The sequence below is a fragment of the Cimex lectularius genome, unplaced genomic scaffold, assembly GCF_000648675.2.
Source record: "Cimex lectularius strain Harlan isolate CLEC.00 unplaced genomic scaffold, Clec_2.1 scaffold84, whole genome shotgun sequence".
NCBI lineage: Eukaryota > Metazoa > Arthropoda > Insecta > Hemiptera > Cimicidae > Cimex > Cimex lectularius.
In genome coordinates, this window is record NW_019392631.1 from 557680 (window position 1) to 675551 (window position 117872).

Consider the following 117872-nt stretch of genomic DNA (forward strand, 5'->3'; position numbering starts at 1 on the left):
CCAGTACTACGTTTATTTCTGTTTGTGAGAGTGTCTTGTGTTTAATGTGAGTCGATTGAGAAATTTTAGAGACATGCTGCCCATTTCGTTGTTGCATGCTTGACAAATATAAATTCATGTTTATTTAGAAAAATAGTTCAGCTTTTAAATTAATAGTAAAATTTTAATTAAAAGGCAACTGTTTGCAAGAATCTCATAACTTCATTTATTTATAACTATAACAAACTAAAATTCATATTTGTAGAAAAAAATGTCCATTGTAATTATTTGTTTCTGTTTCTAAGTATGTCTAGTGGAAAGTTTTGTTTATAGGTTAATAAACTGTAGGGGGTGTCGGTGGTCAAAATGGTTAAGGCGCATGTGCTCGTCACTAAGGTAGAGGTCGCAGGTTCGATTCCAGTGGCTCTCCATTCAAACCTGACACTTCAAAAACGGTTTATATGACCTCTGCTGTTGCAAACCCTTGTAAAAAAAAGATATAGTATAAATCGCTTATAATGAACTTCAGGGGACCATAAAATTTTGTATGTTATAAGCGGTATTCACTGTAGGCAGTATATCACTTGAACATTTCATCCGATTGATAGACAATGTACATTTATAGCAGAGCAGTTTTCATTATATAATTTATTCAGGTTTACGAGGAAGTACAAAATACATACTAATCTGCTAATGTAATTCATTTAAGTAAATGTTTTTAAAGCATTAATACATAAATTTACACATGTATGTACAAATGTGCACGGAGTTATTTGATTACAGTATCAATGTACTATGTAATGTGTTATATTTTTCCCAGATTTTTTTTTTAACTTTACGGCATTTATTAAATTGCTTGATGATTTTGTCTTTATTTTTCACAATTCCTGATATTTTGGTACAAGAGGGCACCATTTCACGTGCAGACTGCTCGCACAATTTCCCGGTACAATCCGAGATATTATTGCAATTTTTTCCTCATCAGAAGAGACTGATATTAACAAACAGAGGTTATTTATTTATTTATTTATTTTAAAGAAATTTTATAAAGACAAGTTAAAAAAGGAGGAAGAATCTTTCCTACAATAATTACGCAGCTGGGGTTAGTTTTGCATGCAGTCCGCTATAACTGATAAATCATTATAAACAGTTGCCATTGTTTTTCCTTATGACATTTCATGGGACGGGAGATTTTGTATGTTTTGGCCAGTACAACTTATAAACTATTTCTACTGATATAACAATAAATTCTTTGCATCATTTGACGACATAGCCTCCTCATCTTGCACGCTTCAGAGGAGCCGTCCAATTAGCCTGCTCCCTCTCTTCCCAAATATTTGAGAAGGTACTTTGAAACGATTGATCCTTACACCTTTTCTTTCAACCTTCGCTCAGACCACTAATTTCGTTTTTGCTCTCAACATGGAACAATCCAGCAGGTGTTTCGTGTTGTAGACCATATATCCTCATCCTTAGAGCGTAAGGAATACCATACGGGGACCTTCCTGGACATGTCACAAGTGTTAGACCGCATCTCGCATTTTCTATAAAAACTAAAATGCATAGTTCCAAACACTTAATATCTAATCCTTCACTCCTACCTCACAGGAGTTCTTCTGAGTTCACCAAGGGTTGGACTACTCCGACTAGTAGGATTGCTACTTGGCAATGTGCCCGGACCATTCCTGTACCTCCTCTATACCTCATACATACCGACTACACTCACTACCCACCTTGCATCCTTTGCAGACGCAGCCTTGCTGTGCTTTCCTCTGATCCTGATCCTGCAATCACCGTGAATAGCTGAATGAAACTAACTTTGGAGGATAAAAATTATTGAAAACAAATACGCTGTTAATGCAATATTACATTTAACCTCAAGCAAAGCCCCTCATACTATATTCCTCAATAGCATCCTTATCCCCAAAACAGTGATTACTTGGTTGGCGTGCGTCGATGTAGTCCTGTAAACTTTGGTGCTTCTTAGCAAGGCTATCTGAAAGACTGTGATACTTTTGTTCCGACTTTTTTAACTTTAGTGTCCAAGCTGCTGCATCTCCCTATATAACTATCAGTAGATAACACTTATAAACAATCACAAGGGCTTTTGAGCTCAGACCCCATGTCGACTAATGCTCAGGGCTGATGAAGGATTTACTCTATTACACCATCCCCTTTATTGCATTGAACTAAGGAACTAGGAAGGTACAATGAGCCAAAAGGCTGCAGTGCCTGGGGAGCACAAACGCCTCTTCCAAGTATCCTTTTTTACCGTACCATATCGATGCTCAAGGCAGAGTTTTTCTCCAAGCAGCTCTACCCCTAGATATTCCACTTAGTTTCTTGGTTTTATTGGCTTTTTCCTACTATCTTTTCAGTAGGAGCAGTAGCAACTGTACCTTTGAGCTCGAGCATATGGCATTTATCGGGGAATGTTTTAGATTTTGTCTCATTATACCAGTTGACTATTTTGCCTATTACTTCATCAATTCGGTGTTGGCCTCAATTATTGTTTGTTGATGAAAGCCAGAAACTCTATCCCTATTTCCCCCAGGACTTCAAGAGACTAGAGAAAGAGAAAGCCAAAATAACAGGCCAGTCAGGTTTTGTTAGGCTCTCATCGTGGTGCAGACACAGACAGAGATCTTTCTGAGGACCTTCCTTTCCTAAACTTCAGGGTCATGTAAGTTTTCTGTCGTCCCCATTTGCACCTGTATGTCACCACCAGTCTAATGATTGCCTTGTAAATGGTGGGTTTTGCTGCTTGAGGCAATGCTTGTATTTTAAGCAGCTTATTTTAAATTCACCTGATTTTCTTCAAAGACTTGAAGAACTTTTGCACCTCTTACATCATGTGAAGTGCCCATTTGATAATTCTTTTCTACTTGCTCGAGTCCTTGTCTGCATATTTGGTCTATTTTCGTTTATCCTCAAATTATTGTTTGCTGCAAAGTGTGCACATCGGTTGCAAATTTTGTATGTTGGACCGACCTATTGTAATAAGTATTCACTCTTGGATCAGGTCAAATTGCTCTAAATGTTTTTCGGGGGCCTGGTCGTTAGATATGAGGAATATAGAAGCACATTTGATATTTTTCTATTTAAGACAACGGCGGTTTGTTGTTATATGAATTACGTTTCACACCCTTGTGGATGACTGCCAACAAAAAACAAATGTTAAGAAAATGAATCTCCTCGCTGAAAACAGTTCATTCACTAGACACATTTCCTTAATCAATAATTTGATGTGATTAATAAATACCACTTTCTGGTTATTTACAATATTTAAAAAAATACACAAAAGCTTATCTCCATTACTTACAAAAGAATTTTTCACTGTAAACCCTAAATACTAACAAAACGATTGTGTAACATGGTTGAATTGATTTGCAGTTGATAATGGTCTTCACTTTCTTTAATTGATAATGGACCAAAGGCATTATGTTGTTGTAACAAGTGAACAACAGCCGTTTAACGTTAGCGAGCAAGTGGGTAGTTCAGTTTGTGATGGTTTGCAATTGCAATCACAGTTGTTAACAGCCCAAAACACAATAACAATACCAATTAACATTCAAAATGAAGTTACAAACATCGCAGAAACGACCGAACTGCAGCTGTAAGTTAATATCATGAATGCAGCAGTTTTATTGTTGTCAATAACTCCATCGCTTCTTTCACTTTTCCCCGCTAACAGAAAAAGATTCTGTACAATTTCAAGTATCCCCTTTGCTCTAAGTCATTATTCCGGGGAAAGGCTCGTCTTGAGTTGTACAGTTTCTATGTCCAAGATTTAACTGCAATGTGAATGCTATTTGGATCATGACGTAGTAATTTGTATCTTCATACTTTTTTTTTCTTGTTTTATTGGATTCAGTTATAGTCTGTTTTTCTTGCAAGCTTTGCATGAACCTATTTTGTTACTTTTTGATATTTTTCCTCCAATTCTGAGGTTTATATATATATTTTTAAATTATATTTTCTAGCACACTACCACAAATGGAAGAATGTGCGACTCAATTATCCATCGTTCCTAATAATATCATTGTTCCTGTTCAACAATATCAACCAGGTTCTGTAATATGAATATGCATGCCGTTTCAGCTGTTGCATTTTATTTATTTATTTTTTTTTTTTATACATTTGTTTTATCAATTCTAGGTGAGACTATTATATTAAGTTCTGCATTACCGACTTTTCCCATTGCCCAAGTTTCAACAAGCAGAATCATCTTTACACCAGAAGATCTTGGAATGACTAAAGTAAGGTCACACACAAATCTATCACTAACGACAACAGTTTTACTAGTATATTTACTATGTTGTAATTTAAAATAGCCCTTATAATGTGTGCAATATTTCTTATATTAATGGATTACTTTTTATTACCTATGCTTATACATAACAGACTACTTAATTCAATTGACTAAAAGCCTGGCCAGACAGAGCGCAATCTGATATGTAAATGTTTATTGTTGAATTTACATTTTAAATTAAATAATACAAAAATTATATACAATAAACAATACAGGAGCGTTAGTGACTGCAACAGTTTAAGCATCGACATGACACTCATCACTATAAGGTAAAGGTACCGGGTTCAAATCCAACAGCCCTGCATTTGAACTCGACATACTTACAAATGGCCCTTTTTCAAAAACACTGGTGCCCCAAGAGTTGATATGACCTCGGCTGGTGTGAACCCACATAAAAAATAAATAAATAAGCAATACAGCATAGTATGAGTCTATCTGCCGGAGGTCCATTTTATTGTCAAAATTCCAAAATTAAATGAAGTAATGAGTGTGATCTATCTTTTACATATTAATATAATGAATGTACAGTAAGACAACATAATAAACTAAATAAAATAAGATTAGAAGTAAAATTCTCAAAATTTAAAAACTTAATTCAGTTTGAAATTTCAAAATTAAATTCCTTTCCTAACATTTTTCTATAGCTCCAGGCCTGTCGTGTGTAATGCACTAGAGGCACCCAAGTCGGACTATTAAGAATTTCACAAAATTTCTTCCTTGATACATCCAAAAGTAAATCTTTGCAATTCTGAAAGCATTAGGTTATAAAGTGAAACATCACAAAGAGAACATAACTGTATTTGTCAATTGCTGAAAGGCTTAAATTTTGAAGTTCACAACCAGTTAGCTAACACCAACGAATCGTTTGTCGGTCTAGGTTATTTTTCTCCATTGTCATGTCCACATACATTATTAGGGTATTAAATCTAATTATATAAAGATTAATAGGTGTATATGTATACATACGTATACATGTACATGTATACATACGTATACATGTACATGTATACATGTACATGTATACATACGTATACATGTACATGTATACATACGTATACATATACATGTACATGTATACATATATGTATACGTATGTACATATACATGTATATATTGTTAAAATTAGTGATTAAGAGGAGTGTTATTAGATATGAATAAATCATAAATTACAAAATATTCATATATTAATTACCCTTAATTATTCAATATATGAATAAATCCTAAATTACAAAATATTCATATATTAATTACCCTTAATTAATCAATATATGAATAAATCATAAATTAAAAAATATTCATATATTAATTACCCTTAATTAATCAATATATGAATAAATCATAAATTATGAAATTTAATTAATTTGTGTTTTAAGCACAAATTATGAAATGTTATAATATTTAATTTAATTAACAATTAATAAAATTAAAATATCGGTTTACATATATGTAAACAATAAAATTGTTTAAGCATATAATTAATAATATTGAAATGTTTCGCCGTATGGTTAAAAACTTTATGTAGGAAATGTTGCCAGGAAATGCTTGCCTTGATTGAAATCAAGAGTGTCCACCCAAGAGGTCTTTCAGTTGATACAAGTCTATGCAAAATCGGTTGTTATGCTTCACTGTCAACTCATTCCATGTTGACATACACCTGAGCATACAGCAGGAAGCTATATCTAACCATTGCGATCTGGCGATCTTGGTATAAGACACAATTTTGCATCAACCCTGTCAGGCAGGACACAGTATATCGCTTTCAGCCCGATTTTGATCTAAGCAATCTGGTTGTTCAAAAGCACAAATTGCCCAGCGGTCTTCCTATTCTCTTTGATTCTTCGAGGCACAGGTTGAATTAGTTGAAATGAGCGATCAAATTAAAAGATTTAAGTATTTCTTAAAAAGTAATTAAATATTTGAAAAATTAAGTGCTTGTGTTCTCTCTTTATTAATTGTGCATATTCCCCATAGTTTTTTTTTTTTCTTTGGGTTTCACAAGAGTAATAACAAGTGGTGGTTCTTCATCCTAACTCATACTCAATAACAATGGAAAAGAAGAAAACCGGTTTAAATGCTGTATAGAAGAAAACGATTAGACTTGATCACTCACTTAGTATGTCGAGTTCTATGTGACAGCCTTATATTCACCACGACAGCCATTGGATCACTTTCTGTTTGGCTGGGCTTAACTAAATTTTACATAATTGATAGGAAATTATAAATGATGGGGTGAGTGTGGAGTTCAATCCTTTTTAAAAAACTAACTACTCACTTAATGTGAGTAGGAACCATCTTTTTTAAAAAGGATTGAACTCCACACTCGCCCCATCATTTATAATTTCTATTAATTTGCTAGTCAAAGCAGTAATGGATTATAACACAATCAACAACATTACCTCCACTTACTTAAAATCTGCTAATAAACAAATACTTTTAAATCTTTATTATAAATTGAGACTTTCATGCTCAAAAATTAACAAATCAATCTGGTCCAGTTCTCAATGTCTGAAATTAAATCTAGCCCCAAAATTCGTTCTTGCTAAACTAAATATTAAGAACTGTTCAACTCTCTTACAACGTAAATGCCAAAAAACCATTTTAAATAATGAATTACATAAATTATACAGTCAAAGATACATAAAATGTTTTTATCAATGTATTGTACACATTAGGCTTGCGTCATTATTGTCTCCAGTAGAATAGGACGAATTCGATTATGATAAGCGATCAAAAATTAAATTTATCATTGATAAAAAAACAAAGTATACTAGATAAAAAAATTAAAAACTTAAAATACGGTACACTTAAAAATAAAAATACCCATATTGACCCAAAAACTCCAGTTAAATTGTACCCAGGGGTTATAAACTAAACAAACATGGTACTAAATAAAGAAGAAAACAATTTATTAAACAAAGGCTTCAAATTTGTCCCTAAAACAGAACTGGATACAAAAAAACTACTATCCCTTGGTTCATCAGTAGATTGTTGTAACATATGAAATAATTAAACAAAATTTGGTAAATCTAAACGTAAAAAAATTAAATATCCCATGTCACAATTAGGTCTATTGATAAAAAGTTAAAAAGTAACAACAACGTTATTTTAAAAGCCGATAAAAGTAATATCAATATAGTATAGTTATTCTTGAATATCAAAATTACATTTCTAAAGTTGAGGAATTCCTAAATAATAACGAGTGTAAAGAAATACAAAAAGATCCCACCTTAAAATTAAAAAATAGAGTTCAAACAGCCATAAAAATAGTGATTTTTTAATTCTCAGATGACCAATATGCAGTTAAAAAACTAATACCAATGAACCGAAACCCCCAATGTTACACGGTACAGTCAAAATTCACAGGTAAACAAACTTATAAGACTAGTAGTGTCCTTTTATAATTCCCCAAGCCATAAACTTGCAAGTACAATTGACAAAATAATTAACACCCACACCAAATTCAAACCTACATTCGGTATCAACAATTCTTTAGAATTGATAAAAGAATTAAATAACATCAATATACCCAACAACTGTGTTAGTGTCATTTGACGTTACTAATTTATTCACAAATATCCTTGTTGAAGAATGTACTAAACTCATAAAACAAAAACTTACCGAGAATTTTATTAACGAATTTGTAAAAAATGATATAATATATCTCTTAAATATATACCTACTATCTAATTATTGTAAATTCAATAATAAATTTTACCAAATGAAAAGGTTACTAATTTGACGTTACTAATTTATTCATTCACAAATATCCCCGTCGAAGAATTTACTAAACTCATAAAACAAAAACTTACCGAGAATTTTATTAACGAATTTGTAAAAAATGATATAATATATCTCTTAAATATATGCCTACTATCTAATTATTGTAAATTCAATAATAAATTTTACCAAATGAAAGGGTTACCAATGGGGTCTCCATTATCCCCACTTTGTGCCGAAATATTCATGGATAATTTTGAAAAATACCTGTTCAAATCAAAAAACAAATTAATTAAATATGTACATTTTTGGAAACGCTATGTAGACGATATTCTATGCACTTAATGTGAGTAGGAACCATCTTTTTTAAAAATGATTTAATTGATTGGATGTGTTCACATTTTATTTGTTAAAATTTTTCCCCTCTGTTGGAAGACTTGTTTTATTAAAAATTAAAGGTAATTAATTTGCCCTTGCCTTTAACAATTGTCTTAATAAAATTAGGCATAAATCAAAAATATCTTTTATGAATCGCTAATCTGTAATAATAAAACTGTGTTTATTCAAAACATTAATTATTTTTGTACCATTTTCCAGGAGAGTTATTTGGTTACTACTACCAACGGTGATAATAATGTAAATACAGACAATTCGTGAGTATCTTCAAATTTACAACTTTTTCTTAATTGTTTTTGGGCCGCTCGTTGAAGCCCCAATTTGTATGTAGCATTTAAAACAGAGATTTGTAGTAAATAACGACAATAGCTTAAACATTAGACAAAAACAAAAGCTATGAAAGTGATGAGATGAGTCAAAAAAGACTTTTGTTTACCATTTTAATATGATGATTATAAGCATGGTGATAAATATAGATGCTTTTCATTGTTATTAATTTTTGAGCAATTTAATTATTTCCTGATAGGAGCTGGGCTGAAATAATTGAAGGAATATTTGTCCTCAATGCAGCAAAAAAAAATGTTTGAAATTAATATTTAGCTTTTACTTTAGTTTTTAAAAATGATGCGTCTCACTGATCTATTCTATTTTACTTGCATTTAGGGTTTTATCTCCAATATAAACTGATAAAGTAAATTTCTAAGTAACAATTTTAGCAGTAACTTGTGCTACATTGAGCTTCACTCGCCAACTCATATTATTAAGAATTTTAATTAAAATTTGTGATTGCTATAACTACTGATCAATGGAAAGATTAATCTCAATAAACATTCTCCTCTGGGTGTATTTTTCAAAAGAATAGATACAAAAAAAATGTAATAAAAACCTTTTTTTTTGGGGGGGGGATATTATTTTTGTGTGTATTGATTTTATAAATTTTTAATGTAATCAGTGGGATATTAACTTTTAAAGAAATTTTCATTGCATTGTTATTATTTTGTCTTTTGAATGGTATGTTTAGGATCACTAATTCTACATCTACACAAGTGACTGTTGTTACACCCGACGGTGAGGAAAAGGAGATAGTATTTTGCCATTCGCCTGAAAAACTTAATGTTCCGTACATTTTATACAAGGTAAAAACATAACACTCCTTGTATTCTCCTTTTTTTACAATTGAATTTATGATTGTTCAGCTGCGTCAAATTTCCTTTCGCACAAAACTGGAAACATTTATCCAAAATTTAAAATCTTGAACAGCATTATTCAACAACTTTAAAATATTTGTGTTTTAATAAATTATTTTAATACTTAGTAAACTGCCCGTTGCCAGTGTTAAATGATAAATAATGTTTTCAAAAAAGTGATAACGTTTCATAGTAAACATCAACTTTGTTTTATTTTAATTTAAAAATAACTTGCTAAAAAAATTTTTTTTTTAAATTGATTTTTAGATAGTTTTATTTCACTGTAAATTATTATACATTTTATGAATGAAAAAATTTTTAGAAAGTTTTGTTAAACCAATAAACAAAATACAACTTTTAGTTTAGTTTAGTAGTTTGGTCGTTACTAATCATTTTAGTCTGTTGCATGCATATAATATCTCTTCATCTTCAGTTTTTAATTATTTTGATTAAAACGCATCACTGAAGATGTCCAAATGCTGAAACACATCTGATAGGTCAAACCAGCAAAGATAGGCAGACTCAAATGACAAGTAACGACCAAACTTTCATCACACTGCTGACCTCCACATTGAAAAATCTCACAAATTATTTTATTGCCTGAATAACTCAGAATATTTATATCAAGCCAGTTTGTTTGAAATGATGCTGATTAAATTAGAACAAAAAAAATGCTGGCAGCATAAGTACCGAAGAAACATAACGAAATTATTACTCTAAAATGTGGATTTTTTTTTTTTAACTTTTATTTTGTTTATCACATAAAATTTATGTTGCAATGTATGCAAATTTGTGTTACAGGTGTGTAGGTCAATCGGTATAGATGATACCATGGAAGGGCACATGGATTGTGAATCTGAGTAGGTATTATTTGTTAATAGAAATAGAACAAAATCAGGTTTAATACTCGACTTAATATTGTTTTATATATATCACCAATAATGACAAAACATTTACATTATAATTTTAATTTGAAATAGGTATCAAAGCGAAACCCTAAGTCACAGCCGTATTACAAAATATTTGTAGGCTCATAAGATTTAAAAAGCAAGCTTGTTTAAAAGAAAAAGATGCCCTAATTAAACAAAAGAATCCACAATAGATCTGCTTAGGTGACACTGAACAACAGATTTTGAAAATCGCCAGGGACCCAGAAAAATGTGATTGCACTGTGATTTATTTTTAAAAATTTTCTTTTATGGTTAAAATGAACTAAAAATAAATAATTGTTTAAACTTTAACAAAAACTTCTTTTTTTTATTTTTAAAAGGTTTTAACTTTTATTTAATGTGTTCTTTCTTTGTGGGTTCTATTTATTGTATATTATTTGTTAAAAAATCAACTTGCTCAACTTATTTTTTTTCTCAAATTATAAAACATTCAGTTATTTATATTAAGTGACAATTTTTACACCTTCGTATATTATTATATCGGATATACTTATTTGTTTTGGATTTTTTGATTTGTTTAAACATAAGTGCAATTGTTATTTGAGTTTTGCCTTATGCAGATAAATTGCTCAACACCTTTTTAACCAACTCATTTTTAAAGAAACAAATCATTTACTTAGTTTTAACAAATTTGTATTATTATTTCTTTTTAAGTATATTCTTTCTATGTTAATAAATATTCTTTCATGAAAAGAGTTTTTTTTTAAATATATTATATATAAATACATAAATTGTTAGTTAATTGATGAAACAATGCTTATATATAGTGACTCATCTCATCACTGAGAAAATAATTGGTCAGTTGTAATCTCTGGTTTACTGTTTTGAGTGAATAGTAATAAAAGTATAGCTTATAAAAATCTATTTCGATGGGGATAAATGTTTAATCTTTTTCAGGGAGGTAAGGGAACAAAGGAAACAACAAATGCAAGATTTATTCGTACAATGTGAACAAGAGGAAAAGATGGAATCGACTAATGATAATGTAAGACTCTGATCAATGATGTAAAATTTAAAATTTGCCTGTTAACAATGATACTCATGGTAATTATTGCACATTTATTTTATCAAAATTTATGTTTTTTTATATAAAAAATATTGGGTAGATTGAAATAATAAATAGATAAAAATACAGAAAAATTGTAGTGAACAATTTTTTGTTAGGTCTGCAGGGTGATGAACTGTTTTGGTCATTTATTAGCACAGATTTGGGAAAATTAAATTAATTTTGAATACTTTGTTGGTATTCCACTATATTTTATTACAATTGGAAAGGTTTTATATAAATTTTAAATCTCTGTCTCTTTCTTGCTTTCTTTTCTCTCTTCCCCCTCTTTCTTCCTTTCTTTCTTTTCTCTCTTCTCCCCCTCTCTCTTGCTTTCTTTTCTCTCTTCCCCCTCTCCCTTTCTTTCTTTCTTTTCTCTCTTCTCCCCCTCTTTCTCTTTCTTTCTTTTCTCTCTCTCTCTCTCTCTCTCTCTCTCTCTCTCTCTCTCTTCCTCTCTCTCTCTCTCACACACACACACACACACACACACTAATTAATAGTATTCTCTATAGTATTCATTTCTTGAAAACACATGTCTATGAGTTTATTTTCTTTGTTGGTGCTAGTTGATGTCATTTAAAACATGCTTGAGAAAATGTTTCAGGCAAAGTATTTATATTCATCCCCACTTTTTATAGAAGTGTTACTTTTGTTTCTATTAATCAATGTGCTTTCTATAGCAGAAACCCTTAAAAGCTAAAAACAACGGTGTAGTCTACTGCAGTTTGTGCCACGTTGTCTCGAAGGATGACAAACGATGCCATCAGTGCAGGAGGGCACTTTCTAGAAGTTCACTGACTGAAATAAAAATGGTACAAATTACTCTTCCTAAAATCTCAATTTATTTATTTGCTTTCATATTTTAACACTTTCCATTTTCTTCCCCTCCCTCCAGTTTAATGAAAATTCAAAGGAATTCGAAGTTAAAAAAAGAAAATGCCCTAGAAAACATAAAAAACCTGATGAACCTGGTATTGTACTTTTTTTAAATAATTGATATATTAAAGTGTAACAGCAAATATTAGATGATTTACTTTCTTGTTTTCAGTATGTCTAACAATATCATCGGATGAGGGAGAGGGCGATGAAGAGAAAGACGAGACGTTAAACAATGGGAAAAGCATTACTGAAGAAAATGATCATTTAACTTCCTTAAGGTTAAAAGAACCAATCATTACAGAAACCACTGAAGCTCCTATGCAGACTAGAATTGAAGGTAATTCTTGATTTATTTAATTATTTGTTTAATATATGTATATGGATACATTTCAAGACTCACAATATCTACTATACTAAATAATAAATTATTCTTTCCAAAAATAAAAACTCACTCATAGACTCTACCTGCGATTGTGGGTTTGATTACCACTGTCGTTCCTGGCCCTTTTTCAGAATACTCTTTTCCCCCTCCTAAAAAAATTTTACATTACACTCCTTGGTTAATATGTATAGTCCTAAGGCCATTAAGAAAGAAAAAGAGAAAAAAAATGTATAGGGTTGAGAAATAGGAAATCAAAAAATAAAAATTGGGCGAGGCTGCCAGGGCACATGGCGATTAAGTTTCACGTGAAACGTTTACGTTACCTGTCACTTTTAGAGTATTGGATTGAAATCAAAACGGGTCATTGAGTGTATAGCACATTTTATTTTAACATAAAGCACACACTGAATGATGCATGACCAATTTATTTCTGCTAATATTTGACAATGATTAATAATACTTTTGTCAAGTTCGCTGGATGTCAGGGATGATTAATAAAGACATCTTGTCATTTTTAAATCAGATGATTATTTAGAGATCGTGAGATGCTGTCTGATATGATGTAGGTTTAGAAAAGATTTTCTTTGTCGTGCCGATGTTTCAATCTTTATTGCAATCATATTTAGGGCCTGGGATTTGTACAAATACATATAAGATATAAATATGAATTTATACAATGATGTACACAATATAGAAATATTAGGATCAATAAATTCACTAATTTCGTGGTCCGCTTGACCAATTAATACATTACAATTAATTAAGGTTTTTAGTTGAGATGAAAAAAAGTCAATGGCATGAGCGGGATTCGAACCCACGATCTTCGGCTTGATACGCTGCTGCTCTACCACTTGAGCTATCGTGACCTTGATCCACTCGGGCATCAACTTCCCATCTCAACCCCACCTTATGAGTTTTCCCTCCTTTTTGCCATTTTCAAAACGTCGTGTAATTGGATTGGATTCTCGACGACAAATGAAATGGCTATGGTGAGCTTTAGTGAAGTATACTTCATTTTAATCATTAAATTCACTAATTTTGTGGTCCGCTTGACCAATTAATACATTACAATTAATTAAGGTTTTTAGTTGAGATGAAAAAAAGTTAATGGCACGAGCAGGATTCGAACCCACGATATTCGGCTAGATACGCCGCTGGTCTACCACTTGAGCTATCGTGACCTTGACCTGAAAAATGGCAAAAAGGAGGGAAAACTCATAAGGTGGGGTTGAGATAGGAAGTTGATGTCTGAGTGAATCAAGGTGAAGATAGCTCAAGTGGTAGAGCAGCGGCGTATCTAGCCGAAGATCGTGGGTTCGAATCCCGCTCGTGCCATTAACTAACTTTTTTTCATCTCAACTAAAAACCTTAATTAATTGTAATGTATTAATTGGTCAAGTGGACCACGAAATTAGTGAATTTAATGATTAAAATGAAGTACACTTCACTAAAGCTCTTTGTGGCCATTTCATTTGTCGTCGAGTATCCAATCTGATTACACGACATTTGAAAAATGGCAAAAAGGAGGGAAAACTCATAAGGTTTTCATCTCAACTAAATACCTTAATTAATTAGGATCAATCAGAGATTTGTACTCACCCAAAGTGTTTTTTGTACAAATTCTTTGATTGAATCTAAAATTTCTATCATTGTATAAATTCATTTTTTCACATCCTACATGTATTTGGATAATTTAAACAATTTTTATAAATCACACCAGACTGCATCACACGATCTCCAAATAATCGTTAATTAACGGTCACTAAATACCACACATTTCCATGCTGAAATCAGATCAAAAGTCGATCACAAATGTTTTAACATAGACTAAATGGATTGGTTTAGAATATCGTTTTAAGAATTTGTCCAACGTGCGCCAATGGACTTTCATTGCATCAAGTGATGTAGAATGCTATCCGACATGACGGTTGTATAGGTGTTACGTGTATTCAGTTGTTAAGTCCGTTGTTTTAGGGACAGCACCGACAGAGGGATTCACACTGTTGGCGTCGTTCACTGAGTGCACCATACCAGCTTTACGACACTCCCTAAAAAGTCTCGCTCTTTCTCTTTCCACCACAATTTATATTTTCATTGGGCGAATGCCTAAAACTGTACAACACAAATCGCTACCATATTTGAATCATGAGTTACTCAGAATGGAAAGAAGCAGAGCTCTGGTTTTAGCCAATCAGTGCCATGCACCCTTGCCCATAACGTGAATTGAAAGATGTTTCAGCGAGCTGACCATAAAACTAAAAAAATGACACTGTATTTACATATCTGAGACTAATATCTAGTATGTTATTAAGGCAAGACGATATAGTCTATTTTGTTCCGATGCAGGCTGTCTGTTCTGATATCATATGACCTGAAACTTGGTATTGGTATACCATACCATATGTCTGTTCTGGTACCAGTATGATTTTTAAAGACTTTTCAAGTCATAAATGGCATACTATTTTGTCCATATTATTTAAACCAAAAATAATTGAACTCTGTATTGCAGGTGGTGGAGTAGATTTAACTGAATTACTTGATTCTCCTGTGCTAGAAAAAGCGTTACTGCAATGTCGAACAGTACGAATAGGATCTTATAAAGTATTCCCTAAGGAAAAGCTAACCTTAAACGAATATGGAATAAAATTTAAAGTCCCCTCTATGAATGGAGGTAAAGTATCATTTCTAAAGAATCGTTACATCGTGCTAACTTTTATTTTGGTTGATATTCAGAGCAGACAATGGTAAAAATCTTGAGGACAGATATAGTGAAGGTTCTGGCCCATTTTGGAAACCAGATGCCCGTTTTGTTTTATTACACGACAAACGGTGCTGGCATTAAAATCCGCAACGCGCTCCAAATGCCGCACAAACCCGAATCCATTTACTTCGATCCCACAAGCACAGGTAGATTCAAAGCAGTGTTTAAATCATTTGGTAAAATAATTACAACATAAAATTTCAGTTGAGATGCACCGGAGGATAACCCTTTTGCCTGATAAAATACCTGGTGACACTCGATTATTCATTAAAAGTATTTATGACGGGCAGTGCTTGTTGGACGAACTGTCTTCTAAAGAAGCAAATGAAATTCTTGTTAAAACAGTTCCTAAAGAGGTGAATATCTTCCATTAAAATTTATTGAATCTCACCTCTCCGTTAAAGACATTTTTCATTGTAAACAGATACCTTCACACATGGCGACTAGGGCAAAGGACAATTTCCAAGGTGCTTCATCTGGTTCATCTGCAGTCGTTCCAAAGATCCAAACGTAAGTAAAACCCACCTCCTCCATCATTTATACCATTAATTATTTTTTTAACAGTAGCAATTGCAAAAAGCGAGCCGTCTAAATTTTATATAATAAAAATTATGTGAAGTACAGCTGCATTACCTTAACCTTTGTGCCCATGCGTCTTTTTGATTAATATAAGGCCGTGCACTGGCACACTTTATCCACCAACTGATTTTTCTCCTTTTTTCATAAAAACCCTTATTTTAATATATTCAATCCTTTTAAAATTTTTAAATTCTTTGTCCAAATATAAGATTTCTTGCGTTCTGTGCTATTAAATTATTAATATTGTTGTTTTAAATTGTTAACATCACGTGGAAATATTGCAGCGCTCATATTGTCAGTCTTTAGTGCCATTATAATGTAGTGCTTGTAGACTTTCAGGCAAAAAAATATCTTTTATCTCTAATCAAAACGAGTATAGTAATTTGTATAAACTCAGCTCGAACCATAATGAATAAAAAATAGATTACATACATATTGGTACAATTCCTGGAGCGATAGGTATAATTGAAATAGTCGAACACATCAATACTCCATCACGCAACTCACATCTTAACGAGAAGGTGAAATTCTAAAAACTAGTTAAAATTCCGGTAAAAAGACACTTTTTCGAAGTTTTTAGTACTTTATATATTACATTAGTTTCAGAATGTATTTTTACACATTCGCAAAAAATTTTGAATCAATTGGAAATTGAGATCGAGTTGAACAAGTCAAATACATCGATTCCACAATTCGCAACTTTTTTGGCATTTTAGATGTTTCACAAGTTTCAGAAAGATTTTTTACTATATGGTAACATTTCTGGAGCAGTGGATATCTGAAATCTAGGGAAAAGTTAAAAACCTACTTTAAAAAAAAAAGAAGCATTTTAGATGTTTCACTAGTTCCGATTTTTTTTTTTTTTCCATATTGTGTACAATTTCTGGAACGGTAGTTATCTGAGATCTAGTAGAAATAGTCTACTCAACCAGAAGGTGAAAATCCAAAAACAGGTTCAAACACCTACTTTAAAATTAAAAAAATAAAAAATGGTGTTTTAGGTGTTTCACAGGTTTCAAGTTGTTTTTTTTTTACATATTTGGTACAATTTCTGGAGCGACTTGAGATCTATGTTAAGATGTGTCGGTTATTTTAACAACAGTAAGTTATTCTGGAGCAGCATAAAATCCTTCACTAAACTATAAGAAAACGGACCTAATTAGAAATGGGCCATTTTTCCTGGTAAATACTTAAACCAATGCTGTTATAAAGCAATTAATTAAGGTTTTTTGTTGAGATGAAAAAAAGTTAATGGTACGAGAGTGATTCGAACCCACGACCTTCGGCTAGATACGCCACCTGGCTCTACCACCTGAGCTATCGTGACCTCACCACCTAGCTGTTATAAAGCTAGACACAGAACTATGATATGCCACTTTTCACAAAATTTGACATTACGTTCCCGCCAATTCAAAAGTTACACATGGTGCTGCCTAGCAGTTAAGTGGACTCACATACAGTGATGTCATTTATCCTGTAGCATCACACACCCGAAAACTTGAAATAAATAAATAATCCGGCTTTTAGAATTTTACTACTTGTCTTTGACCTTAGGACAGCTTGACTAATTTATGATGAGGCAATGAAGTAAAATTAAAACAACAGACTCATCTATTGAGCTATCAAAATGGACCAGAATTTAAACAACTTCTATCATGATGAGACCTTGCAGCATACTAAAACCACCTTTGGTTAACCATTAAAAAAGCTGCATGGTTAATTATATAAAAAATGAGGAGAACTGTTTAGTTGATTGATTTCTATGTATGAAGAGGCCAATATTGACTTATTTTCTCTTAAGTTTTCTTTTAACCATTTATTCTATCCACTAAATAATATTATCACAGATGTATATAAATTATAATATAGGTTCCTCCTTCCAAGCAAATTATACAAGGCTCACATATCCATCAATATTTTAGCAAAAAAGACATTCTTGCCATTTATTTTGAAACATATAAAATTTCGTGTGTGTTTAGCATCATGGTTTATCCCCCACCACCAACCAAAGGAGGCATCTCGATAAACACTGAAGATTACGCTTGTCTCGGTGAAGATCAATTTTTAAATGACGTCATCATTGATTTTTACCTGAAGTAAATACATTTGTCTATTTGTTAAATATACGTCAATTTAGAAAAGAGATTTACTTTTTCTGTGTTTAGGTGGCTCTTCTTGACAAAACTTTCTCCAGAAGATCAGAAGAGGACTCACATTTTCTCCTCTTTCTTTTACAAAAGGCTGACGACCAAAGCGTCGCCAGGCGGTTTTAATAAATACCAAGACGATCCTAAACTCAGTCCTGCTGAAAAGAGACATGCAAGAGTTAAAGGGTGGACCAAATCAGTCGATCTGTTCTCTAAGGACTTCATTATTATTCCTATAAATGAAAAGTAATAACAATAACTTAGTTATGCAAATTCCACAATATAAATATAACTTGTTTTTTGTTCCAGCTGTCATTGGTTTCTTGGCATTATCTGTTTTCCAGGTCTTACTCATGCTGTCAGGTTGTCTGACAATATTCCTATCAGCATTCCTTCAAAGAGAAGTACCAAACGTAAGTTTAAATTAAAAATTCACCTTATGGTCGATAGACGCGGTACCTAGAAATCATTACAACGATTTTATTTTGTTAAAGGCCCGGTACCATCGATGATCGGTGCTACAACAATAACAGTGGTTCAAAGTGAGCCTATGATAACCGTTGAAGGTGAAGAAGAAGAACGTGATGAAGCAGACGCTGATGATGAGGACTTAGAACCAAATACAAGTGACGATGTCAGTTTTTTATCAATCATAAATTTAATGGATGTTTTACACTATTAATACTATTAATAATAATAATTTAGGAAGGAAAAGAAAGTAGTCAAGACGGAACAGAACTTATGGATGAAGCAACACCTAGATTGACACGTTCTATCAAAATGGAACCAGAAGAGCCCATCAAACAGTAAATATTAAACTTTTTGCATAATTATTCCTTAAAATGGGGCTTCCCAAACTGTGGTTTTAGAAATATTAATAATCATACAAATAAATGTAGAATGAATAAATAAAATTAAAATGCTAATAACAATAAGTACTTAAACAAAAATTTTTTGTTTTATTTATTCATTCTATTTTTATTTTTGCACAAGTAAGCAAAGGTAAGATAATGAGAGATGGGACTAGACTGGATGGTTTCCTATGAATTTCATTGTTGATACTGAGGTCCTTCATTACCAGAAAATGCTGCTTCTGGAATTCCCTGGCTTTTTCCAATGTTGTATAAAAAAGTCTTTATTTCAAAAATGTGATTCAAGCTTAAACTTCTCTCATGAGTGCACTACTTATTTGCGGCATTCTCGTTGATCAGTTATTCAATAAGGATCGGTAGCTGAAGTCAGGATCTCTGAGAAGTTCAGTTCTCCATCACATACACAGCCAGGAAATCTCTAAATGGCATTGATGAGGTTGAAGGACAACCTTCCGATGAGGACATTATTGAAGACGAGATATGAAGAACATCAGATAAAGCACCTCAGCAGAATCCAGCATGCTCAAATTCTACAAATCTCTGAATAGGTGCAGGTCAAACAGTCAGTGGAAGTAGAATATTTAAAAAGGCTAAGTACGTCGGTTGCTTAGATTTGGGATTTATAGAGGCTGATGAGAGTAAAGCTCAATGTGTGATTTGTACAAAAGTACTTTCATATCATCCTCTAATATATGTGCACTTTGAAGTGGACAAAGAAACGTACAATTAGCTGAGCAAGGCGAGCACCGAATATTGTTGAACCTGTTCCCACTAGGATTTGCCAAATCTTGCAAGTCTAGAGCCACCTTGACATAAAACAGACACTGAATGATACATTGTTGTCTGTCTTGAAGTCAATGAGTACCTGGTGTCATGGAGATCATTATTAAAGCCATCAATTATTAGAGTTTCCTGTCAGGTCAAGAGGTTGAAGTCAAGTTGAGTGAATACAATAGTTTTCTTAAAAAGGAATTGCCACAGAGACTGATGCCATTGACGATGATTTCTCTACAGCCATGAAGCTTTAGGTTTCTGTAGTTTGCAGGACTTCAAGCTGCAGAAACATGCACCAGTTTGGACAGGGTAGATGGATGCTCCCAAAGATATTCAAGCATGGTGTTATCGTTAGCTTTTAAATAGTTAGAACATGTTGAGCTGCTGCGTTTACACAATTCATCCAAATTTGGATAACTGCTATGTTTGATACTGTGCAATTTTCAATATCTCTTGCAAGATCAACAAATCGGTTTTTAATATAATTTTGAAGCATTTCCAATAAACAATAGTCCTGCATTGCACTAATTTGAGTGATGTTGATATCCATCATTTAGGAGATGTCTTTGAGAGATGTATGTGTATACGGGTATTATGTGTATTCACCGTTATGTCCATTGGTTAGAGGACAGCAGCAGAAAAGGGGGCTTGTATCATTTTTAAACACTCTAAAGTCTCCCTTGCTCGGCACTAAACATTGGCATACTGATAGAAATTACGAATGATGGAGTGGGTGTGGAGTTCAATCCTTTTTAAAAAGATGGTTTCTACTCACAGTAAGTTGTTTCGCAACAATTCGGATTTCGAGCCCTTTAGCTCGTCATCAGGTTAAAGGGTTTCTACAAACACATCTCTCGACATGAATTACAAAAGTGAACCTTTACCTGCTGATACCCCCGCCAATGCGACGTTCCAATGAGGAGCTGGTTTTTTAATGGCGCTCAATCTCTTAATTTATAATTAATTTCTTACAGTATTTACTATTACAATAGTTATTTGAGTTATAATTCCCGCTTTTTGCACGTTCAAATTGATATAGAAATGTAAATCCCAGGCCCTGAAGATGATTTCAATAAAGATCGAAACGTTGGCACGATAAAGAAAATGTTTTTCTAAAACCTACATCACACCAGACCGCATCTCACGATTTCTAAATAATTATTTATGTACATATTTAAAATGGGAGGTAGATCAAAATCTGCTATATTATTAATGCATGTCACAATCATTACAATTGAGTTGGTAAACCCCCCCCCTTTTTGCCAAGTTGTCTACCTTGCAGTATTTACTATTGTAATAGTTATTTGTGTTATAATTCCCGCTTTTTGCACGTTCAAATTGAGCACCATTAAAAAACCAGCTCCTCATTGGAACGTCACGTTGGCGGGGGTATCAGCGGGTTCACTTTTGCAATTCATGTCGAGAGACGTGTTTGTGGAAACCCTTCAACCTGATGATGAGCTAAATGGCTTGAAATCCGGATTGTTGCGGAAAAAAAAGTAAGTACTGTGAGTAGGAACCATCTTTTTAAAAAGGATTGGCATACTTGTGCCAGGCCCATAGTGCATACTCTTGACTACGATATAATTTATATTTTCATTTGGCTTATTGGTATTAAATTTCTTCAGTATTTTACATGCTTCTTAAATTTTTACATAGATATATTGTCAAAAAAAAACATTAATTACTAAAATATTTTACAAAAATTTACATGGCGCACAATTGTTTCAGACCTTGTATCCTGATATTTGATTCGCTTGCTGGTGCTAGTAGGTCACGGGTCTGCGCTACACTTCGGGAATATTTGCAAGTTGAGTATAATTTGAAACACAAGGGTAGCAAAAGGGACTTTTCAAAGGACACAGTGAGAGGAGCAGTACCGAAAGTGCCTCAACAGACCAATTATACTGATTGTGGTCTCTATGTCCTTCAGTACGTTGAAGCATTCTTTAGTGTAAGTAGTATGTGATTTTTTAATTTGGTATATAGTTTTGTAATATAAATTATTTTTACTTACCAAAATGGTTGAACAGATGTTAGATTAAATTAAGATTCTTTAATTTAAGTTAAAAGCCTTTAGAGGTAACCTATAATTTTAAAAAGGGGTTGATCGGCTCATTTATTCATGAAAGAATTGAAAATAGTGGTTTCTGCTATGTTTAAATAAACTGGGATTGTAAATTATATTAAAAATGAATTATGGTATAAAGTATTTGGTTGGTGTACTTGTCCCTTAATAATGTCTGTTAGAAAATTTTTTGTTCTGTTGTTTCAGAGGCCGATCACAAATTTCAAAATGCCCATAAAAATGCTGAAGGAGTGGTTCCCAACCGATATCGTCGCCCGAAAGAGGTACGACATTCAGCAGCTACTCCACAAGTTGATGGAAGAGCAGAAGGTTGACATTTCAAGGCTAAATTTGCCTCAGCTGAACCTCCATCCTGACGGAGGTGGAAACACTTCATTAGTCAATTACTCAGACGAAGGTGATGAATTCATGGAAGAGTGTGACGTGGCTGTCGAGGAGGGTGAAATTGAAGACCACGAACCGACGCTCGGAGCAATGGCGATGGCGGAGAGTGAAATTGAAGATGAGGAGGAAGAGCATTTCGAAGAGGATGAACTAGAAGAAGAAGAAGAGGAGGAGGATGAGGACGATAGAGGCATAATTGCACCAGAAATTGTAATGAAGAGAGAAATCCCCGATAAGAAAATCGTAACTGTCGGCGTCCCTCAAAAGCCTAACTTGAGCAACTTAGGCGAAATAACGATCAGCAGTACCAACATCTCCGCTTCTGCTGCTATCGGAGTCAAACGGAAAATCACACCCGGTACGTTGAAAGAAGTCCGGAACCCCAGGCTTTCGAGGCAAACGACTCCCGATAATAAAAAGATGCGTTCAGATTAGTGAAAGACAACCTTCTTCAAAAAGACTATAATACGTTTAACAATTATTTTTATAGTTATCCTCCCTAGTGTTTATATAATTTCACAAATGATGGATTTTTAATTTGGAAAATTTAGATAACATCAAACAAACAATGTTTTCAAGCCGTATTTATATGTAATGGTCAAGTATCCTAGATTGTAAATATTTAAACTTGCTGTAATGTTACATTGTTTTATTTTAATTTTCCCACTTAAATATCTATGGGTGGCTGCATTCCATATATTTATATTTGCTTTTTATCATTTATAAGCGGTATATACATAATTTTTGAGTTTATACGCTTGAGAAAAATAGACGTAACACATAGGTGTATTTCCCATCAGGTTTATTTTATTTTTAATAATTAATTGTAAATATATGTAGTTGTGATATATTAAAAAATCTGGTAAAAGATAATAAGAAAAAAAATGCAAAACAATATGTATTTTGTTTGTTTGTCATTGTGAATATAGATCTCTAAGTCAGTTGAAATAAACTGCTAACTTACAACATACTGTATATCTGTACAGAAAACATTCAGAAAAATTAAAAATTGAAGTAATAATTTCTCAACTTAACATAGTGGTTTAATGATTCCTATTATATACATGAAATTGACCTTATTGCCATTTTATAGTTTCTACCATCGCCAGCATCATTGAGGAAATACAGACAAATGGCTACTGAGCAAAATTTTGATTTCAAAATAAACACCCAACGCCTCTAATTAAAAACGGCTGTTTGTATGAACATTGAATTATTATAATCATAAATGCTGCCGCCTGCTCATATATACAAATTGCTAATCAATTGTGACTTTTCTTTTGAAAAAACAGAATGTAGTATGTAAGGGAATTGAAGTGTGTAAATACTTCTTATATTTAAAAAAAAATGATCTTATGTTTTTTTATAAAGAAGATAATACTTCATTTATTTGGTATGCTATTGAATTAATCTTTATATTTTCAATTTCATTTAATAAATATAATTTCACAATAACAGAAATAAACTATTTACAAAAATAAATAAGACCTCGTATTATCATTTAAACTAAATGCATAAAAGTTAGAAATCCGTTTGTGGTAAATTTAGTCAAAAAATTTTCAGTTATTGCGTTTTTCTTAAACAATATGTCATCGAGATCAAAAGCATTGTTTTGATGAAGCGAAGTTGTCTTGTTCATGTTAATGTTACTTTAGGCTTGCAAACGCATCCACTTTCCACCAAAACGTAATCCTGACCCGTTAAAGTAACTGGCCCAAGCGGAATTACAAGGAAGAGATAAGGGACGTAGGTCTGCGTGCATTCACCATGGACGACATCGCACTCTTTGGACCTGGAAACAGAAAATAAAATTATAAAACCAATATCAATAAACACTCACAGGCAAAAAAACCAAAGACTTGTATTTATTTTTTCCATAATAACGTCATCTAAAGATGAATATGACATACACACAACATTAATAACTTGTTTATTAGAGAGTGTTACTAATCCTTTGTCAGGGTTCACTACTTCGGGGGTGAATAAATTCATGATAGTGGTTCTCTTTTAATGTCTTTTATTCGTGGCACAAGTTGGTCCACAAGCCATTCAACATTGGTCAAGGTCGAGACAAGCCTAATTAGAAAAGTGGCTCAGACCCCAATCTCATGAGAAGGCCCAGCCATGTCAAAATTGTAGAGTTGGATTATGCCCGTGACACCTTTTAGATTAAAAAAAAATTTCGTACTTTCCAGAGCCAACTTGTCAATAAATCTGGGTAAAAAATGAATTAATTTGTTTTCCTAAAAGCGTGGTTTAAAGGTGATCTCGTCTGGGCAGATGCTTTGCCCAATGCCGGATGTACTGATCATTACATAGCCAAAGTCCTGTGTGCAGTGCTGATCATCAACCAGGGTCACCAGAAGATTTGATGGTAGTGGTTGACTATGTTTTATTGCTCTTACCGCACTACAGAATCATCATTTAACAGCTTCCTTGATAGGTAGTCAATTCCAAAAGGTCCGTAATGCAAGGGTGAGCTCTAAAACATTCATCAGAAAGCTTTGTGAACATAGCCTAATCTCTACACATCCCACATCAGGCTCTTTACTGCTCAAGAGGCATTGAGTAGAAAGGAGACTATTCGGAATCAGCATCTCACTTGGACAATGGAAGGCTGAAAGTTTTCTTCACAGAGTGCCAGTTTGGCTTGTGGCAATCAAATGACTGGCACCATGTATGGAGAACGCTTTGCTCTATGTAAATTGCATCACGGCATTTTGAAAGGCAGTTATGGTATGGGGTGGAATCAACGTCCCACAAGCTCCAAAACAGTTATTAGAAGGCTTTGTAAGAATAGCCTAGACCTTAGACATCCCACGTTAGGTTCAATACTGCTTGAGAGGAATTGAGTAGAAAGGCAACTATTCACAAATCAGCATCTCGCTTGGACACTTGAACAATGGAGAGCTGTTTTCTCCACAGAGTGCCAGTTTGGTTTGTGGCCATTAGATGACTGGCACCATTGGGTGGAGAAGACATGGAGAATGCTTTGCTTCACATGCGTCACAGCCTTTTCAAAGACAGTTATGATATGTGATGAATCCGTGTCCAAACCGACCAAGATGATACATAATGGATCTTTGACTGCACTGAAGTAGATAGAGGAAGTTCTTGAAGCTGTGGTCCTATTCACTCCATCTATTGGGGGCAACTTCTTGTGTACATGATAAAAGATGTGAGGTTATCACAATGAATTGGCCAGCATGTCCTCCTGGCATGAATCCCTTTGAGCATTTATGGGAAAATCCAATCACTTATTTAACTAATGCTTAGGAGACTTAAGTCCTTCTACAAAGCCAGATATTACACGTTATTAAGAGCAAAGCCAAGAAATAGCTCGTTTGTTAAATTTATCCTATCACTATATGCTTTTAAATTAATGACTTTTTGTTTAAAACCATCATAATTAACTAATTTTTATTCAAACTGAATTTCTAATCTTATTTAATTTGGTTTACAGTAAAATAAGTATGATATAATCAATATAACGATAAAAATACACAGTTTAAAATAAACAATAAATATGAAATTTTTTTTTGGATATTGAACAACTTTGTTTTATTATTGAAGCAACGCATTAGACTGAAGCACTACTTGAAGCAGTGGTCATTTTTCAACCTGTGAAAAACAAATAAAGCAGGACTTTGTTCAAATGCTGTACAGCCAGTGAATAGCAGTTCATTAAGAGCTTCCTTGAATTCCAGCTTACGCCATGCATGACCGGAATGGTATCAATTGAAGAAAATTGGCTGTGATTGGCCAATTGGGCGTGAAAACAACATTTTGAGACCGACAGAAAATACTGAGTTTGGCTGATGTTTCACCTTCCCTGTTTAACCAGGTATTGCACCATCCAGCCTCTAAACAAATTAACCTGTTATACAAATTTTTTAGTTTGTCCTAGTTAACTAAAGTGATTTCTAATTTTTTTTTTGTAATATATGGTTGAGTCACAAGAGGGACTTGAACCCATGACCTCCGGATCACTACCACATCCGATCTACCACTTGAGCTATCGTGACTTCTGTCCTTGAGACACCAACTAATCATCTCAACATACAACCTGTTCAAATTTTGTGTAAACATTTTGATTCTAGGTGACACACGAACTAAAAACCATATAGGTTAATATAACAATTACTGAAATATCTATACTTCTCTAAAAGCACCTGGCTGTGGTCGCTGAGAATCGAAGTAATTACACAAAATTTGAATATATGGCAAAAAGAGAGAAATTTGACAAAAAGTTTTAAGTTGAGATGATGACTTGATGTCTTGGGAAGTTGCAATAGCTCAAGTGATTAGAGCATTGGTGTATTGAGCCCTGCTCATGTCACTAATTTTTCATCTCAACCAAACTGCATACAAATTATAAATCAATCTATTATACAAAATTAAATCTTAATGGGAGATTTAATTTGGACTTAAGATTCTCTAAATGGCAAAGCAATCCAAAAAATTTGAAAAAAAAAGAAAGTTAGTATTAGAGTGAGTGTTGAGTGTGTGGGTGGATTATGGTCGAATATAGAGTACCCCACAGATCAACCAAACTAGGTAGGATTTTTCTGTGGGTGTTTTGTGTCTTGAATGAATGTGTTTATGAACGTGAGTTGAGCAAGTGTGGGTGGGTCATGGTGGAATATCACAGACCCACCTAAGTAGATTAGCTTTAGGTTAGGTGTTTTTAGAGTGAAAGGGAGAAGGCATGAGCGTAATATTAATATCCTAGCAACACCCCAATTTTTAGCTATGCATATGATATGAAAGGTTATATCAATATGACTGTATTTATTAACATGAATGAGGGCGGGCCTTCAGCAGAATATCAAATACCCTGAGACCCACCAAACTAAGGTTAGGCTAAGTTTGAAGTTTCATCAGTTGTCGAGCCTTTTCACCATGTGTGAAGGGGTAAATATGAGTAGAAATCAAATCCCAAAATTCCAACAGAAAGAGCCAATTCTTTTTGTTCTAAAAAAAAAAATGTGAGGTATTGAAAAGTGAAAACATGAGGTGCTGGCAATAGCCCTGGTACTTAGCTGGCCCAGAAAAAATTTGGCAAAATATAGCCAAACAAAACAAGTAAATGCAATCAATTAAATTTATTAAGCAATTATATGGAATCTGTGAAGATCCCATTGCAAAGGCTAAACATTTATGTTAAAGTTCAATACTTTACATATGATACAATCATTCTTATAATACTAATTCTCTCTTTTTTTCTAACTTTTTAGGCAGTTATTTTCAGTTAAAAGAAACTTATCTTTCTGCCTGTAATTTAGTTTCTCTCCAATAATCTTTAGAAGTAAGAAATTTGTCATGACCAATTTCTTTGCTTTTGAAGGTTAAGTCCTGCCAAAAGTGAACAAGGTATGGATTGGAAGCAATGGTATGTATAAGTAGTAAGATAGTATCATGAACAAGGGAGTATATCACATATCAAGTTTGTTTAAGACAAAAAAAAATTATGGTTTGGCTAAACTTAGAAATCCAGTTAAAATTGCATTGAATGGAAAAAAAAATCCGTTTTATCTATGCAATTATTTTTGTTTCAAGGGTCTTTAAAATTTTACTTTCTAAATCTAATGACCTAACTATTTTTGTAATAACTTGAAAAAGTGATAAAATAAAATACAGATAAAAAAGGTACAAAAACTCTTACAATACTTACTCGCAAACTTCATACACCACTTGCTGCAAAAGATCTGGAAATTTTTGCACAATAGTGACTGGTTGACCAGAGGTGAGCGAGACGCCATACATCGGTGCTGTCGTGTTGTACCGAGTTTTACACAGTCTTGTTGGCCCAGTCGGGCAAGAATCTTTTGTTGAATAATCTCTACCTGATTGTAAAAAAGCGATACAACTGTAGTATTAATTTTTTAAACAGTTAATACAGTTTGCTATGTGAATTAATGTTTTAAGGCTGTTTTAAAATATATTAATAACAATAAAGTTGTCCCTAGGCCTGAAAGAAAATCCATGTATGCGTCTTGAAGGAGAAAAATTAGAAATAACAGAGTAAAAGCTACTTGAAAACTCAGCAACTTATTACAGTCAAAAATGATGGTTGTGCAAGAAAAAAAAAGAAAGATGTCTTTTCCTCCCAACATGATTTAAGTTTATATATGTAAAGTTTTAAACAATAATTAACAGTAACCCACCTGATCGCTGGTTTTCACCAGATATGGAATTAGTTGCTTCATGGGCCTTTATGAGCACATTTTGAGTTATGGACGGATCAATCACCATGTTCGCAGTCCGCCCGTATCTCGAGCTCATGCCCCAGATGCTGTTGGATTTTCTGAAGTTTCGCGATATTTGTGCCCTGGGAAAGAAATTTCATACACAACAAGATTAATTTAAGTCTTTTATAACTTTTTTGTCGGCCTTACGAGGGATATGGCATGTTATTGGGCCCGAGGCAATTCGGGGCGTCCGTAAACGCGTCTCCCCAAATGTACTTGAGTTGCTGTCCATTCGTTCCACACTTCTCATTGCCTTCGATATTTTCACCGACGGCCCAGTCAAATTTGCAATTGATGAGCATGAGACTACTCAGCAACTGAAACAAACCAATTTTTATTTGTGCTGGAAAAACATGTTTGAAAAGAAGAACCCGTTCGATTGGTCCCTGATCATTGATGGTTAGTTCTCATTTAAATTTTGATTAAAAACAGTTTCTTGTGAAGTTAGTCAAAGGAAAGAATTGTCAGGGTTCAAAATTAAATCGGCAAAATTTTGTTTAACATCGTCTTTGTCATCACCGATCTTCCTAATCCCTGTTAAAATACAGTCGAGTTTCTAAAACTGGGAATTGCTCAAAACTCAATACACAAAGTTAAAGAAAAATAGAAATTCAATCGCAAGTATACAACTAAATATGTACATACACTCACTGAGCCAAAAGGGCACCCCCGAATTAAAGAGAAATACCAATACTCATCGCAGACAGTGAATCTGTGCACAACTCTACCAATCACCCCAGAGCACTTCAATTTACAAATGTATAATAGTAAAACATATTTAAAAATAAAAATGGAATTCGTGAATAAACAATTATCTTTTTTAATTAATTTAATATTTTATTACAATCTGCAATTTCTAATTACAACATGCAATTTGTGGATGCATAAACATATTTAGACATATATGACTATTTATATATTTTCATACGGGGAATAAATAATCAATATTATTCTCCTACTTCATTTTATTAACTAAACTTCATTACCCACTCCTCAGAAAAGAGGTCATGGGGCCATTTTCTCTTCAGACACCTTATAGGATGTGTTCTATTGGACTAGGCTAGGGCGAGACTATTAGGGTGTTGGAAGAGTTTATTGGGAACTTGGTAAATTTTTGCAGAATTATTAATGGGATTTTAAGTTGTGAAGGGTAATATTGGAGACATAATACGGACTATTTATAATTCATCTGAAGACAGTAGATTGAAAGGATTGAGATATTGGACATTGGAATGTATAGGTTTACCACAGTTCTGTTCAAATCGGTTGTAGTAGCATTTTATGGATTGTGGGTTTGCTTTTTTGTCGATGGTTTGGATTGTCATCTTATAATTTGACTTATAAGTTGACCATAGTGACTGTTTAGGCCTTGTCATTTCATTTATGTATGCTGATTACATGTTAAGCATGAGTCTAGATGTCACCCATGATAGTGAATGCAATCAGAGTTGAGATAGGAACATTGTAGTAGTAGAATGTTAGAGATTGCTTTAAAGTTTATGGACACACTTGATTTCATTTACCTTCATTTTCCATTGTCTACATCAATCTACTATACATGCAACATGTCTTCAGATCGGGGTTAGAGGATAGTACAGCTGTGTCATCAGCAAAAAACAAAGGAGGGTGGAAGGTGAAGTGGGAACATTCGTATAATAAAGGATTGGTCCAAGAACACTGCCCTGCGGTACTCCCGCGGCCTCAGGGCACTGTTAGGAGTAATCTGATCCTTATCAGACTTGAAAAAACCGCTTTGTTAAATAAGAGCAGAGTATTTGGAAGGACGCGCTTTAATTTGCACGCATGCGGACACTTATAGAACATCAAGAAAGGCTCCCATGTAACATATTCAGCAGTACATTTTACAAGTTTTCTTAGTTATTACCCTTGGAGGTTGTTAACTAAATTGAGTTTTAATGAGGCAAAAATTGAGTTTTTTTAAGGTATTTGAGACTGACTGACATACAATGCACAGACCAAACCGCGGGATCTAAAGGGCTGAAATTTCGACAGTGCATTCCTATAATGACGTGAATAGCCACTAAGAATCAGGGATCAAATAGACAAGTTTTTACCATGTATAGACCAAAGTGAACTGAAGAAAAGAAGAATTTGAGAAACGAAAAATTATATTAGAAAGCCGTACAAGCATCACATAAGAAAAGCACATTAAAACAGAGTCCCGCGAGGACGATGACGCTGATAGATAAATGCTAGTATTTTAATAAAATTTAATAATGCATGTTACAAATTGGTTTGTTCAATTTCAATTTCTTAATAAAATATAACATCTCAGAAGTGTTTCACTAAAAAAAACTAACTATAATATAAAAATATCGAACCCACGTGCGTGAGCATGTGGTGAGAGAGAATCGTCTGTCTAATCCGTGGATGATTTTCTGGCTTGGGGTACGGGTTTTATTCTTCACAATCGCGACAGCACTAATATTAGATATTAACTTATTGATATTCAACAGCCGGCCTCGCATCCTTTTCCTATGGATTTGTCCTCGAATAATAGTGACATAGTTTCGACAGCCGGCCTAAAAACAAAGGGGACAAAAAAACCTATAAACGTAACGGTATATGAAGACTGTTGAAGACGGCGATTAAATAAACTATGGAAACAGACAGATCCTTCATAGATCCGGTCTGCAATTTTGAAGGAGAATGTTCCCAGAGAATCCGTGAAGACCGTGTAAAACGCCAGTTCGTTTAACGATCAGAACGCTTTGGACCGTGGCAACCCATTTCCGGACTATAGTTGAAAAATAATTATTTAATTTATAAAACGTTATGAAAATGTTTATGCCGATCATTGCTACAGTGTATTCCTATAGCTAATTAATTCTATACGGGGCTCTGTTGATTAATTGATTACCTGGTCCGCGAGGATGGGGTGTTCAGCGGACATGCCGAGCCATACTCACTTGTGCGTGTGAGATCTATGGTTCTCCCAGAGTCAACGCCAAATTCCATGCTTTCCATAGAAACAAATCCCTAACGTATCCACGCTGGAGTTGCTCATAAAATATGTCTGCAAGGTGTTAACACTGCAAGATTTATGCCTAATACAGCTCTTAACATGATTGAAGAAGGAGGTGCTTGAGCCATTAGTGTTCCAAGGCCAGGGATCTGGTTCCTCTATTTTATAGAACATAAGTATATTGTAAAAGGGCTATTGTATCCCCCCGTTTTGTGCTTAAAGCACACCGGTGAGTCCTAGTTCATCAAGGTGCATGATTAGTAAGCATAGTTTCAGTGGTTGAATTTCTTCTACGGTTGCATTAAACATCCCAAAACATTCCTCCTGTGAGCAAATGTGAGTCATAGTTTGTTTAGCTGTGTTGGTGTCTTCTCTACTTCTTTACCAAGGTTTCAGTTTTTTAAGCAAAAAATATTTGGAATAATTTTGAGATAACTGGAAGCAATGAGATAGGGCGATAGGATGATACTTCGTGTGGTGGTCTACCTACTGTCTTCAACTTTCCATACAATAGGAATACACCTAAATCTTTGCAACTGCGTTAAATAAATTAGTCTTTTTTAAATTCTTGTAGTTTTTTTATGTTTTTCAAAAATTTCTCCTATTATCAGGTCAAATCCTAGAATTTAGATGGGTGTTTATTTCTTTAGATAAAATAATAATAAAATAAGATTTTTTTCTTTCTCTTCACTAAACTTCCGAAGATTTGAGTTGTGTGCTATTAGAATGTAAAAGTAAGATATTTCTTGATCTTCTTCCTACAGTTATATCATATTTCGTTAGCTACCAATTTCTGAACCTAGAAGGGGCGGGGTAGACGAGGGATAGCTTCTTCCTGCGAGGATGCAAAGGCCACGACACCAACGAAGAAGTCAATTAGAAATATTTTTTTTTAGCTTATAATTTTGATCCTTCCAAAAAAAGGCAACACGTTGGTTTATAAATGATCAGAACCAATGCCCGATCTTCAACTGTAGTAAATCTTGAGAACTGAACCGCTTCTTCTGTAGTGTGGGATCGGCAAAACCGTCTAGATCGAAAACGGGTTGTCCCCGGCTCAGCTTTGTTGGATATTCGAGGTCAAGAAACGGTCTACGTGAGAGTCCACCTCAATTACCGACGCGCGTTATAAAATGGTGAGACTGGGAGAATCCTGCCGTCGAGACTGTGCCGTTACCCTCACTCTCGATGATTCACACAGTATATTTTAGAGAAAAAATAAAATAAAATGATTTTTTGTCGTCTGATCTTTTGCATACTGTATTGACCTAATCTTGTTTGTAATAATTACTAACAATATAACTCCAAAGCCAAACAGGCTGTAAATGAGTGTCATATCTCTATTGTATATATTTTAATCTGTTGGTCCACAATGCAGACCATTGTTGGGAGATATAGTTTGCACAAACAAATTGGAGAAATTGTATGTTTTTTATGAAGAAATTCATTGAAGAAGGAGAAATTATACATCTGGAAAGTAACACCTGTCCATGTCCGATGTGCCCCATCGAAAGCCCCTATTTAATACCGATTCTCGTTGATTTAAATAAATAAAATAACTGCTGATATGATATTGATCATATTTGTTTTATAAGAAAAGAAATAATAAATGCGGTATTGATATAGATTTCTCCAGTCTACAGGGTGAAGGACAGAAAACTTGGTCGTTACGAATCATTTTGGTCTGCCTATCTTAGTTGGATTGGTCTGTTAGACACGTTTCAGCATTTCGCTTCAGTGATTGGTTTTAACCAAAATACCACCAACCAAGTGAGGAAAGGCTGACCAAAGTGATCCATAATGATCAAATTTCAACATTTATTAAATATATAAAGTATTACTCGCTAAATGTTTTAACAATTTTTTCTTAATTGTGTCAATAAAAATATTAATTCATCATTTAAGGTATTGGTTGAAATGAAAAAGCTAGTATCACGAGCGGGATTCGAACCCACGACCTTCGGCTCAATACGCCGCTGTTCTAACCAACCGCTTGAGCTAACGTGACTTCGATCCACTCGGACACCAAATTCGAAAGTGGGGGGGTTGGAAAACTAGATTCGTCATTGCCAGCCCTCTAAATCTTAGCTTTGCCTTTGTTTTATTTTATCTTCCTCGGGTTTTACACATTCTAATTTATTTTACTGTTTCTCCAGCAAGTTATGTTATTTTATGATATAACAGTAAACAACTATCTCTTTTCTTTATCATATTGCTAGCCTCTCTGAACCTCAGGGTCTCGTCAGTTTTGGATAAAAGAACACAAGTAACAAACACAAATAGCCAGAAACATAGAAACAAGATAAAAACTCGATAGTCTGATTAGAATTCACACTAACCACGAGTTCTCGATATTCCTCGGGGTAATTGGGGATAAACTTATCCATTCACGCTAATAAATTACATTCACACACCAGACTCCGTACACCCTACCCCAGAGTACTGAAGGAAATATTAATATTATATGTATAAAAACATTGGGAATAGATAATAAAAGATGGACTGTAAAAAATGGTATGGTAAAATTAGATTACTATCCCTTTAAAAATGATGCAACTAGGTCATCCTTTTCAAATGATTTAATTTAAATAAATAAATTTTAAAAAACTACTCATCCCATTTGTTATTCCGTTGAAACGAAGTATTTGTGCAATTTTATTGCAGCGTCTATATGGCTCGTTCGGTACTGATTTATGTATAGACGAAATGGTCTGGTCTAGATGTAGATGTAGATGTATCATTCGTGGTGTGTAGTACGCTGCGCCCTTTAAGAGCTATTGAACCCCCTTACAGCACACAGGTGACTCCTAGTCCCGATTAAGGGATTTGATTCGTAGGACCGATTTCAGTGGTTGAATTTCTTTTAAGGTTACGTTCAACATAACAAAACACTTCCTCCTGCGATCAAATGTGGCGTCATGGTTTGTTTAGGTGTGTTCGTGTTTTCTCTGCTTCTTTCCAGGTTATAACAATGTTCTTCCGATGCCCCATTCAGTCTGGTGTGTCTTGTTAGGATTCAAAGGTTTTTCCTACTTTCTTTGGTATATTCTTTCTTTCCAAAATTTGCTAGAAGGTTTTTTGGATTGTTTATGTCCAATGAGTAAATTCCTCTGTTTCCTCATTTTTATTTTGTCTATTTGTCGAAGGTATTCATTGATAGTGTGAATCCCTATGCCCGAAGGATTCAGGACCAACAGCGGTACCTCTTTCCTTGCAAGGTCGACCGCGCTCTCGTTGCTGTTTACTCCCATGTGTAGAGGCTGACTTTATTTTGCATACCTAACCTTCTTAGTTCTGCATTTTCCACACCTTTGAGCTAAATGTTTGAAATAGTAAAATTCTTGTTGTTGTACCCTTTGTTCAGATTGAACTGGGTACATCACTAATTGAATAGGCTTAGCCTGAAGATACTGATGATTGTATTTTCCCATGGGTTATGAGTATTTGGTTCTAGGACTAAATTGCTCCTACCTTACTCCGTAAGTATACCAGCAAATGGTGCCATTCTCTTCGTTTTTCCCTCTTCCCCCTTCTTTTTTTGGTACTTAAATTTGTTTGGAAATTTTGCTTGAACTCAAACATCCTTCATGTCGTCTCATGGGTGCCATGAGTATCGGATGTTCCTTCATTAGGCTGTTACTTTCCATTTTAGTTTTAGCCCTGTTGGAGGATGATGTTAATAATAGTTTTCTGTGTCCTGATTATCATATGTGGAGGGGGTTAATCCCAATATTTTCTCCATGCCAGCTGTGGGACATGTGCTCATCGCTCCCGTTATGGTTTGGTCAAATAAGGGCATGAAGGTTTTTTTGTCAACAGCAGAGGTCATATAAACCCTCAGGGTGCCGGTGTTTTTGAAAAATGTCCATTTGTAAGTATGTCGGGTTTGAATGCAGGGCTGCTGGATTCGAACCCGGGACCTCTACCTTACAGTTATGAGCGCCGTGTCAACGCCTAAACCGTTGCGGCCACCCAATGAAGGATTTTTATAACATATAGTTTAGTTTTATGTGTGTGAGTGTTTTATATAAATTACCATAATTGGAATGCTTTAATAAACTGCCAAGGGTTAGGCAGGCATACCTTAGAGGCGTTCTAAGTAGTTTCGTTTGTGTTTTGTCATAGCTTTATTTTTGTTCTTCTTCTTTATTAACCTGTTAAATGTGCTCCTGCTAACGATCTTTGTAAGATCATGACCCTGTGTTTATAAATTAGTTGTAAATGATTGCAGTAGAAACAGAACTTTTTATGACACAACAAGATTAGTACCACACTTTGAGCTCCGGAGATGACTCGAATAAAGGTCGAAACGACAAAAAAACTACATCATTCTTGACCCCTCCTCATGAATCCGACAAAGTAGTGAAGACTTTTCTTCTTCGCTGTGGCGTCATTTTAAAACGGGCTGGCAGACGAAGAATTGACTTTTTGTCAAATTAGAATATCGTTCTTTTCTGTTGGATGGCTCGGCTGGGAACTTTTCACAAGTTCACATCATCGGGCTTTTGTCTCCGGTCGACTGGTCACAATACAGATTCTTCGGAGTCTACTCAAAAAGAAAATATCGAATTAAAGTCTTTGACCGTTAACTCGCCAGAAAAAGAAATCCTCGAGATTCCCAATTGGTCATAACTGTTCTTGCAGAGTTTCCCACGCATCGCTTTAGAATTTGTGGGTCCGAGAAAAAAGGCTGGGCGGGTCCGCGGGACTCGGTTTTCACGCCACTCTCGGGATTCGAGTTCTGGCGATTTACGACCCTTTTTTCACCTCGACCGGTGTTTTCTTTATGCCCCTAGATCGAAGAGTGTACCTCACTTGGAAAAAGACATCTGAGTTGAAAAGAAACTTACAGAACTCCTGAGAGACCCGATAAAGCCCCGATACCATTCACTCAATGCAAAGTTATCTGAATCTCTTTTTATTACCGACAAAAACAACTAATCGTATTAACAGTACGACTATTAGAACATAGTAATACGCTTCAATCTTGTTCTAAAATTATTCAGAAATCGTGAGATGCAGTCTGGTGTGATGTAGGTTTCAAAAAAACATTTTCTTTATCGTGCCAACGTTTCGATCTTTATTGAGATCATCTTCAGGGCTCAAAGTGTTTGTCTTCTGTGTAATTGTGCAAGGGCACTCTCAATAAGACGCGCAAGAATGGCACATTTCCACAGGAGACAAACTCTTTGAGCCCTGAAGATGATCTCAATAAAGATCGAAACGTTGGCACTATAAAGAAAATGTTTTTCTGAAACCTACATTACACCAGACTGCATCTCACGATTTCTGAATAATTATCGATTAACGGTCACTAATCACCACACACTTGTTCTAAAATATAACAGGTAGTGACAGCTAGGGCAGGAAATAACAGGTAAGAGTAGGTAGTCGGGTAACTGTTCGATGGTCAATGAAAAAGCAATTACTATGCAATTTGATACACAAATTTATACTGTCCCATGAAGTTTTTATTCTATTTCAACTGTCAGGTATTGTGGGTTAGTATGAATTTATGCCGAGCACGAAAACCTAGGACTACCAATGTAAAGCTCTTACAATATCATTAGACAGTCGTTAGATTTCTGACAAATTTGGGTACTTATTTGTTCATGTATGAAATACATTTCGGCAACCGAAATACAAATTCCGTGTTTACAAACATGTCAGCCCCTGGACAAAATCAAGGCGTCAAACGTTCCAAACGATGCCATGTACCTTGTTTTTTTCCAGGGCGTTTGATCATGTGCCTCACAGGCTCTTAATTTTCAAACTGGATGGTCCATGTACTTTCCTAAATTTCTTAAAATCATACCTCTCTGACAAGAATTTTGATGTTAAGGTTGATCAAGCATATTCTATTCCCGTGCTTAGCGGAGTTCTATAAGGATCGGCCCTGGGTCCAATTCTATTCTTATTTCACATTCGTGATAAAATGATAAAATTCACTGTAAAAATCGGTACTTTTGCATATGATACAAAGATATTTGCAAATCCCTAGACTTCATTCACTGAAAATGAGCATTGATAAGTTTTCTGACCGATACTTTGTGGGGTCTTAATTTTAACCCTGACAATTGCTGATTTCTCCATCTGGCTAAAAGCCCTCCTTTAACCTACAAACTTGAAGGTAGCTCATTGGCTTCATTTCAAAAAGACTTGAGGATAGCAATATCAGAAGACTTAAAATGGAATGTCCTGGGAATCGTCTAAAAAAGGAAGTTTCCTTGCATACCAAGTTAAATACACATTTACGTCTCCTGAAAAAAATTTATGATACCTATGTTCGACCCATACTAGAGTTTGCTATTAATATTTGGAACCCTTGGTTTCAAAAAGACACCAGAAAAAGTTCAAAGACGTTTCGCCAAATTCAAAAAATTAAAGCCTTACAGCTACGTCAACCGACTTGAATTCCTAAATTTGACAACTCTTCAAGATCGTACAGGCAAGATCTCATCGAAACGTATAAAATTCTTACAAATAAATATGACACTTCGCCTCAATTTTTCTGAAGCCGAAGCATGAAACTTCGAGAAAAGTGCCCCCAGAAATTAGTCGGACTTAACTTTCTTCTCAAATCGCGTCGTAGAAAATTGGAATAATTTCCCTTCAAATGTAATAAACTCAAGATCACTTTTGTCATTCAAATTGAACCTTGACAGTCATCTTCAATCAAATTTGGTCACTTAAGTCATTAATATAATATTAATTGTAAACCGTTATTTATATACAAGGATTTTATTTGTAAATTTTATAAATTTGTAATTGTATGGTTTGTTTCATAATTTATTAAATGTTTATCGGTTTTTACTCAGGCAACCAAAAACAAATAAACAAATATAATAAAATAGACGTAGTGAACTTAGAAAATTTATTCTTGTCATACACCTACTTCATGCTTTATTTATATGTTATATTTGCATAAGTTTAATTTAGATAAAATCGTAACAAGTAGGAAAATTATGTACAGAAGGACAATTTTTTTGAAAAGAAAAAAGAACGCGAGGGGGGAAATCACGTTGTTTAAGAAATGTGTAACCATGTCCCGTTGGTCGAAAGGTCGTTCAACCCGAGTTATGCTTTAAAAGAACTCGTAAGCCACATTTTTATGATATCTTCTTCCGATGATTTCAAGTTTGGGTAAGGTAATAGGCAAACCGGCAACTCAAAATGCATATCGCCTTGCGACATAGCGGATGGAATGTTTTTTTTTTAAGACCTCCCGTTGTTGACTTTTACAAGTTCCTCCAAAGGGCCTCGGGCATTTGTTCCGTTATACCAACAAGTTCGGTGCCTGCACCATTCCCACTCTGACCGAGGTTCCTTCGTCGGACACATCATCTGACCTAAAAAAATATATAGTGGATTCCAAGGATTTTTTCCCTTCCGACGGCTTCTCTTCTTTTATATGCCAACTTGCAGGCCGATTTGGGATTCCGATGGGTGGTCGGATTTTTAACGTTCCGCCTTTCTCAACGAAAACATGTGGGTTTTTTTATTTCTTGACAATGATACATCTATTAATTTAAAAAAATACATTATAACAAATACAAAAATACCCAATTGGGGATATACCCGAACATTCGCGCTAATAAATGAGATTCACACACCGGACTTCGTTCACACTACCCCAGAGCACTCGATAATTATCGGGAAAATTGGGAATAATTCACTGCATTTATATTAATAAATTACATTCTCACCCAAGAGTAATTGGGGATAAACTCTGCCATTCACGCAAATAAATTACATTGACACCACTACAGAGTACTCGATATTCCTTGGGGTGATTGGGGGAAAAGCCCCACCATTCACGCTAATAAATTTACATTCATACATTCATTTACACTACCCCAGTGTACTTGATATTCTTCGGGGTAATTGGGATAAACTCTGCCATTCACCCTAATAAATTAAATACACACACCATAAATCATTCATACTACCCAAAATTACTCGGTATTGAGTAATTGAGGTTGAGGATAAACCCTCCATTCACGCTAATAAATTTCCATTCACACATTCATTGTCACTACCCTAGATATTAGCTATTCCTTGGGGTGATTGGAGATAAGCCCCGTCATTACGCTAATAAATTACATTCACTCTACCCCAGAGTACTTGATATTCTTCGTAGTAATTGGATAAACTTTGCTATTAACGCTAATAAATTATGTACACACACCACAAATCATTCATACTATCCCAGAGTACTCGATATCCTTCGGGGTAATTGGGATAAACTCTGCCATTCACGCTAATAAATTATGTTCACACCACAAATCATTCAGAATACTCGGTATTTTTCGGGGTAATTGAGGTTGTGAAAAAGCCCCTTCATTCATGCTAATAAATTTCATTCACACTATCCCAGAGTAATTGAGATTCCCCGGGGTAATTGGGAATAACTCTTCCATTCACGCTAATAAATTACATTCACACATTCATTCAAACTACCCAAGGTACTCGATGTTCCTTGGGGTGATTGGGAATGAACCCCTCCATTCGCGCAAAAAATTACATTGACACACTCAGAGTCACTACCCTAGATATTAGATATTCCTTGGGGTGATTGGAGATAATATAATTTGCGCTAATAAATTATATTCACACTACCCCAGAGTACTTGATATTCTTCGTGATAATTGAGATAAACTCTGCCATTCACTCTAATAAATTATACACACACCACAAATCATTCATATTATCCCAGACTGCTCGATATTCCTCGGGGTAATTGGGGGATTCGCGCAAATTCGTTCCAATAAATAACATATTGCATACATGAAGGTACAAAGATCTATACACAATTCAAAATATTTATAGACCTGAGACCTGAGATATTTGATCAGCGATCTGTGTGCCTCCTGCCGTGCATATGTAGTGTTTCTTTCTTTGCAGTCTCAGTTCTTTTGTAGTCTGTTTTTATGTGTTCTAATGCGATAAGCTCTTCACACAACGGGTACCCTATGTGGGGAGGTAATCCTCATAAGAAGGTGTACGTGTCATCTTGGTATGACCTTCGTTCATATACTCAGTTAGACAAATATAATAAACAAATACATAAATTGTTTGACATCGCAAAGAATTTGTACGGTGGTACTTTTTCATGTAAATTTGAGTCTATGTCGTTGTTTGTTGTATTTAAAAATTATTGATAGCATTTAAAATTACAAGGTTTCAAAATTGGCTCGTATGACGGACTGTGGGAGCTTAACATGTAACCGTTGTCGGCATCGTCATTGGGTAACCGTAAAAATGCAAGAATATCACAAAGTTTGAAAAAATCCTGGAAGGTAAGTGAAGTCGTTCAAGCAGATCTGCGTTCCTCTCATGGATCATTTGCGGTCATTGTCAAGGCTGTAATCACGTGAGAGAGCGATCAACTTTAACATATCGAGCCGAGAAGAAAAACCGGCATCATTACAAAAACTTCGGATGAAACACAAATAAACAAAGGTCGTCGGCAAGACTTCGGAAAAATTCAAATTAGATGGAACACGCCTGCAAACTAGGAAGGATGTACCTACATTGTGCCCAATGTCAAGGAGAATCGAGTCTTCATTAATTATTATTAAATGGGTCCAAAATCTGTCCAGCGAGTCTCGGAATTGTGGAAAAACGGGTAAAAAAGAAAAACTCAAGCAACCAATTGATGCTTCTTGCGTCAATACCGGTGAAAAACAGTTACCTCTTATAAAGACATACCGTTATTTGAGAATTTTCCCCTTCACTTCGTACTTATCATTAGAGTGCATGCTTAGCACGATCGGTCACTCAAAGAAAGCACCTGTTTAGGTGGAAAACTGTATTAACCGACATCCCTGGCGAACCGGTAAAAATGAAAGGTTTCCTAAACAAGCAAAAAGAAGAAAATTTGTAATTGTAGTTTGATCGTTTCCGGTCATTTCGATCTGCCTATCCTCTTGGCTTTGGTATTCTCGTCGTCTTCAGCGGTGGGTTTGTCTTCCCCAATAAATTGTAATTTTACCAGTTACATAATGATCAGCATGAATTGATTGATATTCTTCTACTGTACTGACAATTGGAAGGTTTTTGACCAGCGAGAGCTGACAGGCAAAAATAAACGTAAACGACCACACTACTAGCAGTCACTACAGATACTCCCGGAAATCTCAAAACGTAAAAATTTGAAATATTAATATTAAAATTTAAAAAAATAAATAAAACAAACACCTGGATGATAGAAGGAGACATTTTTCACTGAGATAAAATCAAAATTGAGAAACGACGGAGGGCGAGGGGCGTCTTTTACACTTTTTGGCACATCTTTCTTCACTCGGCGTCAATGACAAACGGAGTCATTTGTTGCCGGGCCGAGTCAATGAACGGGCGAGCGGTCGGAACTGAGGCCTTGGTGCCACTGAGGAGTGACTGAGTGACGACTGAGGACTGAGGCCTGAGCCCATCGGATCCACAGACGCCTCTTCGCCTCTTCCACCACCACCACTACCACTGATCGCATTCCAATCACCAACAGACAGAAATCGCCAATGACCTATCACCAAATTTATAATAAGCACACCTACAATTGCATGTATGTCAAATTATAATAGTATGTACGTATATATTGAGTTGTTTCACATGAAATGTCCTTTTCCAAGGTAAAGGTTTTTTTTAAAGTAAAATTACTATATAAAACAAAATAATTTTTATTTGAAGACCTTTTCTACACATTCTTCCCAATGCGTGACCAGCGTTTTTATGCCGGAACTGAAGAATTTTGAGCTTTGAAATTAAACAAAATCTGAAAACGCTTTTTGAACTTGAACATCATTTTCACAAAATTTTCCTTTAACGAAATAGTCTAAAAACCTAGACAGGTGAAAATCTGTTGGAGACAAGTCTGGAGAATAAGGTAGATTCTGAAGAACATGAGCTCTTTCAATTTGTGTACAATGTTTTGAAACATTAGGCACGGTGTTGTCGTGTAAGACCTTTCCGATTTAACAATGCAGGTTGTTTTTGAGTAACTTTTTGTGCATTTCGTCAATTTCATGCAGTACAATGTAGAGGTAATCTCACCTCTATGCAAAAAGGAGTAGTGAATAATTTCAGCCATGGACTACTAGATGATGGTAATGGTCACCATCAATTTTTTTGGTATAAGGTTTTGGCATGCGTCCTGGTCTTATGTCGATGTTTAACCACTGATTACCTGCCACTGATTGCCATACACAATCCAATTTTCATCACAACTGATTATTCTTTCATAAAAAGGCTTGATTTTTTAGCAGGCGAGCAACGAAATGCACGCCTCAAGGTGCTTTAACTGCTGTTGATGAGAGGTCAAGAGGGAACTGTAGATCAAGCTTTTTGACATTTCCTGTTTCTTAATTGTCTTGACACAGTAACTGCATTTGCATTTAGTTGTGCTGCGAGTCCTCTATTTGATAATGGTTTTCTTCCCCCTAAAGCTTAAGTACATCGTTGTCAATTAAAGTTGGTATCTATATTTAAACGAAAAATTATACAAACTAAAGGGTGTCTTCAAAAATTTAACAGTGGAGATATTTTTTTAAAAATGGAAAGAGGGTTCACAGGCGACCTTTGATGGTGTCCCACAAGAAGCTGTAGAATCAAATTCTGTCTTGTTTAATTTCCAGTTTGGTCACAAGACATGGAGATGGTGAAAAATAAAGAGAAGTAATGTATAGTGAAAACCCCGCTTCCTAGTATCCTTTTCTACCATACCAATGTATAGTGATCCTTCGTGAATCTTGACAATCCAGCAGAGGGGTTAGGCAGATCAAGATGATCAGTAAGCATAAAATTACAGGTTCATCATTCAGCAGACCTCAGGATTTTAGATATGAATTATTTAGGGTCAAATCCACACATTATATGCAGTTGAGCCTATCACTTCTCACAGTCCAATTCCAGCTTTTGGCCTTAACCGTCCAGCCACAAGGTTAAGCTCCAAGGGCTATCAAATCAGCTAGGTCACTTCAGCACCAACACATGCCATCCCAAACCCTTTCACACTCTTCTTAAGTATTTACGAATGTATATTCTCTCCTATTTACAAACCATTAATTCAATTAGAGGAGTCTCAATATTTTTCCATCACCCTCTACACATATTGTTACAACTAACCTAATTGAGAGTTGATGGGGTACTCTATAATCCATAATCGGGTCACCCTACACATTCATGACAATAAATACATCCACTCTCAATAAACACCAGGATCGCAAAACTTCATTACTTACTATTTACAACAATAACGGAATATAACTAACACATATTATTGCTCAGCGAATAACCGAGCACCTGCCCCACTAATCAGTATTTAGTAAATCCTGCATGTCTGGAGCCACCTTAAAATGTGAGCACAACTGTATAGTCAATGTGACAATAAAGTTTATAATTATAATAAATAAGAAAAAAAAGAAAGTAAAACAGGCCTACCATATTCCTAGGCACATTTTTACTCAAGCAGCAAATTTGTCTTTTGTACAAATTTTTTCAAACAATAAACAATTCAAAAAAATACAAAAGAAGGACAACAAACTGGTTTTCTCCCGCCCCCTCTCAAATTCTCAAAACTATATTTTTTTCTCACCAGAAAGAGGAAAATAAAGACATTATAATTCATAACTTTTCTTTTCGATAAAGTATATACATTTCATTTTTAAAAAAAATTATATCCTAGTGTTTATAAACATAGGGAATAAACAAACACTAATCATATTTTAAAAATTAGACTTGTTCTTTATAAAAAGAATACTATTAATATTATATTAATTAAACAATTAATTAACAGCAGTAACACACAGTAGGGGTGAATGTTGTAATATACTAAAACATATACATAAAATTAAATATTACAAAATACTTGGCTCTATTTTTATAAGCTGATTGAAGTTTTTTTTTTCATTTCTTTAATTACAATATTTATGTGAAAGTGTCAAAAACTGCTGAAAATGATTTTTTTTTTTTTTTCTAATAGAAAAGAAACATTCTGTTATGTTTCTTAAGTGTCTAAATGATTTTTTTTGTCTTTTAATGAAATATTTTTGTGTGTTAGTGTGTAATATAAAAATTTACATTACTTTCTGTGAAAAAGTGAAACGTAGCAAAAATCAATGTATAAAAACAAAGCCTCATTATATTTTGAAGCATCCTCCCTGAACTGGAATATTTGGCCAGTTATGTAGACCTCTCAAATTCTAAAACCCTAATCAAATTTAATCGAATTGACAGATGTAGATATCTGGCCGCCCCTATACGAGCCTCGTTTCTTCTTCGTTTTCTCATGGCGGAAAGCCTTCCCCTTTGTGTGCTTTAGAACTTCATATGCTTTTTCACCCCAACTTCCTCTTGCTCCTTTCTGTGTAAGAAAACAAACATGGATTGGTAAAGCACAAAAACATTCACTATAGACATTAATATTTATGAAATGAAACGATTAAATACACTCAAAGACAAAAAACACTCGGATATTTTTTTATCTCAAACTATATGAATTATAAACCAAATTAAACAGAATTAGAAATTCATTTACTTAACTATTTAATTAAAATGGTGTGAAAGAAAATTAATCAAAACAACAGAAAATCATTAGTGATAGATTAAAATTTAGCTAACAATTTTTGAAAACTAACTTTGCTCTTGATTGCACATTATCTCCTCTGGCTTTGTGAGGGCCTTACGTCTGCTAGCCATCGAGTTTCAAAGCGATCAGATATTTTGTCTTGAGAAACAGAACAAGTTTCAACAAGAGTGGTCGGTGTTCAACGCTTGTTGGAGGTGAACAATGTTAAAACTGTCTCTTTATCATGTCCCACGAGTGCTCTATGGAATTCATTTCAGAATGTGGAAATCCTTCACCCTCCAAGTAATCGGTGATCTCATACTAAATACGGTCGAGCATAATAACACAAAGAACCCCCATAAATAGAGCGAATTGGACCAGTTTCAAGAACAACTTCCTCAATGTATCATACCTCCATTCAGTACAATAATCAATTCAGTACAGGCATGGAAGTTGATTCCACCCCACACCATCTATCTTTGACGAGGCACATGGCAAATGAAACAAAACTTTCTCCATGTACATGGTCTGGTTGTCTGCCACATACCCAACAGGCACTCATCTGTGAAGACAACAGCCCTCCACTTCAAGCATGCAAGATGCTGATTTGTGAATAGTTACATTTCTTCTCGATACTTCTCCACTAATGGACAACCTGATGCATGCAGAGTAGGCTATGATGGGACTAGGCCATCCAGTAACTGTTTTACAACTCACTCTTACATTATGGATCATTTGATCGATTACCTATCATGTTAAATGATGGTTTTGTAGTGTGGGAAATGCAATAAAACAATCACCTCTAGCCATTGTACATCGGAGTCAAGCACTACCTTCTCTTTGATCAACTAAATGCTGTAAACCATTGTGGATGGTACAGCACAGCACATCCATGATTTAAGCTATGTAACGGACCCTTGGTTCATCATTGACTCAAAGCATTTACCAGGGCAAGGAAACAATAGGGCATCAGTGGCCAAAACATTTTAGACGTTGACACGGCACATCACTATACAGTAAAGGCCCTGTGCTCGAATCCAACGGTCCTGCATTCAAACCTGACACATATTTACAAGTTTTTTTTGTGTTTTGCTTTTTTAAATAAAAACATCGACACCCCAAGGGTTTATATAATCTTTTAATTACAATACCCTCGTACAAAAAATAAATAAATAAATAAAAAGTGATGATTTTATTTTTAATTTAAAAAGAGTAAACGGATTTACTTAGTAACACTGTATAAATAAACAGGTTATTAAAATTGTGTTTATGTTTTAAGTCAACTCTTTATACCTTTATTTTATGAATACATTATTATCGAGAAATTAAACTTTTTTTGTCTTTGAATGTATTTAATAATTCTTAATTCTAAAATTCTTAAGGCAGTGCCAGACATCTTAAATTCACCCACTACCGAGTAGCTGAGGAGTTTGAGTTGAATATTCACCTCATCGAATATAACACAAATACTGATAATCATCGCTATAAACAACCCACCACTACTTTGGTCAGAATTTGGCATAGACACTGAACTCTTTAAATGGCGAAGGTCTGGCACAACCCTGTTACATTTCTAATTACAATAAACAAAACATGAAATTAATTATTAGTGTTACCTTCAAAATAATTAATCGTCAAACTTAATTTTCTTATTTTGTGTGGGTTCGGGACCGTATGTCGGTATTTGGTTAGTATTGCTATCACCCCCCCAGCTTTTTCTGAATCCTCCTCCTCGTCCTCTCTTGTCACCTCCTCCAAACCCTCCTCCACCTCTGCCGAAGTTTTTCTTTTCACCCCAGAAAGATTGCCTATCGCCCCCAAAAGATTTCCTATCACCCCCGAAAGATTTCCTATCGCCCCCAAAAGATTTCCTCTCTTCCCCAAAGCTTTTCCTATCCTTGAAACCCCCTCTTCCTCCCCTATCATTGAAGCCGCCTCTTCCTCCCCTATCGTTGAAGCTGCCTCTTCCTCCTCTGTTCCCAAAATTTGGTGAACCGCCCTTGTTGTTCCACGACCCGCCACGACCCCCCCTATTACCACCACGACCAAAACGTCCACCGCCAAAATCTTTATTTCCAACTTTTTTCTCCTCCATTCCTCCATCGTCCTGTTAAGGAAAACAAGAATTAGCAAAAACAGGCATGGCAAACATGGACTTCAATCTCCCTTCAATCAACTGACAAAATAAACATTAAATATATATATAAAAATGGAATGAAAAAGGTAATATTAATTTCAATTAGCCAATTCAACACTAGTCCGATGGAGTTAATCGAGTGAGAGTAAGCACCACGATTGCTTGTGCCTGAGAATTTAAAATGAAGTGCCCTCTCTCACCTTGGCCTCAAAAGAGTTGTTGCTCAGTCTCGGATCCACACTCACATCTTCTTCTCTTACTCGCCTAAAAGGAACTGGTTTTCTAGTCTTCTCATTACTCTTTTATTGAAGAACAAAAAACAAAAAATAAATATGAAGTAGCATTTGAGATGTACTAATTGAAATTATTATTGCCAGTTCCAATTCCATTATTATTAAGGACAAAGGAAAAAACAAAATTCAAAATTCATTTGTCTAAAGCAACACCACATAAAAAAATATCTGCCAATAGTAACAATGAATTATAAAATAATGTGTTAGTCATCAAATGTCTTTCTTTGATTTGAACATTGGTTCAAATTCTTAGGTTGTTTATAAATATGAAAAAGTAATTAATTTTTATTTAAATTACATATAAATTTTATATTGATTTGCAATTATCTTTAATTTGGTAAGAAATTTCACATATCAAATTTTGAGGAACAGTTCATAAAGCACACAAAATCTTTCTTTTGTGCCTGTTGAAATGAAAAGTGCTTTAAGTGTTACTTTAAGGACAAACAAACATAATAAAAGGTTAATTATAATACAATTTAATCAATTAGTAATATTACTTACATCATTATCATTATTATTATCATTGAAGCTTTCTCCTTTAACGAAATTGCCGTAGTTTTGTTTTTTCTATAACACACAAACAATTTGGTTAACGTCCATAAATATTTTCTCTTAATAATTAATGAAACTTTAGTTAATAGGAAATAGTTCTCAAAAATATTATTTAATCATCTATATATAAAAAGTGACAAAAGAGTATTCTCTCAGCCACACGAAATGGTCATGGGTGACAGACAACAGTTGTCCAAATTTTAAATGTTTTACTCACTTGCTGTGTTTCTTCTCCGTTTTGTGAGTGTTTCCTCTTGACTCCCTTGCTCAAATTGGGTTCGTCATCACCAGAACTGTCTTCTGAGGAAGACTGTTTCTTTTGTACAGGTTTTTCTACCAATTTAAACAGTACAATTAACAACAAGCAAAATAAACATGCTACTATTAATAATGGATTATTATGTATTGCTATAATAAATAGGATACTAAACACAAAATATAAAATAATGAAATAAAACACAAAACATGTACCTTTAGTTACAGCAGCTTCATCTTCAGAAGAGTCTTCAGAAGATGAAGATTCCTGCTTTTTCTTCTGTGCAGCTATTTGCTGGGTTTTGGCAATTACTTGGGCTTTGACAGGGGATTTGACTTCTTCACTATCACTGTCATCACTAGAGCTCTCCTTTTTTTTAGCTACTTGTTTTTGAACTGGAGTGTTTTTCACTTTGGGAGGAAGTTTGACAGGCTTAGACTGTTCATCATCACCTTAAAATAAAATGTTATTGGATACTTCAATATAAGCTATATCGAATATTTAATTGTTTAGATGGGGCATGTTTGGCCTGAAAGGGTTATGAATTATGTGGTTAGCGCAGGAATAGTAGTTTTAAAAATTAGGACAGTTGGCTAGAAGGAAAATCACTGCATGGTCGAGTCACGTCCTAACACAGCTGCTCTGATCAGCTTTCAGCTTTCTTTATTTGCTTTCATTTCATTAAATATCAGTGCTGTAACAGTGCTACAAAGAGCCCAGCAGTAAAACAAATATCAACAGACATCACCACTCAAATTGCAGTTTGGGGCTATTATTTTGTTGTATTTTTCACATCATTAAGTTGGGCTGATGCAAAAATAATGCAGATTTTGAAAAGGCAGTCAAAACTATTTTTAATTTTTATAAAATAAAGAAAATTTATTCAAAATATTTTCCATCTATATCTTTGCCAAGGTGTAATCAGCGCTTATATTCCGCTGACATAAAAATCTTTATTTCAACTCCAACAATGTCTTGGAAGGCATTTTCGGCTTCACTGCCTCAAAAAGTGATCAAATGCCTAAAAAGTGAAAGTCTGTACGTGAGGGGTCGGGTGAATATGGAGGGTGCAGTAAAAGTTTTAACTAATTAAGTAAGGACAAAAGGCAAACAATGGTAACCAATCCATGGATGACAGTATTTTAAACAGATACATTTGTAAATGTAGCCGAACATGTATCCTTGCAAGTCATATCTGATTTGACTAAAAAAGTCCATCTATTTGCTGGGGTCAATGCATTAAGCCAGAAACACACTTACCCGATGCTACCCGACACAATTTCCAAACTCCTATTTCCCATAAGATTGCATTACCCCCGTTCACATCTACCCGATGTTATGCCACACTAACCTACCCGACGCTCTGCGATCCCCACTGTCCAGATTTTCGTCAGGTCGCACCGAGTAAAGTCGAAGACAAAAGAACCGGACACTCATATTTTTATTCGAACTATATGTATTATTGTCGTTATATTAATTACAACATACTTATTTTAATATAAACCAAATTAATTGTGATTAAAAAATAATTAGTTTTTATTTAAAAAATTAATTTTAATGGTTTGGTAGAAAATTAATCAAAACACCAGAATACGATTTTTTGATATAACGAATTTAACTAACAATTTATTGTACTCGCTTCGGCGGTAATTATACTAAAATTGGAACCATTGGAAGAATTTACTACACGGTTTTGCTCATAAAATTTAATTAACAATTTATTTCATAGTTTTGCTCGTAAAATTACATCATTTTGTAATGTCGGAGAGCATCAGAACAGGACGCTCATATTTTTTCCAAGTTTATTTCAAACTAAGTACATGTCATTTTGTCATTATATTAATTACATGTTATTTTAATGTAAACCAAATTAAACGAGATAAAAAATGCATAAGTTTTTATAAAAATTGTTTAATTATGTTGGTTAGGAGTAACTTTATTTAAAACAATTAAGTTAACAAACAATTTATTAGATGGTTGTGCTCATAAAATTTAACTAACAATTTATTACAAGGTTTTGCTCAAAATAGTGCATTAAGAACAAAAGATGCATTGCGATTGTGATAGTGATTATTGTGATAAACGCTGTGGACTGTACGCGACGTGTGCTTGAATTGGATAGATGTGCACACCCCACCAATAACGTGGCAAGGCGTCGGGTAGCGTCGCATGGTGTAACATCGGGTAAGTGTGTTCCTGGCTTTAAGCAATTTTGTTGTCATTTTGCAAATAACTTTAATTATTACTAGTCATCGCCCCGAGATTGTTTCCCATACCTTTCATTTTCTTACACTTCTTAGAATGTCAAAAGTCAGTCAATAAATAATATACAAATTATCCGTTTTATATTTGCTCTGTTGAAAATAGTGGACTAAATTATTTGGAAGTTCATCGTATTTACACTCTACTACTATTACTTTTGTTTATATACTTTTTCTATCACAATTATGTTCTCTTATTTTTATTTTATTTATTTTTTTTTTTTTTTAAATAATGCAATGTTTCGGAGGTAAGGTCTACTGTCGTAAATCGATGTACAGATGGTAATTCTTAATTTATTTATCCAAACTATTGGGTTATCCGAAAGATAATGCATCTTTTCATGTTTTCTTTTAATTACTTCTCTATATAATACACTATTTATGTTTGATGGATTATTCTTTTGTACAGACGTCAACACTTAAAGATGTCAAAACATGGCTTTCACGTAATTTCATTTCACAAGTTTAAACTCAGTCAGAAAGTTGCCTAAATGACCAGAAACATGAATTATATTTGAAACTTTTAATTGAACTAGCAAACGCTTTTTTTTTCTTCTTTGTTTTAAAAATAAAGTTATTTCTACAGTGAGGGGTTCCGGGGTGTTTTTGAAGGGAGAAAATCTAGCGCCTCAACAACTTACATTATAATGTGCAGGAAGTTGAATAAAAGCATTTAATTGTTTTTATGTGCATTTAATGTATATTAATTATATAGTGGAGGAGAAAAATGTTATAAAGCAAAACTTACTACTATCGTCACTCGAAGATTCTTGCTTCTTTGCAGGTAACTGAGCGGGTTTCTTAGTTACATTTGTTTTTGGTGGCTCTTCGTCAGAAGAAGAATCATCTGAACTTTCCTTTTTAGTATCAGCTTTTTTCAAAGGTGTTTTTACCTCCTGAGGTTTTTTCAATCGAACTTCTGAAAATTTAAACATCAATTTATACTTTTTCAAAAAGGACTAAGAGTAAAAAAATATTTTAAAATTTACGTTTTGTTGTTTCTTCTTCACTACTACTATCATCGCTTGAAGATTCTTTCTTTTTAACAGGTAAGGTCTTTTTTTCTGCAGGTTTTGTTAGCACAGCCTGTTTCTTAAGAGCAGGCTCATCATCAGAGCTGTCATCGCTACTACTGCTCTCTTTTTTAGTGGGTTTCACTTGGGCGGGATTCTTTTGCTGAGGTTTGACTGGAGTCTGAGTTTTGTGCTGCGGTTTGCCTGGAGTCAGAGTTTTGTGCTGTTGCTTTGCTGAACTTTGAGTCATTGGTTTGTCATTTTCGCTTGATGAGTCCTCAGAACTACTACTTTCAGCCTTCTGGACTGGCTTAGCATTCAGTTTTTTCACTGGAGAAACAGCTGTAGGTTTTACGGGTTGTGGTGCCTTTTTTACACCCTCTTCTGAGCTATCTGAATCATCAGAACTGCTGTCTTTCTTAGCAGTAGATCCTGCCGCTAATTTCATTGGAGGCCCTTTCACTGGTGGTTTTGATGGTGCTTTTTTAACCGCTTCCTCTTCATCACTGGAGTCCTCTGATGAGCTGGGTGAGAAAACAATTTACAAATAAATTCTTATAAACCATAGACAATATCACAAATCTCACCTTGTGTCTGCTTTAGTGACTGATGTTTTAAGAGCAGGCATACCATTTTGGGGTTTAACGTTCGTTTTAACCGGAACAGTTTCATCTTCAGATTCTATGAAAAAAGCATTCATTTATAAAAACAGACGTATAACTTAAATTCAACTCAAATTTTTCACTTAAAGCCACAATACTCTTTTTTTCTATCTACTGCGAATTTATGAGTGTTCTATCTTAACTTTAAAAAATTAAATGTTTATACAAAAATCTATGTAAAATAAATTATATACCTGAACTAGAATCTGAAGAATCATCCATCTTTTTGGAAACTGCATTCAGATTGACTTTCTTTGACGAAGTACTGAAAATATGATGTTGGTTAATGACAAAAATTTCAATCGAGATTAATCTAAATTATCGTTAACCCTCTGCCGGTTGTGTTCTTGCACATAAAGTTTTATCCAATTCAATTTTTCTATTTTTTTTTATATATGACCATTACTTATATAGGTATCTTGGAAGTGGCACAGCTGAACATTGATCGCTCACTATTCTATATAGGTATCTTTTTAGATTGTTTAGGTAAATTCAAAAAGTTTTTAATTCCAGATTTTTTTAAATTAATCTTAAAAAAATTAATTCATATTTGTCAAACAAATAGATAAAGAAACTAGTGCTGCTCTCGCCATGACGAGTGGCTTCTACTTCTAATCAAAGTTAACAGGTTGGTAAAAAACAATTTTTTTGTTTCGTTTTGTAGGATTATTTTAATTGCGATTTTTCTATTTTATTTCAAATAATTGAATTTTATTTGTTTACTTTAAAGAAAAGAATATTAGTTTTTTTGTGATTTGGATTTTATTTTATTTCTATTATTTCAACTGCGCAAGAAATACCTGCTATATAATTTTTTTATTATTGTCCCACTCGGCACATACTAGATAAAAGATACCATATACCTTCATTACACTGAGACTTATTTTTTAAATTGATCTGTTCCTAGTTGAGGCTCTAATGGTTCTGAACCATATTCAATTTAACAAGTTCAACATGTGAAAGAGGACTTAAGCATTCAACTACAGTAAACTACTCAAACTACATTAATCTTACTTATAGATTATAGATTTTATGTTTAATTAATTCAACTCCTTAAAAAACTGAAATCTACAATAAGGAAAAAATTACCTACCTTTGGTAATTTTTAAAAATTTCTTCCAATGTCGGTGAACCTTTTGGTAAAGCAGCCTGGAAAAAAATATTATTATTAATTTGTTATATTCGCCATGTGTTACATATGTGGAATATTTTCATTGTTTTGGAAGATGGGTTTTGAAAAAATGATCGAGTTTATCATGTTTTTTTACATGACTGAACACATTACACTGTGTCAAACAGCATCCATCAATGCTAAGTTGTGTGTTTAACATACGGGGAGGAAAAGTTTACGTTTTAACCCTTAACTCTTTATGATGGTTATCATTCATCATTGCAACGAATGTCCATACCAGCACCTACATGGACAGAGAAACAGTTCCTCCCTGATGATGGCACAAAGCTGAACCTGATAATATTATCGTACATTAGGATTGTGGTCAAGAGAAAAAGAATTGCATTTTTTTTTTTTTTTTTTTAATGGCAATATGAACTCTTATATTAACCAGAGTACATAATTCATTGTTTAAATGTAGTTGGGGGAGGAAGGGTATCATAGAAAAAAAAAAGACCAGGACGACGATGGGAATCGAACTCATGACCGTGAGGTCTACGAGCCAAGAGTCTATATCACACTAACCCCTCGGAAACTGTGGTTCTCCCCTGATTTGCACAAATTTATCAATTATAACAGTTATTTACATTTGTTTGTCATTTATTATAATCCAGTTTATTAATATGTTATTCTTAGAAAGATTTCTACTACCCATGTCAAACACTTTTTGCAACAATATAAAGGAAAATTGCCACAACTGAAGGAAAAACAAAGAAACAATGAAAATCTGTATTGTGCCTATACATATCGTCTGATATGGATTCAGGTACAACTGTGTATGGAGCCATTTACCACAAATACAAATCAGAATGAAAAAGAGTTTAATTATGAATAAACAAATAGTTAAAATAAACTGACTCTTTACGGGGTTAATTGTAGGTGACACTTGTTTAAATTGCACCAAAAAATAAATAAACATGTAACAACTTCTGTTCCCTGCTAAGTTCAACGTTCTTTTGCTTGAAAAAATTCAGGCCTTCTTTAACCTCAAACCTTAATAAATGATTTTAATTTTGACTGTGGACGCATTCTCCATCATTTCTTTGAGTATGATTATTATTATTTATTTTTTACTTTTTTATTTTTACTTTGGCTACATTTTGCATGATTTGTCATCATCATTAAACAATAAAAAGTATAAATAATCTTTTTGGGTTTTTGTAAGCTGCATTTGAACACCCATTGTCACCTCCAGGCTGTTTGTAAATAACAATGTTTATCGGCCAAAAATGTTTGCTATGTAGCAATATGTCATCTATTTTAGTAATTTTACTACTAATGTTTAGTCGTACTATTTAATTGTAATATGTGTTTGGGAATTTTAAGTTTTTTTTGTCCATGTTGTTATTTTTAAATAACATTACATACTAATATACTTATGTTATATGTATATCAGTAACATATGAAAAAAAAGTTTGTGCACAATATATTTTGTGAGCGTAAATTAAATTTGTATTTGAGGGGGAAATTTTTTTTTTAAATAAGAAACACGAATTTTGAACTTGGTAAACTATTATTTTTCAAACTTAGAATACCATCGTGAGATCTAGTCCACCATTTTGGAATCTATACTAACAATCTTAGTATCATTAATAAAGGCTATGAACTGCTCCTAACACCCATCTCAATCATCATCATCATCAATGTGACTGATTGTTCCCATTGTCAGGTGTTGGCGTAAAAGTGTAGCACTTGGGGGAATACTGGATGTCAATTGCGAAGATAGGTTGCAGACATCTGAAAATGCATTTAAGCCGTTGAGCCAGATGGTGCAGCAGACTGCTATAATTCATTTTAAAAAATTAAAGAAAATATCTCATTCTTTGCCAATGTTTGAAAAAAAAATCATATCAGGTTCTTCATCACCACTTGTAAACTCAACAGAATCCTTTCCTCTTTGTAAGAAAAAGGGAGTCAAAACAATCTTCATAAATCCATTTCATAATATTTCTCACTGTCTATCCACTATTTCCTTTTTCACTCTTTAATGCTCTTCTGTACAAATCCCACGGCCTGTCGGCATACACCATTGTAGCAATGTTCTGTATCATGCACGGAACATGCCTGACAAAATATTCAGCAAATTGTTGAATGCACAGAGGTGGTACGGACTAGTGTGCGTTATGCCTATCTAGTGGTTCAAAGAATTTTTTTTTTAATGTATCGGTACTGTTACGCTCCTAGTATGATATATTGTAGTGGGCAAAACCTTCTGAGTGCCAAAAAATGTATATAAAAATAGTAATAAAATACTTTATTTTGAGTATAGGCGTTGGAGTAAAAATAGTGTCCCCTGTCTTAGAACAAGTTCTAATTGTTAAAGTAAGAAATTTTTTTGTTTAAATTTCCATAGAAAAAAAGCTGTAAATTTGATCACCCAGACGAGAATGTGATGTTCCCCACTAATCTGGGAATAATTAAGCAGTTCGTCAAAAATTGTCACAGCAAACCAAGGAAACCCAGCTATAATTACAATTAGTCAAATAAGAATGTTGAATGGTGTCTCAGGCCCAGACAGGAGCCACGGGATTTTACCCACGAATTTAGAAAACTGTAAATTGATAGAAATGATGAATGGTGAGTGCGGTGGTGAATGAGTGAGTGCAGTGTTCGATCCTTTTTAAAAAGGATTGAACAGTAAGTTGTTATAGTTGGACAACCGATCAAATAACTAATGTCAAGCTATTTAATGCTGAAGGGTTGTCAAAAGGTAAAACTATGTAGACGTGGGACATTGTAAATCAGGATCGCATCAACCACGTATGAACACCCGTCTTCGTGAATCCACCCGTTGAGTGTGGATCCCTCCGACTTTTGTTTTTCTTTTCCACCCCTACTCTGATAGAAAAACTGGTATAAAAAGGGATGGTTTAAAAATCAAAAATCAGTCAAGATCAAGGACTCATACCAGGCAGTGAACAGTCGATTCCAGAACGGAAGCAGCCACACTCCCTCTGGGACTCAACAAATGGACTCAGCCTGCAATCCATTGGATTAAGTCAACAGTCAAGAAACAGGAAAAGTGTTGGGGATGCTATGGACTCCAATCGTAGCGAGCATCGTTTGAGGAAATTCCCATTGTTAACTCATTCAAGATTTAGGGTTGAAGCTTACATGTTTAATTTATTAAGATTTTGTTGTTGTTTGTGAACATTTAAGAGGGAATTGTGTTAAAGTAAATGTTGAAGAATGTACTCTCTGGTTTATAAAATTCTAGAACCTTGCCTTCCCCCAGAAGAGTAAGTAGCGCAGCGCTTACGCCGATTATTCTAAACAAAACCCAAAGTGTTAGAACTGAACTTCAATAAAATGCGATTAAGGCGGGAAGCAATATAATTATACGTAAAATATACGTTAGAAGAAAGAAGAACGGATTAAATGAGAATAACAAGTTATATTTGAGATGGGTTACAGTTCATGAGGGACCACGTGGGATTTGAAAGGGCCGACGTGCAGCCGGCCTGGAGAAGTCGCTACTCACCGCTTTCGTCTTCTTCTGGAAAACTTGTGCCAAAGTTTTATCCTTTTTGTTGAGGTAGTCGAAGACCAAGGAGACGAGGGCCGAATCGACGAGGGTGGCCATCTCAAGAGAGAAATTCAAACGACTATTATTAAAAAAACTAACAGCCGAAGACAGGTCTACAGGAGAATCCGCTTCTGTGGCGTGGACAAGTGACCGATTCGGAAGTTCTGCGCACGCCGCATGTTCGCACTCCCCAGGACTACACCACGCCAAATCCCCCAACACAAAATTTACCTACAATCAATTTTACAAGGGTTTTTTTCTTCTCCAACATGAATGTTGAACGACACGAAAATTATTTTCTAAACGTGTCAAAAGACTACTTTAATGAAATATTAACTGCGGTGTCAGAAAGTGAGATTCATTTGAAAAGCGCCCCTCTCCTGTTTTTTGTTTTTTTAATTTCAACGACAACCTATAAATGTTTCATTAAACGAAACACTTATAAATACACAATCTCCCAAGCTACGTTGTTAGGGTAATACAAATCTACCTGCAGAACATTTAGAGTAATGACTATTTAGAGATCGTGAGATGCGGTCTGGTGTGATGTAGGTTTAGAAAAACATTTTTTTTATGGTCAACGTTTCGGTCTTTATTGAGATCATCTTAAGAGCGTGGGATTTATAAACGTTATTTAAATTATACAAATACATGTAAGATGTGAAAATGGATTTATACAGTGATGTACACAATATAGAAATTTTAGGTTTAATCAAACCATACAGTTAAAAAATATAGTTCAGTTTATTTTAATAATATTTCATACCCACTCAAAACTTTCTTTAAATGTTATGCCATTTATCACATACGTCATTTACTCATAGTTAACTTTTTATCTATATTCAAATTACATTAGGTATTTTAGTTTTGACTTGTAATTAGCTAACTGCAAAATTCATAACCTGAACGAAATACTCAGGGTTTTTAATTTTTTTTAAATTTTTATATTTAAAAAAATGAAAAACACTTTAAAAACATAATAATAAATCTACTGTTGTAAATGAGGACATACAATTTTTGAGATGGAAAGATTGCTACTGTCATTCTTCTCTATTTCGTGTACTCAAGATAATGTATATTCAGATTTAAGTATATTTAGCTGTACTTGTACTGAAAAACCATCACTGCTGATAAATTACAATAAATTATTATCTAAATACTGTTCTAATTTAATGAAAACATTCTACAGAACGAATCTACATGTGTATTATTTAAACAATGTTTATAGATCCCAGGCCCTGAAGATGATCTCAATAAAGATCGAAACGTTGGCACGATAAAGAAAATGTTTTTCTACACGTACATCACACCAGACCGCATCTCACGGTCTCTAAATAGTTGTTACTAATCTTCTGCCCTGCAGGTAGCTTTGTATTACCCTAACAACGTAGCTTGGGAAATTAAAATGGAGTGAAATGTACGATACATCTGAAGGGGTTACTTCATAATTTTTGGAAATGTACGCATCTTTTAATGAATATTACATTTTATTCTTTAAAAAAAAGTTTGTCAATAATAAAATTAATTAATTCATATTTTTATGTAAGGTTTTGGTTGAAATGAAAAAGTTAGTGTCACTAGCTGGATTTGAACCCATGACCTTCGCCTTCGAATCCCGCTCGTGCTACTAACTTTTTAATTTCAACCAAAACCTTACATAAAAAGATTAATTGATTGAAAGAAGTAATTTGGTCAATCAAACCACTAAATAATGGATTCGTTGATCGACCTGCAGATAATCTATGTAGGATGTTCCAATCTTTGTAGGGGTCATTAGTAGGGTGAAAAAAGACTAAATGCCGGGTTCACCAAACTTTCGGAAATTTATAGTGACATCCCCAGGGCCTATTTTATTACAATGGATTTAATAAAATTAATTGATTATCACGGTTCAATGTACCCTCTTCGAGCTGTGATGTATTGCACCTTTTACGTGAAGTCCAAGCTATGCCCATTTTTGCTAATGTGACGGACAAGGTTTGTTTCGAATTTTTAGATTTTTTGAATCTCGAATTTTCGATTTTTTTTAGTAGGGGTGCATCTTTTGGATTTATCGATAAAAATGTCAGAAACGTGAGTTTTTGTGCCCTCCCCTTGGAATTTTGAAAAATCACGAAAATTATAATTCTCAATCAATCAGGCTGATTTTTGTGTCGTTCCACGCTTAAATAAATGCACTATGAATCCATTTACGTTTAGTGGTCTAATTGACCATATTAATTATTGCAATTAATTATTCTTTTTATGTAAGGTCTTGGTTGAGATGAAAAAGTTGGTCACGCCCCTTTTTACACCATAGCTCGAGTGGTTAGAGCAGCGGCGTATTGAGCCGAAGGTAGTGGGTTCGAATCCCGCTCGTGACACTAACTTTTTCAACTCAACCAATGCTCTATGATGTTGTTTCGAGTTATTTTATGGTACTAGTAGTGGTTTACTTACTATTTCACAAATAAGGCCAGAAAACGTGTTTTTTCTTGGTTTTTTAAACCTAGCTCTGTACTGAAGGCTTTCCGGATCCAGTTTTTTTAGGACCTTTTTTACTCAGTGTTCAATTTTCTATAAGATCTTGAATTTTTTTGGGGCCACCCAGTGACAGATAGGTAGATAGAAGATAGATACAGAAATTAAGAGAATCTAATAATTTAGAGATGGAAGATTGTATGGTGATTGGACAGTAGTTCTCAATATTAGATTTGTCACCACTTTTGTATATTGGTGCTTATGTAGCTCTGTTTAAGTTTTTAAGAATTTCAGAAAAGATGCTAGAATTGATTGCAGTAACTATTGTTTCTTCTTTCATTTTAAAACACATTTCATTGGTTTGATTTTTTAATTGCGCATGCGTTGGTCTGTTAATAGTCTGCACCCTGTAGGCCGTAACCTTAATTTTTTTTATCTTGACTCCCTTTCAGCCGGTATTTCTCGCCGTGAAGAGTGAACGTGTAGTGCCCGGTGACTTGTGAGGCCAGTCGGGTAGGTGCATCATCAGTAGGATCATCATCAGGAGGTCAAGTTTAGAGTGAGCTAATAGGCAGAAATAAAGTTTTAGATATGGCCGTGAACACGATCCTGCTCGACTTCACCGTCAAGTCTTCCGAGATGCACATGCACGAAGAACTTGTGACGAAGGTGCTTGGTAATTACCTGCCGCAGCTGAACAAAACGTTCAACCGGCGGATGGACGACGGCGGCTTCCTCCTCGTCCTGACCGCTGACCGAGGTGCGTTCGTCACCGTCCGAGGATTCCCACAGGGCCTCATCACCCTCAACATAGAATATTACAAGAAGGACTCCGAAGAAGAGATCATCAATTTTCGGGTAAACAATTATTATATCACACCGTTGAAAAAACTTCCCCTTCAATCTTGGTACGATCGCCTTACTACCAAGCGATATTTCCTATTTAAGATGGACAGATTAACAAATGTCCATTAATTCTTTCCAATTGAACCAAACTATTTTAAATTCTCATCCATGAGGTGAAGTGTTGCCAGTTAAAGCAAGGCGATTGATTAAAAATTAATAAATAAACTTAATGCCTACGGTTTCGTAGAGGACCCGTATACTGGCAAACTTAAGCATATACAAAGTACCCTATTAAGAGCTATGTGTTTTTTAAAACGTTATATATAAAGGAAAAATAAAAAAATACCTTTTTGGGAAGCCATAATTTAAAGAATTGATTGTGTCAGAATATTAATTTTTGTAAAAATAATAAAGATAGTTTGTAATAATTGATAATTCATGTAGCAAATGCAGTCATTGGAAGCACAGCTCACGTTTGTACTTAACACTCGTCGTAGCAAGCTGTTTCCAACTTTAAAGCGAGGTGCCGCCATCGACTTCTATCTGAACTCGTCAGGTATTGTCAGATGTCCGCATCATTTCTAAACTTAAAATTTCATTTATGTCCTTCACCGTTATTGGCATGTTTCTACCATCATTTACCAAGCAAACGGGCCATTTCGGATACAGGTAACGAATTCATTAAGCTCACTTCTCCCCCTTTAATATATGGCTTGCCAAATGGGGTTTTATTTTTCCATTCGAACTTAATGCAGAGTTACAATCATTTGCATGAGCCTATTTTTATTTTATTTTATTTTTATTTTTTAAATTTCTGTTTGTCGAAGCAATGTGACAGTAGTGTTGGATATCCAGACAATCCTGAATGCTACCATTTTCTTTTATTATTTTTTTCTTCTTTTGCTTGGTTAACACAGCAAATCACTAAACTGGAAAGAGAAATTGCAGAACTTTTTGGATGCAAGAAATACAACAAATTCCCTCCTTTGAGGAGAGGGGGAATTAACAGATACTACCCAACATCAGGTAATATTACCATCTCTTTTCATCCACTTTTCTGTTTAATACACGTAGAATTTTTTTTTAAATTTAATTTTCAGCCATTCATATTTATTACCACATGAATGTAAATAATTCATTCAGTCACTATTCAACATTTAAAGTTTATAACATTGAAACTTTTAATATTTTTAATTTATTGAATAAGACTGCATTTGGACTTGTATAAATTACTGATTTGTAAGCTTAAATCTGCACATGCACATATACATATGCATATGTACAGAGCCTCATAGTACATTAGCAATTCCAGTTTGTGTATTTTACTGCTGGGGGGCTTGAGCCAACCCCAGGACAGCTGTCAACAGCTATGTCATTTCAGCTCCCATGCCATCAGTTTAAATTCCAAACCTATTCTCACTCTCTTACTCCTAGATACATTATTTCCTATTTATATACCATTCACTCAGTTAAGCTGATGGAATACTCAATATTCTGTCATCAACCCTCTTACACTACACATTCACGCTAATAAATACATTCACTCTTACCACACATAAGGGATACAAAACTATCAGCACTATATTCAATAAAAACAACCTGATTCCACCAAGAATAGGAACCGGGAGGGGGTGTTAGTGACCGCAATGGTTTAGGGATTGACACAGCGCTCGTCACTGTAAGGTAAAGGTCCCGAGTTCGAATCCAGCGCTCCAGCATTTGAACCTGACATTCTTACAAATTTTTTTTTTTCTCAAAAAACACCATCACCCCAAGGGTTGATATGATCTGTGCTGACTGTTGAACAAGGGCCCAAATACTCGCTGATATGTTCAAGTAAAATTCTCATGTAGGGTGGCATTTCTGTGTGCTCTCTATACGGACGCAAGGAATTGCAGCCTTCAATTAGGGGGAGCACATTGAGCAACCATTCTCTGTATGCTGGACAAATAAGTGGGCTTCGGTCCAATAATTGTCCAAGTGTCAACCTCGCATGGCATAATCCTTAATCGGGTGAGGATGGCCCTTCTTTAGTTAGCTTCTCTGTGGCCACCAATAGACCTCTTGATACACATCAGCTTCTCTACCAATCCTGCCCACCTACAGTGCCACTTTAATTTTTCACTTTTTAATCATGTTTTTAACTGAATTGCGTATATCAGTATTAAATGATAAATTTTATCCGTATCTTCCAAAATGGTTCCAAATTGCATGAATAAATCAATATTTGTGTTTTTAAAAAATTGATCTATGTATCATATGAATCATGAGTTGGCCAAAGAAGAAAAAGAGATAAGATTTTTATATATTTGCAATTATAAAAAAAGAGTTTAATTAAATTAGGGATAGTCCAAAAGACACGATGTGGTGGTAAACTACGTGTCTCTTGGACTACCCCTAATTTAAAGAAACTCTTTTTAGGAAGAGAAAAAAGACGTGGAGTCAACTAAATAAAATATTATAAAAAACTGAAAAAACAAATAAATAACTCTTGCTAATTCCTCGACTAACAATAAACGGAAATGGAATCTAACACAGCCAACAAAAACAAACACAACATATTGTTTGCCTTATAAGCATTTTGTCTTACAGAATGTAAAGCATATAATAAAAATCAAATACATTACAATCTTGTACAGAAATCTGGTTCTAATATTAGCAGCCCTGACCTTTACTTTGTATGATGAGTGCTGTATCAATGCCTAAATCATTATGGCCCTGACTCCTTGATACAAAATGTTTTTGTAGTCACAACTTAAAATAATTATTCAGAAATCGTGAGATTCAGTCTGGTGTGATGTAGGTTTCAGAAAAACATTTTCTTTATCGTGCCAACGTTTCGATCTTTATTGAGATCATCTTTAGGGCTCAAAGTGTTTGTCTTCTGTGTAATTGTGCCATTCTTGCGTGTCGTGTTGAGAGTCGTGTCACGATAAAGAAAATGCTTTTCTGAAATCTACATCACACCAGACCGCATCTCACAATATCTGAATAATTATCAATTAACGGTCACTGATCACCACACACTTAAAATAATAATTTAAAAATAAGCATCATTCACAAAAAAAAAAAAATTAAGTCACTATGTATTAAAATTGTTGAATGTGGTGAAAACATTTCATCAGACTTTGCAATTAATCACAACTTCATGTAATGACTGCAAATTGTTACTTGTAAGTGATGCATAAAATCATTAGTTTCTATTTACCCTAGAAATATTTAGTTATTCTAGTTGTTATCCTATTTGTAATAAAAGTTGAATTATGTTGCCTGTTCATATCATAAAATAAAATTGTATTTATTTCTTTTAGATGAAAGGATTTTAGAGTATGACATCGATGAGGTCGTGTTCGAGGAGACTTCTCCCTATCAAAAAGTGCAAATCGTCCACTCAAAAACATTCGGCAACATGCTCATACTAGATGGACTGCAAAGTAAGTTTTCATCTTCTGAATTGATAACTTATTCTAATTCTGATTAATTAACAGATTTGTCTGACCGAGATTTAATTTATACTGAGACTCTTATGCAGAGAGGTAAAGAGAACTTTGCTGGCAAAGAGATTGTAATTTTAGGCGGTGGTGATGGTGCTCTGCTTTACGAACTCCTTAAGGAAAACCCTAAACTTGTTTTGATGTTTGAGGTACCATGCCTCTTTGTTAAAAGAAAAATAAAATATTACTAATTAGTTGATGGTCACAGTTAGACGAGCTTGTGATTCGAGTTTGTGGAAAACATATGAGAGAGTGCTGTGGAAACGTTCTAGATTCCATGAAAGGGCCTAACTATGAGGTTTGTTTTCTTCCTATAGTTTCTGTGTTAATTCAACACAGTCGAGATCTTCCGTGTGTTTCATAAATGTCCTTGCAATCTTGTCTGACCGAAAGATAAAAATTGACAAATAAAAATTCTGGTAGACTGTGTGGGATGAACAGGAGGAAATTCTTATAAAATTTTATGACAGCTTTTTCTAATTTGGCCAAGTCAAAGTTATTGTAATTACAAATTTAACCAAGTGTGAATTATTCAAACAAAGTCGGACTCTCATTGACACCTTTCAGAAATATAAACTTTATTCTAAATTCATCCTGTTTTGTTATATTAACAAATGTTACTACTAAATAGTAAATAAGTAATAGTAGAAAATAAGAAAAAAATCTGTTTAACTGTACAGCTTTACATCCAACTGGTGTATGTTGTGGACAAGAGGTCAGACTCTTTATTTATTTATTTATTTTTTTTTTCAAATTATCAAGAAAAATTTAAATGCAATGCTGGGATTGATCCCACATATGAGGCAAATCTAATAATCAAACACCCTCAATGATTCAGTCACCACAATTCTCCTTAGTAGTCCCCATAGTTGTTTTTCTCAAATTTTTTATATTCTCGTTTTTTTATTGCATTATCTTGCTATAAAATTGCATTTCTTAATATCTATTTTCTTCTTTTTCCTTTGCATGATTTTATTTTAGCTTCTGTTTCTCTTTCTGCAATTGTCATTCCACCATGATTGTTTTTCCCCCACAATATTTTTTTACTATGTTAACTTGCATGCTGCATATTTAGTAGTATTATTGTCTGATACATTTAGTCATCATTTCAGGCAATAATAATTTATCTTGACCAATAGTCATCTGCTCCTACTTTATAATTGGACATATTTTAATGAAAACTGTTCTCCTTTTTTATAAATTTTTGTCTTGTTCAGTTGCATTTATTCTTGATAGGTATTAGCTATTGTGCCTACACGTGAGGTCTGTAGTACCGGTATGACTATTTGAGGTTTGAGGTAAATTAAGATTATAACTTCTTTTTTTCTCTCTTTAATCAAGACATGATACAGGACGTAATACAAGACTGTCTGTTGACATCTACTATTGTTAAATATTTTCAAGGTTATTTATAGTTGCCATTTATTTATTGGGTGTGTGCGTAAGTTTTTATTTTTTTTTTCAAATTTCATCTTTCATCTTTATAAAGGTGATCCATTATTACCTACTCGTCCCATTAGCTCTTGGGTGGGAAAACCTTATTGAAAGAGATTGTTAAAGAAGGGGAAGTTGATCCAAAAAGTTAGCCTAGAAATAACTGCATATTGGAAGCAGATAAAATTCATTTGAAATATTGCTTGCTATATGAGTTCAATCTAGGGCATAGAATGGCAAATATCTGTAGACATTTTTGTGGAATTTACAGTGATAATGTCGTAACTGAAAATGTGAGTCAACAATAGTTCTGATGATTTCATAATGGAGTGAGTCGAATCAAAGACAAGTCTCGATGTGGAATGCCTAACAAGCTAAAAAGACCTCTTATTAGTGGCTTTGGAACAAATTAACTCTCGCAGAGTTGTCAGAGAGATTTAAATAATTGCACAGCAATAGAAGAATCTAATCTCTGGGTTACGTTCTGAAATTCGATCCATGGGTTCCTAAAGAATTGTCAAACATGAATACGAAAAAATAAGGTTTTATTTCCCATTTGGTTACTGGCGATGAGTGGATCCTTCGCAAAAAATGTTAAAATGTCGAAGGACCATTTGCAAGAAGAATGAAACGCCGTTGTCATCGTCAAGAGGATCCCTCCTCGTAAGGTCCCATTGTCTGGCGGGATATTCGAGGAATAATTTATTAAGGACTGTTACCATGCAATCAAACCTTTATGGCATAGGTATACTGTGCATAGCTAGAGTATCTTGGGTCAGTGTTGAAGGAAAAACGTCCAGCCCTGGTGAATAGACTAGACCCAATCCAATCACCATGACAATGCCTCATTCACAGTAAAAACACCCTATACAGGGTGTCCATTTTAGATGGCCCAGCTGAATTTCTCTTGAACCAATGATGCTATAAAAAAAAAAGTGTTTCAGATTTTTTAGTGTAATTTTAAATGTTTACCTTTTTTGGAGAAAAATTATACAGGCCCAGTCCAACTTCAAAATTTAAAATACGACACTATACATCTTGTCACATCATTTTAAAGAAATTTTTATGCTGAAAACAATGGTGCAATCGAATTTTAAATTGATCAAAACATGACAGTTATGGCAAAAAGAAACCGACAGTGTAATTTTGTCGGGTAGCTGAATATTTTACTAATTCCAAAAATCCAAATTTCTCTGAAGTGTTTGAAGGGTTTTAAGAAGAGCTGTGGAAAAGGATAGAAAATACTTGTCAGTCCATCTCCCCAACTCTATCGCTCTGAGCACTGGTGAAGAGTGGTTAAAAAGAGCAAATCTTTGCATCTTTAAACAAAGCAGGCAGTTAGAACATCACTTTTTGACATATTTAATATGTATAGGGTCGTATTTGAAATTTTAAAGTTGACCTGATCTGATGTGCCCTGTATAATTTTTCTATAAAAAAATTAAAAAATTCTCCAGACGTTGCCCCTTCTAATTTTTACTTGTTCCGCTACTTAGAAAACCACTTAAAAGGTAGGGTGTTTTTGAACAAAAACATTCCGAAAATCAAACTTGATTTCTTCTTTTCTATGTTATCATACTTGTACAAAAACATTTATATTTCGGATTAAAAATAAAATACATTTATATTTTGTTTTACTTTTTTTTTTTTTTTTTGGAAACAGAAAATACTTATGCACACACCCAATATTTATTTTATTTGATATAACATGAACACTGAAAATTTCAAATGAAAAGAGGTGCCACAGGTGGGTTTCAAATCCACGGTCTTTGGGGCAGTACTCCGAGGATTTGAATCCTAACCGTGGTACACACTTTTCATCTCAAATACGTTGTTCATAACGTACCACGTATTATAAAAACCTTTACATGAAGATTATTAAATAATTAATAGTTAGCAATAAATTTGTTCAATAATTAGTGTATATCTATATCGGTGCAATCAGCATGTAATTCTAAAGCAACAAAGTTGACTAACCATTTACCTTTATCAGGATCCTGCTTGGTTTTTTAACCTTTCCCATTGATTTTATTACATTTCCCTTTTATTGCACATTTAATATGTCATTTTGCTTACTTGTTATGATTTTCAGTTCGTTAGCCAGCTGTAATTTTTGGTATTGTATTTCTAACCGTAGAAGTAAATTGTTCCTACTTCTACGTTAGTTATTACAACCTGCATGTTATTTATTTATTGTATTTGTGTTAGTTTTATTGCATATAAACATTGTTTCTTGTTCAACTATTGTTTCAAAATGTTTCATTTTTTGCAAGCAGTTAGAATATTCTGTGTGTTCAGTCAAGAAATTATTTATAAATAACGTTTTTGAATTGACAGTGATGATGAATATATATTCATTTTTAATTTCATTGTAATGTAGTGTAACTACTACAGCATAACAAGCACTGTATTACTTTCTAAAATTAAATAGTTGAGTGCTAAAAATAATTCATCAACAATTTATAACATTTTTATCTACATTGGCAATAGATTATTATTATTACTATTATTAAGCTTCCTGATCATTAAACTGATGATTTACAATCCAATTAAGAATAAATGAGAATTTAGCATTTTATTTATTTAATTTTTTTTACATAACTTGATAGTTCCATTATTAAATGCTCTATGACAAAGACAAAATTAAACTTAAAAGAAAAATTTTAAGTCATAACAATCCCTAGAAAATAGGTGGTAAGATGAGGTGATAGTTAAATTTATACTGTTTTTTAAAATTCATTATCCGATTTTTGTAGATTATTTTAGGCGATTGTATGAAATCACTTGAGGCAATGATCCGTGAGGGGAGAAAGTTTGACTATGTGTTTGGAGACCTAACTGATGTGCCTGTCTCTCCGACTCCTCAAAACGAAGTCTGGGACTTCAACCATCTTATAATCAAAACGTCCATGCAGATTCTCAAGCCTTCGGGGAAATATATGACACACGTAAGAGCATTTTCTTGGTTTATCAAGCTGTAATTTAATAATGGTGAAATTTCAGTGCTGTGGAGTGCCATGCGCAGTGAAAATGTTCGAAGATCAATTAATGACTATAGACAAAAACATAGCATTTTCAAAGGCGACTGCGTTCATTCCTTCCTTCCTTGAGGACTGGCTCTTTTACCAAATATGGAGGGAGCAAGACAAAAATTAATATTTATCGTACACTACATTTTTTTATAAGTCACTAATAAATACATATGTGTTATTCAACAAAGCTTTTTTTTCTTCTTTAAAAGGGCTTTTACCAACATACCTTAAACAAGATCTTGTAATTTTAATTGATATGCAAACTAAATATTTTAAATGAAAAATGTTTGAAAGAATTCCAATTATTTATTTATTTTTTAAATCTAAGGTTTTGGTTGAGATGAAAAATTAGTGTCACAAATGGGATTCGAACTGAAAACATTGAAAAAACAGGAAAATTTGAATGATTGTAGGTTGAGATGAGGAACTGGTGGTGTTCGAGAGGATTGAAGTCAAGATAGCTCAAGTGGTGAAAGCAGCGGCATATTGAGCCGAAGGTCATGGGTTCAAATCCCGCCGTGACACTAATTTTTCATCTCAACCAAAAATGTTATCAATATGGACGATTAGGACCACTAAGCACCACTAACATCTATCTAATTACGGTGGATCAAAACCTGAAAGAATGATAATAGCCATAGTATGAGTGCAAAGAATGCAATAGATTTTATTACATTATTGGAGGAAGAGCAATAGCTCTCTCACTCTCCATCTCTCATACTTACTATTACACTCTTGCTCACTCACATACTTAATTCACATATACAATCTCTCACTCTTAGCACTGCACTCTTTTTCATTCATAATTACTTATTATTACACACTCTTTCTCTCTCTGTCTATCTCAATTCTTAATTACTATATAATATTGCTTGTTTACTTACACTCGCTCTTTGTTAATTACTATCTCTCTCTCTCTCTCTCTCTCTCTCTCTCTCTCTCTCTCTCTCTCTCTCTCTCTTTCACTTACTCTTACACCATCTCTTGCTTACTTACTATTACACCATTTCTTGCTTACTTACTATTTTACCATCTCTTGCTTTCTTACTATTACACTCTCTATCTCTCTCTCTCTCTCTCTCTCTTTCTTGCTTACTATTACACTCTCTCTCACTTACTCTTACACCATCTCTTGCTTACTTACTATTACACCATCTCTTGCTTACTTGCTATTTTACCATCTCTTGCTTTCTTACTATTACTCTCTCTCTCTCTCTCTCTCTCTCTCTCTCTCTCTCTCTCTCTCTCTTTCTTGCTTACTATTACACTCTCTCTCACTTACTATTACACCATCTCTTGCTTACTTACTATTACACCATCTCTTGCTTACTTACTATTTTACCATCTCTTGCTTTCTTACTATTACACTCTCTCACTCTTTCTTTCTTGCTTACTATTACACTCTCTCTCACTTAGTATTACACCATCTCTTGCTTTCTTACTATTACACACACTCTCTCTCTTTCTCTCTCTCTCTCTCTCTCTCTCTCTCTCTCTCTCACTTACTATTACACCATCTCTTGCTTTCTTACTATTACACTCTCTCTTCCTCACTCTCACTCTCTATCTATATCTCTTTCTCTCTCTCTCTCCCTCTCTCCTCCCCTCCCTCCGTTCCCCTCAATCATGTTTTATTTTTTCTTTAAAATCCTGACTTCTTGAATTTTTGTACAATTCGGATTGTGGAGAGAACATTGCACTTGTTGGTAATAGCTGACTAAAGAGTAAAATCAAGGCAGGCTTAGACAGATAGAAAGTTTGTTCCAGCCGCCAAAACCTAATAAGTTATTCGATTATGTGATCAATCGAGAATGAGAAGGGATCACTCGATTATCACTGCATAGTGCATACAACTTACAAGTTAGAACCTTTTTAGCCGGTTTATGGACGCCGGACTGCCTGACTTATCTACTAATCAGTAGCGACTTAGCGAGGGATTATTTCATGTACGAGTTTGGCTATGTTGTTTTGTATTTTCCTTTGAAGAGTTAAAAATTCAAAATGAGCATCAAGTGGAGTGAAAGTGTTATGCTGAAGTTTTTAGAACTGTACGAAAAGTACGACTGTCTCTGGAATCACAGACTTGAAGAGTATAAAAATAAAAACGTACGAGCAAACGCGTTGGCTTCTTTTGTAGGAGAAATGGGAATTGCCGGACTTACTGTTGCCGATTTAAAGAACAAAATCAAGACGGTAAGAACTATGTATAAGAAAGAAAATTCATTGATTTACAAATCAAAAAAAAGTGGAGCCAGCCCAGAGGAATTGTACGTGCCAAAATTATTCTGGTACAAAAGGGCAGATATGTTTCTAAACGGTGTTACAACCTCAAAGGATACATCATCAAATTTAGTAAGTATGCTTTGTATTTTTTTAAATAAATAATTACACATTAAATTATAATTAATCTTGTGTCTTGTCCATTTGGCAAAGCACAGACCCTTGTTCGGAAATATATTCGGTGCATTTATCATGCACATTAGATGCTGATTTTGTGCAGTTATGACATCTTACATTAACTTGCCAATTAACTAAACCCACTTGAGTATTCTGTGTCCTCCGAAACCCAGTGTAATATATAATAATCCTGGTATTTGACTCCTGACAGGGCACTGCCACTTAAGAAGGCATGTGCATCGGATGGTACTACAGGTACAGACAGAAGAAACACTGTGCAGGTACTGCCAGGAAGAGGAGGAAACCGCAGAACTATGTTTCTGTTCTATGTTTCTGTGAAGTGTGTGGTGTTTAATATCCGTTAGTCAATGATTGTTCAGATATAGTGAGATGCGGTCGGTCTGGTGTGATGTAAGTTTTAGAAAAAACATTTTCTTTATCGTGCCGTTTCGATCTTTATTGAGATCATCTTCAGGGCTCAAAATATTTGTTTTCTGTGTAGATGTGTCATTATTGTGTGAGGTGTTGACAGTGCCCACATAATACCTACAGACACCCTAAAAAATTCCTTATTTACATTGCTCTATGAAACCACAAAATTATAAAAAATTAGATAAGGCAAGTCTGAAATGTTTCACTTTCCTTCAGGAGTGTAAGAAAAAATTTCAATGAAAATAACCCGTCCCGGCACCCGGTTCCTGGACCTCTTCTCACCACAGCTCATAAAATAGCCAGGTTTAAACTCGCATGGGAACACATGAATTGGACATTGGAAGATTGAGGATGAGTTCTCTTTATAGATGAGGAAATGGCCTCAAATCTTCACAAGAGCTTAATATGATGCTCAGAAAAAAGATACACCTCATGATTTACGATTCCTCAGATGGCATTCCACGGTGGATCGTTGATGTTTTGGGGTGTCATTTCCTTCAACACACACTCCAAATGGTTTGTTGTTTGAGGAAGAACTCTAACTACACAGTGGCACTTACAAGACATAATCAATGAACATATAGTGATATTTGTCCCTCACATCAGTGAGAGATTCGTGCTATTGCAAGATAATGCCAGGCCCCATTGTGAATCATCTCGTCTGAAATTGGTCAGAATTGAGTGTTTGGTGTGGCCAGCTTGAAGTCCAGATCCTAACACCTTAGATGAGTTGGAAACGGCTGTAGTTGATAAATGGGAAAGAATTCATCAGGTTTTTATCAGAAATTTTTCCCAAAGAATGCAAAGGCATTTAGCGCATATAATTCGTGCCAGAAGTGGAAATACATGGTATTAAATGGAAAAAAAATTTAAAATTTAAAATATATTTTTAATTTTTTTTTAATGTCTTATTTTTACAACCAAACCTATTTTTGGTAAGCAAAATATAAATAAATCTAAATGCATTAAAATTTAAGGGTAGTGCTTTAATTTTAACCATTGTCTTGTGTTCTTAACATCTTCCAATACTGCGTTAAAAAATGATTTTGCAAAATGGCAACACTAATTTTTGCCAGTGGTAAAACAGTTAACATTATTTAGCATCAAAATAAACAAGCAAGAATATGCTGCTGACCTATTGGCGTAACAATATGCTTTTTGTCTATTGCACTACAGAATTAAGAAAATTCTATCGAAAATAGTACTACTTTTAAATTGTCTTTCATTCTTCTTTAGTTTGTGGCAACTGTACTACAAACATGTATTTCAAAATTGCTGTAATAATCTAGTAGTTTGTTCCTATTTTTTTTATTTATCTTTTACTTTTTAGAATGTACCACTACATAATGGAGCTGAAAGTAAATCGACCCATAATGAAGAAGAAAACTCAGATGAAATTGAATTTACTGCATCAACATCATCATCTTTAATTACCAAAAATGGCACTCAGGAAAAAAAGCGACTTGCGGGAAACTCAGAAACAGCTAATCCATTTACTACTAAACAATTGAAGAGAGCAAATGTATTTCGTGCTCCAAATATCCATAAACGTAAAATGATAAATGAAAATATTTCAACAATAAGTGCAGCTATTGAGAAACTTGTCCAAAGTAGTAAAAGCGAGGCTGACGATGAGTTTGAAATATTTGGAAAATATGTCGCTGTACAAATAAAACAGATGCCTCTGTACGACGCAATAATATGTCAAGAAGAAGTTCAAACCCTGATAAGGGAAAAGAGATTGGAGATCTTGTCAAGAACTCAATATGTAGATCCAAAGACACTATCACCAGCAGTGGGAGGACAATGGTCGTCATCAGTTTCTGAAACATCCAACCAAGAATTACTCGAGGAGGATTCCCAAGAAACATCTGACAAATATCAAAAGCCTTAAAAGATATCTAACTTAAATGATTAGACTATGGCAGTATTTTTTATGGCGATGCAACAAAATGCCTTTGCCAAATTGGACAGGAGCCTATAAAAAAATAACTAGATGCTGCATAGGAGAGATGGCGTCTTCTTGTACTAATGCTCTTTTGATAGAAGCAGGAATATGCCCATGTGGAAAACTAGGTGGCAAGTGTCTCTCATACTCATCAGTAGGAAACACTTTTTCACCCAGCAACCATTCATAGTTTTGCTTTGGAAAGATTACTTTACCATCTGGCAATGAATATCCTTGAACTCAGGACTTTCCCTTAACATAATAACAGCGTATGAAGAGTAAGAAGTAATAGGATGAGGAGCAGTATGGAGATCCTCAACCATGGTATATATGAATGGATCCAAATGAGAGAGAGGAATCAGGCAGCAGTAATTCATCGTATCGATGATGAACACTTGCAAACAAAGGGATAATTTTTACTGCAGAAGAAATAGAGATATTGAAGGCCTTGAGCTACATTACCGAGCACATGCTAGAAAGTGCCATACTCCAATCGAATGGCCTAATTCCTATTTCAATTCCTTTGATAGTCAAAACTAGACTTCTGGACATGGAGGAAAATAATGTGTATGTGATTTGGGCAACAGTCCTCAGCATGAGCCCTTACAATAACAAGTTGCATGTGTTAGTTAAGGATGCAGCATGTAGTGCAGTTCCATGGAACAATACTATTAACAATTAGATTATAGCCTATATAACAAGGTGAAAGAAATTATATGGTAGCGTGGATATGTTGTGTCTTGGAGACAGAAAGCTTCCATACAGCTATATATTCCTGGTGGTTCACAAGAATGAATAACGCTAAGAAACTGTTCCTCCCATTGATAAGATTTTGATTAAACTTTCTTATCACCTCTGCAAAATAGGCATCACCTTAACGTTCACATGCTGTCACGGAGTCACCACTACTGACATCAACTCTGTTCTTCTCACTCCCATGGTAGAAGTGAGACTCTACTAATTCAGGTATACATCACTCCTCACCAAAATTAGCATAATTTTGAACATTGAAATTGACGATATGCATGACTTTTGTCAGACAATATAAGAATTAATTTAAATCACTTCCCTAATAACTAAACTAAAGATAAATAGTTTGAAATTTTCTGTTAGAATGGAAGTCATTCTTTTTGAAAAGATGGTTCCTACTCACAGAAAGTTGTTTCGCAACAGTCCGGATTTCGAGCCCTTTAGTTGATTATCAGGTTGAAGGGTTTCTACAAACACGTCTCTCGACATGAATTGCAAATGTCGAGTGTCGAAAAAAAGACTGATGATGAGCTAAAGGACTCGAAATCCGGATTGTTGCGAAACAACTTACTGTGAGTAGGAACCATCTTTTTAAAAAAGATTAAACTCCACACCCACTCCATCATTCATAATTTATATGGAAGTCATCCTGTCAACCAAGTGCTTGGTTGGGTCGGGTGCAGGTATGGGTAATGTGAGTAGTGGACTTTTTCATGTCTTTTATCTATGCCCCCTTCCAAACACTTAAAATAGATCAGTGTTGAAAATGGTAATGAATTTGAGTGCATGGTATGGTGGACTCCGACTTACAGGGATGAAATTACTGGGGATGGCTAAATGTGGCAATGCAAGGCCAGAAAAATTTATAATTAACGAAATTTCACAGACCTCGATAAAATTAAAATTATTTAAAAAAAAGACCTCAAAATTTAGTGGCATTCAGTTTCATCCTTCACAATACCACAAGAATAGATTACAGAAATAGATTTACTTTATACTACGAATTCTCAATTCAATAGCACTTTGGAAAATTAAAACCAATTGCCATTGGTGAATGAAGTAGAAGTGCTCTTTCACATTTAAACTTATCGCTTTAAAAAATTGGTCTTGCTCCTTTTTTAAAATTTTCTCATTGAAATCACCCATGCACGGTTTTATCTATTCCAGGTGATTTTTCAGATCTATTTCCTCGAGCTTTATCTTAAGTACAGCGACAGTGCAATTTTGGCTACTTGCAGCAATACAACACGAGTGACAGATGCCACTTGCTGTCAAATTTATTCATAAACTGTTTACATTACTAGATAGTTTATATTCCTTCCACTTGATTAATTAAAACTGTTTATGGATTGAGTAATTCTATTGTCTGTTAATTACCTTTAGTCTTATTATTATTGTATTTCTGACTTGACCCAGCAACCACCAGAGGAAAAGATAGACTACATGCTATCACATATAAATTTTATTGTGCTCGGCTGTCTAGTAAAACGTAAAAAAAAGCAGAATTGCAACAGTTACAACTGAATCGACTTTGGACACAATTTTTCCCTTGTAATCTGAAAATGTACATTTTCAAATCAAGGTTAAACAACTTCATAAGGGATAACATTTTTTGCAAACTTTTTAAAATTTATATTTTCAATTAAATTGAACAAAAAAGAGAAAATTGTATTTTTTATTAACAAACTGTAACTGTAGCAAAACAAATCAGCAAGGTTTGATGCGTTTAAAGAGGGGAGGAAAAGACAAATTTTAAATCGCTTTCCACAATGTAAATTACTTAATAAAAAAAATCATTAATTTAAAATTTGGTTTTAATTTTATTGGTTATAAAACTTAATGGTGTAATAGTTAAAAACAGTAGTTTTATTTTAACCACTTTTTCCTAAAAAAAAAATCTTCCTGAAATATAGGACCCAGATAAATATTTGTAAACCTCAAATTAAATTAAACAGCATTACATTACAAATTAATTTGCATAAAATCGATTTATGTTGATAGTTTTATACTTAACGAAAAAATTGACGCAAGGATTCGCAAAAAGATAAATCTCACTCTTATATCCAATTGCATAAATGCACAGTCAACGCAAACTTTTGATTTATCTTCAAATTTCATTATTTAGTACAATTTGCAATATAAATATATTGAAATGTATAAAGCAATATATTATACAAATATCAACAATTTTTAAATATAATATATTTACATTCTATTCATTTATAATACAAACAATTTTTAAAAAAATAAAAACTGGTGATGTTAGTCACAAATTCTACATAAATTCTTAATTATGATTAATAAACAATTATTAAACATGCAAAAATTTCAGGCATATCTTTTAGGTTATAATTGTCAGTACATCACTATAGTCACAATTCTTTCACCATTTCTTGGAAAGTTATACAAATTAGAAATAGCAAAAATAACATCATAATTCTTTGCAACTGAACACACACTATAGACTTTATATATATATAATTTACATATAAATTTCACCAATAACCATTTTTGTACATAGATAATTTAAAGTGACAAACATTATAGCATTTTAGGCACAGATACAGACAAAAGAGCACCATTTTAAATACAATAAATACAAGGTAGCCAGCGTGTCCCAATTTCTTTTCTTGATTATTAGGAACAGTTGCTAACACTGCTCTCCTTGTGTGCGATTCATATGGCCTGCTTTTGACCACATTACAATAATAAAAATTCATAACAGCATATAAATTGTCACATGATAATTTGGACCATTTACACTTATATTGTGAATAATTATATATTTTACTTATACAAATTTATTTATTTTTTGTTTAAATTATTTCCCATTGTTTGACTTCATTGGTATGAGAAGTTTGTGCACTCTTTGTTAACTCAAATATAAGAAAGAGTTTTTCTGAGTTTTTTTCTCCTCAATCAGTCTGAATGATGCACAGTTGGACTTCTGATTGTTATTTTTAATACAATGAGTACACAGACTTCCATTACTCTCTAAGGTCGAATTAGTACGGAATGTATCTAAAACTAAATCAATTACAAAAAAAAAAAAATATATAATTGTCAAATAAAATTATTACATTAAGAAATAATAAATATCTTAATGTCATTCTGAAGTTGTTTTCTATACATTAAATAATAGTAATATTGTTACTTCCCTTTAACTTAAACTCTCTAAACAAAAACAATGAAAACTGAAACGTACGTTTTCAAACAGTAAAACTATTCACAGCCTTTACCATTCCCGTTAAATATTGTTTAAACAAGAGATAGATAGCCTTATTTTGTTCATATCACTTCCAATTTGGTGGGAATGTATTAATATGGTAAAAAGAATACAAGATAATTGACCAATGAAATGTGGTTGTATGTGAAATCGACATTATTTCACATAAAAATAATTTCAAGCCATGTTATAAAGTAATATACAAAAATAAAACCAAACAATACAAATATTTCTTATTGTGGAATGTTTGTTTGGTATCACATTAACTGAATTAAGCAATGATGATGAGCCTTTACTAATATTGGCAAGGAATATCTTTTGCTTTCAACAGACCTGCTTGGCTGCCGGTGTCAACTGAAGATGTGGACTCTTCAAGGGAATCCAAATCGAGCGCCGACTCGATCATTGTCGTATCCTGCAAGAGACGCAGGCGGCTGGCACTGAGAGTCACCACCGAGTTAGGGACTTCGTCCAAATCCAGATCGGTGTCGCGCAAGTCCTGCCTAGTCGGGCCTTTTGATTTTATAAAATCGTTAGGCTTCAGTACCACCTCAGCCGCTTCGACTACTGGCCTTATTGTACACGAATTGTTATCTGTAAGATTTGAAACAAAATATTAAAAAAATCTTTGCATTTTAGTTCAAAAGAGCTTTTTTTTCCATTAAAAATGAAAACATTTGTAAGCAGTTTTAACCAATGAAAATTAAAATTTTGAAGATATTTTGGTAAAAATGTGTATTATTTAAAAATCCCAGTCATAGCGCATGCATATTTACATTACAATCGACTAATTAAGTGTACTATTTTTATATTTTACATATAAATATATTTTTATATTTTATCGTATGACAAGTTTGTAACAAGTGTTTTTTCTGCATTTTTTATTTATTAAATGATTACTGAAAAATCAACATTTGTTTATATGTACATAAAAGGTAGTAATTTTTCACCTTATATTTAATTATTCACTTACTTCTTCAGCACCAAAATTATTAATTAAGTCATTAATGATCATTTTAGTTTGCCCTGGTTTAGCTGTCAGGGAACGTTTTAATTTTTTGTCATCTTCAGTGTTGGGCCTGTATTTTGTTTAAAACCCACTACCTTGTTGGGTAGTTGACAGATGGACTAAAGCAGTGAGAACAGGTAGACCAAAAAGATTGGCAATATGACTAAATTACAGGTCCATCCATCTCTCTCTAGACAACCACATGGAGAAATCTCACAATTTACCAATAACTAGTTTGAGCAATAGATAACAGTTGAGAAAAAAAAGGTGAACCATGGATTGGAATGAAAAGTAGATGGCAGCTGTGAAGTTGGTGCTGAATGCCGAGGAGGGAGAAATTTCTCGTTCGCACAAATTTTTAAAGCTGTGCCACACGATTGCAACCTTGTATTGTCATGCAAGTGCATAATGCAATGCAGATTTGCAAGTCACGGTGAGTAGATTTCCAACAGTCATTGTCTGACCATCAACAACAAACTTCAATTACTTGAATCACCCAAATTTTGTGACTTAGGGGATAGGGATAAAAGAGGCGGCCACAAGGCCTTCTGCACCTCGACCTGCCTGAATAGATCTACTGTGCTCCCTGTCTTTTTATAACTCACTGGCCAGCTTCAGGTTGTTAATCACCTTCCATAGCTTTGCCAGCGGCTCCGTAGATCTTGCTTCCAGTTTTTCTTGTCCTAATTGCAAGAGCCTGCACCTACATACCTTCACAGAAACAAAATGTGCTCTGCGGTGAATTTTGTGACTTAGTCCATTTAGTATTATATTTATTTTTCATTATAAGGATTAAAAGTCAACCTCAAAGCATCCTATAATAGTAAAAACATGTTTATTTGTGTTGAATAAAAGTAGAGATATAATTTTAATTAAAAACAATCACTGTCAAGACTTTTGCTCAGCCTTAAGATAGTCGCACACTGGAACCAAATATGGATAACTTTCTCATCTGAAATGAGCCCTCACAATGGAACAAACTTGTCAGAGCTTTTTGTGTTTGTTCACCAACAAAGGAAAAAGAACCAAAACGGGGTGGTTGGCATGAAATTGAATTTTTTAAAAGCAATTTATTGAAATAAAAGAATTATTTCTTCTATGTCTGACTACTCTTGAAAAATCTGAACAACTTCACATCAAAAAGTGCCCTCAGACCTTGCATCCTCTGAGAGCAGAATTTTTTTAAAATTAGAAGTGCGAATTCGTTAAATAATGGGTGTAAGATTCAAACAGAACTCATTGCCTTTAGTTGCGAAAAGGGAATGGATACAAAATAGTTTAGATTTTTTTGAAAACGGGTCCTCGTAGCCTGATGCCAAGACACAAATTATAAAGAAGTCTCACTCAGGAGAGAATATATCTAATGGACTGTTGTTCTGCTCATCATGATGCTGATTGCAGTGTTGGTCCTGAAAAGTGCGCTATTGCTTTTGTAAGAAGGTCCTAATCTTTTCACCCTAGTGGGAGCCTGTTATCGTGAGACGGCACAAACCCCTTTCAGGCTAGTGCTCCATAAGCAAGTTAGCTCCTTGAGGAGTTAAAAAAAGGAACGATGAGTGATGTATAAATTCCCTTTCCTATTGTACTGGGCACCCTTAAACCATGTATGGCTCAAAGGTCCATTCGAGTCTTTGGAAGGGGAGTGACTCCACTCTACTATGATCAGGCCAATAATCCACTGTCCCGAGTTTGCAGTCAGCTGGAAAATTTTGCCTGCTTGTACTCTGTAGGCCTTGTAGTATTCTTTCTAGTAGAATAGTATTTGTAAATTCTGTTTTTTCTTCAGATACCCAAGGAAGGTATGTTCAGGTCTTGTTGGAATCAGCAGGAGTTGGCTTCCTTAAATTGTGTTCTTTTTACAATTTTTATTCTTTTTTCTGTACATCATATTAACATATTCACACATTCAAAAATATATTTACAATGTAATTTTGAATTTTTTTTTGACAAAAATGTACAAGTAGAACAGAAGAATAAAAATTGTGTCTTGGACTGTGCTGCCCATTGGTGCTTTCCAGCTAAGGGTCCCTTTTGTTTAGAGAGTTGTATAGTCACCACAGAGACCAACGGCCAAATAATTATTACATATAGAATGTGCAAACTTTTGGGATGTTGCGTGCATTTTAAATAATAAATAATCCATAGCAAATTCTATAAGTTTTGTATAAAAAAATAAATCAACTTCAATGCAATCAAAATTCTATCTATTCTTCTTGGAAGTGAGGCCTTACGCTACCAAACAGAAAAAAATCCCTGCTTGCTGGATGGACATTGCAGCGTATATGCGCAATTAAGTCGGTCGGTTCCAGTGAGAGGGCTGATTATATTCCCTAGTTTGGGAATATTTGTTCAAAAATCAGATGTGGTCATGTTTCAGTGTGAGAGCAGCCTAAGCACTACAAAAAAACCTGAAGCTTGATCTGGTCTATTTATCGTAGGCTTGTAATATCTTCAGTTATGTCAGACAAGGCTACGAGAATAAGAAAAGACGATCAAGCTATAGGTTCACTACCTAGACTCATCACAATCTAAATACAAAAAGCTTTTGTTATTTAAAAAATCTGTTCTAACCTTAAGAATATTTATTAAAATTTTAAATGTAAAAAACCTTAAGTTAATAAATTTAAATGCAATATATACAGTTGACTTCTGTGGTGTCAAGTACACATCAGTTTACTAAAATAAAAGCTTATTAAAACCCTGTCTGAAGTTCCAAAAATCATTAATATCAAAACTACCACACAGACAATAAAAACATAAAGACAACATAAAAATTCAAAGCAAAATCTACTAAAAAAAAAAAAAAGAAAGAATGGCTCTATTATAAAACAAAGATTATTAATTTGCTGAGGTGTTAAAAAAGGGTGGAAGGGGGAGACGAAACAATTCCAAATCATAGTAAGTGAAATATTAAGGTCAGTTAATCTGATTTGTTATTTGAGAATTTCAGTACAGACATGCAAACTTTTCAATATCAAACCAAAGTATCGATCAAGATAATTTATTTTCACTTACCAAACTTATTTAGCCAGAAATTGCTCAAAAGAAAACAAAAACAAATCAAAATAATCAAATCATTACCATTATCTTAAAGACTAATTAAAACAATAATTTAATTTTATGCATGTAATAAATTTCAATCATAGCTTTCTTCATCACTGCATGGGCTGGGTATAGCCAGTGTTTCATTTTTTTTATTTTTTAAGCCTAAGACATATCTTCCCCCATAAGCGCCGATATTTGTATCAAAGTAACGGTCATGCAAGTCACTCGGTAGGGTGAAATGTCTTTTAGACGTGTGATTTCGTTCATGGGCTAAAAATACATGACCTTTGGTTCTCGGCAAAGTGCGGTCTACAGGTTTTAAATGTTTGTGTCGAGCATGACGAAGAGGTAAGCTTGAGTAGTAGTGGTACGGGGGAACAATGTAGTCTGGAGGGTAGTACATACCTTGAGGCGGGGTGATCGGTTGACAGAGTACTGTCTGTGTTATCGGTGATGTGTTCTGGAATCCCTGCTTTGGATGGGGCTGTGCAGCCGGTGGGATGTTGTCTGGGATATTACTGTGAGCCCGCCCGTTTGCGTTTAAGCCATTAGCCTGTGAAACAACAATTCTATTTACCCTAGCATCAACTTTTAACTATATAATCATTCTACCAAATCAAATGTTAAATGTACTATTCTTAATTTTTTAAACCTATCTGGACTGCATTTTACTCGTGACTTGTAATTTAACAAAAAGACAAGAATCAATACATTTAATAAATAATATTTCTCCGTTTATGCAGTTTTGCACTAGTTTTTTGTTATATTATTACAAAACACTATTAAAGCTTCCCCCTTCCCCTGAGGGTTCACATCATCAGATGTATCAACCCTTAGGTGGTGGTGTTGTTGTAAATCAATTAATACAATAAGGCCATCGTTCTGGAATAACACACTAAACCATTGCCCATTCCTGAACGACACACCTCTTTCAGAAACGCCTGTTTTCAAAGCTTGTTGTAGGGTGTTGGGGGGAATTTTTGGAATGCAACATTACAGTGAGGACTGTTTTTGATCTGACCTTTTGGAATTATTTTACGATTTAAAAAAAAAAAAAAAAAAAAAAAAAAAAATCAAAGTACCGTATCCCGAGTGACTTTACAAATCAGTGCTGTAATGAATGATTTTTTTCTTTTTTCGAGGGTATTTCAAACATTAGGTTATATGAACCCTCTGGGTAACAGTGTTTTTGAAACAAAGCCCGTTTGTAAGTACATTCGGTTTGATTTCAGGGACTTTTACCTTCCAGTAATATACAACTGTACACTACAACAAATTGATCTAATATTATCTTCCAGGTTTGATAAATTTGCACATGGATTTGTCAATATGTTGGTGTATTGAAATATTAACCATTATTCTGTCCAATAGATCCAACATAAAACTAAATAAATAATTATTCAGAAATTGTGAGATGCGGTCTGGTGTGATGTAGGTTTCAGAAAAACATTTTCTTTATTGTGCCAACGTTTCGATCTTTATTGAGATCATCTTCAGGGCCTGGGATTTACAAACATTGTTTACATTTAACAAATACATTTAGGATGTGGAAAAGTGAATTTATACAATGCAAAATATATTTTTTATATTCAATCAAAGTATTTCTACTCACACAAAATGTTTGTCTTCTGTGTAATTGTGCCATTCTTGCGTGTCGTGTTGAGAGCTTGATTGAATATAAAAAATATATTTTGCATTGTATAAATTCACTTTTCCACATTCTAAATGTATTTGTTAAATGTAAACAATATTTGTAAATCCCAGGCCCTGAAGATGATCTCAATAAAGATCGAAACGTTGGCACGATAAAGAAAATGGTTTTCTGAAACCTACATCACACCAGACCGCATCTCACGATTTCTGAATAATTATCGATTAACAGTCACTAATCATCACACATTACTAAATTAATATTTGACTCGAGTGCAACTTTATTTGCTTTCTTATCAAAACGTTATTTTTACTTATGAGCAAATCAATTAATTGTAAAATTATGGTTTAATATATTACTTTTTTTTTCTAATGTTCATTTATTTTTGTGGCATGCCAAATAGACCACAACGATTATCAGGATTGTCTTTTTCTGTCATTTTGAATTATATTTCTTTTTGATATCTTCATCTTCATCTTTAGTGGCCTGAAGAGCCTCCAGAACGTAGAATTTATCAGAAGTAGAGTGAAAAGTGCAATTTTAACTCCTACATCCTGAAATTATATTGAACTCGATTATTAAATATGTATAAATATTTTTAATGGAACAGCTTACATGACTTTGGTATGAGTGTGTCAAATACAATTGAATTAACCCGATTAAAAAAAATTAATAAAACAATTGACTAAGTAAAATATGTTAAATTTTTGAATGACCATTTTTGACAAAATTAAGCTTTGAAAAAATGTAAATATAAATTCTGAAATGGGTAAGGTATCACTCGATCTCAATGAACGTACTAAACAATGAAACTGTCGCCATGTTTAATAAAATTCGTCCAAAAACTCTTTTGTACGCACTTTAAATACAATCAGGCCAAAAACATTTACATGCCTGCTCAGTTTAATAAAAGCATATCAGGCATGGTTGCAAGCTGCCAGCAGCCAAGAAAATTACCTGACATTCACCAGAAGCTCTTTGTCAATCTTTTTTGTTTTTGAGGTTTTTCTTCAACTACTTTCATCACACTGAACGTTCTTAGTTAGGAATGGAATGATTAAATTCACCCTGAGATCAGTTGAATTCAAAAGAAAACAAAAACCATAATAATGTATTAGTGTTTTGAGTCAACAGCCTAATAAAAATAAAATGTAAAGGAAGAAATTAAAAAAAAACCATAATAATAATAATCAAAAACTGCAAAGTGAACAAACCTGTAATTTTTATTTAGAAATCGATTAACGGTCACTAATCACCACACAAACCTGTAATTTTTTTTAAAATTACTATTATCTACTTTTAACTTCAATTCAAACATTGTGAGCCTCCAGAAGTGTTTCTTTCATTTACAAAATGAAAATAAAAGGTTGCATTCCACATCATCATTTATTTCAAAAATTACAATCTTCCAGGCCAAGATGTTTTTGTTTATTTTTGACTGTAGGTGTCACATTTACCCTTATTTTTGGTAGCGTTGTTTTTTTGCTTGCAAACTACTGGAGAGAGGGAAGACTTGTAAAAAAAAATTGTCTTCCATAATCAAAATTTCCATTTGCATTTTGAGTTTCAGACCTTTCTGAAAAATTTGGTTCCATGTCTGTCTGTGTACAATAACCGGCAAAACTCCAAAACCATGAGACCAATTTTTATAAAATTTTCAGAGATTATACGGGTTGGTTTCTAGAGGCCCCCCTGTGAATTTCATCCCAATCGGATCAACTGTATCGCCTGTGCATGCACAAACATAAAATTGCGTGCACAGCTATCTTTGCAACCATTTGTCAAATTCTTTTGCAAGTTTTAGGGATTATGCGGGTTGCTTTCTAGAAGAAACCCTGAATTTTATTCCAAACAGATTAAAATGTGAGGAAGCTATACTGCCCACCCACATGGCAGACGTTTTTCTTTATGGCATTAACTAGGTTCCATTTAATTTCGCAGTAACAGCTTTGGGTTTAAAGGAGGGTATAAATTAATGACAGTTAATGATTGAAGTCAAGTGAAAATCAAGAGATTGAATAATACATGGAAATTATTGCATTCATTATGGGAGCCTTAATTGTTTTTAATTCAAAATCAGGATTGTTGGTACCAAAAATGCTATAATGAACAGCACACAGAAACCGAGGTAAAAAGGCGGCAGTCTTCCAAAAAATGTATCTTAATATTAAATTACAATGCTTTTGAAAATGTAAAGGGCACAAATCGGTGATGGCCCTTCCTGAGGTTTGAGCAGAAAACCATGTTGGCCATAGCAATATTTAATTTTTTTTTAAATTAATTTTTTTGGAGGGGGAGGGTTTGATTGGAAAAAAATTGAAATTGGAGTAAGGTTTAACAAATATTAATAATTCATACCAAATTAAACTTCGTGTACGGTGGCCACTTTAAGTGCTTAAATAAGTAAATAAGTATTGTGTGGTCCAATTGACCAAATAACTTCTTTCAATTAATTAATCTTTATCTAAGGTATTGTTTGAAATAAAGTGTTTTTAAATAAGATTGTAAAGTCCACGCAATGATTTAACTTTTTTTAAAAATTACTTAAAAATAAAACTAATGATAGGTTGTTACACATTTCAAAAATAGCTGTTAATTGCTTAACTCCTTTCCAAAATAATCCTTTCTCCGTCTCGTTAACAATTTCATTGTTCTTTATCTGAAAAAAGTTGTTTTCTTGTAATTCCAAGTTATGAAGTTGATGAATCCAATTCTTTTACAAAACAATTTTAACGGGTATTCAATTTTTGTTTGTTAAATGCTAATTATTTTTGTGGCTGTTGTACCTGAATAGGATTTGGCGGGGGAACAGCTCCATACGTCCTGTTGTTGGATATCACAGTGCTTTCATTTGCTCTGCACTCCCAAAGTTGACGCTCAGCGGTGAACTCTGGTGTGACCAGGCCTCTCCTATCTAAAAACGAAAAATAAAATAATACAGTGGTTGTCGTTTTAATGAAAAACATATTAAGCAAAACCTGAGACATTGAGAGGGAATTTTTTTAAATAAACTTAACATGTATCCCACCACAGGGATCAAGTTATGTAGTATGTACAAACAAATCAAAACCACTTATTCATTAAAAAACAAAATAATTTAAAAAAAAGACTGCATTTGTTTTTTGAGTACTCTTATTAAATCAGTTTCATGTAAAGAAGGGAAGGAGTTCTTTACATCATGACTGATCCTATCTTTTACAGTAGACCTTCATGAATCAAACACAAAAACTCCTCACCTATCCTCAGATGGGAATCTAAACTAGCCGAGTGTTGGAATTCGGAAAGATGAACAAAGTTCCCACACATCCTATAAATTGCCTTTACGCTGTCTTAACTGACACTGAACATCCATTTGTGCTCATTGTAAAAACAGGCTCAAACCAGTTCACAGTGAGAAGCTCAAAATGTGCTCAGATACTCATCTAGACTGGCAACGAAAGTTATGTGAGCAGCTCGTGAGACTCGCAAGTGTATACCTACATTTAACTTTAACAATTTTAAAGAAGCCATTTGAAATGAACTGCTAATTCAAAGAAAATGTGTGGGTGGCGGAATTACGAGAAAGACATTTTTGTATGAGAAGTCGGCTTCTTTGAGGTGAACCGTTACCCATTTTCTCCCACTGTTGGCTCCTTTCACCTGAAGCTGACTCCTCATATAAAAATGTCTTTCTATCCCAACTTCCTTCCCCACTCCTTCAAAATCCAACATATATACACATAAAACATCAATATCTCACTGGCACTCTGAACACGACACATAAGAATGACACATATACACAGAAAACAAACACTTTAAGTGAGTACAAATACTTTGATTGAATTTAACATTTCTAACATTGTACAAATTCATTATTTTTTTATTTTTTTTCCACATCCTACATGTATTTGTAAAATTTAAACAATGTTTATAAATCCCAGGCGCTGAAGATGATCTCAATAAAAATCGAAACGTTGGCACGATAAAATATTTTTCTAAAACCTACGTCACACCAGACCACATCTCACAATCTCCAAATAATCAATAATAAAAAGATTATTCTTTTACATTTTTATTATTATATCTATTCAATTTATTATATATGTATAAATTAGAATAAGGAACTGAAATGAAAAATTTGTAGCTTGGGGAATCAAAGTCATGGTAACTCAAGGTAGAGCATCAAACTATATCAGAAAATCATGGGTCCAAATCCCGTCTGTGACACAAATTTTGCATTTCATTTTCAATTGAAAATAAAAAGATAAATTGTAAAGGAAGGATTATTAATTACCTATTAAACTTGGAGGTGAGGGACCACATAGGATATAGCAGCAATCTGAGCAAATGTCTCCACGGCTGTAAGGATTGAAAACTTCTGCACCTCTTTTTGATGAAAAGGAACCTTTTATCTGAAATAAACACAAAGTGCCTAAATGAATTAACAGTACAACTGATACAAAAACATTCAACGAGTTAATATTACATCTTCGTTCGTAGTTTTGTTTTCAAGTGTTAAATAAGTATGGAATCCGGCAAGACCCACGACACTCCAAAGAGTCATGAAGCAAATCATAGCGACAACGATGCTTGCAGGGGATTCTTTCACAGATTCAAAAAACGGTTTTTTCACTGGAATAAACAAATCCTGAGTTATCAAAAGAAAACGGATACATTCGAAAAGGTTTACTCACATAACAAAAGGTGAGCCGTCGCTCCAACAAGAATAAACACGCATAAAAAAGCTAACGAGACGATGAACATATAAAAGTACCTATAATTACGTTTTCCAACACAATTCCCGACCCAAGGGCAGTGGTGGTCAAATCGTTCTGAAAAAAGGGTACAAGTTTAAATTCAAAATGTTTCACGTTGGAGAAAAACGACCAAACAACTCACCAACGCAATTGTCGCAGAGGCTGCAATGTGAAGCTCTCGGAGGCCTAAAAATTTTACAAGTAAAACAGTATTTCAATTTAACAGTCTGCCCACGAACAGTAATCTCTTTCGTCCTTGGAGGAGGTCTATATGTGGGAGAATTATTGCCATTTGGAACTTCTAGAAAATTAAAGTAAAATACAGATTAGAACCTTTTATTTGTTATAAAATAAATTTAAAAAAAAAATTTAATAGCATAACATATAAAAATTAACACATCTTAAAAGAGAAGTATATGTTCAAAAATATTTAAAGAATAATAAACAAAGAAGTGAGTATTTTATCTCATCACTTAGTATTTTATCACTAATTTGGGTGATAAAAGAGAGTTAATGGTTCACTCATAGTTAAGAGTTCATTTGTCTCAACTAATCTTTTATGTTATTAAACAACAACATTGAACACATAATTTTCTTTCAATTCTGATGTACTATCCATTAGAATTTAGTAGAATTATTTTCTATTGAAAACAGTTATCAGTTCTGGACATGTAATTTGGTCGTTAACTATCATTTTGGTCTACCTGTCCTCGTTGGTATGGTCTATCATATGCGTTTTCGCTTGTCACTATCTTCAATGATGGGTTTTAACCGAAACATATAACACTACAATAAAATCATCAAAAGTATCGTATTTGAAGGAATTTAAATTTTTGAATTAAATATGATTTTAATGAAGGCTAATTTGGAAAATTCTGCGCTATATTTATTTTACTTGTTATTTATAGTTCTTTTCACATCATGTTTTTTTTTTTTTTTTTTTTTAATTTACTAAGTTCTTTCTTACAAATTATTGAATGTTGTTTCTGCAGAATTCGTTTTTATTCTTCTATTGGATTATTAAACTCTTCGTAGACATCTTCCTGCTATCATTTTCTACTTTTCAGGTGATTGCAAAAAACGGTTAACAATTTTGTTTACACCGCCAAATTATTAATGACAATGTACCACGAGCAAGCTAAAAATAAATTATCGTAACTTTCTAAATATCTAAGAGGGATTTGTATACACTACAATTAATGGTGAAAGGGTTATCTGTAATGACTAGGTAAATTTGATGAAAATAACATCAAGAAGAGGTCTAATACAGTGAATTTTCCCTTAATGGACACCTCCCTTAAACAAATTCTGATCCTCCTGGCATCTTCCCATTAGTTTCTTCACATTAAAATCTTAAAAGTGAACACTCCCAACAAGGTCGAAGCCACCTTTTTTTAAAATATACTTTGACTCTGAAATTCTCCCTAAAGCGGACAATAACCTCCAGAAAATGAATGTCTTCTGAGATATGCTGTTTTCCAAATATTCCTAAATTATGATTATACCATACATATATAACATAAATTATACAAAACATGTAAGTACTTCTTCAGTGTGTTTGACATTTAAAGAAAAAAAAAATCATTTCATTAAAGTGGGTGAAGGTGAAAAATTATGCGTGTAAAACTTGGCTGCGAGGTTTTCCATTTGAAAGACCCAGACAAGTGAAATTCTACAGAATAAAGAACTTTTAAAATTTTACAAACATGGTAATGACCAATCCCACAGGTTATTTCCCTAAAATGTCTTCAGCCACCAGAAGCTATTTGAAAGGTGGCCATGCTTGGGATTGTAAAATACCACTCTAGAGGCCATTTATTTAAGAAAAGGTCTGAGAAGTTGCAAAATATTTTGAGGAAACCGATTTTTAGGCATCTTCAAGTTGGCTAGACAAATTTAGAACTTCACATAAGATTTCTTTTAAGATCATCAGTAAATTATAAATTGATGAAGCAAAGGACCGAGAGATGTACAAAACTGGATGGAAAATCGTAAATAATGCTGTGCCGATTTTGAACCTAAAAAACATTTTTAATTGCGAAATAGCCTTAATTTTTGCAGTTAAAAATTAAGCATTGTCAAAGAGGAAAAAATTTAATTTTTTAAATTAACTTAATTTTAATTTAACTTTGCTCTTATATAAAGTATGCTTGGTGGATTTGAAAAACACTATGGTCACAGACAAAGGCTGAAAATTCTCAGTATTTCAAGTCTTGTTTTCTTGTAATCTCCATTTTGTTTTATTAATCATTCTTTTCACTCTTATCCCAAAAGCGGACATCCCTGTATAGCGGTAATTATTGTGAAGATTGTCTAAGAAAATATCTTAAAACTGACACAAGATGAGGAAATGCACTTGACAAACCAACCCAGCAAGGAAGATTAGGTTAACTTTCATGTAATATTATACCATAATATATTTTTTGTTATTTATAATATATTTATGTGTTAAATTATAGGGTCAACAGCTGATAAAGAGGGTATTAATTAATTTTAAATAGTTTATACTGAAATAGGTGAAATCCAAAGCCGATTTCTTCCAGTTTTGAAATAATAAATTAAAACACCACATATGAATTATCAAGGCCTCCAAACCATACTGTGGCCTAGCATCTTGCCACAAGAAAGAACACATCCAAAAATGGTTCTTTAATGAGTCCAAAACCTGGTGGAACAATACCCCAGCATGAAGAACCCGAAGAGATTCATAGAAGGACTATGTGCAAGACTTACAAAGTTACAAAGAAATTACTGGGAGGCAACCGCTACAGAACCAGGATTCTGGTTGACTCCTGACAGGGTACTGCCACAGGAGGAGCCACTGGCAAGGCTATGAAGGTTGATTAACAACCTGAACCTGGCCAGTGAGTTATAAAAAAACAGAAAAGCACAATAGATCTACTCAGGCAGAGGTGCAGAAGGCCTTGCCTTTTATTCCTATTCCTATTGCAAAAAGTGAATTTGTGTGCAAAAAAATTACGATAATCATATTACCAAGTAAATGAAAAAAAAAAAAATGCTATCAGGTAGTCATAAAGGACTACACCGAACCACATCAATAGAAGAATCAAGCAAAGCTAAATAAAAACAGTTGCAGGTGATTAGGATGCATCAAGTGTAATAACACCCTATTCCAAAAACACCACTTCCCTTAAAGCTAATGACGAGAGGTTTTTCGAGGTTTATGACACATGCAGCATTTCAATAAAATGATTATCATGTTGGTTGAGAATCACTGCAGGAAAAGCAGACTCATGAAAACTAGGAAAGGTAAAACTGCAACAAGATCCTACAGTAAGGAGCCACCGGTAAGGCTATCAAAGTTGATCACTGGCTGGCGAGTTCTAAAAAACCAGAGGAGAACAATAGATCTACACAGGCCAAGGTGCAAAAGGCCTTGTGGCCCTTGTATCCCAATTCCTACCCCACTTGTGACCGTAATTCTCAATTCAGTCACACTTTCCATTAAAAAGATAAATAATAATTAATTAATTTCAAAATACTAAGTCTTCTATCACAGGAAACTTAGGATCAAAGATATTAACATATTTGACCGTTACTTCAAGTGAAGTTTTAAAATTGGGCAATCTGATGAGTAAAAATTGAGCCTTTAATGATCAATATGTTTAAATAATTATATATACCTGGGTTTTTATTAAGTTTAATTAAATCAGAAATAAACTAAGTAAAACAATTATTTATTTTTTTTAGTTAAAAACTTACGATACTAAACAATGGGTTTTTCTTTGTTTCTTGTCTGAAATTATATGGATTTGCCCCATTTCTGTTATCTTCAAACCGAATAATGTTTGGGATTAAGAACTATGAATTATATTAATATAATTGACTTTTTGTGTTACTTTTTTTATTTTTTATTATTTTTTAAAACCATTTATAAAGTATAGAAAAAGGATGTCACGAGGTACGGTTGTCATTTCAAAGCGTGGCTTAAAAGATAAATGGATTGTTAATCTCACATTCTGTAAATCCCCGTGTGTCATTGAGATTTTTTTTTTTTGACAAGTCGTTACCTATCTGTTTTTCTATGTACGCTGCTTCGTCGGGCGTAGCCCTGGGTATGACGCCCGGGTCGCTGAAGCTCGTCCTCAGCAACGAAGACATGACGAAAACGAAAAGAACGGCAGCGACGACGGGTATCGCTGGAGAAATCCTCTCCGCCAAATAAGGGCAGCTGAAATCAGGAGTCGTTTTTATGAAAAAAAGGTCGTCTAGGGCCGGAGTGTCGGAGTGACTCACTCGAATACGAAGAAGAGCGTGCAGGTCGTCACTATGAGGACGACGGTTGTGAAAAAGACGTTCGTCTGGGGTGCCATCATGATGCGCCCGTCGCAGCAGAACTTGTTCCTACCGGGGAACATCTCCCATTTCCGCGTTACCTTCGTCATCTTCTCGTCTTTCTTCCCCTCGGGATTCCGATTCCCATCTGGGATCAAGTCCGGGCTTACGGGCAAGTAGACTGTGTCAGCTGAAACCATCAAGGGACTTAGGCTTGGCACTTGGCATTTCTCGTGCGAGCGTAACCGAGTTGAAACCTGCCGGAACCCCCAGACATTTTATCGGAGAGTGAAGAATCCGAACGCCGATAACGTCCGATAATCCGAACGTCCTCGAGGAGAGAAAACAGCACGTAACGGGCTTGGTAACGGTAAAGTCGACTGTCGCCAAACCGCGGCACTCAGCCCACCAAGACCCGAGTTCAACCACTGACAATTCTCTTCACCACCCTCCCGATTAAAATGGGCCGCCATTTTGGTGTCGTCGGCGCTCCCCGCTTCATTTCGAATCCCACGTGCCATACGCCAAAAAATACAAATGCCACAGATCGGTCCGATTCCACTTGCTACGGATTACTCAGTAACTTACTTAAAGTTACTTCTATACTTATTAGTATTACCTCTTTGACGCTTTTTACAATTCAAAACGCCAACATGTTTATGAACAGTAGCTAACAAATTACCAATTTTCAGAAAATGGGTTTTCAGCTTTGTTACAATACTCCCTGCCACACAGTTTATTATTATATAGTATTAATTATTAATACAATAAGTGGAAAAAAGAGCAGCATTGTATGATAAAACTTTAAAAGAATAGGAACAGAAACTAATTTAAAGAATTAAAGCAAATATAAATTATGAGAACAATTGCTCTGAAATAATTTGTTACATTATTGTTATAATTTAGACTAGATTAAGTATTAATAACAAGTTTTCTCATGTTTAACCGGCATAGGTTCGCTTTTTGGGTCTTCACTCTCGGGGTTTTTGGATTATTCAAATGCGTTTTGGCATTGCACCATCTTCAGTGAGAAATTTTCAGACCGACATTCTTCATTGGCTATAAGAGTTTTCTGTATTGCTATGGAAAAGACCCTTGAGAAGAAGTAAGGTTTTGCAAAATACTCTGTTGGACAAGTTTAACACATTACTCAATTTATTCAGTTTAAAATTAAATACATTATCTTTTCAGATTAGTTACTAGTAATAAGGCACTATCGTAGTCAAAATAATCAATAAATGCTTTGTTTACTTTCTTGATTTACTTTTGTACTGATTAATTCATTTGCCCAAAACGTAGCATTATGCCCTTTCATTCAGCTATGCCAAAAGATTGATTTCAGTTAATCTTTTACCTTTGTTGATTTCGTTTGATATTATTCTTATTCTTAAATTTTTTTTAATGGCTCCAGTCAGGCATTTTAGTATGACATTTTAGGGTCATAACATTATTAGAGGAAGAATACTGCCAGCACAAATATTGATTAGTTATATCAGTGTAAAGGATGATGAAATATCCAGTACTCCAACTGAATGAATGGTATGTAAATAAGTAAGAATGTATTTCTATATTGATAGCCCCTGGAACCCAATCTTGTCGGCTGGACGGATAAGACACCGCTTCCTAGTATCCTCATTACCATACTATACCATGGATGGATAAGACTGAGGTCTTATCATGGACTGCCAACACCCTGGATGGGTGATTTTCAGGGACTGCCAATAATTCCTTGTAAAATATAAAAACTAGAACTGCTGATGGTCTGCAAAAAGTGATAGACTCTGTGCACGTATGTAGGTGTATGTGCATGTGCAGATTTGAGCTTGTATAAATCAGTAATATATTTTTTGTAGTCAGACTTTGCCTGTTTAATAAATAAAACTGAGAAGTATCAATTTGCTACTTTATTTGATTTGAGAAAATTCTATTTTATTCTCACTTCCCTGCTGACAGGGTTAGGCTCCAACGGGGGTTTATTGCTAGGTTATTTCAGCCCCAAATCCACTCAAACTATAATCTAGCCTAATACAGTCACACAGTTGGTCAGTCACACAAATAAATACATTCATGCATTGCACTCATTACTAGTACTGGATATTCTTCCATCGACCTACACACAGTACTAATGATCTGACCTGAATTAGGGTCAATGGAGTACTTTTATAAATATTCAGCCATCACACAGTGCTGGGTAGGCGATGGTGACATTGCATTTCACCATACCCCTCAAAAAAAAAAAAAAGAAAAAAAAAACCGTCTAACAAATGGAACAGGGGACCTAGCAACTGACTGCCATGCTCAAGAACCGGTCTTAAACCTGGCGGCATGCCTTCATGCTCTCAGTATAGACTTTAGACCTTTCTCTGCATCTTTTATTTTATCAAGAATTATACTAGACCGTTTATGTTTTCATCGGTCGTGTTGGATTCCATTTTTTTGTAACATTGTTTTTAATTGAGTTTTTCAGGATTTCTTCCTTCTGCCCCGGCCGTCTCCTTGATAAAAAAACAACAAAAACTATATGTATTTTATTATTTTGTAAATGTGAATGTGGGAATATAAAGCTTCAGAGATTTAGAACTGAAGTGACAGGTATCGGTGGACATTTCTTGCAGGACATAGGGAACCAAATGTCTGGCTAAATTTGAATTTTTCCGTTTCATGGAACCAAAGAAGGCGATGGAATCGTTGAAGAGGCGAAGAAAAATATGCACAAAGGTCTCAGGATCTTATATAACACGACCATGTCTTGCATATCACCGAATTCCTCGTACTTTCGTAGGCGAAACCGGAAATTTCCTTATGAATTAAAACGTGTTATGAGATTGAGATATATGTGAAAGGTATTTGGCGAAGGTTACATAAACAAATAAAATAAAATAATGAAAGATCTGCGTTTAGGGCTACTGAGAGTACTGCCTTGATGGCGGGCTGGCCGTGGTGCTCTCTTGACCCTGTATACCCCCCTCCTGAAATTATTCAAATTGTGGACGATCTCTCTTGATTATCTAATTATTTTAATTCTCAATTATTATTTCAAAAATTCCAAGAATTGAAGAGGGAATTGTCTGCAATGTAGGAGTTGATAAAACTGGCGGGGAAAACATTGCGTTAGGAGGCAGGTCGTGTTTTGGGTGTTGGAACTCGGAAGGTACTGGCTCTTGGGAAGTGGGAATTCGGTTTCCAGTTTCCACTCCATCGGTGCCTTCTCGGCATATGCCTGTCAAGTGTTTGCGAGCGATTTCGTAGAAAGAACAGATGGATGACCGTCCCCAGCACAGGTTGGACGGCTGTTCGACAGATGAACGAAAAGACGGGGGAGTCGACATCAACTATCGTTTCAAAGGTCAGTCCAGTCAAAGATCCTGGGCTGCTGATTGTTGATCTTGCCTTTTCGGCTTATCCGACCTCTCGGTTTCAGCCGGCACCTACCTCACTTCGGTTGCCGTCCTCTCGGGTCTGGCCGCCTTCGGGGTCACCCTCGCAGCCGTCAAGAAGAAGGACCCGAAGATGTTCGCCCGCGGCATGGAACCGTGCCCGGGGATAATGGAAGAGTCCGGCCCAGAACTCGGACTGAGAGCCTTGAAATGGGGCACGTTCTACGCCTTCTCTGGCACCTCTCTCATCTCATTGGCTATCTGGAAACTGTCCGGGGCGAATTCCGTAAAAAACACTTTTATATCATCTTTTGTCTATTATTGCAAGTTAAAGGATGTCACTTGAGCACCAGGGTAAACCCTGACCGTAAGCCGTAGACCTAGTGAGGTACAGTAATCCCTTAGCACTCGCAGTTTCGACATTTTGCGGTTTTCACTATTCACATACGAAAAAATCCGGAAAGTTTTGATATTTGCGGGTCCGATTTCTTTATTCACGGAAAAAAAAATTAATTCTTTAAAAAATGGATTGGAGGCTCATATTGATTCTCTAAAAATATCTGGCTGCTCTTCTTTTTTCTTCTCAGCTTGTTTTATTCTCTCATGGAAGTTGTGTCGTAAAATGCCTTCTCTACCAAAACGGAAACAACCGTCCCGACCCTGGCGGTAGAATAAAAATTTTGGACGTTACTTTTCTCCAAAACAGCTCAGGGGAAATTTTAACTTGGGGACTAACTTATTAAAAAACCAATGGATTTCAATCTATCTTTAAATTGAAGTTTTAAGTTTAAAAGGGATGTGTGGTGTTTAGTGACCATTACTTGATGATTGTAAGGGGGGGTCATGAGATGCGGTCTGGAGTGATATAGGTTTCAGAAAAACATTTTCTTTATCGGGCCAACGTTTTGATCTTTATTGAGATCATCTTCAGGGCCTGGGATTTATAAACATTGTTTAAATTTTACAAATACGTGTAGGATGTGTAAAAAAAATGGATTGAAAATTTTTACACATCCCACATGTATTTGTCTCTCTCTCAATCTCAATAAAGATGGAAACGTTGACACGATAAAGAAAATGTTTTTCTAAAACCTATATGACACCAGACTGCATCTCACGACCCTCAAATAATCATTTAAAAGGGATGTCGAGGCCGCTTAAAATCCTTATGTGGAAATTTAACTTAAAGAAGTTAAATATTTGGCGAAACAGCAAACAATTTAGGTTGGCACCACACTAGATGGAATGCAATGGAAGTTTTCGTGATGAAAAATCCCCAACACGAACAAGTCACATATACAGCGGAAATAAACGGAAAGACTTCAACAACTGTTTGGATATGCAGTTGATAACATGACTCAGTTGATTGTGTGTGGTACAATGAAACCACTTTTTGTTTTGTGTATTTACAAGGCAGTGGAGAAGCAGAAGAGAAAGAGAGAAAGTTGAATTCGTCCATTGAATATGAAAAGGGTAGCACTTGGCCAATTACACTGTATGTATGGGGAACTTGGACACTATCCTGTCATGTTCTTCCAATACTATGGGACTATAGCTTCATTTGACGAATGTCTTTAAAATTCCAGACAGGGCCTGTAATGAACTTCCACAATAAATAAGTCAGAGGCCATCCTAGATCAGCTTCTCTCGCAGATTGCCTGTCCAACTGCCTACTTCTTCCACTCTATGCACTTTTTTTTACTTTGCACTGTTTTAATCTGTTTAGATAGATGGAACCCATTGGAACATTCCATCGACGGATGCTGGTGCACCAATGGATCTTGACGGAGACATTACAGAATTTCTGTTCAGTCTGTCATTGGTTGTATGTATTGAATGTAAGCTTGTGCAGCAGAAATTTCCATCTCGGAAACTTCCATCATATTCCGTCTAGTGTGGCACCGGCCTAATAGTTATTTCTTTCCTTGCACATCAAAAACTACTACTAGACTCAAAATTTGCTGATTTAACATTCACGGCAGTTAGCTGGGACCAAACACCCGCAAATGTGAAGGGATTACTGTGTCTGCTTCTTTCAAAGTTGACCCAAAAAACTCGTCAAACAGGAGGTGGACTGTCTGCGCAGACCGAGCCGAAAAAGCGTAAAATTGCATCAACCCGGTTAAATAGAACGTCTGCCGCAGCAAACCAGTTTAGTTTGTAGTGGACAGAGGAGCACTTGTGATTTTCTCCAAAGTTCATGCAGTCCGGAAGAGGGTATATTAAGACCCATAGTTAAGGCTCACTTTTATATAAATAAATGATTTTATTCCACAAATGTAATATTAGAAGTTTCTAATTGAGAATAATTTAAAATTGTTTTGCAATTTACTTATGCAATCTACTGATAAATGTATGTAATTTTCAGTTGGAGGAATTTAGGGAAAAAGCAAGACAAATACTGCCAAAGTTACCAAAAAAGGAGAATAAGGAGGGGAAAAAAGAACTTTCGAGCGTCGACGATGTATTAAACTACCTAACGGCAGACAGCCAAAAAGATGTCAAGAATCGCCAGAAGAGTTAATGATTCTTGTTTCTGATCAAAAATGGCTGTGAATTCACTAACTCACTACTTAATAATTATACTACTAAAACATCTAAAATATAGTCAATTGTGTAGGTTTTTAATTTTAAATTTTAATTTTAAATGTAATAAAAATAGTTTTGTTGTTTCTGACCAACCTAGTCTGCCTACTCATTGCATTTTGTCATTAAAGTGGTGGGTTTATGCAATTTTTATCTTGTGGAATAATTTTGAAAAAAAAAAGTGATGATTCGTCATTTGACATTGACATTTCTCCCAAAAAGTATGTACTTATTAAGAATGAAACAATTTAATTTACAAATATAATACACATTTGAAAATACAGAGAAACAGATTTATATCAAAATAAACTTCAATACATGATATATTGTAAATATATCTATATATTTATAAGGCCAAATGTCTTCTATTTCACAACAAATTTAACTTAATGTAAGTAATATTGAGAACTCTTGTCAGATTTTGACCATTGAAGTCTTTGCCAAATTATTTTATTAGAGTATCATTTGCACAATAGCTGTTGCTTTTTCATCAGAAATTTAATAGTTTCTATTTTAAACATACAATTTCCCTCATCGGTAAAAAGTGTTCTGTTCCTCTTTTTTTGTCCATTTTTAATTTATGTAATCTATAATACAGAAGGAATAAAACATTTATGTTATTGTAATAAAAAATTAACATATAAAGTGGGTAAAAAGATTTCTGTCTTGTTGCTACTCTTGATATATTTACACAAATGTGATGAGGATCGTACACAGACTGTACAAAGCTGGAGTTATCACCAGCTTTCAACAGACAATCAAAGACAAAAGTGGCCACTCGTAATTTGTTGTTAATTTCAAACTACAGTCGACTCTTGTTAATTTGTAACGAGATAATTTGAATTTTTTGTTTATACGAACTCCTTAGCAGGTCACTTCGATAAATTGAAAAAATTCTGCATTTTGATACACTCGGTAAAAGAAATATTTTTTTTAACGGGGGGGGGGGGGCATGCTATTAATCGAAATGGAGCCACTTCCCATCTTTATAATTTGTGTTTCTTAGTGACCAGTTGTTTCATAATTTGCACTTTTTCTTTGTTATATTCCTGTAAATTTCCACGTATTGTTTACTTCCTTGAAGCCTAAAGTTTCTTTGAATTTTCTCTAGTTTGCTGTTCTGCGGTCAGTTTTGTCAATGTGTTTTCAGCACTGGTTACTTCGGAAAACGTTGAAACAAAAACCACTTCACTATTTTTTTGAATAACGCGTAACAATGTTCAATTTCACAGTTGATCTATTTCTACTTTTTCATTATTTTGACTATGTTTTATATACGTACAATTTAAGTAATAACTTGGAAAAATGCATATCAACTCTTAACAATTTTTTTCTTTCCTTTGATAATTCCAATTATTTCTGTGGTCCCTTGGGCTTTGAATTATCAAGAGTCGACTGTATATGTAGTTTTACATTAATTGATACAAACACAACTGTATGTATCTATTACAACATACTTATTTTAATGGAAACCAGATGAAACAAGATAAGAAATTCATGAGATTTAATAAAAATTATTTAATTATGACAGTTTGAAATAAGATTCAACAAAACACCTGAAAATCATTTAATGATAGAATAAGTTTAACTAACAATTTATTCCCTGCTTTTGCTCTCAATAACTCATCTATTTTGAAACCCCGGAAGGAATGTCACCAGACTGAGCAATCACAATAGACCCAGGAAATGTCAAAATTTTCCCCAAGTCTATGAAGCCAATTAAAAAATGAATATACAACATATGCTCATTAGGTTGGTGGAATTAGCCATGTTGAATACATGTGTATGGGTTGGGGGGGAAAGGAAAAGTATATGCGTGTATCCAGCCATTAATCCCACACAAACCATGGTTCAGTACGTTCAATGGGCCAAGAAAACATCACATCCATCTGCAGGCTTCGCCTGAATCATATCAGGCTACCATATCATTTATATAGGATCGGTATTAAAAGATAGCCCTGTTTGCTAATGTAATAATGGCTCTTTGGCGGACCAGGACCACATCTTTTTATCCTGCCCCCTAACCACAAAATACAGAGATCAATTGTATTCTGCGATTTTACAATGCAGCTTGTACAAACCTACTAAAAGCAGTATAATTTTGAGTAACATAAACCACCCCCTTTCATTGTGGCTAATGGTTTAGTTATTTAATCACGTAGATTGGAGTGTAGTATGGGTCTCCTACACAATTCACCATTGATATGGAAGATGTGAAAACACTAAGAAAAGAATTAGATGTGTAGTTCAGATCCAGGCTGTTACATACCCTGATTTAGGATTAGGGCAAGGTGACTAGCCTGCATCATGTTTAACATAGCCCTAGAAAAACTAATCAGGGATATTCGTATCTGGACCTCAGGAACCATACATATCCAAATCATAGAGATGCTTTTCATCTTGGTCCAAGTTTAGGAAGCGTATATGATGTCGAGAAGATGATTGAGTATGAAGATTAAGCTGCTTGTCATATATTTTGACAAGCCAAAATAGATGCTATTAGCATCTATGATTCTCCTGCTGTTCTCCTGGGTGATGTTAAAGGAATTAATTAGATAGATAAAATCAAGTATAGGATAATAGTCCGTATAATTAGATAAATATACGGTTTTTGTATATCGGCGTTCAATTAATCCCACTAGGTTTAAAATATCGATTATCCAATATGGATTATTAATTATTTATCAGCTTGTCCGACGATCGCAATTTGCAGGATGAAATGGTGGGAACTCGCCCGGCCGGTGGGAAATTTCGTGGCGAACTGTGAGAAATTGCAATTTAGTTTTGTGGTCCCACTGGTCTGGCACACAGTTCTCTGTTTTCAACCCTAAATGAAAAACCTCTTGTTTTCATTTTACTGAAGATTCTCACCCCATTGTGAACCGAGTGTTTTCGTTTTTTTCCCTTCACTGATACACTTTTTTTTCATGAAAATTTAATTGTGCACAGTTTTACAGTTCGGACATCATTTTTCGGAGATGAAACAAGACTGTAGTGCATGTAAGTTTTTCCAAACTTCTCTTCTGTTCGAACCGACTAATTTATAAATCTGTGATATTCCCATCACTTTCTTTCCACCGACATTTGTTTTTCGACTTTTTGAATAGTTATAAAGTTAGAGTCGAGATAGTTTTAGCTATTATAGAACAGAAACAAACGTCAAAAACCATCCTTTTGAACAACAATACCGGATTGTTTTTAAGCTTGGTGCCCCAAGCAATGGACTTGCACCAATTTTGGTTGTGGTGCACGTTGGTTAGGGTCACAATATTGGAACATGTACTTTAAATTAGGTTGATATATTCAGAAGACAATTCTTGAGATTGACACTTGGTCAATCTTTCTCACAGGTAAATAATATACGTTGTATTTTACTTTTTGCCCATTTTTTATCCGAGGATTTTGCTGAAAAAAACCAAGAAAAGCAACAAACGTTTAATTGTTCCATAGGGCCATATGGACACCATCTTTTAGTTTAAAATTAAGCGTTTTCTGCAATTTCATAATTACTTTTGATTATTAATCACAGATTTTGTTTTTAACAGAATGTGTAAGTTTTATGCGTAAATTCATTGTAAGTAGGTGAATCCGAATACACTTGTTATGCGTTTAGAAGTGTAGCCTATTGGATACCATTTGTGCTTGATTACATAAATAGACAGATAAAATACTTTAAACTATCTAAAAATAAAGAATAGGAGGTCTATACTGAACTTATTTTAAGGCTTAGTTTATCTATCAGTTTGCCTGAGTCAACAAAGGAAGGAAACCTGAACAATTAATTCTCGTGAGGCTTGGCAGGTTCTACTATCAGGGCTTTTGAACTGTATCGGGTGTGTTTAAAACAAGATGTGACTGTTCCTGTCCGAATTCCGAAGAGAGGGCATACTCTCAGCTATGTGGTGAGCTTCCAGGCCACCCCTTTATGGGCATGATTCTGAAAAATGAGCATAATCGGGTATACAAGCTTTTGGAGATTTGCTTGGTGGAAGCTGTAGGGAGGGCCGGTTTGACTCTAGGATAATACTTGAGCTGGGAAACAAACCGATGCCTCGCTGCATCTTGTGCTTACCAGGTCGCATGATGAAAAAAATAAGCTGCTTTAAAAACCAGCTTCTCAATGGAACTTAACTCGTACAATTCATGTCAAGAGACAAGAGCTTGTAATTCCTTCAACCTGATGAGCTTTAATGCTTGAAATCTGGATAGTGTGAAATCGGAAATCTGTGAGAAGAACCATCTTTTACAAAAAAACAAAACAAAAACTAACCAGGTTGTGTACCTGTACACTTCTACACCTCTACTGTGCTGCTTTCTTGAAAAAACATCAGGATTCGTTGTTAGAGCGATTCATGTTAATTCGTAGAATAGCTGTAAATCTGCATACAAGTGCACAATGTAGTATTGTCTTAACAGCTAAAGCTGGGTTGTTCATGTGACACCTATGAATCCACTTCACACCCTTAGGTCAAATTTTTGATATAGTGTGTACAGGTGCCAGTTTACATTACAATCATTCTTTCAACTGTCCTGCTGAATTCTTGAGTGGCAACTCCATAGGATTGTCTTTCTTCCCCATCATAATGACTGTACACCTTCATCTTTTGGTAACCATTTTTCCTATTGGTAGTTTGTCTAACGTATTCTATCCATTTTCTTCTTGAATACGGTCAATATTTTTATACGGCAGTTTTGTACATTTTGCACCTCTATACAACTTTACTCAACAGTTTTTAAAATTACATTGCAATTAAAACACCGAACACAGTTTTGCTTTTGTGAAAGATTTGTATGTGTTTATAAATGTAAAGTTCCCTGAGTGATGCCTACAGTTGGAAAAAAATTATCATTTTCTCGTAACGTTTCATTTCGTATTATTTCAGCGTCATGGCTCAAGTTTTTCACCACAGCTGGTATTCCAAAAGAATTTGCCGAGACGTATGCAGTGACCTTCTCGAAGAACCAGATTAACTTAGACATGTTGCCAGAAATAAAAAAAGAGTACCTAGTAGACATGGGAATAAATCTCATGGGGCATATTATTGCAATATTGAGGCATGCCAAGACAGTTCATGAAGAGGTTGAGTTTTAAAACTTTTTAGCTTTTCATAAAACTGGAATTGGTTTGTAATAACATTTTAATTTGTTTTAAGACTATAATTAAAGCCACTTTGACAAATGGAACTAAAGTTGTCTTGGCTGATGTAAAAAAAGATAAACCCATTGTAAAACCAAGTAAGTTTAAAAAAAAAAAAAAAAAAAAAAGATAAATTGTCGTATTACCGCAATTCACATATTGGATTGATTATTTCAGCACTCCCATCGCAGAATAAAACGGTAAAGCCTGAGACTGTGCAGGAAACTAAATTAACTGAAATGAAAGTGAGGTCTGTTTCTACTTCTGCACCACAAAAACGTTCCTTGGAAGAAGATCGAAACCCAGTGCAAGTTAAAATGATGAAAATCACAAATGCCACTTCAGTTTGTAATAAAAAACCTGTGATTACACCCACTAAGACAAAATCCGAAGAAGAAAATGGAAAAGAAAGTGAGAACAGAAAACGTGTTTTTCTCAGGTTGGGAAATGAAACCAGTACATCGGTTGTTAGTGAAGGAAATTCAAATGTAAGTTGAAAAAAATGTATTTACAGATAAAAGAAATCATTTTGTATTTTTTAAAATTTATTTTATTCATTCAGTTTTTACTTACTAAATAGTTTCTGGATGATATCATTGAAATAATTATTGTGTAAGATAATTAATAATAATGATAACAGGTAATAAGAATTACTACAAATGTGACACCAAAAAAAGACTACTTGACTCGTCACCCAAATTATACATTAAAAACAAACTTTTAATTTACAAATCAAATGATAAGGCCTTTTTGGGCGTACGATTGCCAAGTGTGGGGCTTAACCGAGGATTCCATTTCCCGTCTCCAATCTTTAAAAAAAATTATAAAGAAAATTATCCATCAAATAATAAATGCTCCTTTACATCATTCCCATTCAAAACCAGCTTTAAAAATTTCACCAATCACTGAAAATCTACAGTAAGACAGTTATCACCTCCAACCGTACCAGAAAATCCTCAAAGATAATTGAAGTGAAAGTGATCCTGAGGACTTATCAACGAGCGACTATTGATGAGAAGTCAGTGTGAAGAAGTATTGTCACATGGCAATTTCTCTCACAAGTGACTCAGACGACATAATCAGCATATATAGAAATTATTTACTTAATACGGTATTAAGTAATATAAATTATAAATCAATTAATTAAAGTTTTTATTTGAGATAAAAAAGTCAGTGTCACGAGCGGGATTCGAACCCACGACCTTCGGCTAGATATGCCGCTACCCTACCACTTGAGCTATCGTGAGATTGATCCACTGAATTTAATAAATTATAAATACAATATTAGTTGTGTAAAAAAATTAATAACTTAAAAATTGTAACTATTAGTTGTTTCATTTTTGTTTAGTAGTTGATATGTAATTTTTTTTAAGGGTGAAAGTGTGTTTTCAAGACTTGGTGGAAAAGCTCCTAAGGAATCTCCAGTTGTAAGAACTGCAATTTTGAAAAGCCCTCAAATTCAGAAAACAGTCAAAGCCAATAGCTTGCCTAAATCAGAACAAACTATTAAATTCAACGATGTGCTGTTAAGACAAAGGCAACCATATCAATCGAGTAAGTCTTCTTACAACAGGATTATTTCAATAAAGAACATTATATAATTTTTTTTTTGTTTTACTGATTTTTATAAATATTAATGATTAATGTGGAGTTAAAAGAATTTTAAGTTGTTACACCTCATCTGTTAGAAAGACGATGAATTGTACCAATCATAACAAAAATTTGGACTTGTGTTTTTAGATTTTTAGTCATGCTTATCTTCACTTGATTCGGAGCTTTACTTTTCCCATCATATGGCAGGATGTGTGTTGTGTGTTTTGATTAAGTTGTATAAATAAAACTCTAAATTTGGTTGTGAATGTTTGTTTTTAATTTATACCTTCACTGTAAATTAACAAAGTGAAGAAAAGTTAGATTTAAAATTCGAATCATTAATTAATATTGATATTTATGAGTGCAAAATTAGAAAGTCTGGTGGAGAATAACTTGTCATTATTTACGTTTGTTTTCTAATTGAGGTGTTTCAATTAACACGCAGGGACGCATATATTTTTGACGTAGAGAATGTAAAAACAACCGATCCTCTGTAAAATTGCATATTTGGATAGTTAAAATTGACTTCAATATTTTCCTTGAATCTAGAGTCACTTAGTATTATTACTGTTTTTACACTTTTTGTGCCAAATATTAAAATTTTGATATGTGAAAGGGATTGAAAAAACCCTTAACACATAATAATTAAATGGTAAAAAAAATGTAAACGCTACTATGTCTGATTCATTGTTATGTTCATAAATGAAGTAATTTTATGAAGCATGTTTTTTCTGCAGTAAGTTAGCAAACTGGGTATCATCCACTCTTTATTCTGCAGGCCAAAATCTTTTCTATATTGTGGCCAAATTTATTTTTATTGCTGTGCATTCTCTATATTAATATGCCTAACAATTTTTTTTTAATTTAATTGTTTTTTAAGTATAGGTTTATTTAATTTGTACTTGGTAGGACGGTTGTATTGTAAAACAAATAAGTTATACACGAAAAGTTTTAAGAACTTTTATGATATAGAAATAAATAAAGTTGCATACTTATTCATAATTTCATGAATTCTAATGTATAATAATAATTTTAGCGTTAATTATGTTTTTGCTTGTTTGTTTTAAAGGTCTTTTGCTAAATAAGTTAGCCAAAGGTACAATGAGAGCAGATGAAACTCTATCTAGCATAGTCAGATCTCCACTTTCAACTAATTTAAGTAAGTGTTTATTTATTTTTATTTTTAACAACTATAGGTCTGTTACTAAATGCAATTTGTTCCCTTAGAAAATAAACCAACTATTAAAAATAGCGTACACGCACGGCTTGGAAAATCAAAAATGGTAAGAATCCGCCTTCCGCACTCGAGTGACAATTGCATAATTCATTATTGCTATTTCAGGATCAATTAATAAAAGCGCCAACTACTCCTGTACTTAAGCAGGTACGTTTTGGGGGGATCACAGAGAAGACGATACCAAGGGAAAGGAAACCGATTTATAGACTCAACAATGACCAGTATGAAATTGTTAATAGCGTGTTTAACAAAGGTTCAATAGGCATGTCCACTGGGGTATTCAGTAGGTTAGGGATTTAAACATATTTACCGCTGCTTGTTTAGTTTTTGAAAAACGGAATTTTTATTACATATTTGATTTCATAAATGTGTCAAATGAAAAACGTGTTTATTATGTACATAAAACTAATGATGTATATAAATTTTAATAAAATTTATAAGCTTATTTAATATTTAATACCTTTTTTTAAACCTTACTTCTTCATTGTTGTAATTTTGGTTTTTTAATAACAACAAATTTTATGTATGAACTAATTTTTCAGTGTAATTTAAGTTTTCTTGACTGTTTTAAATGTACTACTGTTTACAAATCAAGATTTCAACGGAGAGTTAGTCTAATTGTATTTATTTTGTTTTTCAATCCATTTATTGAATAAGATTTTTTTGTGTGCTGTTATTAAAAATTTAATGATCATAACATTAACTGTAATTCTAATGAGTTTTATTATATAAATAAGTCAAAGTTATTGAAAAATGTAAATATGTCATGTTTAACTTTTTAAAGAATCATACTTCTTTATTTGATCCTTTCAATTTTAGCAAATTGCTCCCAGTGTATAATATGTACAATAAAAGTGATTTAGATAAAAATAGTAAGACTTGGTTAAAATATATATTTTATTTTGTCCGCCATATTCCGTAATGTTGCACTTTGCAGAAATTTTTCAACAAATTTTATGAGGTTATTCAGGTATTGACCAACTTTGGTTTGGGATATTATTGGGTATGTGGTCCAACACTCCAACCCAATAATATACATCAAATTGCAGTTTTTTATTTATTTATTTTTTAACAACATTATAAACCCTTGAGATGTAAGTGTTTTTGGTATAAAAAAAAGCCCATTTGTATATCTAGCAGCCTTACTTCAAACTTGAGACCTTTACTTTACAGTGATGAGTGCTGTGTCCACTGCCTTAACTGTTGTGGTCATTTATATCAGTTATTGGTTTTAACTTAATTTTAAAGTTATTAAAGTACATTATTTTGTTTTTGACCAACTCTGTTTAAACCAATACTGTTACAAATAGTGTCGCATGTAAATTTTTTCTTTTAACACTTTCAGCTTGGCAGCCATATTGAACTCATGTCGCTAACTATGGCTTGAATATGCAAGTTTTTACACCATACCTGTCTTAAATTTTTTTTACATAAATAATAAAAATGTATTTTATTTTTTCCTTTTACACAGCATTGATAAACAAATTCGTATAAACTACACGGAGTATGGACTGGAGTCCATCTACTGAACATAATATATTAATCCATATAATTTAGTAGTCATAATTGACCATATTATATTATAATTAATTGTACTTTATATCTAAGGTCTTGGTTGTGATGAAAAAGCAGGATTTGAACACCCGCAACATTCAGGTCAATACGCCGTTGCTCAAACCACCTGAGCTATCGTGACTTTGATCCACTTGGACACAATTCATTTCAACCTACAACCTTACGAATTTTCTCTCTTTTTGCCATATTTTTTAATAACGTGTGATTAGGATTCTATTCTCAGTGATTTATGAAGTTGGTCAGGGGGAGCTGTTAGCTAAGTACTTCTGTATTTATTATATTAATCCATGTATGTATGTAGTAATCCCAATTGACTGTATTAATTATTTTAATTAGTTCCACTTTTTATATAAGGTCTTGATTGAAATGAGTAAGTGGTTAGAGCAGCGGCATATTGACCCGAAAGCCATGGGTTTGAATCACGCTTGTGTCACTAAATTTTCCATCTTGACCAAGACATTAGATAAAAAATATAATTGATTAAAATAATATAATTATATGTTAAAAATGATTTAAAGAATATTAGGCGTTTTGTCCTTTGTAAAATCTAGAGCGTGATGTGATGCTCTCAGTACCCAGCAACAAAATTTATAGATTACCTAACTTGGCCCATACCTCTCATTTAATACCTTCATAAATATTGTAAGTAGGCTATAAGAATTCAGCACGTACTTAATGATGTACAATTACAATTAATGATTAAAGAAAATTATAAGATAAAATGATTATATGTTCAAGTTAAGCTACAAACTAAATTAAAAATACTCATGAGTGGTCTACTTATTAGCAAAGGTAGATCAGAGAAGAGTGATGGACGATTTGAGTAGAGCATCAAAGGAAATTGTGAATAGCAAACCTGAAGATATGAAGAATAACTTGAATTTTAAAAAGCAACACATTCCAAAATCCCCCCACCACACACCATAACTACAAGCTACGATGCAGGGGTTTCCTAGGAGAGGTGCGTTGTTCCGCAACAATGGCCATAACGAATGTGTTGTTTGGTTTTAAAAATCACACTCAAAGGCATTTGAAAATAATATTATACCAGTCCTCTAAGTTGTCAAAGAGTTAAAAAGAAAAAAAGTGTTATAATCGTCCTAGCCACTTGATTACAAAATGAAATAGTGCATAATAATAATAAAAATCACAAAGTATTATTTATATTTACATTATGTATACAAAAGTTAAAAATGTATATAACAAACTATGCATTTCTAAAAGTTTCATGTGATAACGATCTTATGCCTCTGGTTTTGGCAATACTTCCTCACGCGATTGGACTGGTTCTACTGGAGGACGAGGAATTTCCTTGGCGATTTTAATCAACTGTTCTTTCTTGAAGTCCTTCTTTGCTGCCTCAAGGAGGATGTTGTGCAACAAGTTTTTGTTCGATGACCAATCCGGTACAAGTGAAGGAAATGGGTTGCCTAAATAAATCACGTACAAATTGTAAACTTGTCAACGAATTGGTACTAAATCATTTCATACCTTTTAGCTCTAAAACTGCCTGAGGCAAAGTGAAATCAGGATATGACGATGCCACTTTGAACATTCTTGTATAAGATGAAGTATAATTTTGAAACCTAGGAGCAAGAACCTTGAAGAGTTTGTGGATCAGTTGTTTTTCCTCCAACCAAAAATTGGCTATTTCCATTGTAGGAGTGTGCTTATCACCATGCCTGATCGCCTCAGATATTAACTGTAAAGTGAATTTTTTTAAATAATGAATTTTAAATTTTAGACTGAAAATCTTATTTTTTATCTATTTATGGCTGAGTAGAAGAACTTAAATAAACAAATGGTAAATTTTCACAACCTCCAGGGCACAAGGTGACCCTGAAGCCAACAAAGGAAAAGAAGAGACCACGGTCAGAAGACACCCCAAAAAGCAGGTGCCAAAAAAGCCAAGATAGTTGTGGTAGAAAAAGGCACCCAGTAAGCCAGATGACACCTTCAAGGTTGTCATGCTGGCCTATGTAAATTTATCGGCTGGAGAAGCACAGATGTTGGAATTGAAGTTGAACAAGTGCACTTACAGGTCAGGATATATAATCATAACTTGTGAGGATCAGGTCAGTGCTGACTGGCTAAGGGAGACCGTCCCAATGATGAACCCATGGAAGGGCACAGTCCTCGAAACTATGGCGGGGGATGACCTAACTTATGGCCTGCACAACCTACAGACCGATCCCAAAACTGGGAGATTGACAGTGGATAAGATTCTGGCCAGGCTAAAATCCTCCAACCTGAAGCTAAACATCCACCTATGAACCATCTAGGGAGAAACCTGATCATGGCAACCTCCAGCCTGTAAAGGCCGCATTGGCCACATTATGCAGGAGGTTTGACAGGGAGGGACTGGTTGTTGTCCTGGTCCAAGGACTGGGAACTATACCCCTCTTAGACTTACCCCCATAGTTAGTATCCACTACCCCTCTTCCCATATAGTCTTGAGTTAGAAAGAAAACAACATCCGCCCAAATCAAAGGTTGTACACAATGGGACTGTGAGAGGAGTAAAACCCCAACAGACACAGGTAATATACCAGAGGACATCAACAAGACACCAGGCTTGTACAGCGTTTAATACAAGAATTAGCCATACACTAACTGGAACTATGTTCTGGCGACTTGGTTACAGCAGTCATATCAGCAAAGATTGCAGGTGGAGAAAGAATCTGCTCGGCCTACTTCCCAAGAGGGAAACTGTGCCCACCCAAGTTGCTGCCAGGAAGAAGAGGAGACCGCAGATCATATGTTGCGTTTTTGTGAAGGTCTTTGTAGGCGCAGATTCTAGCAACTAAGAGGGGAAAAGCTGCAAGCAACATCCTACACTAAGAAGCTGCAGGCAAGGCTATGGAAGTTGATTAACAACATGAAGCTGGCCAGTGATTTATAAAATCAGAGGAGCTCAATATCTATCTACCTAAGGGTTCAAAAACCAAACCCCACTTCTAGGGTGAACATGGGAAATGCTCATTGCCAGCCTGACGGCTGTTTTACAATTTGATCTTCCACACCAAGGCATCGTGCGAGTAGACTAAGGGGGCTCTGGTGTCCTAACTCCTTTATAGTGAGGTATTCAAACTCTTTAACTATTCCTCACTAATCAATCTCTTACCACCCCTCTTAGTCCTACCCCCATAGTCCATTACCTCTCTTTCCATATAGTCTTGGGTTAGAAAGAAAACAACATCCGCCCAAATCAAAGGGATGTGCACCGGACCAAATGACTCATTGGCAGCTGAGGTTAATAAGCTTGATCAATGCCTCTCTGATACCGGGCAACCTCAGAGATTATTTAGCCTTACTCCATCATGCGGGGATCTCCCTAGCTGCTCGTGGGGTTCAGATGAGTAAAGCAACTGGAAAACAAATAAATCTGAAAAAGGACATCACTGCTCCACAAACAGAAAGCTATCTGGAGACAAACCTTCAGTTGGACGTTCAGTAGACAAAAGAAAAGGAGATACTTTTGAAAACAGCAACCAACCTCCACACAAATGAAGGGCTTGGAACCTTCAAGTAGCAGGACTGAAAGGAACCCACTCTTGGAAAATCAAAAGGGAAGAAAAAAAGATCCCTTCAGGAAAGGTCTGTGATGCCATGACCAAAGAGGTACATCTATCTATCTCCTAATAAGTACGTCGGTGTAAAGCAAGTTGTAAATTTAATATTCTAATATTTATTTTTTGACAATTTCTATTATATTTAAATAAATATATGTTATGTACCCTTTCTGCATATCCCCTCGCTTCATCGGCTTTCATGTAATTCAGTTGGATCCTTTCGCATTTGACGAGGCCGCCGACGATTTTCTTCAAAATGTCGAGCCGCCCTTTCGGGCCTTCGGGGTTTTTTAGGTTCCTGTGCCTCGCATTATAGCGAATCCTGAGCCTGGAGACCAAATGTGTCAGCTCTGGCTGGTTCATGCCGAAGTCTCGCAAGCCGCAAGTCCCACGACCAAAATTCGAAGTAGGTTTCCGTTTCGTCTACGGTTACAAGCCGAGTGAATACGCACGTTGCATCCGGCAGGGAAGTTCCCTCCTCTCGTACGAAAAATTTACCGCCACTTTTTGAAAATGATGGTTCTACTCGGAATTCAAGCATTAAACACTCATCAATAACAGTATTCGTGGATACCAGAACGGAAAGAATGGACCAAAGGAACACCGCTAAAGGCAAACTCCTACTGGCATACTGACGGCTTCAAAAACGACAAGGGTACGGGAGCTGGAGTCTTCGGGATGAACCCAAAGGCCGAACTGACTTAAACCTAGGTAAATATACTAGCTTTCCGGTCTGAAAACATAGCGATTGAACAATGAACCAGAGAAATGACATGCCTAGGAATACATTCCCGGAAGATAGCTAATTTTTCTGACAGTCAGGGAGCACTTACGGCCCTAGACTCATGCGAGGCGAAGGCAAAATGTGTCTGGAACTGCAAGGAGGCGACGAAGTCAGCGACACCAATGACCTGACCCTGGCATGGGTACCTGGGCACTCAGTACATAGAGGCAACAAAAAGGTGGACATGTTGGCCAAAAACGGGGGCTACTGTGGTTTAGTATCCTGCCACAAAAGAAAGAAAAAAAGATAGGGAGCCTCGGCTAATCCCTATAATAGAGTTATGGCCAATAGGTGATAACAAAGGCAAAAATAAATAAATAAGTAAAGAAGAAATTAAACAAGAATAAATGAAGAAAAGGAAGAAAAGAAAAAGAAAGAAAGAAAAAATCAGAAAAGATAGGGAGCCTCGGCTAATCCCTATAATAGAGATATGGCCAATAGGTGATAACAAAGGCAAAAATAAATAAATAAGTAAGGAAGAAATTAAAGAAGAATAATTGAAGAAAAGGAAGAAAAGAAAAAGAAAGAAAGAAAAAAGTAGAAAAGATTGGGAGCCCCGATAATTTTATAATAGAATTATGGCTAATTGGTAATAACAAAGGCAAAAATAAATAAATAAGTAAGAAAGAAATTAAAGAAGGATAAATGAAAAGTGGAAGAAAAGAAAAAGAAAGAAAGAAGAAAAGATAGGGAGTCCCGCCTAATCCCTGTAATAGAGTTATGGCTAATTGGTAATAACAAAGGCAAAAAAAAGCAGAAATTAAAGAAGAATTAAGAAGAAATTAAGAAAAAATAAGAAAAAGTAACTGTGTAACACCTTTGTATTTAAATTTAAATAGTGTTTTATTTCATTTAGATGGTCCTTAAATTTCCAAAATTTGTTCTATTTAGTCGTGTTCTTTAACTCTCGTTTTAATTTTTCAGCCGCTTTAGCCTGAATATTTAATATCGCATTCATTAAAATTAAGTTTATAAACTCTTCTTTTTGACAAGTTATCGACTTAGGTTTTGAGAGGACGTGCCTTATTGAACCTCTAAAAGCTACTTTAAAACCTTCTTTTTTAAGAATTTTTCCTACTTTTTCTTATGGTTTACCATGATTCATTTTTGGTGGAGTGGCTGAGTCCGATTGTTGCTTACTTTAAATTTAATTTTTTTGTTCTTTTTCTAGCAACCTATCGATCAACATTTTTTGATATAAATTGTTTTTAGCTTGACCTCCTTATCTGGCAGTATGGACGTTCTATCTAGAGGCCTTGCTGGTAACTCGCAATCAAGCGCAACCCAGTCCAGCAAAATAGAGTACTTCGCTTAATCACGAGTGCGCGATGGTATGTCATGAACGAAGTAATGCATAAAGACTTAACTTCTAGGAAGTTAAAGATGTGATAAAGAATGCTTTTTAACCGGCAGGTTATACAATTTACTTTTAAATGTAAAAGTAATTATAATGTAAACCGTATGATTTTCTCTAGAGTCTGCGAAATAATGTACTCGTGGTTTGGTCGTTTCTGACATTTGTAGTGCTTGTCAGGCGGGTTTCAGTTTGTATATCTCCAACTTCAAACAGAACCAGCACTAAGATGTTCTCTTTTATTCTTCTCTGCAAGCCCAGCCTGAAGATAAGCAGAAACTAATTATATTTAAATTTATCTTTTTAATTCATAGATCATCGAGACAGTGCGCTTTTCTATTAGTATTTCTATTTTCATTTTCAAGGTGATAACTGCGATAAGAGAAAAAGTACCAAAAAGAACTGCATGAGGGTAACTTCACTTGGTGAGGTGAGGCAAATCTCTCCATGTCCTTTTTCTGAAAGTTGAGGTAGTACAGTACTTACTTTCAGGCTATTTAAAAAGTCCCGGTCAATTTTTAATACGAAATTTTTCCTTCTTGTCAATTTAACTGTACCAAAGCCCTAACGAGAGTTAGGAAAACAAAAACATTCCAACATAAATTATAAGTCGTGCGAAGGTTGTTTTAATCAAGAAAAAGTCAGCGGTGCATGGGCGTAATGGAGTTAACGAGTTTATTCATGTATAATCCGGTGTCAGGCAGGGTTGTTTGCTAAGTCCTCCCCTGTTCTCCCTCTTTCTAGACGATTTTCCCTCTGTCCTTGATGGTGTCGTTCGCATTGGTAACGTCTCAGTCAATATATTAATGTGTGCAGATGATGTCGTTTTCCTGTCTACAAATCCTGTAACGATTCAAAAAATGTCTTTATCTTTTTATGTAATGCTTTGGTTGAAATGAAAAAGTCAGTGTCACGAGCGGGATTCGAGCCCATGACCTTCGGCTAAATACCCCGCTACTCTAACCACTTGAGCTATCGTGACTTCGATCCATTCGGACTGGTAACTCCCCATCTCAACCTACAACTTTTCGAAGGCTCCAAAAAATATTGATAAACTAGTGGCTTATTGTGACCTCTGGAATCTTTCTGTTAATTTAAATAAAATTAAATATCTAATTTTTCGTCAGGGTGGCCGGCCGCATCCAATGAAAAATGATTTTTTAATGGGCAACCAGTATCTCAATATAAATATTTGGGTGTGTCCTTAACTCTGAGATTATCAATGAACACGCATCTTCTTGAAAGGGTCTCCGTAGCTAAACTTGCTAGAGTTTGGTCTGGTTTTCTTTCCCAGGAACTAGTGCCTCTTCCATTTAAGTCTCTTTAAGTCTTTAGTCTTTCTGTAGACTGTTATGGAGCTCAGGCTTGGGCTTTTCAGCGATTTAAAGTTATTGAGAAATTTCAGCGTTTTTTGAATAACAAATTATTTGATATTCCATCAGTAGCTGCAAACCATATGGTTTATCTCGACACGGAATTCGATCTACTAGAGGTGTTCATGTTCAATGTCCTTAAAGTTACACTTTGATTACTGCATAAGGGTGTTGAATTTACCTCCTCATAGATTGCCAATAATCTCTGCCTTAGAAATAATAAAATCCAAAACTTTCTGGTTTAGCAATTGGATCGATCTGGCTCAGAGATATGCTCCTGAATTGACTGTGGATGACATGTCATTATGGAATGGCCGGTTGGCCACTTTATTGAGTAAAATGAAATCTTTTCCGTCCCGCTTTACACTATATCCGGAACTTGATCATTGTGCTGGCATATGCAGCTTGATTGCATACCTGCCGTGTAGCCTATCGCTTAGCGAGCTCCGCTGGTTATTTAAATTGAGATGCGAGTTGATATTCTTAAATTACACTCCATGGAGGAAACAGCAGTTGAATTGTGCTCTCTTTGTAATTCCAGGCCGGTGTAAAATACTTTCATTTTGTCACTGAAAGTTCGATTCTCGCAGAGGTTCGCGACTCTTACACGTTGGCCTGGCACTCATAGCAATGTTTATGATGATGTGCCGTTTGTGTCGCCCTGTCATCAGATTTACTCGCCACACTTGGTCTTACAGATTCGAGCTTGTCCAACACTTTAATTATCAATGTATTATAATCATGCTTCATTTCCTTACATTAATTATTAGTATTTCTCTTCTCTTTTTTATCTCTCTATTTTGCTAGCTTTTATCGTGTATTTCCGCTTCTTGCCTAAATTACATCTCAAAGATGCCTCGGCATTTCTACCAGTCTGGAAATGTCTGTTTGCTGGACCCATGCCCATTCTTCATTCATATGGAGTGTACAGGAAGTGATGGACATGCTCTTATTCGTGTTTTGAGGTTATCCCGTAAGTGTTCGATGGGGTTCAAGTCTGGAGAATGGGCTGGCCAGGCTCAGATCCTGTTGTTATGCTGTTGACGTACGTTTTTACTATGCGAGCGACATGTGGACGGGCATTATCGTGCATTAGAATAGGATTGTCGCTGATAGGATATCGAGAATAGGCGAGGCATGATGTTCCAAAATTTCATCCAACGCCGTCAGAGACCCTCCACGAACAATGACCAACTCTGTGCGACACTCCATTGAAATTCCCGCACACACCATCACTGAGTTGAAAAGGTTGGCTCTGGGACGAAGCCTTAGTACCTTTCATTTCACCTTCTCCACACTCTTTCACGCCCATCTGGAGATTATAGAGGAAATCAACATTCATACGTAAAAAGTAAGTCAGACCAATTCTCGAGCAAATGCGAGCCATGCAACTCTGTGTGTTCTGGTCAATTCAGGTCCTCTTACGGGGCGAAATCAGTCATCAGTCCATACGGATAAAATCTTCTTCGCAAGAGCAGTGCTTTCAGAAATTTGGACACCAAGAACTTCCTGAAGTTGATGAATCGCTTGAACAACAGTGAGATGCCGTTTCGCAAAATTCTTAAAGTCAAAAATCGGTCATCTTGTGGTTCTATTACCCTGGAGCGTCCAGAAACGGGCCTTCTATGGTAGGACCCAGTTTCTCGAAAACGTCTAACGGCGTCTCGCAGAGTTTCGTATGGAAGAAGTCTTTTCAGAGGATCTTCGGAAGAGGTCAAAACAGAGAAAACTTCCTTACGGTTTTCGCCGAGCTTTCGAATATTTTATAAAAATATTTTTACTGTAATTTTAGCTATAATTTTTAATTGTTAATGTATTCCATTTAAATCAATATTTAGATGCTGAGCCGAAAAAAACATAATGTACTTCTGTGCCCAAAACACCATTTTGTTTAATTTCCTATTAAGGTTTTAAAGTAAGATATCCAATTATTGTTGTAATTATTGTTTTTTCATGTTTTAATTGTTTGTTTATATGATAATAAAACAGGCCCTGAAGATGACAGTATAAAACTGTCGAAAGCTCGGCGAAAACCGTAAGGAAGTTTTCTCTGTTTTGACCTCTTCCGAAGATCCTCTGAAAAGACTTCTTGTATCCAGCAGGTCGATAATCTAGTTCATCGTTACATTTTCGTATGGAACTCCGATGGCCGTAGCCGCATACCTGATGGAACGTCCTGCCACACTACGCGCAACATCCTCAGCACTAAGTGTCATTTTTAAGTTTAAAAATTGAAATTAAGAAAACAAAGATGAAACCTAAACAGTTTATTGCTTCAGAATTCAAATGAGACTGAATAAACATTTTAAATTCCGTAAAAATTAAATATTGAAAAATCTTTTATCCTTGTTTTGGATTAGGGATTAAGTGTGTTCACGTCTAATTGATATTCAAAATTTAAAACATAGCATAAACAAATATTTATTGATAAAAACAATGAGACAAATTAGGGGCAGAATTTTCTTTTATCGAGAAAATGAAAAAAAAATTAGGTAGGTAGAAATTTTTGCCTGTCAGTGTATATACACACATAATACATAAGATAAACTGGAATGGTATGTTGTTAAGTGGCATTTTTGGAGATAAATCACATGGAGAATTTAAAGAGGATTTAATTGGATTGTATGGACTGGTCAAACATCCCTTGGGAAAGTGTTCAACACGGTGAGTGTTCAAATAATTTGTGGCTTAACCCTTGTTCCCTTTGGGACGGTGAATATGAATGTCAGTGTATTGCCCTAATTTAATCACACTCTACTTGCCCTTCTCGCTCACCGTCAGGTAAATTATAACCAGTCATGTCAAATCGGTGAAATCTCTGAAATTAGACAAGTTTAGTGAAATTATTTTACGTCGTGAGCAACGCAGAGTCCGAGTTGACACGGGCGGCAGATTTGGTCTATCTGGTTGTTTGTTATGGACAAGAGGCGGTTTTTGGGTCACGGTCAGGCAAAATTTGACATGTTTTTGCCATGAAATAAAATAAGAACAGTCGTTAATTAAAACAACTCATCTGTCGAAGTGGAATAAGTTTTATAAGAGATACATAATTGTACATTTTGCATATTTCTTTCTGGATTGTGAATTCAACATCGGTCGTGGTCGGAAAGGGGCGGTGGTTATTGTGCGATGTTTACGGCAGAGCTCGGTTGCCCGGGCCGACCACTTTTTCCAATAATGCTTACAGACATTTTCCCAAAAGAAATTAAGGCCGTGATTGTATTGAACGGGGAAAGTGTGAAAAAGTCCTAAATCTCTTTTTTACCTTGGAACGTGTTTACTTCAAAAGTGGCGACGATCTAATGCAATTGCCCTAAATAAGAAGACATAAATATTTTCCCCAATTTTTTCGAGAGGAAAACCAAATTGTAAAATAAATCTTCAATAATGCCCTTGAAACGAGC

At 34.5% G+C, this 117872-nt stretch overlaps 9 protein-coding genes and 1 long non-coding RNA gene across 18 annotated transcripts in view; 5 read left to right on the forward strand and 5 right to left on the reverse strand.

The window, feature by feature from the left end:
* The window catches only part of LOC106662776, a 24449-nt gene extending 962 nt beyond the window's left edge, over positions 1 to 23487 (forward strand). Inside the window, exons 2-22 of one of the 6 annotated variants that reach the window (XM_024227844.1) lie at positions 3373 to 3595; positions 3963 to 4048; positions 4138 to 4238; positions 8606 to 8661; positions 9426 to 9540; positions 10393 to 10451; positions 11439 to 11526; positions 12267 to 12398; positions 12482 to 12557; positions 12635 to 12802; positions 15357 to 15518; positions 15581 to 15754; positions 15813 to 15964; positions 16033 to 16118; positions 18167 to 18283; positions 18353 to 18580; positions 18644 to 18747; positions 18829 to 18968; positions 19040 to 19140; positions 21712 to 21934; positions 22256 to 23487. In XM_024227844.1, coding sequence (XP_024083612.1) covers positions 3405 to 3595; positions 3963 to 4048; positions 4138 to 4238; positions 8606 to 8661; positions 9426 to 9540; positions 10393 to 10451; positions 11439 to 11526; positions 12267 to 12398; positions 12482 to 12557; positions 12635 to 12802; positions 15357 to 15518; positions 15581 to 15754; positions 15813 to 15964; positions 16033 to 16118; positions 18167 to 18283; positions 18353 to 18580; positions 18644 to 18747; positions 18829 to 18968; positions 19040 to 19140; positions 21712 to 21934; positions 22256 to 22888 — 3192 coding nt within the window. In that variant the 5' untranslated portion in view covers positions 3373 to 3404 and the 3' untranslated portion in view covers positions 22889 to 23487. The remainder of the gene's footprint in view (positions 1 to 3372; positions 3596 to 3962; positions 4049 to 4137; positions 4239 to 8605; positions 8662 to 9425; positions 9541 to 10392; positions 10452 to 11438; positions 11527 to 12266; positions 12399 to 12481; positions 12558 to 12634; positions 12803 to 15356; positions 15519 to 15580; positions 15755 to 15812; positions 15965 to 16032; positions 16119 to 18166; positions 18284 to 18352; positions 18581 to 18643; positions 18748 to 18828; positions 18969 to 19039; positions 19141 to 21711; positions 21935 to 22255) is intronic. The other 5 variants (XM_024227856.1, XM_024227879.1, XM_024227894.1 and 2 more) reach the window with 5 other exon arrangements.
* Positions 23488 to 23867: 380 nt separating this feature from the next.
* On the reverse strand, positions 23868 to 42294 carry LOC106662778. 2 transcript variants are annotated; one of them, XM_014387096.2, is made up of 5 exons: positions 31051 to 31113; positions 28852 to 29021; positions 28621 to 28784; positions 28128 to 28299; positions 23868 to 24245 (listed from the first exon to the last, which is right to left on the reverse strand). In XM_014387096.2, the coding sequence occupies exons 1-5, from the start codon at positions 31060 to 31062 to the stop codon at positions 24089 to 24091; spliced, it is 675 nt and encodes a 224-aa protein (XP_014242582.1). In that variant the 5' UTR covers positions 31063 to 31113; the 3' UTR covers positions 23868 to 24088. The 2 variants fall into 2 exon arrangements, with proteins under 2 accessions (XP_014242582.1, XP_014242581.1); XM_014387095.2 differs by lacking the exon at positions 31051 to 31113 and adding an exon at positions 41891 to 42294 and having other exon boundaries at positions 23869 to 24245.
* A 2267-nt stretch (positions 42295 to 44561) lies between these two features.
* LOC106662818 (nucleolin 1-like) lies at positions 44562 to 59664 on the reverse strand. Its single transcript, XM_014387189.2, has 13 exons — positions 59565 to 59664; positions 57081 to 57356; positions 53522 to 53577; positions 52623 to 52693; positions 52354 to 52447; positions 51743 to 52290; positions 51502 to 51672; positions 48708 to 48944; positions 48454 to 48569; positions 48186 to 48251; positions 47589 to 47687; positions 46868 to 47358; positions 44562 to 45047 (listed from the first exon to the last, which is right to left on the reverse strand). The coding sequence occupies exons 2-12, from the start codon at positions 57180 to 57182 to the stop codon at positions 46879 to 46881; spliced, it is 2040 nt and encodes a 679-aa protein (XP_014242675.1). The 5' UTR covers positions 57183 to 57356; positions 59565 to 59664; the 3' UTR covers positions 44562 to 45047; positions 46868 to 46878.
* A 323-nt stretch (positions 59665 to 59987) lies between these two features.
* On the forward strand, positions 59988 to 68578 carry LOC106662819 (spermine synthase). Of its 2 annotated transcripts, none has more exons than XM_014387190.2 (8): positions 59988 to 60098; positions 60169 to 60443; positions 60876 to 60987; positions 63743 to 63865; positions 63920 to 64074; positions 64134 to 64223; positions 68116 to 68307; positions 68363 to 68578. In XM_014387190.2, exons 2-8 carry the CDS (start codon positions 60177 to 60179, stop codon positions 68513 to 68515), a joined length of 1092 nt encoding a protein of 363 aa, XP_014242676.1. In that variant the 5' UTR covers positions 59988 to 60098; positions 60169 to 60176; the 3' UTR covers positions 68516 to 68578. The 2 variants fall into 2 exon arrangements, with proteins under 2 accessions (XP_014242676.1, XP_014242677.1); XM_014387191.2 differs by lacking the exon at positions 60876 to 60987 and adding an exon at positions 61349 to 61457.
* Positions 68579 to 70239: 1661 nt separating this feature from the next.
* On the forward strand, positions 70240 to 76971 carry LOC106662812. Of its 2 annotated transcripts, XR_002910522.1 has the most exons (3): positions 70240 to 70743; positions 72551 to 74134; positions 75086 to 76971. XR_002910522.1 is itself a non-coding variant. In XM_014387175.2 (2 exons), the coding sequence occupies exons 1-2, from the start codon at positions 70393 to 70395 to the stop codon at positions 73112 to 73114; spliced, it is 915 nt and encodes a 304-aa protein (XP_014242661.1). In that variant the 5' UTR covers positions 70240 to 70392; the 3' UTR covers positions 73115 to 76971. The 2 variants fall into 2 exon arrangements, 1 of the variants encoding a protein (XP_014242661.1); XM_014387175.2 differs by having other exon boundaries at positions 72551 to 76971.
* Positions 76549 to 92342, reverse strand: LOC106662811 (palmitoyltransferase ZDHHC9). Its single transcript, XM_014387174.2, has 9 exons — positions 91843 to 92342; positions 91617 to 91777; positions 87728 to 87886; positions 87523 to 87660; positions 87315 to 87460; positions 87123 to 87240; positions 85636 to 85763; positions 81604 to 81751; positions 76549 to 77738 (listed from the first exon to the last, which is right to left on the reverse strand). Exons 1-9 carry the CDS (start codon positions 92079 to 92081, stop codon positions 77440 to 77442), a joined length of 1536 nt encoding a protein of 511 aa, XP_014242660.1. The 5' UTR covers positions 92082 to 92342; the 3' UTR covers positions 76549 to 77439.
* On the reverse strand, positions 83320 to 85316 carry LOC106662813. The gene is made up of 3 exons (XR_001339963.2): positions 84064 to 85316; positions 83807 to 83984; positions 83320 to 83403 (listed from the first exon to the last, which is right to left on the reverse strand). It is a non-coding gene; the product is annotated as an uncharacterized LOC106662813 (long non-coding RNA).
* A 2405-nt stretch (positions 92343 to 94747) lies between the features above and the next one.
* On the forward strand, positions 94748 to 97943 carry LOC106662897 (transmembrane protein 242). Its single transcript, XM_014387338.2, has 3 exons — positions 94748 to 95227; positions 95303 to 95544; positions 97627 to 97943. The coding sequence occupies exons 1-3, from the start codon at positions 95140 to 95142 to the stop codon at positions 97780 to 97782; spliced, it is 486 nt and encodes a 161-aa protein (XP_014242824.1). The 5' UTR covers positions 94748 to 95139; the 3' UTR covers positions 97783 to 97943.
* Positions 97944 to 100513: 2570 nt separating this feature from the next.
* On the forward strand, positions 100514 to 106256 carry LOC106662905 (uncharacterized protein C19orf47). Its single transcript, XM_014387349.2, has 8 exons — positions 100514 to 100844; positions 102728 to 102924; positions 102998 to 103079; positions 103159 to 103469; positions 104355 to 104535; positions 105644 to 105733; positions 105802 to 105857; positions 105917 to 106256. The coding sequence occupies exons 1-8, from the start codon at positions 100823 to 100825 to the stop codon at positions 106109 to 106111; spliced, it is 1134 nt and encodes a 377-aa protein (XP_014242835.1). The 5' UTR covers positions 100514 to 100822; the 3' UTR covers positions 106112 to 106256.
* A 2277-nt stretch (positions 106257 to 108533) lies between these two features.
* LOC106662700 (39S ribosomal protein L17, mitochondrial) lies at positions 108534 to 111394 on the reverse strand. Its single transcript, XM_014386938.2, has 3 exons — positions 111123 to 111394; positions 108878 to 109088; positions 108534 to 108816 (listed from the first exon to the last, which is right to left on the reverse strand). The coding sequence occupies exons 1-3, from the start codon at positions 111318 to 111320 to the stop codon at positions 108629 to 108631; spliced, it is 597 nt and encodes a 198-aa protein (XP_014242424.1). The 5' UTR covers positions 111321 to 111394; the 3' UTR covers positions 108534 to 108628.
* Between the last annotated feature and the right edge of the window lie 6478 nt (positions 111395 to 117872).

Bases quoted from the DNA above. Each gene is read 5' to 3' on its own strand.
- LOC106662778 (XM_014387095.2), bottom strand. From the start codon at position 41,911: ATGTCTCCTTCTATCATCCAG. The intron at 29,022-41,890 runs GTGTTTGTTTTA...GGTTTGTTTCAG, and splicing joins TGTCTCCTTCTATCATCCAG to TTGCTGAGTAGTCTCATGCT. The intron at 28,300-28,620 runs GTGGGTTACTGT...TTTTACAATCAG, and splicing joins TGGTGAAAACCAGCGATCAG to GTAGAGATTATTCAACAAAA.
- LOC106662818 (XM_014387189.2), bottom strand. From the start codon at position 57,182: ATGGCCACCCTCGTCGATTCGGCCCTCGTCTCCTTGGTCTTCGACTAC. The intron at 53,578-57,080 runs GTGAGTAGCGAC...ATTTTTTTCCAG, and splicing joins TCCAGAAGAAGACGAAAGCG to GCTGCTTTACCAAAAGGTTC. The intron at 48,252-48,453 runs GTGAGTAAAACA...TGTGTGTTATAG, and splicing joins ACGGAGAAGAAACACAGCAA to AAAAAACAAAACTACGGCAA.
- LOC106662819 (XM_014387190.2), top strand. From the start codon at position 60,177: ATGGCCGTGAACACGATCCTGCTCGACTTCACCGTCAAGTCTTCCGAG. The intron at 64,224-68,115 runs GTTTGTTTTCTT...CGATTTTTGTAG, and splicing joins TGAAAGGGCCTAACTATGAG to ATTATTTTAGGCGATTGTAT. The intron at 68,308-68,362 runs GTAAGAGCATTT...GTGAAATTTCAG, and splicing joins CGGGGAAATATATGACACAC to TGCTGTGGAGTGCCATGCGC.
- LOC106662812 (XM_014387175.2), top strand. From the start codon at position 70,393: ATGAGCATCAAGTGGAGTGAAAGTGTTATGCTGAAGTTTTTAGAACTG. The intron at 70,744-72,550 runs GTAAGTATGCTT...TTTACTTTTTAG, and splicing joins AGGATACATCATCAAATTTA to AATGTACCACTACATAATGG.
- LOC106662811 (XM_014387174.2), bottom strand. From the start codon at position 92,081: ATGGTTTCAGCTGACACAGTCTACTTGCCCGTAAGCCCGGACTTGATC. The intron at 87,461-87,522 runs GTGAGTAAACCT...TGTTTATTCCAG, and splicing joins GACGGCTCACCTTTTGTTAT to TGAAAAAACCGTTTTTTGAA. The intron at 77,739-81,603 runs GTATGTACTACC...CAAATCTTACAG, and splicing joins ACCGATCACCCCGCCTCAAG to ATAACAATTCGTGTACAATA.
- LOC106662897 (XM_014387338.2), top strand. From the start codon at position 95,140: ATGGATGACCGTCCCCAGCACAGGTTGGACGGCTGTTCGACAGATGAA. The intron at 95,228-95,302 runs GTCAGTCCAGTC...TCTCGGTTTCAG, and splicing joins CATCAACTATCGTTTCAAAG to CCGGCACCTACCTCACTTCG. The intron at 95,545-97,626 runs GTAAAAAACACT...TGTAATTTTCAG, and splicing joins AACTGTCCGGGGCGAATTCC to TTGGAGGAATTTAGGGAAAA.
- LOC106662905 (XM_014387349.2), top strand. From the start codon at position 100,823: ATGAAACAAGACTGTAGTGCAT. The intron at 100,845-102,727 runs GTAAGTTTTTCC...GTATTATTTCAG, and splicing joins GAAACAAGACTGTAGTGCAT to CGTCATGGCTCAAGTTTTTC. The intron at 104,536-105,643 runs GTAAGTCTTCTT...TTTGTTTTAAAG, and splicing joins AAGGCAACCATATCAATCGA to GTCTTTTGCTAAATAAGTTA.
- LOC106662700 (XM_014386938.2), bottom strand. From the start codon at position 111,320: ATGAACCAGCCAGAGCTGACACATTTGGTCTCCAGGCTCAGGATTCGC. The intron at 109,089-111,122 runs GTACATAACATA...TTCACTTTACAG, and splicing joins CGAGGGGATATGCAGAAAGG to TTAATATCTGAGGCGATCAG. The intron at 108,817-108,877 runs GTATGAAATGAT...TGATTTATTTAG, and splicing joins GGCAGTTTTAGAGCTAAAAG to GCAACCCATTTCCTTCACTT.